We start from the raw sequence: 144,179 nt of genomic DNA on the forward strand, positions 1-144,179 counted from the left end.
CATCAGCACAGCTGACCACTCCCATCCTGAGGTACTTTCTCCTCTTGGCTTCTGGGGCAGTGCCCTCTCCTGTTTTTCTTCCTCTGTTGGCTGCTCCTCCTTTCTGACCTGTGAATGTTGGAGAACTTCAAGGCATAGCCCGAAGCCCCCATCTCCTCTCACTCTAGGCTCCTATCCTTGGTAATCACATCTATTCCCAAGGCTTCAAATTCCAACTACAGGCCAATGACTCTTGTCCTTGTCACGGATTGGTTCAATGATTAGCAGGCCTAATCCAAATTGGAGAGGCTTAATAGGGCTTCTAGAAATTTTTTTACTTGCTTTTAAGAACAAGGAATGGAAAGTAAGCTCAAATTCCCACTAGACATGAATGAAGGGGTGTCTGGCCTTCACTGCTGTCAGTGGTCCTCTCACAACCATGGGAAAAGACAGCCTGTGATAAAGCCAACCACAGAAGAGAGCAGAGGGGAGTTACAGAACCGAGGCGGGGCCCTTAGTGAGTTGCACACGAAACCTACCTGACCTCTAGACTTTGTTATGTGAATCAATAAAATTCCTTATTCTTAAAACCACTTGGAGTCAGATTTCTGTCCCTAGTAGCAGAAAGCATTCTAACAAATAGAACTCTCAAATTAGCATGTCAAGCACAGACCTCTCTTTTGAGCTCCAGCATGTCCATCCAAATGCCTGTCTGATATCTTCACTTGGTTGTCATAAGCACCCTAAACTTAAGAGGTCCAAAACTGAACACTTGATCTTTTCCTCCAAACCTCATCTTCCTCTAGTATTTTCATCCTAATGAACGGCAATCCTATCTACCAGATTGCTTATGCCAGAAACATGTGGGTCATCCATGATTTCTTTCTTCTTTACTCCCCACCCAACCCAATACAAGTCCAGCCAAATCCACCTCTCACATACTCACTGGAGTTGTCCACTTCTCTCCATTTCCACTGCGGCCACTCTAGTCCATGTTGCCCTCACTGCTCCCCTGGATGACTGCAATGATCTTAACTGGCCTCCTTATTCTCACTCACACCCTCAATCTATGTTCCTTAGAGCTGCAGTGACTTTTTAAAAAATCATTAATTAATTAATTTTCTCTAGTGTAGCAGTTAAAACAATGGACTGTGGAGTAGGACAGATGGGCTAGTTATCTATTGCTACACAGGAAATTACCCCAAACCTTAGTGGCTTAAAACAACATTTAATATCTCACAGTTTCTGTGAGTTGGGAATCTGGGCAGACTTAGCTGGATGCCTCTGTCTCAAGGAGGCTACAATCAAGGTGTCAGACAGGGCTGCAGTCTTATCTGATGGCTCAACCAGGGCAGGATCTGCATCCAAGCTCACTCATGTGGTTGTTGGCAGGATTCAGGTCTTCACAGGATGTTGGCTGGAGGCCGCTTTCAGTTCACTGCTCCAGAGACCACTCCCCATGGCAGCTGGCTTCCATCATTTAGCTCTGCCCTGCAGTGCTTGGCACAGACTGGGTTCAGTAAATGTTGCTTAGTTACCCTGATGTTGAAGTGGAATTCCAGTTGTAAATGTTGTCTATGTCCTCCTGTTGCCAGTGACACTAAAGTGGAAACTGGACTGCATCACTTCCCTATTCTACACCCTTCAATGGCTTCCATCCCATATGGGATAAAAGCCAAACTCCTGACAGTGCCCAAAGCCCTGCCAATCATCCAAACTCATGTCATGTTGTTCTTTTCCTTATTCACATTGCCTCACCCGCCCTGGACTTCTTTGAGTGTACCAGGTTTTTTCCCATTTGGGGGTCTGCACCAGTCTTTCTTGAACTCTAACTGGCTAGTTCCTACTTATCCTCCAGGTTTCAGATTATTACTTCTTCAGGGAGGCCCGCCTTGAATGCTTAATCTAAATGAGATCCCTGGGTATATTCTTCCATAGGATCCAGTATAGCACTCACTATGGTTTGAAATTATATACTTATTTATGGTGTTACTTGATTAATATCTGTCTCCCTCTCTAAACTATAAACTTAAGCCAGGCACTATATCAGTTTTGCTTTCCACCCACTAACACAATGTCTGATCATAACAGACACTCAGATATTTAACATAAAAATATTTCTTTTAGGAATTTCAGTCAATCATAGGAAAGTATCTAAGGTGTCATTCAATGGGTCAAATTGACAAGGAACATTTGCATTCCTTAAATTCTGTAATGAAGATTTCTGTTTACCACAAAGCAGTTTCAGAGTCATTTGGCTGCTATGTAGGTGTCAATAATGTGAATTTTTGGTGTGGGCTGGGCATAGATATAACGGACATTTTTCTAAAACATACAACTGAAAGACAAGTTGAAGTACAGATTCATCTTTTAATCCATATACTTAAATACCAGTCTGGGCAACAGCAAAATTAGAAGCCTATATACTTAGTAGATTTTTTTTATACAACCAAGACATTTTTAATACATGACTAAATCACGGATATCCTTAGAATTTGGATCTTGAATATAAAAACTTTAAATTGTTTCCTGTTTCATCTCTTTTCATTACTTCCCTTTATCCTAATTTTCTCTCTCTTTTGTTTGGCAGTCCACTTCTAAATTAAAATTACAGTCAGATTTTCTGAGCCTGTCAATCTAAGAAATTTCAGCTGTTTTTTCCCCCCCACCTTTATATCACTGTGGTTCAAAATAACTATTCTTAAGTTTCTTTTGGCCATATATTGTTTAAGTTTATTCTTACTGCCAGCTCCTGATGCTATTTGTGGCTGTTCATTTATTTGGCAAAGAGAAGCACAAGTCTTATAACTACTGCAGGAACATTTAGTTACTACAACTGCAGGAATGAAGGGAGACAGCATGGAGAAGAACATGGACTCTGGAGCCAGAATGCCCAGGTTCACATTCTGGCTTCATTGATTAGTAGCTGTGTGACCTTTTTGGCAAGTGACAATTTATCAGTGCCTCAGACTCCTCATCTGCAAAATGGGGATACCTCATAGCATTCTTATGGAGATAAAACAAGTTAATTTTCATAAAGCTCTTGTAGTAGTTTCTGGCAGATAGTAAGCACTATATATATGCTTGTTAAATAATCTATTTATAGTCATATTTCCTTTTTGGAGGGTTTTTTAAAATAGTTTTTCTATCTTCAGGGCTATATCCTCTAGTTAGAACTTGAGGATACTGAATATAGATCCTCTATCTAACACATCCAAAACATGTGACTATTCCATGTGGGGTGTAGATAGATAATACAGTTTTTCTGGGCTTTAGGTATTTCACTTAAAAAATGGTAATATCACCAGTCCTCTCAGCCTCACAGGATTGCTCTGGAGATAAAATAAAACAATGTAACAGAGCAACCTGAAGAGTGTAACCATGTTCTTATGCACCCTTATGGACATACACACACATACATACCCCTTATAATATTTCTAACATTTTGGGGAAGTTGTGAGGGGCATTCTATAAAGTTAAATTACCTCCCATTAAAATTAGTTGACAAAAGAAAAAAAAGCCAAATATGCAGATCATTAAGAGCTTGAACTGAAATCAACAAGTACATACATGATTGGTAACATGAAGACTAGCAAACCTAATACATTTTTGTGTTTAATCAAAGAAATTCTGCAATAAAAAAACACACAAAACCTTTCCAAATCACCCCTGATCAGTGATATTTTCACTTCTGAGAATGATCCAGCCCAATTTAGGGATTTCATTGTTTCTAGCAATATACCACACAATCTAACTGAAGAATTCACTTATTACAGATAAGAACACATTTGAATTCTAGGCTTTACCTGTAGACCATGTGGAAGGTGATGCTATCTGGCTAAGTTACCGAAGGATCTTTCTTACAATATCGCAAATATGTGGATTTTTATCAATAAGAAATATTTCCTATTAACTAGCATCTTAGGCTCAAGTGAAAAAAAATTTTTTTTGGCATAGAATTCTAGAGTCTTCCTATTAATTTTCTGATAATTTTTGGTGTCCTTGTCAGAAAATTATGTTTCAAAGTACATTTTTAAAATTCTGGCATTATTTAAATCCTCAAATGAGTCCTTTTTCTGGGATTGTTCAATAAATACTTGGTTAATTAAATAACACAGTTCTTATGTCCCTTAGAGATTTTATAATAGGGTCTTTAAAGAAAACGGGAAGTAGGATCTTACCAAATAACTCTAGATGGTAAAATACATGTTGGCTCCGGTCAGCAACTGGCAATCTTGGATGTATAAACAGTATTAAATACTATCAGTGATCCACGTGAATGCAGAGAGGAATCATGATTCAGAGTAAGCTGAACAGCATACAAGAACAGATGAGAATGCGCCTCCACTGGGGCTGGTATGAGAGGTGAGCTACACGTCACCCAAGGACAGACCACACACCCGCCTGTCCTCACAGTTTAAATGAGATGCCAACACTTTTTTTTTTTTTTGAAACTAAATACATTTTAATAGAAAACAAAATACAAAATAACTCTTTTCAGAAAACAGAAATATTTAATCCTTTTTCCACAAATTAGAACTTGCTTTATCCTCAAAGCATAGTTTTATATGCGTGCGTACGTACTTATGATTTGTTTCACAAAGTGTTCATTAAACTGCTATTGCAATGCAAGAGGTGGGAGTGGATGATCTCAGGAGAAAAAGATGTTGAAAAAGCCACACTTCTGAATAAACGGTCATTTGGAAATTCAACATTTTCTAAATCTATCTTTTACTTATCACTTTAAATTATTTTCATTTCTTTACCACAACTTGTCCTTTCAGGGGAGAGAACTGTTAATAGAAGTGCAGCCATGAAAAGAATCTTTCCTTCCGACCATCACTGCAAGAGCCCAAGACTTTCTCAATCAAATCCACCCACATACTTCTAGAAACATGTCAGCTGGAGTGATCAATCTGTCACCCAGAAATTTTCCCTTTCTCCCAATACACTGTGCTACCAAATTCTCTGAATTCCCTGATCCTCAAAATTCCAAGTATCACAGCCAGTGCCAGGAGTAAAACCTGAAAGATGAGAGCAGAGAAGGCCCCTCTGCCAGTGCTAGGTTTCCTCTTCTCAATAATAATAATTATAATTATAATAACAATAATAAAAAATCCTGGTTCTCTTTAATTATGGAAAAGGAAAGACTTTTTGCCAGGATTATCCCCCCCCTTCCTAGTTCCCACCCCACATTCCTACACCAATAAAGATTCCCTTCCACCCGAGTGACTGATAACACGTGACCCTGTAGCACTGCTCCTTGTGAGAGTGCTCTGCCACCATCCTCGGACCAAATGCAGCACCCAGCGAGGTAAGCAGCATCTCGGTTTTACAAACGGGAAAGAGACAAGAAGGTGCTTGCATGAGGACACAGTGGGATCTTTGTAAGAACTGCAATCTCACCTCCAGAGCATCTTAATTCTTGATCTCAAGTCCACTTATCACCGCCTTTCCTACCCCCCAGGTCCTTCGACATTTGGGGGGCTGGTGAAGGGGTAATGTGCTCAGGATGTCTGCACAGGAGAAGTAGGAGAAGTGGGGAATCTTTCACAGTCAGTCAGTGATTCAATCTCAGTTTGTCTAAGACTTGCAATCTGGAGGCCTTCCACCAATGCCCCAGTCCGTTACAACAAAGATAAAAAATTAATGTTCCTGATTTTCTTGTGTGATTCCAGTCACTAGAAGAAGGTTACAGGCCATGAACTGCACACTCAGTACATTGCTCATCTGCCCGGTGTATACACCCACAAGTTCACCGGAGGAGCCATCAGCAGGTGCACTGCAGTAAGTGTTCCTAATGTCCCAGACTCGCACCGAGTTGTCCATGGATGCAGAGGCAATCAAACTACTGTCCGGACTGAAGGTAAGGCTGGTGATATTGTCCGTGTGGCCTCTTAATTCTTTATAAAGGGTCCCCGAAGCCAAGTCCCATAGCTTCAACCGCTGGTCCTCGCCAGCTGATGCCAAGTACTTACCGTTGGGAGAAAAGGCAAGAGAAAGCACAGGGCCGCGGTGGCCTGTGAAGAGCCTCACCGAGTTCCCCTGCTGAGCACTCCACAGCCGGACAGTCTTGTCGGTTGAGCCTGTAGCTAAGTAGTTTGAATTAGGGTGGAATTTGACACAGTCCACGTCTGCCAGGTGTCCTGCATATATTCTCAGCGGGTACGTCCGATCAAATGACCACAGCCTTGCAGTGCGGTCATGGGACCCGCTGGCAAAGTACAGGCTATATGGGCTAATGTCCAGGTCCCACACAGGGTAGGCATGTCCTTGGTACAACACAGTGTTGGTGAAACTCCCGAGGTCCCAGTACCTAATGGACATGTCTTCAGAACAAGAGAGCAACCCTGAGCTGTCTGCGAGGAACCTCGTGCTGTACACTGGTCCACAGTGTCCCCTCAGTATCTTCATCTCTGTGCCTGCGTTATCATCCTCATCATCCTGGGAACATTGGGGTGGAGATGGCAAAGGAGACACACAAGAAAAAAATGTTTAGTGGTCTGCCATGGAAAACAAAAAGTCCAGGAAAAAAAAAAAAAAAGACACTGCTTGGGAAATAGCATCTACCCAGTAAATGACAGTGGTCTTGCCCTTAAGCCTGACCACAGGAAAACAACTCACAATAGCATAATCGAAAAAAAAGTCTCTAACAACTCACAAATTGCTTTCCTTAAATTCTCTTGCAGCTAAGACTATAGCAAATCAAAAGATGCAGAAATGCCAGGCTGTCATAGAGGAATGACTGTGGACCTTAGTCGTAGGTTGAGGATAACACAGATTTCAAAGCTGATTAAAAGGTACCCCACAGTAACTTTCACTGTTAATTCTGGTGTATGTCATTCGAAAAGATTTACTTTTGAATTTATGTTGAGTCCTTAGATTCTTTTATTCTATGGGCATGTCTTCATCCGTCAGTTTTAGCTGCTTTGTTACAAGCCACATTGCTGCCTGTTTCTAGTCCATTAAGAAAAATCCTGACATGTTCATTACTCACACAACTGGGCTCAATAATGAAGGCAGATGTGGTCTCACTTCAAGATTAATACAGAACTATTGTAGGAGTTTAGCCAAAATAAAACTTGGACTTATCAGACTTAATAGTAAGCCAGAAAGGCGCAGTTACCAACAAATTACACTCACACCCTGTGACCAGGCATAAACCACTGGTCTCCAAAAAGAAACAAAGATGAAGTTTTAAAACCGTGACTTTCCGGAGGGTCTCAAATATTTTCCCAAAGTAAAAAACAAGGCATGGATTCAGAATTGCTTTAAACAAAGCCAAGTGACTCATGTGATTCTTGGAAATAAATTCTTGTATGTGGGGACAGAAAAGACGACCAGCCGCTCATGGTACTGGGCGAGAAAGTCCCCTTCCTCACCCTATTCCCCACAAGTACACTGTCTGTGTTCAAAATCCATTTTCCCTTCATTCCCCCACAGACAAGCTCCTTAAAACTACGGCTGTCTCTACCCTGGAATTCATAAATTAAAATGGGTTTTAATTAAACACTAGAAAAATGAGGAGTAAAATTAAGATTCTTGAACCAGTTGGCTTCTTTGGCTTAGAAATAAATATCTTTGTGAGCCTTAGGTTCTTGTATAGGAAAAGGGCATCCTTTCAACCTCTATTTGAAAACTATTAAATTCCAAATAAAAGCAACACCTTCAATGTGTACATATTTGAGAAAAAGTAAAGAGAATATAAACATTGATGTCCGTGAACATCCAAATTGGCTATTCCAGACACTGAACATTAAAAATTCATAGAATTTGGGAGCTTAAGGTTCTACTGAGTGTCACCAAGAATATTAGTAATTTTCCTTTCCAAAGAGGTTACAACAACACTTTAAAATTTCAAGAATGACTCATTGCTCTACACCAGGAAGTTTATATAATAACTGTGGGAGCAACAAACGACCCCAGATGAATTATACAACGATCCTTTGAAAGTTAACAGCAAATTAAAGGGCACGTTACTATCTCTGAGGCTTAGGCGGTCTGCATTTGGAGCAGGAAGATATGGAAGGTGGGTCTTCAGCTCTCTGGTGAGGACTTAAACAGTGTGCTCAGAGACGGAGAGGGGAGGGTGTACCAGGAGTCAAGCTGGCACTTCCCAGGGGTCTTGATGATTGTCCTGGCCCGTGGAAAGACGCCTAGTTGACTCTATAGACCAAGAAATGGGGAAACCATAACATTCCTGCTGGCTATCACTATCAGCTCTTTGCCAGGACCACAGCTTAAAATAACCCAGCCACGCTTTCTTCTGTGGCTCAACCCAGTCCCACAAGGGCCTCAGCAGAGTTGAGCCGAAACCCTGAACAAACAGCTGATTCACACATGCCTAGTCCCACACATTCTCTCTCTCCTTCCTCTCATGCTAACAGGACAAGACCCCAAAACTCCTTACAATTTTGATGGAATACCCCACAGTAAATGGGCATGAATCCCAAATAGGAATTTTTAATTTGTAAAGCATATTCATGTAATAATAAACTATATTATGTACACTATAAAACATGCATAAAATAGAAATTTAAAAATAAGGAAAATAAGTATAAACAGATCTTCAAACATGGTCTTATGCACCTCTGTGCCATAGTTTGCCGACCCCTGCTTTAGACCATAGAGTCTCTAAAAATCTAACACTTGTTAGGGATGTCTGCTCCTGGGCCAGGATGTTCCAGGTGCTTCAGCTCACACTCCAGTCTTTACTACATCAGGGGTACTTTCTGGAGTTGCAATTTAGCCTTGGGCTGTTCCTCAATTAGTTGCCAATGGAACTGAAAGAAATTAAGTATGGCCGGGCTTGGGGCTGGATTAAGACTTGGAGGCAAGTGAGGCACTGCTATCTGTATGAGAGATGACAGGAGCCTGAACTAGAACAGAAAAGGTGGCTGGCTAGTGTGAATGGACATGTGATGAAAGGTAAAATACACACTGGATTTCCAAGATTTAGGACAAAAAAGGAGAATGTAACAGATTTCATTAATACATTTTTTATACTGCTTACGTGTTGAAATGATCTTTTGGCCATTTTGGATTGAATAAAATACATTATTAAAATTAGTTTTGACTATTTCTTTTTGCTTTTTTTAATGAGGCTACTAGAAAAATTCAAATAACGTATATGGATTGTATTATATTCTGAGTGGCCAGCATAGATCTATATGACAGTTTTATATACAAATTACAGGACTGAATACTACTGACAACACTGACTTCACTTTTCAAACTTAAAGATGAGCAGACTGGGGGAAGAATTACTAGACATTAAATGAACAGAATACAAGCGTTGTATTGGGGGGCTGAGGAGGTGAGAGGCTGGTAGGAATGAGGGTGGTCGTGTACACATAATTGAAAAGAAGAGCAAATCCTTGATGTGGTGTGGTTTTTCCCTGTTGCTCAAATATTAAAAATACATAGTTACCAATCAACAAGGGTAAAAGCTGGATCTCATTTCTATCTCCACTTCATGTGGAACAAAGAATGGAGAGTGCAGGCCTCGCTTTCCACTTCTAATGTCTCAAGCATGAGGAAGGGCTGCTGGTACTGGGTGAGCAGAGGAGAACCGGATGCCAGTTCACACATTTTCAAAGGTTAATCTAGGCTGTCTTCAAGTTGGAGATAACAGAAGCTACAGGGCAGCGCTATAAATCCAGTTTTACTTGGCATAATTAATAGAGAAAATTTTATGCCTTCATAGGAACTCCTGGTTACTGTTTTTGATTTTTTTTAAATCCTAGATATAAAATTAAGATATATATATTTTTAAAACTGAGATATAATTCACATACTATAAAATTCACTCCTTTCAAGTGCACAATTCAAGGTTTTTAGTATATTCACAGAGTTGTGCAACATCATCGCTATCTAGTACAGAACATTTCCAGCACCTCAAAAAGAAACCCTGTACCCATTAGCAGTCATTCCCTAGTCCCCGTCCCCCACCCCTGGCAACCAGTAATCTACTTTCTGTCTCCATGGATGTGCCTACTCTGGATAGTTCCTGTAAATGGCATCACACAATATGTGATCCTTTGTGACTGCCTTCTTTTACTTAACACAATGTTTACAAGCTTCATCCACATTATAACATGTATCATATATCACATATCTTCACTCCCTTGTATGAACAGACCAGATTTTGTTTATCCACTCATCAGCTGATGGACATTTGGGGTGTTTCTAGTTTTTGGCTATTACGAATAATGCTGCTATGAACATTCGTGTACAAGTTTTTGTGTGGACAGATGTTTTCAATTCTTTTGGGTACATACCAAATAATGGAATTTCTGGGTCTCACTGCTGTTTTAAATATCTACTGTTAAAATATTTTATCCACTAATTTATGCAACAGTTACTGCTTCACAAAGATTAAAGCAGAGATTGCAAACTGGCTTTTCCACTTGGTTTACATGGTGCTCTCTTGCTTCCTGCCATCTCTGTGACCCAGGTGGCTTCCCCGTTTACTTTTACCTGCTTGGCTTCTACAGGCATGTGAGTTTGTGACCTCTGCATCGAGAGTCTCAATTTTAATTGTGAATTCCACAAGGCAAAAAGAAAGTCCAAATGAAGAAACACTAAAAACCAACTACCAGAACTAATTTATACCTTGCTTTTCCCCCCAAAATTCTCTTTGTCAGAAACCAAAATGTAAACTGCTGTGACAAAATGGGTGGGGGTGTAGAAATCGCAAACAGGAAATCCCTCAACGACAGAATAGGAGGATCTCAACTTCAGTTCTAAAGTTAAAAAAAAAAAAAATTTGTTCTCAAGGAAAGCAGAGGCTAGAATCTACAGTACTTTCAATATGGATAATGATAAATAAATCAGAAAGATACTTAAACAAAACAAGTGCTTCTCTGACATCCTTTGTTCTCTTCAAGGTGGACAGCATCTCCCACCACCCACCCAGTTGTTTAAGCCTGAGACACAGACGTCATGCTCGACTCTTCCTTTCCCTAAGCCCCTCCATTAACCCAGTAACTGAGCTCTTGTCCAGTCCACCCACCGTGTTTCTCTTTCATGGCCACTACCCTAGTTCGGGCTAGGCTACCATAATCTCACACAGACAGCGGCACCACACTGCTTCCTGTCTTCCCTCCCCCTCCAGCCATATTTAATTTCTTTCAGCTCCTAGAATTTGTTGTTATTCTTCACTTCTGGGTCTTCAAATACACATCTTCTGTTGCCTGGAAATCTTCACGGAACAAGTCACAGAGCTAGTTTTCAGTGGTAGTCAGGGGAGAACTTACATTTTTTTTTTTTTTTGTGAGGGAGATCAGCCCTGAGCTAACATCCATGCCAATCCTCCTCTTTTTGCTGAGGAAGACCGGCCCTGAGCTAACATCTATTGCCAATCTTCCTTTTTTTCCCTTTTTCTCCCCAAATTCCCAGTAGGTAGTGTATGTCATAGTTGCACATCCTTCTAGTTGCTGTATATGTGACGCGGCCTCAGCATGGCCGGACAAGCGGTGCGTCGGTGCACGCCCGGGATCCGAGCCCAGGCCACCAGCAGCAGAGCACGCGCACTTAACCACTAAGCCACGGGGCCAGCCCCCAAATTTTTTTAGTCTAATATTCTTTCCATCTTTGTATCTATCTTTGCTACCTTCCTTTATATTAATTTTAATGCCTAGAATAATCCTCAAATTCAGTATCAACAGAGCTAATAAGGTCAAGTAGCAATAATTTTTTTTGCATTTAGAGAAAATCTGAAGTAAATGCGGGCAGTACCCCTCAGCTGTATGTGAAGAACCCCCAAGAGGATAGAACTGTCTCCAAAGAAAACAGAAATCTGATCATTTAAGTCTAATATTCTTTCCATCTTTGTATCTATCTAGCTTTGCTACCTTCCTTTATATTAATTTTTAATGCCTAGAATAATCCTCAAATTCAGTATCAACAGAGCTAATAAGGTCAGTAGCAATAATTTTTTGTGTGTTTAGAGAAAATCAAAAGTAAATGAGGGCAGTATCCCTCAGTTGTATGTGAAGAACGCCCAAGAGGCTAGAACTGTCTCCAAAGAAAAGAGAAATTTGATAATTCAAATACATGTGCAATGAAAACTATTTTGGAGGGTACTATAAAATTCTAGAAATCAAAGTTTGTACATTGGAATTTAGACTCTTTACTCACCATAACAAACTCCTCTAATTACATTGTCTCAGTTGCAAGAAATAAAGAACATACTAACACACTAACTAGAAGGTGACTCAGAAAATAGGGATAGGAAAAAAAGGCTTAAGTATGCTTCTAATATTCTTGATATCCTTATCAGCAACTGGAACTTAACTCAAGTGAATTTTTTTTTTTACTCCTTAATTTTTCAACCCTGTACAAAGAATTTTCCATCTAAAAGTAAATTGAGGCAGAGCTACTTGAATTTCAGCAGTGATGTGACAAAAATATTCTAGCCCACAGTTTTTGTGGGGCCACTCTCAGGGAAAGGTAACTCTGTGAAGTTCAGTTTCTCTCTCATTTTGCCCAATTTTTTCTAAGGCAGGGATTCTCAGTGACCCAAAACTCAGGCCACTTGGCCTGCCCTTTTCAACAACCATCCCGAAGAAACCAAACAAGATCATTGCACTGACTGATGGATGAAATGTTAAGTATATTTCCTGCGTACTTTTCAAAACAGGCTATGGGAACACCCCTGGGCACATGAAGCCAGAGGACATGCACTGGCCTCAGAAGGGCCGATAGCACCTGGTGTTGGTGAGGGTGGAGAGAAACCAGCGTTCTCATTTGCTGTTGATGAGACTGGAAAACAGCAACATTTATCACAATTTAAAATTTAGACTGTTTGACCCAGTAATCCTACTTCTAATTGTTCATATTAGCACAAATGTACACACACACACGTTTACTGTAAATCTCAATATTAGCTAAAGGTCTTTAATTAGGCTTATCCACATTTCAGGTAGTAATAAATACTGACCCTTCATTAATAATGTTCAGTTAATGTTGTTAAAAATAGTTTTCATCTCTTCCAAGGTTAGGAATGAGCAGGAATTCAATGGCTACAGGTTACATGGCATGAGTTTGACTTTAGCTATATGATGAGGGAGATAATGAAGTCTATTCTCCGTCAGATCTGTCATGTTGGGTAACAATATTCTAAGCAAATTAGCAAGGCAGGTGTAAGGAAGAAAAAAGGATATTCATACCTCCTCCTCCAGAATATCACAAGCCAAGTGGATGCGGGACACGTCTACTTGATGGGGTTCTGATTTTAACTTCTTGGATCGTAAACTCCATAGTTTTATACAGGAGTTGTCAAACCCAGCAGCAAGCAGCTTGCTATCTGGGGAGATTTCTGCAGTGTTCAACAGCTGCTCTGTGTTATAGAAGGCATAGAAACAGATGGTAGTGAGGGAGGGGGGGCCATCCTTGACGCGCTTAATGCTCTCCTGCAAGACCTCCAGGGCAGCCTCGTTCTGCAGAATAGGGGCGGGCATGTCAGCAGGCTCTAAGCCGTTGCCCTCACTTCGCGAGGAGCTGCTGCTGGCATAGAGTTGGTAGTCTGTTCTCTTGGCAGGCTGCACATCAAGATGGATATGCAGGGTGAGGACTTTGCACAGGGCGGTGTTGTTGTCACTTTGGAGGTAGCGGATAAGGTAGTTGTAGCTGTCTTCTTGGAGACGGACCACGTACTTATTATCTAGGAATGCTCGAAGCTTGAAGTTAGACAGGATGTCCTGGATGGTTTGAGTGGTCTGTAGCTGCTCAATGACATCCTTCTGGCTAGCGTTCTGCAGAAACATTCCATGGAAGCGGCTGTAAAAACTTTCCACTGTGCTCTTCGGGCTGTTCTGGACCAGGTTGAGATGGAGGTAGACAAAGAGAGGATAGAGGAGAGGCATCACTTCATGACTATGCTGGGAATCAGAATCTATAATGAAAAAAAAGTGAGGGCTTTAAAATCGGTATAATCTCAAAGAATAATGTGACCCTCCTGGGGCCCACCATCACATAATATTTCTTGTCAGAACCCTATTTTCTGAGGCTATTGATTGAAATATAAGCCCAACACAGAATTATGGAAACTCAAAGTCCGAGCCTTTTGACTGAAGAAGGAAGAGCAGGGACTCTGAAGTCCAGCAAACCCGGGCTTGAAGTCGTCCACAAATCAGGAATTTGATGCCCAGACAGGTTAAGTAACTTGCCTAAGTTCTCACAACAATTCAGTAGCTTGTACCCAGGTCTTCAAGGTTTAGTATTTTTTCCAATACATTAGTGTTTCTCAAATTGGGTACCTCAGACCTTTGAGTGTCCTTAGACGTATTCTTGGGAGACAGTGAGTTCTTCACAGAAACTTTTTAACTTGACAATAATTTAAAAAAACAATGAACACAAGTATATTCAGAATTATATTCAGATGGCCATTTGGCAAGTAGGGACATACAATTTCAGAGCTCTATTTTGTTTTGTGATTACTTTCGGTATCCATCATCTACAGTAATATCAAAGTCCTTATTTTAGTGGGTTCATTAACATGTCTAGCTACCCACGCTGGCATGTCTTAACACTAAGATAACAATGTTCATCCACAATTGTCCCATATCTGTCAGGGTACTCATTTTGATTTCGTTGGTTAAAAAAACTTTTTTGCAGTGATAATTTACAAACGAGACATTTTCACGTCACGAAGACTAAAACCATTTACTAATTTGAGTCTTTAACACCATAAAACTATGTGACAAGGAAGGTTCAAAAAAGCACAGCTTTAATTGTCGTGGGCTAACGAGAAAAGCACAGAGGTGTATTTGACACCTAAATAAGTGAGGGTAGAGAGTGAGCTGTGATGGAGCAAAGGTTTCGGAGTCATTCAGATGAGACAAGTGGTAAGGGAGCAGGCCCATTGCAGGGGGAGCTGCATGAAAACCAGCCTGTGTCACACCACAGCCACCAGGACCATCCCTGGGCCCATTTGGAGCAGCAAGGTAGCCCTGGCAAAATCCATCTGCTATCTTCACTCACTGTTGATTTGAACTTTACTGCTTTTGTGGTTTTGCTTATACTTTATTTGTAAATGAGTTTAGGTTTCACACAGAAATATAGTAACCATAAAGGTTTTATATCTACTGTAATGTCTGCACATATTGAAATAAATTAATATAAAAATACTCTAAGTCAGCACTTAGAACTTCTGCTAGCGTTTTTTTTTCATGAAAAGGAATCCATACATGGCTCAAGATTCAGGAACACTGCATTAGAGAATCTTGCCTCCCTAATTTGATGATAAATGATACAACATGCTATCTCTGCTTAATAACCCTATTTTACTTTATTGCAGGTGAATTAATTGCATAATAGGTGCATTTTAGAATAAATGTGTCCCTACTTAAATACATATTTAGAAGATGAACTTAAATTACAACAATGATTCCACTGAACTGGAAGTTAAGACTGTCACCTGGCCAATTTGGGCTCTTCATGTCTCTGAATCAACAGGCAAAGAAGGGAGTTACAGTGTTGGCTGGGGCGACTGACTGACTACAACGGGGAAATTGGACTGCTACTCCACGATGGAGGTAAGGAAGAGTGTGTCTGGAATACAGGAGCTCCTTAGGGAATCTCTTAGTATTACCCTGCCCTGTGATTACGGAAATGGAAAACCACAAGAACTCAATCCAGGCAGGACTAATAATGGCCCAGACCTTTCACGAATGAAGGTTTGGGTCATCCCACCAAGCAAAGAACCAGGACCAGCTGAGGTGCTTGCCGAAGGCAAAGGGAATACAGAATGAGTAGTGGAAGAAGGTGGTTATAAACACCAGCTATAACCACATGACTAGTTACAGAAGTGAGAACTGTAATTGTCATGAGTATTCCTCCTTATTTTGTTATGCATGTGTGTATCTATATATATGTAAAATATCTTTGTTTTCTTCCCTCTCTTATTCCCTTATTATATAAGTTATACTGACTTTATATCAGAGTATCTAAATGTCATTAATGTAGTATTTAAGTTACAAGATATCAAGAAGAAGAATAAGCATGACCCAAGGACTTTGCTTCCTCTTCCGGGGATAGGAATTACTGCGTTTTTGGTTGTACTCGGGAGAGTTGTATCACATTAGGCAGAATTCCCTCGGTCTCCAGCCTGCTGTCCTGCCCTCTAGATTTTGTACTTGCTAGCTTCCACAACTATGTGAGCCAATTCCTTAAAACAAATCTCTCTCTCTATACATCTGGTTGGATCTGTTTCTCTGGAGAACCCTGACTAATAGAGATTTTATTTCTTAAAATACTGTAATTCTTGAGAAGACCTCTGGAAAATTTCTTTCCCAAAATACTAATTAACAAAAAACCAAAAAACAAAAAGACTCAACCTTTACCAATTAGACTTGCAATATACTCTACTGGGATGAAAGATTGTTTTCAACTTCTTAAAATCTTAGTTTCAGGCTTATTTTCCTAAATGAGAGGCATTTTAATTTAACAAGTTCAGGAAAAACCCAGCCATCAAGAAATAGGGTTGTACTACTTTAAAACTTACTGAAATTCACCGTTGTTTCAGCCCATAGTTTCAAAATTGCTTAACTGTTCTCTCGTCTGAAGAGAACAGTACGTTATGTAAAAAAAATAAAATCTCAATCAACATACTCATTATGTGGAACATGGTAAGACTCAGGTAAGTCTTAAACTCTCATCGTTAATCCTGTTTCCCTGCAATCATAACATACACTTTATATTTTACTCAAAGTGCACTCGGTTAAAATGTTTTTTTCCTAATTACAAAAGTAACACATCCTCTGAAAAGTGTGCTTTTCCTTCCTTCCATCCATCTAGCCACTGGATATGTAATGAACGCTTACTTGGTGCCACATTCTGATGGTGGTAAACAAGAGAAAAATGGAGTTTTTCATGGAGTTTGCAGAAATTAGTAGTGAAAAGAGCACTAAGTTAAAAACTGAGCTTGTGGGTCCTCACTCTCCTGCACGTCTCTGTAGGGTTGGACCCCACTGACCGCTACCGCTTTGTCCTTTGTTCTGAAAGACCACGCCATCTGGGCTTGACTCTTCACATCCCTCCCTTTTGGGCTACTCTTCCTCCTCTCATTCCTCAAATGCTCATTTCACTTGAAAGAACACTCGGTGTGTGTGCCTCCTATGAGCCAGGCACTTCACATCCATAATCGTCTCTAAGAGTCACAGTTGGCTCCAGGTTCATATCCAGAGTGTTTGACTCCAAAGTCTATGCTCTTCTCACTACCCCTCCTGAAGAAAAGGGCGTACAGCGATAGGTAAGCTCACAGAATCTCTCAAGCACAGATAACTTCTGGAGAAAAATACAATGACGGTGCTACAGCCTTAGATACTCTTATCTTTCTCTAGCATCTCCCTTTGAGATCTATCATCTCCTAAGACTTTAATTTACACCTCCATGTAGCTGATGCTGAGTTCTCTATCACAAGTCCATATCTTTCTCTGAAATTCCAGCCTCAAACTTCCTGCTGCAAGCTATACAGCAGGATGCCATCATCATAACAATGTAAAAACTATAACCTGACTTATTTCTGTTCAATATACTTTCAACCCCCTCGCCCTGTCACAGAGCCTGAGTCGTCCTCAGCTCTTCTTCCTCCTCTACTCCTGAGCCCCGGTGATGCTACCTTGGTAATGGAACTATGAAATCAAGACCCTGCTTTCCATTTCCACAACACTGTTGAGTTCTGGTCCTTATCCACCTCACTTCTCAAGTATTGCAGTGGACTTTAGGCTGGCCCCCTAGTCACCCCTCTTACAAACCCTTTTAGAAACTGCTTTCAGACTAATATTCACATCAATGGTTGGCTCCATCTTTTAGGCCTGGTCGTCAGGTCTCTCTTCAATCTGTCTCCGTCTCTAATCTGAAAGCCCCATTCTCAACAAAGCTAGTTCCTTCACTGTTCCTGCACAAAGAATTGCCATCTCTGCCCTTTTGCTCATGTCCTTCCACACACCCTGAATCCTCCCACTCCTCCTCTTCCACTTTACTCAAATCTAACCAATCTTAAATTAGCACTTTAAATTAGGTGCTAATTTAAATCCTACCTCCTACTCAGTAAAGCCTTCTCTGACTACCCCCATCAAAATCACATTCTCTTTCCATTCCAAACGCAATTGCTGTGTGTACAAAATTCAGCAACTGATTTCATAGGGGTTTGAGAAAACATTTTCACTATACTCAAATTTTATTTAAAAATTTTTACTTTTAGCATTCTTATGTTAGGACTAGCTTCCAAATTAGATTAATGACTGCATCTTATACTTTGTCTTGGTGCTCGGGAAATAGTTGTTCATTCGATTTGGTTGACTGCTCTTCAGAGAACTCAGGGAAGAGGAAAATGTTCCAGGAAAAGCAGTCTGTAAGGAAAAACATATATATTCATCCCCTCCAAATAATCTGTGACCAATGGATTAAAGAATTAAATTATAGAAAAAATAACAGACAATTTTCTCAGTTTTGAAACAAGACATGAAATTGCAAAGGAAAAGGTTGATAGATTACAATTTATTGAAATCTAACGTCCTGGGCAAAGGAAAGTATAAGATACAAATCAAGAAGGTACCACAGGGCCAGCCCCGTGGCTTAGCAGTTAAGTGCTTGTGCTCAGCTACTAGCGGCCTGGGTTCGGATCCCGGGCGCGCACCGATGCATCGCTTGTCCGGCCACGCTGAGGCCACGTCCCACATACAGCAACTAGAAAGATGTGCAACTATGACATACAACTATCTACTGGGGCTTTGGGGAAAGGGCAAAAAAAAAAAAAAAAAAAAGAAGGTACCACATATTAGGAAAAAACAGCAGCATCAAATACAAGGGGTCAACCACTATCCTACATTAACAGCTCTGGCAAATATTTAAGAAAAACATCAAGAGCCCAAAGAGACAAATTTGAACAGAAAACTTTGCACCAGGATAAATCACATTAGTGATCAATTAAACGTATTAGTTCTTCACTGCAAAAAGTCATTGTAGTTCTATAATAAAATTATTCCAGTGAGTCTATTTTATTATAGCTACGCTTCAGTGATTAAAAAATATAAACAAAAGCCTATATAGTGTCATCTGAGTGTCATTCATAATGAAAATAAGTCACGTCCATGACAAGAGCCATCTCATAGCACAAGTATATGGAGTCCATCACTATTATGATGACAGGCTGGGGGCTTTATGCTTTTGTCTGTTTCCTTCATTGGACGGTATGCTCTATGTCCATACCCTCTTTTGTAATACCCAGCATGCAGTCAGTGCTTAACATAAATATGGGCTGAATGAATGCAAGAGGAAGCCTGAAAAAGGCTAGGCACTACTTGCTACACCAGCTTCCCCACCACCAGAATGGTGAGAGAAATCTATCATGGAGAGACAAATATAATCATATTTTAAAAACTGAGTAAAATAACTTTCTAAAAACTGATTTAAAAATTTTTATAAATTGCTTTAAACCCTCAAAAACCAATGCCAATGATTAAAACTAGCTCATTATCTCCAAGTTCTTGCTTACCTCTGAATGAAATCCTTCTTATAAATTCAATTTTTCTTTTTTTATCCTTAGTGGAGATGTAAAGCAGCTGATCACTGCTCTGAGGTATTTAACATTCATATGGCAGGAGGATCTTAATGGAATTTCTTTCTTTCCAGTTTAAACATAATAGGCTGGTTTTACTAAGCCTTTAACATTCACAATGTTTTCATTTTTGTATGATTCAACAGACTATTCTCTACTTACGAATTCCATCACTCAGCAACTGTGAAACTGATAAGATAACCCTCTCTAGGGTTTTATTTTGTAATGTTTATTTCCTGTAAAATTTTGGTCATTTTCCCCAACCATAGAATACAGGAAATGTGGATTCTTTCCTTATAAAATACTAACCGTTATGAGGGTCAAGTAAAATTAGGACAACTCCGTGTGTGTGTAAAACTAGGTATATTATTTTGGCTTATATATTGATCAGCTTATATGCATCTTTACCATTAAAAATTGTTAACCCTAGGGGCCGGCCCCGTGGCTTAGCGGTTAAGTGCATGTGCCCTGCTGCTGGCGGCCCGGGTTCGGATCCCGGGTGCGCACCAACGCACTGCTTCTCCAGCCATGCTGGGGCCGCATCCCACATACAGCAACTAGAAGGATGTGCAGCTGTGACATACAACTATCTACTGGGGCTTTGGGGGGAAAAATAAATAAATAAAATTATTAAAAAAAACAAAATTTACAAAAAAAAAAATTGTTAACCCTAGGATTGTTTAAATAAGGAAATAAAAATAAAACAACTTCAAAGTATTTTAATTACAATTTCCCACTAACCAATAGCAGCTAATCATCTTCAATCCTTTGAGGGCAGATCTTACCTCTCAAAGTGTTTTGCAAAAAGGAAGTACTCAATAAAAGACTTTGATTAATAACCAGGATGAACAGGGTTTCTCTTACTGCAATAATCTTTCCAACATAAAAATTATAATCAGTCATCTTGGGACTGGATGAAATTGCTTAGTTTTGCCTTTGAATTGCCTTCCTCATTTCACATATGAGGAAATGAAGGCCCCAGAGAGGCTGACTCCATTTTTGAAAAAGTGATTGATTTAAAAGTCATACAGTGAGTTAGAAGAACTGAACAGAACTCCTATCTATTGATTTTGTGTTTTAGAGGTCATTACACCACCTACAAACCAGTCTAAATTACAACTTCTACCTAATTTTTTTTGTCTTGCTGATTCATGAGGACCACTGTCCCGCACTTTTGGAAATAAGGGGAAAAGACCATTTTGAGGTTTATTATTATTAGTGGTGATATCAATGTACATCTGAGATGCGCATTTCACATACGCTGCATTTATGGATGTTTCTCTACATGGCTGATTTTGCTTTCACTCATTCAACACAACTCCCATTCACTGTGCTGAAGTCTGTGATAAAACAGTGAATAAAATGCCCAGAGTTCCAGCTCCTGCAAAATTTTAACCTCGTGATTTCACTCTCTCAGGAACTCCAACAGACTATAAGTTTGAATGCAAGGACTGTGTTAAGCTGCTTTTGGATCCCTAGTACCCACACGATACCTGGAATATCACAGGTTCTGAGGGAGATTTGCACTACTTTTTCTTAATAAGAAAAAGCTCCTAGTGTTGAGGACTTACCAGTGAGAAAATTCCGCAGTCGTCCAAACTGTACTTCATATTGCTGGGGCTCTGCCTGGCATGGGGCTGCAGACACTATGTTGCCACATCCAGATTCTGACTGGACTAAGGAGGAAAAGATACACAAGATGGGGATGGGAAAGACAATTATTGACTCAATATGTGGCAGGATGGATGGAAGAGGGTGTTGAGTATGCAAATCAGTAGATTTTCAAAGTATGTTGAGGCTTCTTGTTAACTATGACAGACTGATGACACATATCTATCTCCTCTCCCTCCTGATACCCAATAAAATGACAGCAGAGGAAAAAATAAGTTTATATAAAGCACAGGATAAATAAGCTGAATGAGAGAGGATAGGTGTGTAAGTTTACAGAGACTAATTTGGAAGTGTCTGACCCCATGTTCTGACATTTTACGATAACGTGCCTCAGTGTGGGTGTATTTTCAACCGCTGTGCTGGGCACTTCATGGGCCCTTTCAATCTGGAAATTCATGTCTCTCAGTTCTGAGAAATTTTCTTGAATCGTTTTGTCCAATTTCTGCTACTTGCTCTTTCTGGGACTCCTCCTATTTCAAGGTTGGATCTCCTGAACTGATTCTTTCATTTTCTCTCCCATATTCCATTTCTTTGTCTTTCTGCTCTACTTTCTGGGAGGCTTCCTCAATTTTCAACCCTTCTACTGATTTTTCATTTTCACTATCATGTGCTGGAATTTACAAAATTTTTTGTTGCTCTCTGAACCTTCTTTCTTTTTTAAAAATAGCATTCTCTTCTTGTTTCAAGGCTATCAATGATGGTATTTTCGAAGTTTTCTTCTCTCTACTGTTTGCTTCATCCAAGTGGTTTCTCACTGTTTCTTTCCATTTCTATTTTTCATAGTAAGTAGATTAGTTTCTTCCAGAGTCTGACAGTCCCTAGCTGTCAGCATGCATAGCTGAGAGTGACGCACTACAGAGCTGATGGAAACTCCATGTGCTTATCACCCAGGACGACCTGGATGGACAACTTCCCAATGTCAATGTCTTTAGGTCTTTTCTCTTGAGCAGGTCAGATTCACCAGGGAAGAATCTTTTCACTGCCTTCCTGGAGGATATGTGCCTGGCTGCCAGTGTTCTGGGCAGTGGAAAGGGGGAAATCTGGAGTGTCAATATTCAGTATGTAAAAATGCACTTAATCTCCATTCTGTGAATTTATGCTTTCTAAAAAGGAAGACAAAATTCTCTTATCCCTTTTGCAGGGGGAAAGGGGACAGCGGGGAAAGGTAGCCAGGGACTGAGAGAAGCCATCTTTAACAATAATCTGGATGAAACAGTAACACATTTTAGAAGATGGAACATGGACGTAGGAATAGTAATTAATGCAGCAGGACTGAGGAAGCCACAACACAAAACGTACAGAAAGGGGGACACAGATGAGAAGAAAGTCAATGTACCCTATTAGGACTCAGAGAGGCAGCTGGAAGGAGGAGGATATGCTGGAAGGCTGAACACAGGAGAATGAGACTCTTCCCTCTTCATGTTGCCCCTAAACTCTAGTTAATCCATCACTAAGTCTGACAGAGTCCTAAAATCCATCCTCTCCTTTCCATTCCTATTACCACTTTCTTAACTCAGGCTGTCTTCACTTCTCACTGGATTGCACTATGGCCTTCTAACTAGCTTCTCTGGTTCAAATCTGGGCCTTCCCCAATCAACACAGCTATCAGAGTGATCTCTCTAAAACTCACATTTGATAACTTGGATACCCTACTCCAACTTGTACCCTGGTCAGCTCCTAATGGTTCTTCTGAAACTCAGCTCATTCTTTCTCCTATTTACTGACCTCTGACTGACTACATGCTAGGAACCACAAGACCTTTTGGGAAGCCTTCTTTGACCTGCCAAGCTAATTTAGATGACCACCTTCTTTGTTCCTACTGAACCAGGGGCATCCCCCCTTCACAGAACTTACTAAATCATACCTTTCCAGTCACTGATTTACCTGCCTCATTTCCGGACTATAATGTTAAGCTCCCCAGGAGCTGGAATCAAATCTTAGCTATCTCCAGAACTTTTCAGCTCCTGGCCTATAGCAGATGTTCGGTAAGTGTCTGCTGCACGAAGACCTAATTATTCAGATTACTCAACTGACAGAAAGACCTAGGACAAAATCTTATGATAATCACACTTCATGTTTCTCACATTTCCTAGCAGGTTACCACGAACAACAGTGACTCTCTGAATAAGACATTATATCTAAACTAATCCAACTAAGAAGAGTGAAGTTCTAGAAGTCTGTTTAATAGTGTTTGCTCCTATTTTCTGTCAACAACAACATGGAATTACTGTCCTCAGGTTCTAATGAACACAAGGCAGCAGGAGATTATTAATGTACACTAAAGGCCATGATGCCAAGTTTAGAAGAAATTACTCTGGCCCTGTAAACTGGCTATCCTACTAGAAACAATAAGGCATTTATTAATCCAGTCCAAGTCCATCATCTGGCCCTGTTCTTGTCAAGGGTTATCCAGTGGAGTCTCAAGGAAAGGAAGAATGGTGTAGATATGATGCTGAAGAAAAAGAAGGCAGATGCCTGTTGGGCTTCTACTGTCGCAGAGGGAGGCAAGAACCACTCTTTCGAGGACATCCTCAGGTTTTTACTGTCTCATCACTCTTTTTCTACAGCAATGGCAATACACCCTAGAGCATAAAGAGTCTGGGGTCCTTGATTTTGAAGGTAATAAGAAAAGAGGAAGCTGAGGTAGCTACTGCTACCAGGATGGAGGCTGAAACCATTGAGAGATGGAGTAGGTGGTGACAGACACTTAGAAGAGCAGAAGGAAGTACAGGAACAAAGAAGAGAGAAGGGCCCAGTCTGAGCAGATAAGAGGAACCAGGGCTGAGCTGGAGAAAGCACTGCCACCTCTAACTCCACACACAGCCATTAGAGAAGTCCATCATCACCCTCAAAGCACTGCAGTAAAACTTTCTCAAAATCTCTAGTACACAAATTCACCATACGAATATTGTATCACAAGAAAACTTGAACTCACAAAATAGCTAAGGAACAATTATTTGTTATTCCAGATAGATTCAAGACAAATTTTTCTAAAAAGGAATCCAACTGCAAAACAAACAACAAAAAATAAAAACAGATTTTAAAAACCTCAGGAACATGTCTATGACGCCAATATTTCCAACCACTGCAGCCAAAGTACTCACTCACCCAGCAAACCTGACTTCCACAGGCAAGGCTCCGAGCTACAGGAGAGGGGACACGTGCAAGAGGGGGACAGAGACCCTAGCCCATGGATAATAGTTTATAGAAGGAAAAAGTTACACATAACATCATGTACAGATACAATCATTTAGAATTCTGAGGCAGGATATATTACGACAGGATGTTTTTACAAGTGGCGTCTGACCATGGCTTTGAAGGACAGACATCTCTGGGACAAGCGCCCCTCATCTAGTGCTGCCGGCTGAGGCTGCTGGACACTGTGCGCAAGCCAGCACTATCTCCAGAAGAGGAGAAATCGCTTCTTGTGGACCTTGACATGAGCTCTCCTGCTCCAGCTCGCCCCCAGGAGCAGCCCCCATGGTTACCTGTGAGATTGGCCGCCATCTCCTCAGCAGTCTGTGACAGCCGCAGTCCTTGCTTCAGGGGACCGTCTGAGTCCACGTATTGCCGGCGTTTGAGGTAGCAGGACACTGCCATCTGAATCTGTTCAGTACGCACTCGTTTCATGACCTTCGAGGGGAACCACAGAACTATAAGGGACCTAGGAGATCATGCAATCCAGCCAGGACATCATAGACAGGTAAAATAAGTAGTAGAGAAAGAGTAGCCACATGGCTAGTTAAGTGACCTAGTTAAGACACAAAACTAACCTTCGTTACCAACCTGATGCTCTCTTCCATATTATCTATTTTCCCAGTGACAATACAGCCAACTTTATTTATGGAAAGTTGGATTATCGTGGATAGTAAAACCCCAAAGATCACTCCCAAACTCCTTTTAATTCCATGACTTCAGTCTGCCTGATGGAACTTTTCATTCGAGATGCTAACAAAGAGCAAACAGGAGTAGCTGAATGTCAGGGCCTTTTATTTCTCCTGCCTACTCTGTGAGAGAGGTGTTAATTAGCAGTGAACCAGCCAAAAAAGCAGGCAGGAGGCAGCACAAAATCAAAGATCTGAGAAATTCAGAAACTGGATAAGCAGATTTTGAGGAAGTGAGAGGTTAATAATGGGGAAGAGAATGCCATGTTTTTTTCTTAATAGTCAGGGAAAGGCTGCCAGGACTAAGTCAAGGATTTCAGCACTGTGTTTTCATTTTTATCGTATTACTTACCTCTTTCACTCTTGATTTGTAATCGCAGGTACAGAAAACCACCAAAATGGTATGATGGTATGTATATGTGTTAAAATACGTCTCATGAATTCTTATAAGAAAGGAAAATAGTAGGAAATGCGTTGAACAGCGGTAAATTACAGTTGATAATTCAATCTACTTTGAGGGATCCTCCCCCACAGAAAAACAATTTTCCTTCACTACTACATTTATTATCAAGAATGACAGGAACCCCTGATATTGCCATGGGCCGCAAATACTACTTTGCCAGAAGTAAAGTATATTGCAGCCCAGACGACCAATGACAACTGGATGAATTTTTTTTTTTAATTTTATTTATTTATTTATTTTTCCCCCAAAGCCCCAGTAGATAGCTGTATGTCATAGCTGCACATCCTTCTAGTTGCTGTATGTGGGACTCGGCCTCAGCATGGCCGGAGAGGCGGTGCGTCGGTGCACGCCCGGGATCCGAACCCGGGCCGCCAGCAGCGGAGCCGCGTGCACTTAACCGCTAAGCCACGGGGCCGGCCCTGGATGAATTTTCTAAGTTCACTTCTCTTATGTAAAAAATATTCTCCCCTTCAAGATCAAAATATGGTGTCCATTTTGGAATGCATACGATGTTATCCACATACATGTGATCATCCCTACCAAAGTAATATTCTTGAATCAAGGGTTCCCAATTGTTTTTTGTGTAAGATGTGCTTTCAGTCACTTATTTGGATGTGCTTAACTTTCCAGCTTTAATTAAATGCACTGGCCTTCTCCTTTGTGATTTTCTCCATTCTTTTTTAAGACCCTAAATTCCTACCTTTCCAGAAATCTGTCATTTATTTTTTCTTAAAACTTTTTAAAAAGGTCATTTGTATCTAATTTTTATCCACCTCCAACTTCTTTTAGTGTATGATGTGTGGTGAATAACCAAACATCTTACCCAGATATTGCAGCAATTTGTTCCAAAATCATTTGCAAACAATTCTTTTGTGTGTGTGTGTGAGGAAGATCAGCCCTGAGCTAACATCCATGCCAATCCTCCTCTTTTTTTTTTTTTTTCCCCTGAGGAAAGACTGGCCCTGGGCTAACATCTGTGCCTATCTTCCTCCACTTTATATGGGACGCCGCCACAGCATGGCCTGACAAGCGGTGTGTCAGTGCGTGCCTGGGATCCGAACCCAGGCTGCCAGTGGCCGAGCGCGCGCACTTAACCGCTACGCCACGGGCCGGCCCCCGCAAACAATCCTTCTGAACAAAGTTGTGGTAGCCCTTTTAAAATATACTCTGAAGATCTACTTTTCAATTTCCTAAGTCATGCAACAGAGCAAACAGTGAAAGCTGAAGATACATGTACTAAAACATATATATCTATATATAAATATAAAATGTTAGGACATCATAAATGTTATTTTAAACTACGTGTATAGAAAGATTAAATTATCTATGCATTTCATTTCTGGATTCCCAAAGAGTATAAAATATTTGTTAAAAAGGAGAGGTACTGGGTCTGATATGGTTGAGATTCAGCGATACAATGAAATATATCAACCTATTTCCCAATACTGAACCATCTTTTCACTATGGAATTTGCCTCACTCAGTTCTGGTGTTATTAGTCTTTCACTGTATTGATAACTCAGATATTTTTTAATTAAGATTTTTTTTTATTGCTAATACAAGGATACTGATACTTTGAGAGCGGGGATCCCTGCTCTAAGCATTCATCTGTCCATCAATGAAGACACATAATAGTTTCTTTGTGGTTACTAATAAGCATTACTATATTAGTTTGACTATATCAATGATTCTTTATGGTTCTCCAACCTGGCTACCCATAAGAATCTCCTGTGAGTGTGTACGTATAAATAATTTCAGTCCTCGAGATTCTGATTCAATGTTATATTTAGAAAAAAAAAAAAATGTAGAAGTATACAGAGACTGTGACAGTACTGCCCTTCCCCAGTTTGGCCCAAAGTCAGGACTAGTCGCTCCAATTGGCTCTGCCTCCCCCTGCACCCCCAGCTCCCACCACCAAACGCCCCTACAACACCACTTGCTAAAGGTGCTTTTAATCTAACTTCAAGAGCTCTTAGTCTCCAAACTCTTCCAAAGCAGCCCGAGTCCTCGTATTTTAGCTGAGACCAAAACTTTTCCAGATTTCCTAATACCAATCTCTTGTTGCCATGGGAACTCATGCTTGTATCCCTGTGTGTCCCTTAGTGTTCCAAATAAGATTGGAATAAGAGATTACTTCTCTACCAGGAAAACACCGTGCATGTGAAAGACACAAGAAAACATACAGAGAATAGACTCTGCAATGACACAGTGTCCTCAAGGTGGGAAAAAGTATATACATGTCTGAGGAGGAGGGGAAAAGACACAAGTTAAGAAAGAGGAAACAAAAAGGAGTGAGAATGAACAACAGTAAAAACTGGCCGTATTTGAGACTGCTAGAAACTAGTTTGTAAATACTGATTTGCCCAAATTAGTTGCCCCAAATGGCAGTTTCTCTGAATCCAAAGCACCATTTATGGGAAGGGACCTTCCTTCAGGATGGGTGGTGAGCCAACTGTAGGTCCAAGGATCTTAAGGGCAGGAATGCTGGCCTTAACTCCCTTTTACAGCCACCCTCAACAAAAATACCAAAGACGTGACCCAAGTGACTTAACTGGATTTGATTCCAATGCACACATATTTCAAATGGAATAATTAATGAAAAGAGTTCTGCAGAGAAATCAGTTCCCCTCCCCCCAACTGATTTCCATAATACTAATACCATAAATGGACACATTAAAAAAAAAAACAAAAAACTCCTTAAAATAGACCTGTCTTTTAAGAGACTCAGACATGAGATGAACACTGTAATTTCAAGTCACCTGCTTAGCTTTTCCCATAATTATAAAATCTTTTAAATTTAAATTGAGTTCGGATATAATTACATCTTTGTTAAAATTTCAGGATTTCTCATACTTTTCAATTTACATAAAATATCTTAACTTTTAAAGGTAAAAATAGATGACCACATATCCTTCTCTTCATGTCACATTATTAGTATCTGGAAATTAAAATGAGAATTCTGACACAATATGTATCTATTTCTCATACATCAACAGTTGCCTACTGTTTAACTAATACTTCAACAAAGTTGCTATATGAAATCAGGACAGGATCATTTTCTTGTCTCAAAGTAACAACTGTGCAGGGAAAACTACAGCCACACTCTTCCTACTGAACTACAGAAACATGCGAGGCAAAGATACAGGGAACCCAGGCACACTCTCAAGATGATGATAATAATATGGGACTGCAGCCGAGTAAATCTCTTCATTGCATCCTAACTCCACTCACTTATGTTCAATGTATATGGTTAGTGGAGGGGTGCTTAGAAAGACACCCCTAATCACTTCACAGGCTAAGTACTACATAATTCCATGAAATGCCAGTAGGGTACTATACGGACAGCACCCACCCTGGATATAACGTGGCAGCTTTGAGTACGGATGAATTCAATACAAATCCAGGCAAACTCACCACCACCATCCTCAAATCAGCTCCCCAAGTGAGTATACTGACAGGTTGCTAGGTGTTTGTTTTTTTCCTAAGTAAACGTATTTTTTCCAATTGTAAATTTATCCTTAAAAACAGATAAAAATTATTCTGTATTTTTTTGTTAAATGAGATGTCATGTGAACTGCCTACTAGGTACTCAAATATTAGTTTTCTTCTCCTTACTTGCAGTAGTCTAAATGGCTGTAATAGCTATAGAAAGGTCATTTGAAGTGGGACCTAAAAATCTAAGCTTTTGCATTAATCATCTCGATAAAGCATATTCAATTTGCTTTGTGAAAATATAAATCATAGCTGAAAAATAAATGAGCCATTCTGCTCTCAGACTCAGTCATACCTCATATAATTTTAAAATTATAATCACCTTCCATATTCAGTCTTTGCTCATACACAGACTGACATGAATACACCTGAACTAGAAGCTATGCTCTTTTCCATGGTGTCCTAAGAAACAAATGGCACATGAATAAGGCTCATAGCTGGGAGCTCAGGATGCAACATAGAACCTGGAGGGTTTTTTTGCAGGGGGAGGAGGAGCAGAAATCATACAACCAGGCAGACAGACGCCACTAGAAATTGATTTTCTCCACCATCAGCAGGGACCTCTATGATGTCTCAGAAGTCTTTTCTTGTCAACTACTTTCTTTCCCTACAGCTTCCCACTGCTACCATTCCAAACCTGCACCAGTCTCCCTACCCAGCTAATGAATGAACTTGCTTCCTACCTCAGCAGGCTATTTACTAGACTTGAGATTCCTCAACTCTTGCCAAATCTAACAGTCATTTTTCCAGATTATCCCACATGGTCTCTCGCTGCTGAACACGCCTCTTCCCTCGAAACTCTCTCTCCCTTGCAAGTGTGTGGCTTGCACACTTGCAAGTGTGGCTCCCCCTCTTCCATTCTTGGTCTGCTTCTCATTCTTCACATTCCCTATCATCACACTACTTACCCAAGACTTACAGTCTCTAGTCAGATCACCCTCCTGAGCTCAAGTCTAAAAGACATTTCTACCCAGATGTCACAAACATCTGAAATTCACTGTGCTCAAGTTTATCTTCCTTTAAGACCTCTTCCTTCTCCTTGTTTTCTTAGTCAGCTTAAAGGAGCCGCCATCCACCACTAGAGCAAAAAAACCCAGTCATCTTAAGATTCTTTTCTCTCTCCCTCTCACTTCTAAGTGGCCATCAACTCCCTCTATTCTACACAGGATTCTCTCTTGCAGCCACTGCTGCTACCCCATCCTCTCTGCTGCTATTTGACAGCACAAATCACTTCTCAATTGAACTATTCCAATATCCTCCCACTTCTAGCCCTACCTCAAACCACCCTTTAGAATGCAGCCAGAGTAAAAGACAAATCTGATTATGCTTCTCCCAAACTTAAAATCACCACCCCCCACAACTGCCAATGCAGGCTGCCCACTCCTGCCATCACTGTTCTTTAGCTCCCCCAAACAGATGGAGAGAGCCCTGGGACAGGGCTTTTCTCATCTTTGAACCTCACATGAAAAATACAGTGAGTATTGTCAAGCTTCTGCTTGGAATTCTTGACAGTTTACTTTAGGCTCATGATTTCTCTGAATTTTTATGAACCAAAAAAGCCACAAATATTTGATTCCTACTTCAACACTTTTACAGCACAGAAAAATTATTTCTCTACAAAACCTCATTAACATGGAAGAGTATGGCACAATCTACAAAACAGATATTTAATTTACTGTTTGACTTCATAGAGAAAAATCTTCACGTATACTCTCTTTGCAAACACCACTACAGACAGAAGAAACAGAGAAGGGGGAAATATGTTTTCCTGTGTTTATTATTCTCCCTGAAACTGAATTCAAATGCAGCAAGTGAGGTTTCAGAGATGCTTTAATGACACTGAAACATTTGTGTGTGTCTCAGAGTCGAATGATCTTCAATTTTTCATTCTTAAGTAGTACCATCCAACAGGACTTTCTGCAATAATGGAAAAGTCCTAGGTCTTCACTGGCCAGTATGGTAGCCACCAGCCACAAGGGGCTATTGAGCAATGAAAACGTGGCTAGTGCAACCGAGGAACTGAATTTTTACTTTTAATTAAATTTAAGTAACCATATGTGGCCAATGGTTACTGCATTGCACAACACAGTTCTAGAGCATGGTATTTGTGAAACTAAAGCATCAGCATCTTAGCTTAAAAATGTTAATTCACAATGTTTTGCAAAACACTTCTGATTACTAAATTACCAAATCTCCGAAAGTTAGTATTTTGTTAGTAAAAACAAAGCTGCCTTTTACTATTACCAAACACTAAGGTAACTAAGATACAGATACATTTCAATACATCTTACCAGTAGAATATTTTACTTGACTGCTAAACAAAGAATTATGAATGGAAGTTCTCTACAGTGTTTTCTAAACCTTGCCAGTACGCAACATTCTTCAAAGTTTCTAAAAGTTAAAAAACAAGAAAAGGGAATTTGCTTCAGTAGAGACACACAGCAGCAATTAATTTCTGTAAAACAGCCAACTAAAAGGTACATTCAAACCTGAGACAACCTTCCTCTTGCAATGAGAAAATTAGGAAGAAAATTTTTTGGTTAACTTAAAAAAAATCTTTTAGGTTTACAGATGAAATAGTCAAATGTCTGTTTATAATCTTTAATTTATTAGCTTACATCTACATATCTAAAAACATTATATAAGGCAATATATTAATTCATGAAACAATTTTACTCCAACTATTCACTTGCACCTTCAACACCAGTGTCTCTGTGGTCACTTAAGCCACGCTGAATCATCAAATTCCATTTTCCAGAGCACATCACCTTCACATCTACCACATCAGCTATGATAGAGCACTTCTTGAATCCACACGATGCACTCACTGGAAATCTTAAGCTGAGCCATCAATCCCCATTCAGGTAGGCACAATTTTTTTCATTCATCACTGACGATTGATTGATTGCATAAATATCCCAAACTAGCATCGACTGAGGTTGTTTCAGCCCAATATGTATTTCCCAAACAGCACCTTTTTGTGTGAAGAGTAACTGAGAGAGAGTCCTGTAATAGGAGAGATTTGAACAAGTGGTGACATCCTCTTTTCAGAGGGACACTTTTGGGGCAAACCTTGCCTTGTAATCCGGCACATACAGTACATCCTTGAAGATAACGTTTAAGAGGGAAGGCTGCCTGGAATGATCTAAGGGTTTCTTCACTCCTTCTGTAAGTGCTCTCTCAGATTCTAGATTTGGATTAAAATGCCTATCTCTGCTAAGTAGTCATCTTCCTTTTGGAGTCACAGGCAGACACGAAGCTGCCAGGACAAGTAGATGAGCCTTCCCTACTTTCAATCCAATCACACACTACCATAGGCCCAGTCTTTCCAAAAAGCTAATCTGATGCCACCTGTGCTCAGCTTAAAAGGTTTCTACTGCCTCCACTAGTGTAGAGGATAAAAAAATTCAATCTCCATTGTGTCATTTGGAGATTACTCTGATCCACCTTTGTTTACCTAATTGGTGGGTACCACTTCACCCTCTCACCTCTAGGGGCTTTCGTCAAGCATCCTCCATTAACTGGAGGCACTCCCACACTGGCACTCCACCTGAGTTGAGCTAAATCCTACTCAGGCTTCACAGCTCAGCTCATTTCTCCGTCCTAAAAGCTTCCTTGAGCACGGCACCCTCCTCCACTCCCTGAACCCAGGAACAAACCTCCTATTACAGCACTCACCATACTATTTGTTTCCTACACCACCACTACTAATTCCTTACTCTTACTGAGTGTACACCACGGGTGAGACACTATTTCAAGTGCTGTGCATAGCTTATCTCCTTTACGTCTCAACAACCCTATGAGCAAGCTAACATTCTTCAGACAAGAAAGCTGAGGCCCAAAGAAGTCAGACACTGTCCTGAGGTTCCGCAGTGCTGGGATGGAATCTCAGGCCACCTGGCTGCAGGGTCTGAGCTCTCACTCTTTACAGTGTCCTGCTACCCAAAGGGTTTTTACATTAGATCAGGGGCTTCCGGGAGCACACAATAGTGAAAGCTTACCAGACGCTTGCAGAGAAAATGATCAGAATAGTTGCTACCTGAGAAGCTGTCTGCCACATAGAGATGCTGCAAACTTGACTTCTAGTTCTGTCCACTGGGTAATGTTTGTTTAACAGAGGATCCCTACGGCTTCCTGACAGCTACAACAGATCATCAAAAACAAAACCCCTTCCCGTTCTCCAGAGATGCCCTTCATAGGTATTATGAAGGACATCTGTTTGCAAAAAGAAAAACCAAAAAACTAGTTACTGAGCAGGTAAATGAGGTCTTTACCTGGTTTCACAGTGACAGAAGCACGTAGAAACGTCACATTTAGAAGCAGGAGCAACAAAACTCTTCCAAAACACACTAATCTGATTTATTGTTGATGACAAAGAAAAACGTTCAAGGCAAGCCCACCTTTTGGTTTTCTAGTTTAACACTGATTTTCAAGGCAAGAAGGATTAGTAATTCACAAAAAAATATCGAAGTTAGTATGCTTCACACTTAACACAAAAAAACTCTGGCCTACAAGGAACTTACAAGGCATTTTGCTAAAAAAGGAAATTACAATAGCTAATAGTTAATATTTACAGGGTGCTTTCTATATGTCAGGCATTTTTGCATCCATTATTCCTTTTTTTGGTACCCTTTAAAAGGTCTACTTTTAAGTTATCAGTCATTACCCCATTTTACAGAAGAGTAAACTAAGATTCACAGACGTTACACAAAATAGTAACGTGGTTTCAACCATAATCATCAAGCTCTAGTCACTACATTAAGCTTCTCGGAGTTTAAAGATGTGGCACAAACTCCCTTTCCTACTCCCACTTTCAAGCAGGGCTGTGACCAAGGCTGGGGAACGGCTGCTGTGTCCTCCCTCTACCCTACAACTCAGGTATATCATACACTTGTATCACCTAACAGAAGACAAACTCCGCCCTTACGGTGCTTCCCAACACAGCGCCCAACTGCTTATTCGCGGGAATTACCATTCCAAGATCTCAATCTGCAAGGTCAGAGTTTAGGTAAAATAAGACGAATGCCGCATGCGATTGGTAGACTTACCTTTAGATCGCAGAACCATAGAAGCTGCGAGATCCGCATTATAACGACATTCACAACTGATGGGAGAACTGCATAAAGCTTTCCTGTACTCCACTTCCGCTAAGTCTAAAACGACACCCTATTTCCCACTTCGGACCAACGCCTTACCTAACACATTTTCAGGAGCCTCGGTGCCTCGCGAGGACCGCCTAGGCGCACAAACCTTACACGCTGTCATGAGTTAGCCATGGCCACCTTGCGGATCGGATCCTCCAGCAACACTTAGTCTGACCCTAGACCTTCCCTGTTCCATGCAGAGATCGACCTCACGCCCATCCGCTCACAACCACCATGTGCGAAGTTCAATCTTGACTTCGGCCAAGAGACATTTCCTTTCTCCTTAAATGAAGAAACAGGTTTGGACCTGTGCTCCCGCCTGGCTGCCCCGCGCTCAGGACCCTTCCCGGGGAGCGCCCGAGGCCGCCCTGCAGGACCCCGGGCGGGAACGCGCAGCCCCCAGCTGGTGCGGGCTGCAGGCCACGCCGCCGGCCGCCAGGACTCGAGGCCCAGGGCGGAGGAGCAGCCGCGCCCGCGCTCCGAGCCCCGCCCCGCCCCGCCCCGCCCCCACCGCCGCCGGCGGGACTCCGCGCGCACCCCGCCCCCCCCCCCCCCCGGCCTCCGCGCTCCCGCGCTCCCTCCCTCCCCGGCCCCGTCCTCCCGCCGGTGCCCAGCACTCACTGAACATCCCAGGCGGCTCCGGCTCCTCCTGCCGCCGCCGCCTCTGGGATCCGGCTGCTTCCGCCTCCGTCCTCTCTGCGGCAGGTCTCCCTCCGACGGCCGGCTCAGCCGGGCCCCCGCGCCCCGCGCCCCGCAGCCTGCGCCGCGGCTCTGGGCGGCTGCTCCATGACTGACTGACACTGAGCGGGCCGCGGGCTGAGCGCTCGGGCCTCCGACGCGCAGCTGTCTCCGCCAATGAGCGAGGCGCCTCGGCGCTCGGCTGGCAATGCCTCGCGTGCGCGCCGCCCCGCCCCTCCGCGCCGCCGGCGTGGGGCGGAAGGAGCGCGGGGCCGCTCCCACGTGGTGGGCCGCGCGGAGCCCCGACTAGCCGCCGCCGCTGTCCTCGCCCCCGCCTGCGGTCCGCATCCGGGACTGACCTCGAGGGAGCTCCTTAGCTGGAGACGGCCCTCTGCCCCCGCCCGCGGCCCCTACCTGGGGCCGATCTCCAGGTGAGCACCCTCCCCAAGGCCGGCCCTCCGTCCACGCCTACAGTCCCTACCTGCGGCGGGGCCTGAGGTGAGCTTTACCTGGGGACGGCTCTCTGCCCCCGCCCGCGGCCTCTACCTGGGGCCGATCTCCAGGTGAGCACCCTCCCCAGGGCCGGTCCTCCGTCCACGCCTGCAGTCCCTACCTGGGGCGGGGTCTGAGGTGAGCTCCTTACCTGGGGACGGCTCTCTGCCCCCGCCCGCGGCCCCTACCTGGGGCCGACCCTCCGCCGCGGGCCTGGCCCCTCCCGCAGTTAGCAAGCGCTGGGCAAGAGCCTACTGGGCTCGCGCCTTCGGCGACCTCTCACATCCCTCATTGTTGCTCTTCTCCTGACTCGCGTTACTTGGTGTCATTCTGCTCGGCAGGATTCAGAGTGTGTCCGCGCGTAATTTTGCGTGCGTGCTAACAGCGTTTTGCTGCCCGCATCGGACTTGTTTTCACATCCCCTTGCAAAAACCGCGGGAGGGCACCGAGAGTGGAACGTTGGTAGAGCCGAGAGGGTAGCTGGGGCGTCTTTGTATCCAAGTCTTCAAACACTTTTTAAGTACTTTGTAGCTGTCGCGATAGCTGTCTAACATTAAACTCAGAAGTTAAGTAGTTATTGAACGTGTTGACAAAATAGGAAAACTGACAGCGCTTGACTATTCTTGTTCTCTGTAATAGCGTGAGGGATACCGTGTTGAATGGAAGTGTCCTTCACCCAGTGTTCGCTCATTCCTTATACAATTACCTATGCGAATAAGTTCTGAAGGTAGGTCTGTAGGATTTCAGGCCCCATAGATTTAAAAAATACAAGTGATCTAGCTCTCAGTATAGCAAATTCTTTTGGTTTGACGGTATTTATATTAGAATCATGGAACTGCGCTCGTTTTTTGGTATTTCCATTGTCCTGTTTTGCTTTTATTTACGATAATTTTATTTCAGTATTAAGTATCATGAAAAATTTTCTCTTTTGAGGAACTGGATTGTTTACCTTTATATAATGAAAATGACTTAACCTGATATGTTTCCCCTTTTTGCTGTGACTTTTAGGAAACTCAAAGCTACTTTTACCTCAGTTTTATAGTAATTGTAGGTGGTTGGTATGTTTGCTTTCCTTCTTTATTCATGATTTAATTGTATTCTATTTTTACAGTCTTAAGTGTGTAACTATATTTTGTAGAGTCTTTGGAAGCAGTGTATATTTGTAAATGTATACACAACTGCATAAAGTTATAGTGGGAAGTTACTGTTGCAGCTGAAATAACAGTATTGCTATTAGGATTGGGTTTATACTATATTTCTTTTTTAGTCGGAGAGATTTACTTGCTCCATGTATTGCTTATTTATTTCTTGGAACTATTTAATGCAGCTGGTCCTAATACATAATACATAGTATATTTCAGAAGATTTGTGCAGAAACTTAGCTTTTTCCATCTAAAACCATGTGTGAACGAATCTGCTTTCACAGTAATTTGAACACTTTTGGTCTTGTCCACTTGAGTTCCTGCACACTCACTTCTGGGGATGTGGTGTTTGATCACAACAGGAATGCTTGTACATATGTGTGTGTCTTCTGCCTGCTTTTGTCTGAATTTCCCCTGGAAAATTCATGGGCTCAAGCATCTTATGTATAGACTTATGCCTGAGAATTCTGTTGATGTGTTTTAATTCATTAAAAAAAATTCTTTAAGGAATGTATATTATTTGACAATCAGATACATAATGTTTATTTCTGGTACCTATTGAGTTTAACCTTAACCTGATTATTTTTTGTTGTTGTTTCAATTGTAGATAAAGTGTAGCAATGGCTGCTATTTATTCTGGCATTTCCCTTAAGCTTAAAAGCAAGGCAACTTCCTGGGAAGATAAACTAAAACTAGCTCACTTTGCTTGGATTTCCCACCAATGCGTTCTTCCAAATAAAGAACAAGTAAGTTTAATGTGACATATACATTTTTACAACTTAAAATAATTATCACTTACATAAATTGCATGTTGACACAGTTAAGATGTAAAAAGATTAGAGAAAAGGTTGGGGAAGGACACATGGTTGAAAGTTAAAAGTAATGTCAGTGAAAAGAAGTATTGTCAGGAATTTCATTAGCAAGTTTTTCTGTTACAAAACTTCAGTTAGCATTTCTTTTATGTTTGGAAACATCTCTAATATTCCGAATTTAAGCATATGTATCAGTGAACAAATAGGGAATTAGGTTACAGAAGTTAGATTCTAAGCCTTTGGGTAGCTCCGTTTGTTTGTAAATCCAGAGTGATGCTCCATAAGCGATTGCTTGTTGGTGCTTTGTTAAACATCTTTGGAATTTGATGAATTGAAGGTTGGGAAGTAGAGAAGGTTTAGTATTTGTAGTAAGCCATTCAGAAACAGGTTAGGAACTAAGAAAGACATTGCTCCTTTTTAACATTTCTCAAGCTTGTTTGGCTAAAAAATACTGTGAATACAATAGAGATACCAGGATGATGAGCTCATGAAATTGGATTAACATACACTCATATGCTGGTATTGAGACAGCACAAAATGTGTCAAAGATGGATTACATCTTTTAAAATGATGATGAGGTACAGTGTGTAGAGCACTGTCATATTTACTAGTAGTTTCTAAACCTGGCTGCATCAGAGAATCCTTTTGGCAGCTTGACAGTCACCTAGCAAGTGCTGCACAGGGTAAGACAAAAGGGGAAGTTGAGGCAAGCAATTTGATCAAAGGTTCTGCTATCCTTATCCTGAGAGGTTTTTTTCCTTTTAGCGTGTTACTGTTCATTCTGTTAGTGACAGTTCTGGTATCGTGAGCTGAGGCTTCACCTCCTTTCCTCATATTTATGAGTAAGGAAACATGTCACAATAATGGCAACTGTATATGCCCAGCCCTCCTTTTCATAAAGCACTTGTACATTATTTCACAGAAGACTCTGTCTTCTGGATGAGGTAAATAGATTTGGAGGTTAAGCCATGGGTAACAGGGGAAGCCTGGACGCAAACCCCTGTCTTTTGACTCTGCATTTTTGCTTTTGTGTGTGATTCATTTTGTGGCCGTTCTGAGCAATTGTTGTTGTGCTTCTGACTTTTAAAATTTAGTATAACTTCAGAGAAGTTAGAAGTTAGAAGAAACTGTTAGAGTTTCACTTGAAGCTTTTTATTTGCCCCCATGAAGACAAAGTTTTTCTGTTTTTATTGATTCTTTAATAATAAGCTATTTAAGATGCCAAAATATGTATGTAATATAATATTAGCAAGGATAAGTTTTAAAGGATAGTTTTTCCACCTGGCAATTGGATTTGCTTAGGCATGGAATGTCCCTATAAATGCCCAGTGTCTTTCTTTGTTGGTAAAGAAATTCATTTATTTTCAGAGTATATTTCTTCCAAATTCAGGTATTACTTGATTGGGCAAGACAGTCATTGGTTGCATTTTATAAGAAAAAACTTGAGCTGAAGGAAGACATTGTTGAAAGGCTTTGGATCTATATAGATAACATTCTGCACAGCAGAAAATTGCAGAATCTCCTCAAGAATGGAAAGACAATTAACCTTCAGATTTCCCTAGTCAAGGTAATTAACATTTCCTGTGTTGTCCTGTATGTGTTACATTTGTCTCTGTTGATTTCCTGTTAATGCTAGAGGCTTATTTGTTTCAGGTTTAATTATATGAAGATGCAGCAAATATCAAGGTAGAGGAGGAGAAGGAAATAATAATATTATTAGAATTATAATAATAACTGATATTTATTGAATGCATATTGTATGCTCTACACTGTGCTAAGCACTTTGTTATTTAATATTCAAAAAAGCTTAGAACTATTTCATAAATTGGTTGTTGATTACCTTTTTAATTGGAAAAGGTGCCAGCAAATTGTGGTGTTTTGTGATTTTTCCCCCCACCTTTTTGTTGGTTTAGAGGGAGATCAAAGGACAAAATCTAGATAGTAATTGCCTCGAAGGTTTTTGCCTCAAAGTGATTTTGAAGTCTCAGATCAGAATTATGAACCTCATTGTCAAAACTGAGTATCTTGAAATACTGTGAGAGTAGCTGGTGACAATAAAAAGCATTACTAATGAGCACTTAGTGTGTGCCAGGCTCAGAGAGGTTAAGTAAGTTGCTGAAAGTCACACAGCTAGTAAGTGGTCAAGCTAGGATTTGAATCTAGATCTGCTTCATTGCAAAGCCTGTTTTCTTGACCATCACACCATCTCACCCATATGAGTGTGCCGGCCAAAAGAGAAAATCTGTAGAGGCTAGTAACAGAAGAATTAAATAGTCGAGCTGCCTGATGCTTCATAGGCTTTAGTAGTTCTTGAAATTATGTTCTAAATTGTGTGTCACTTTTAAAAATAATGGACCGGTGATCACCAAAGTGGGTTATTCTGAATGGTTCTTTGGAAGTGCGGGAAGAAGATCTTACAGCATCTCTGTATATTAAAAAAAAAACATTGTGTTTTAATTTTTATGTGTGCTTTATAATTATATTAATAGTAGTACTATAGTACATGCATATAATTTATAAATAAATTATCCTTATTAGGTATAAGTGTGGAAAAAGTTTTTATAGGTGAGTTGTGTAATCAGAAGAATTTGGAGATCACTGTGATAGTGCATTGGCATTTAAGTATTTGACATTTTTATTTCAGCTTTTCCAGAGAAGGCAGTTCCTTGAATGGATATCATTACATCTGTGTCATTGGGCTGCTGATAACATAGCACCCAGGATAAATTTGATTCTCAGATGCTGTAAGGCTGGGAGCAAGTCACAAAGCCTATGAGTGAATTTATGAATCTGCCCAGTCCTCATAATTTCTGGTGTTTATGAATTTCAGAATTTTGGAAGCAGTAGACTGCGTTTGCTGTTTAATAAGTAGTAACTGGCAACATTGGCTTTCCTTTTTTAAGAGTGCCTTTTCCTTTGCCTTTTTAAATAGAAACAGTATAATTGACTATAAAAATGTATTTTGCATTCCAGGCTCATAACCCAAGGCCACTGTCCATCCACCTGCAGCATCTAAGCTGAATTGCAGGTTTAGGATCCAAGAGAAAGTGATCTTTAGAGTTTAAGCTTTACAAAACCCAGCTCTTCAAAAAAAGACAGCAGATATACAAAGGCGCCAATCCCTTTCTCGAATTTATATTGATAGGAGATGAATGTGTGGAGGAATTAAAACAGGTACTTTGCACTCCTTTGGTGCATTAAGTAAATATTAAGTTCATTTAGATATGATAATCTGGGCATTTCGTTCTCATCGAGATGAGGGCAAGGAGTGAGTTTATTGATTCTGTTGTATTTTTTGTGTGTATGTGTGAGTTTAGGGTCAGTAATGGTTGTCTTTCTTTCTTAATGCTCAGATCATAAATGAGAGAATAGCCGAGTTCTCTCTTTCGGGATCCCAAAGAAACATCAGTGCTGTGCTGAGCTGCTGCCAGGGCATCCTCTCAACACCCGCCCTTGCTGTCATCTACACGGCCAAACAGGAGCTGATAGTGGCCTTGTTGAGCCAGCTGTGCTGGTCCGCCTGTAGGCAGCCAGAAGGAGCCGTGGTAGCCCAGCTATTCGAGGTCATACATCTGGCTCTTGGCCATTACCTCTTGATCCAGCAGCAGCAGGTCAACCCAAGACGTGCCTTTGGGGAGGTAACTGGGCACCTGCTTCAGCCCTGCCTAGTCCTGAGGCACTTACTTTCAGGGGGCACGTGGACACAGGCTGGCCAGGGCCAGCTGCGGCAGGTGCTGAGCCGGGACATTAGGAATCAGATTGAGGCCATGCTTCGAGGCGGAGCTTTTCAGCCTGAGCTGCTGTCATCCTACAAAGAGGAGCTCTTGGAGCAGCAGCAAGGTGACACGAAGATGGGGGCCATGAAGAATCTTCTAGCTCCCATGGACACTGTGATTGCTAGGTTGGTAGATACTAGCTACTGTGACCCATCCCTTCACACTGCTGTTGTTGCCAACTCAGTGGCCTTGCTATATAAGCTCTTTCTAGATTCTTACTTCAAGGAGGGGAACCAGCTTCTCTGCTTCCAGGTGCTCCCCAAGCTGTTTGGCTGCTTGAGGATTTCACACCTTCTGGAGGAGCAGATAAAAGCCCTGTGCACATCAGATTGGACCACTGAACTCCTCGTTGTGGAACAGCTGTTGAACTCAGTGGCCAACAACAACATCTACAACATTGCCGCTGACAGGATCCGGCACGGAGAGGCTCAGTTCCACTTTTACCGCCGTCTGGCTGAGCTGCTGATAAACCATCCCCAAGCACCTGTGCCGGCCTGGTTCCGCTGCCTCAAGGTTCTGATGTCTCTGAACCATTTGATTCTGGAGCCAGACCTGGATGACCTGTTGGCTTCAGCGTGGATTGATGCAGAAGTAACAGAGTTTCGAACCCGAAAAGCCCAGGAGGCACTTATTAACACTCTCTTCCAGACGTATGTCAAACTCCGGCAGGTGCCACGGTTGTTTGAGGAGATCTTGGAGGTGATCTGTCGTCCGGCTGCCGAGGCACTGAGGCAGCCAGTGCTGGCCACGGGCCCCTCCGCAGCGCTCTGTGAGTGCCTCCTGGAGTTGCCCCCCAGTCAGGTCTTGGATGCGTGGTCCCTCGTGCTGGAGAAGCTCCAGGCTTTGGTCTTGCCTTCTTTGCGGGCTGATGTCGACATGGCCCTGAAGTCCCTGTCCCTGAGCTCACTGCTGCACTGCATCATGTTCCATATGAGGAGCCTGGACAACAGCACACCTCTGCCCGTCATCAGACGTACGCAGTGCACGATGGAGAGGATGCTCCAAGAGCTCGTGAAGCCCCTGCTGGACCTTCTCCTGGACCCTCAGGGCCCAGACTGTGAGCTATGGCTGCAGAAGGTCAGTGACTCTGTGCTCCTGCTCTCGTACACCTGGGCCCAGGTTGACACCATGCTCAGTCTAAACTGTAGCCAGTATCACTCTGTGTCTGGGGCCCTTACTGGTGGTGCTCCAGAGATCTCCAACCTCCACTCATTGCTGCCAGGTGTAGAAACACGCCATTGGAAAAAGATAGAAAAGCTTACAGCTCAATTCAACTCTCTCGGCAGATATTGCTTAGAACAGCTCTACCTGCAGAAAATGAAAAGGACTTTAATGCAAACTAGTTTCCAATCTGAAGCAGCCCTCCACACTCTGAGGTGTGATGCTGCCTACATTCTTGGTTCTGGCAGAGAAAGCTTGACTCAGAGGACAGCAGCTTCCTGGGATGGCCAGGTGGGGACAGTGAGTGCACTCACATACCCTGTAGCACACTGGCACTTGGTTATGTCAAATCTCTCCATTTTAATATCCTATCTCTCTCCAGATGATGTGAGATACCTCGCTAGTGTCCTGCTAAGAACTTTACCAACGAGTAGAGCTCAGGAAGGCTCAGCAGATGAAGGGCCAAACATCACGCTTGAAAACGTATCCAAGGCCATCCTGCACAGCCCTCTCTTTCCAGAAATACAGTCCCTTCATTCTGCTTTCTTAATGTGCCTAACTGCAAGATGTTCTAGCGTTCTGTGTTCTGGTGTCTTGAGTGACTCGAGTCTTCTCAGTCAGCAGCTGCCCTGGCTTTTTGTAAAGGACCACATGGTTGTGGCTCACTGGGAAAACAGATTTGCAAATGTTGGACCCGAAGGTGTAGAACCAAGAGGAGAAATTGCCCAAAACTTACTATCCTTGGTCAAGAGTGACTTCCCCATTCGGCTGGAGGGAGAACAATTAGAGAGCATCCTGGGGCTTTTAGAAGTTATTTCTACTCTACAACTGGACAACCTCTTGACTCCCCATCATGCGTATTATTTTCTTCTGTTACTATCCATGGCCATCAGCAAGCTAGGGGGCTCTTGCTCCTCCTCACTGATCCTCAAGTTTTTGATGACTTGCTACCAGCTTCTTGGTTACCTGCAAAGGGGCAAAAGTGCCCGCTCAGTGCTCAGAATCATGTACGTTAGTGATATCTTTGAGATCGTACTGACCTCGTTGTTCAAAGCTACTAGTAGATTTCTTATTGATACGGATGACCCCTCTTGGTTGGAATTCCTCCAAGTGATAGGGACATTCTTAGAACAGCTAATGCAGATGCTTATCCAGATAAAGCTGAGCTTGGTGCTCAATTTTGGGAAAATCATCGCATTCCTCTCAAAGTGCAAACCGTACACTGAAGCAGCTTCAGGCAAACAGTTGGAAAATCAGAATCGTCTGGGCCGACAGCTCCTTCTGGTGTCTTTAACTAAGTTGTGCCAAGTCCTGGGGCCTTTTGTTAAAGAGCGGAAGCAGCAACACGAGGCCACAGAAGCGCTGCCTGAGTTGTTGCAGCAGGCCATTCTCCAGACAGGAGCCGTGCTCCAGCTCTGCTCAGCGCATGGGGCCCAGGGCTGGCGCCTTCCCTCTGCCTTCATCTCATCGGTCAGCACACTCATGGAGGCGGATGTGGGCCAGCACTCCAGGCACAGAGGGACAGAGATTTCGCCACTGACAGACAAAATGCAGCTCTCCCATCCTGCCCTCTACCAGAGTGTTTACTCTCAAATACTGGCAGAGTTGCCAGCTCTTGCAGGAGACACTCAATCTTTCCAGGCAGCTGTGCAGTTTTTAACTCTGTTCTTTTTGGCTCCAGAACTACATCCCAAGAAGGATTCTGTTTTTATCTCCGTATTTCATTCTGTGAGAAAAGTTCTTGCAGGTAAGATCTTTTCTCTTGAGCTGATTCTGCACTGCAGAGTTTTTGGTGAAAGCTAGCTAAGTGGCTGGCAAGGTGAAGTACCCCGTGCCCCCTTTGGAACAGGTGTTTATTTCAGAAGGAACGACATGACATGGTGAGCGGTGAGAAAATCTCCCTCCTGTCGACTCCCAGGAATGCATTTCCAGTATCTGCCTTCTCTGCGCATAGAGGTATCATCCTCACAATTGTCTCTCTGCTTTTACACAAACAGTAGTCTTCTAGATATGTTGTTCAGGATATGTTGTTTTTCACTTATTTTGGAGATGGTTCTAGTTTACAGTTTTTTTTTGTTTTTGTTTCTTTTTTAACTTTTTTTTTTGCTGAGGAAGATTGGCCCTGAGCTAACATCTGTGCCCATCTTCCTCTATTTCATGCGGGACGGCTGCCACAGCATGGCTTGACGAGTAATATATAGGTCCGCGCCCGGGCTGCCGAATCAGAGTGCATGAATTTAACCACTATGCCACTGGGCCGGCCCCTCTAGTTTATAGTTTTGAGATCTACTACTCTTCTGTTTTTTAACCTTTATCTGTCCTGGCCCTGGATGGTCAACATAGATAATTTCATCCTTATTAGTAGGCTCTTCTGTATCAGATCTTGAGTGCCATAAATTGACTTAAGAAAGATACAAGATCTGCCAACTTTTAAAAAATGCAAATGACTAATTTATAGGGAACTTCATAAAATCCCTTGAGGGCTGAACTTCAACCCTTAGGTCTCAGTTTGGTGTCCAGTTATTGTTGGGTTGTAGGTGCTGACTGGGCAGAGGCTCAGCCCATGATGTCATCTTGGTGTTTCAGTTGGGTATCGACCTTCCAGGCCAGCTAATCAGGACCGCAAACCCAGCTAGTGTTTTCATGCAGGAGGATTCAATATCTGCTGTCCGCTAGGTCAAAGGTTAATGGGCCAGATTTCATCTCTAACTTTCAAGTTGGCGTGGGTTTGTCTTTCCTTTTTGTGTTGGTTGTTATTGAGGGGTTGACGTTAGTTAGGATAGTCCTTTGAGGTGAGGTTGGGGGGGGTCCGTCAGCCAAGCCTAACCCTCAGAACCCATGTCGACTTCTCTGTTTCCCAGTGGAGCAGCTGTGATGGGCGAGATGGGGCCACAGGCGTGCTCAGATACAAAGCATTAAATGAGGCCTTGTAGGAAATAAAGCCGCTTGGTGTGCCTGGGCCAGCGCCAGAACTGAAGTGTTGTGGCCTGAATAACGCTGCTGTTGTCTCCCTTTCAATAGCCTTTCTATCTCTGCCTTGATTGTGGATTGACTGAAAGGCTTTGGTGTCACATGTTCTATCTTATTCTTTCAGTGACTCTTCTAAGGAATGGTGTTCACCTTCTTAATGGGCACTAAAATTTAGTATTTTATTAACACTAGTTACAGGGTTCTAAATGAACGTCTTAAGAAATGGCAGCTGGTGGTCTGAACCTCTGGCCCCTCTGCCCCTTTGTTAAATAGAATGTTGTGTACTCCTTTTTCCCTCCAACACTCGTGAGTTGAGGTGGCCTCTAAGTCCTAACTGTGTGTCCTTGGACTTGTGGTACCTCTGACTCCAAGGACAGAGTCTCCGTCATGGTCATCAATCAGGGGGGTGAGGCCAAGTGCCTCACTCACCCCTCAGACCACAGGCCCAGGTGTTGCCGCTGGGTCCAGGCATCATACCTGAGCTGCTGGACCGTATCTAGGGAAGGGACCAGAGCGGTGAGAGGTCTGGAAGAAATGCCAAATGAGGAGTGGCCCAAGGCTTTGGGCGGGAGAGGGAGTGTTAAGGTGGCTGTGAATAACCAAAAGGTGGCCACCTTTGTCCTCAGGGGTGAGTCACGTAGGTTTCAACTCATAAAAATAAGCATTTGTAAGGAATGCATTCTTACAGTAGAATAGACTACCCAATTCAATTATAAAAACCAACACTTTTAAAAATGCTTCATATATGTGTGGAACTATATCCTACTCTGGAGATGACTGAAGTGTTGATTTTGACCTATCTAATTAAGTAAACAGACATTCACGTAAATTACACAAATCATGGAATGATTGCTGTAAAGTGCCCCAGCACTATGGGACTGTGGGTTGAGAGGGTGAGTGCAGGCAAAGCATTTAGTTAGCAGTGGCCTCTGAGGTATAGGTGGGGCAGGTGGAGATGGGGTGGGGGGCGGGGCTCTAGTGCTGAGCCTTCCATGTGGCAGACACTCTGCAGTGCCCTTTCTTTTGTTTGCCAACACAGGAGTTGGTGCTGTTCTGCCCATTTCACTGATGAGAGAATTGAGGCTCCAAGAGGTCATGAGTCCAGGATCTTACAACTTGTAGGAGACTTGTAGGAGAGAAAGACTAGATCTTTCTCTCAAAGCCTTTGGTCCTCCCTCGCCCCCATGCTGTATGTAGTAAGCAAAGCCCTGGCACGTAGGAAGGCATTCTGGCAACGTGGAATAATCTGATGGGCTGAAACATGGCTGGCAAGATAAGCTGGGGTCAGATTATAAAGGGTCTTGAAAACCCTAACCTCGAGCTCTGTTCTGAAACCGGGGGCCACAGGACCCTGGGGACAATAGAAGGCCTGCATTAAAGGGGAAACAGCTGGATGACTGCAACAGGCAGCTCACCAAAGGTTTGGGGTTCTTTTAATCTCTACAATATTCCCATCTGTTTAAAAGCACCACCCACCCCTGTGTCCCTACTGATTATATAAAAGAATAAAGGGAAAGTAGAAAAAAAGTATAAACAGAGTAACAGTGACCTGTCTCCCGTGGCCCTGAGTGAGGCCCTGCTAGATGTTGTCATTCTCTCAGGCTCTTCTCTGTGCTGTGTGTGAGACGGGGGTGTCATGCTGTAAAGTTGTGTGCCCTGCTTTTTTCACCTGCATGTGAGTATTTCCATTCCCCTGAAATGGTGACTGAGTTTAATGGCTACACACTCTTTCATCATATGGCTGCTCTGGTTTACTTCACCTGCCTCTTGTCTATCACATCTTGACAGTTTTGGTTTCTTTTCCACACAGATCCTGCAATTCCAGGTCAGGTAATTCAGGATATTGAGCCTTATTTGGGAACCCTGTTCACCCAAATGTTAGAGGTTGGGACGACGGAGGACTTTAGGATGGTGATGCAGTATATTCTCCAAGGACTAGACGTCAGTAACATGTGGAGAGCAGATCTGCAGGTGCGTAGCTCCTTTCCCCGTCGTGTGGCAGGCGCAGAAATGGTATTTGCTCAAATGGGGAAACTTATTTGAGATACAGTTTCACCCCTAAAACTAGTCAAACACACACAAACCAATAGAGACTATAGGCAAAGAGGGAGTTTGTGGAGGGAGCTCTGGCCTCTGGAGAGGCCCAGGGCCTCAATGTAAGGAGGTCTTATTTTTCAAAGGGAAACTTTTTCAAATTGCATCTGTGTGTTCTGATTATGTGAAATACTAAAGATGATGTACTCATAGTATTAACACATAAAAAAGTTAAATTCTGTTCATCCATTGTTTAAGATCTGTCCCATCATACTTTTTGAAAAATTTTACTTGATTTGGTCACACGGCCCAGATCCCATTTGAGAATCACTTAGGGTAGCAAGCTGCCCTTCAGTCCCTTGCACCTTGTTTATTTGGTAGTTGCTGATAAAGCCTTGCATTTGCATTTGGCATTACGTGTTTTAGAGAACCTCTGCGTGGAGCGCACATGCTGGATTTGGTCCTCTAAACGGCCCATGCATTGGACTGGTCAGGTTATTGTCCCTGCTTACAGAGGAGGAAGAAGGCCACAGAGCTAACTATCGCGGGGCCAGGATTACGGCCCAAGTCGTCTAGTTCTGAGCTTTCTCTGCATCACGAGTGGCTTCTTGACTTCTGATTATAATCAGTACGCAAGGATTGAGTTTTGATTGGGGGGAGGAGAGCTGGAGAGGGTTATTTGAGTCAGAGTGGGGCAGCAGGGAGAACTCACGTCTCCTTTATGTGAGCATGAGGCCTGAGCTGTACCAGGCCAGCTGCTCTGTGCCGCCAGCAGCGCTTGCCCATCTCTCTTTGGAAGTTTTCATTGTGCGTGTCTACAGCACCATTGGGCCACAGCTTTGAGAAGGCCTCTGGGCTTCCCTTCAGCAACCAAGGAAAAACAAACCATAAATTTCTATTTAAACCAGTCAGATAGAGAAGATTCATGGAAGAAGTGATACTCAACCCAAGCGTTTGGAGGATTTGTGGGGGGTGGCCCGGAGTGGGGGGACATTGCTATGGAGACCAGGAGGAGAGTGGTGTGTGCATAGCACAGTGAGTGTGTCACTCTGCCAGGAGCAGAGGATGTGTGACTGTGAGAAGTTGGACAGGCAAGGGAGGCGCCAGCGTGCAGGCCCTTGGTGGGTAGACACACCCTGCAGGTGGGTGGGAGAGGGGGACCTGAGTTCAGGGGAGAGGGTGGGACTGCTGACTGAGTTAGGAATGGGGGTTAGGGAGTGTGTGTAGGGGTGTGTCTAGTCAGAGGGAATGAGAGAAGGAAAGCGAAGAGCAAAGGGCAGAGGCCAGAATTTTGTGGGTTGTGGGTCTGCAGGCTTAGGGAAGGAAGAAGAGGCTGGTATGAGGTTGAAATTGATGGTGTCAAATGCCGGGCACAGGGTCAGATGTTTATTGACATGGGCACTCAGTGAAATTAGTTTCCTTCCCACATAGTTCCCTTCTCATGGTTTAAACCATCCCCTGTACTCCAGCACCTAAGCCCGTTGTTTTACTTTGTGTTTCCTCCTTTCATCTGTGAGTTCTGGCACAGGTTCTTGCACAGGTAGGTTACAACTGGCCTTCTCTTTCCACGCTGTCTTGACAGGATGGGATGTCTATAATTAGACCACGGTTCCCGTTTGTGGCCTTCTTTTATTTCATTCTTTGGCACATGTACATGTTTGGTTTAGTGAGATGCTGCTGAAAACAAGCGCCCTTACTCTGCCCCAGTTCTGCTCATCTTATTTGTTGATTCCCTGACTGTGTGGTGACATAAAGGACATCACCCTCAGCACGTAACCCCAGCCTGGTCTAGTCTTTGCCCTGACACCAAGGTTCTGACGGGCTCTGCTTTGTCACTTCAGTGCCAGTGACTGGGCTGCTTCCCAACATGGACTTCTTAAGAGAAAGTTGGCTATTTCTGCTATTAAGTTTTTTTCCTTTTATCCTAGGCTGTTTTGTCTGCTATTACATTGATCAAGTTGCTACTGAGCTGCCCCTTCAGTGGAGAGAAAGCAAGTTTGTTCTGGCGTGCATGCCCCCAGATAGTCACGGCTCTGACGGTGAGTACCCTCTGGATTGTGCCCTCCGTCTCATCTCTTCCTATACAGACAGAAGGCAGTGTTTTGCTTCTGCTATTGTCTGGGTTTATGCAGTGTGTTTTGGGGGCTGCATCCTGAAGGTGGCTGTGAGCAGAATGCTTTTTTGTCAGTGTGTGTCCTGCCACTGCTTTCATCTGTCTGCACACCTGGGTGTCCTTAGTAGAAGCTGTGGTGTAGAGGTGATGTGAAGGGGCATCGAGGAGCACTAGGAAGCACTGGACAGGCAGTAATAGAAGGAATGTGGTGGCACGATGAGGCTCCTGTGGGGCCATGTCTAAATTAGATGAGGAGGAATTCTGGGGCTTTCTTTGTCCCCACAAAATTTTGTGATCCGTTCAGTATGTTCATTCACTTATAAGTGTGTGTGTGTGTTTAAAGTCTGTGATACAGTGAGAAAAAATGGCTTTATAGAATGGGGTAGTAATGTTGCAGGTAGGTTATTATTATAATCTCACCCAAATGTTAAATTTTGGCACCTGGTGAATATACACAGTAGACACGTGACTTTTTGCTTCACTAGAACAAAAACTTAGTTCAGCTTGGGACTGTCTCTGTGATTCTGCCCTCTGAGGAGTCGGGCATCAGCATTCTTACACCTGGGTTTGAAAGAGCAACATCTATTTGACCATTGTTATCAGCCCGCATTCTAGCTTGTGTTACTGAGAGAATTGGCCTGGATTCGCGTATTCTCAGGGCAGAGGGTCTAAAGGATAGACTTACATTCTCGCTGTTCTTCCATTTTGTTGCGTTATCTTTTTCCTGGGAATCTGCATTAGTGGACGAATCCCACGTCTACCTAGTATGTGTAGTGGGCATTAGGTGGAGGAATGGTGGGGTAGAGAGAGGGCGAAGGGGCCCGTGTGGTGTGTGATCTGTGTTGGTGGTCCGAATTGATATAAACTCCAGGCTAGGAACTGCTTAGGTCAATCTGAAGGGGATAGCATGAAGTCAGCACAGCCAGAGTACCCAAAAAAAGATGAGCTCTATGAGACAGGCCCCCAAAGGCCTCGCCAGGGGTGCTCTTTACAAATGGCTATGTGAAGAAGAAGGTTGCTGGTGAGCTCTCCCAGTTCTGTACGGAGGACTTTGAGCTTCCCCTTATCTGGGGTCTGTTCTCTCTCTTCTCTAGAAGGATAATTGAGCATCTTTAACTAGAGTTGAATTTTAAGAACTATAACAAATGAAGTTTAATTATAGATGTGTAGAGCAAATCATCTTGTTAGAAAAATGTATGTCTGTTGTGAAGTTTTCTTGTTTTGAGAAGTTGGATGAAGAAGTTACTTCTCTTCATGGTAGATGAATCCAACAAAAAATGTGGTCTGAAACGGCCAAGTCCATAGTAGGTCGCCCTTGGAGATTGGAAGCTGGCATCCTTGTCTCTTCAAAATGCCCACTGACCACATCAGTTCATTTTGGAGTCTGGACATTCTTACCTCTGTCACTTCAGTTTTTGCGTGTCTGCTTCAGTTTTTGTGTTATTTCTTTGGGGAGTCACCTTCATTTTCTTTCTTGTATTCCTTCTTGTCCTATAGCTACAAAACCGAGAGGCTTGTCAGGAGCAGCCTGTGCCGCTGGCGGTGGTGGGGCCCATTTTGGATGTGCTGGCCGCACTGCTGCGGCAGGGGGAGGAGACCATCAGCAACCCACACCACGTCAGCCTGGCCTTCAGCGTCCTGCTCACAGTCCCTTTGGACCACCTGAAGCCCCTTGAGTATGGGAGCATCTTCCCGAGGGTGCACAACGTGCTCTTCTCAATCCTGCAGTGTCACCCGAAGGTGAGGAGGAGAAACAGGGCACCTGGCAGCCTTTTCTTTGTTAGCAGGGTAATTTCAGCCTTCAGAGAAGCAGCAGTAGAACTTTACTATTGCAGGATAATAAAAATAATGATTTGCTAAGCGAACTTTTTGGTTCCAGTAATTTCCAGGGCCAGAGTGGTTTCTCAAGCACAGAAATTGTTTGTTTGTTTGTTTGTTTGTTTGTTTTGTGAGGAGATCAGCCCTATGCTAGCACCTGCCAATCCTCCTCGTTTTTTTGTTTTTTTTTTTTTTTTTTTTTGCCGAGGAAGACTGGCCCTGGGCTAACATCCGTGCCCATCTTCCTCCACTATATGGGACGCCGCCACAGCATGGCTTGCCAAGCAGTGCAGACCCCGGGCCGCTGCAGTGGAGCACGCACCCTTAACCGCTTGTGCCACCGGGCTGGCCCCGAAGCACAGAAATTCTTGACTTTCGCTTTGGGCTGTTTGAGTTCATCTTTGTTGGATGTGACACTTTGAACAATGTTTGTGTACTAGCTTTTAAGAAAGCTCTTTAGAAATTATTCTGTTTTTGCAGACCACATATTTAAATGTCACTTACTTGCTTAGATCTCTTCTTGGGTTTCCACTTCAAATCGGTATAGGGAGTGAGGCATTCTGAGTTCTCATTTGACAAGTATACTGCCTTTTTTTGCCTTTTCCCACACTCCTTTGTTTCATAAAACAATTTTATTCAGATGTTTTACATGCATTTTTCAATATTACTTGGTCATTAGTAGATCACTTTTTTTAATTGAAGTATGCTGCCTTTTAAATTAAACTGAGACTAGGAATAAATGTCCCATAGAAAAGATTCCAGTTCAGCCCACATTTATTGAGTATTTGCCATGTCTCATTTCACCCCTACAGCAAGTCTGTGAGGTAGGTGGTTATCCCATTTTTTGATAAAGAAACTGAGGCTTAGACACTAAGTGATTTGACCAATGTCACCCAGCTGAGTCTAAATCTTAGCTTCAAGACTGCTGATTTCTTTGGCCAGTGTTCTTTTCACTATGCCACCTTTGTATGGGTGATGCATGGGAGCTGATAAATAAGATAGATAAACATATACGCAGGCACACATATTTTTAATGTTCTAAAGTTAGAAACCTGCCAGCAATGCAGTTTTTAAAAAATTTATTGTCTGGCAAACTAAGCACTCGTGAATTTGGGCCTCACTCCAACACCTTCCCCACTTAACAGTTGCCTTTGGCCCTGCCTATCTTGTCAGCATCTTTGTTATTAAATCTCTCGGCTGATTGTTACATTTTTATGTGATCAAAGAGTATAAATGCAACACAAATCAGATACAAAGTGAAATTGCAAATCTTGCAAAAGATGCAGGATTTCATGCAGTTGATGAAAGTAATGTTAGAAAGCTATGTGACTCTCCTGTAAAACGAATAGCACATGACCATTTATCAGAATTAGACCGTTGAGTGAAAGGAGAAAGTTGACAAGGATAATGACATGGTATTGCAGTCAAGAATGATATAAAGTGGGGCCGGCCCCCTGGCTTAGCGGTTAAGTGTGCTCGCTCCGCTGCGGCAGCCTGGGGTTTGCCCGTTCGGATCCCGGACGCGTACCAACGCACTGCTTGGCAAGCCATGCTGTGGCGGTGTCCCATATAAAGTGGAGGAAGATGGGCATGGATGTTAGCCCAGGGCCAGTCTTCCTCAGCAAAAAAAAGAGGAGGATTGGCAGATGTTAGTACAGGGCTGATCTCCTCGCAAAAAAAAAAAAAAAAAAAGAGAGAGAGAGGTCCTTGGGAAATTTGATGAAGCTCTGAAAAACTTTTGCAAATATGATCTCTTTCTGAACACATTGCAAAAGTTGATAATTTGACATAAAGATTGCGATGTTATGCTATCAAGAATTTGGTTGGATAAATTATACCAAAGAAAAGAATCCCACCTCTTGATTTACTCTGTTCATGCTAAGAATTAGGACAGTGCTGTCTAGTAGAAATTTCCGTGGTGATGGACGTGTTCTGTATCTCATTGTCCAGCACGGTAACCACTGGCCACACGTGTCTTGACCACTTGAAATGTGGTCTAGGAGCTATAGTTCTAGGAACTGAGTTTTCATTTTACTTATATAGCTACGTGTGGGTCGTGGCTGCCTTATTGGACAGTGTGTTGTTTTGATCACAGTCTAAGGATGGTTGAGTATACAAGAAGCATGTTTTATAATTTTAATATCATTTTTTAAGATAAAGTCTCAGTTGGACATTTTCATCACTAAAAAATGAGAAGTTTTGATCCTCATTTTAAATGGATTTGCTTTATGTAATCTTTTTTCTAGTGCCAATTATACTTGAATGTGTTGGCTACTGTTCCTTGTATTATTTTTTTCTACTCATGTCCAGAATGTGCTAGTAACAGCTTAAAGTGAAAGACACAAATTCAGCAAATTCTAAACTAGATTGCCCCATTAGATTCCTAAAGTTATGTAACATGGAAGCCCTACCCCAAGCCGTTAAAACAGATGCTAAGGAGTCAAATAAGGTGGATAAGCAATTTCCCCAGGAAGTCCAGGCAAGAAGAAGTTGCCACAACTGTTTTGAGTGTCCTGATAGATAAGGTTAAGAAGGATAAGTATGAACTCCTTTAAAGTAGAAGAATTTGAAATAAACAATTACTTACATATTTTTATATTCTTTTGCCTATTATTACAGGTTATGCTGAAAGCCATCCCTTCTTTCTTGAACTGTTTCAATAGGTTGCTGTTTTCAGTTATACATGAAGGGCGGCAGAAGGACAAAGGTAATTCAGAGTAACAGTATCAGATACACGATTTCAAATGTGTTCATCTTGTGGTGTCTCTCACCACATATGTTACTGAAAATAAAACCACCCAGTTGAGTTTAAATAAGAGAAATATTCAGATCATCAAATGAATACTCAAAACAATTTTTTAAAACAGTTTCAAACTGTCACATTTTTTTTTACTATATCCAAAACAGTGAATGCATTTGCCATCTCCTAATTGAAATAGTTCTTTTTCTGGGGAAAAAAAAAAAGTGTCTAGATTCAGGAAATATTTACTCTCATACAAAGAGGATCTAAAAGTGACTACAATCCCATTCTTGACCTTAAGGAGTTCATAATTTAATGGAGAGATTACAAAGGAATGGGCAGTTACAGAGCCATCTCATTTTATTAAAAAAAAGAGTTCCTGGACTCACCATTCCAGCCTCATCTTGGCAAGGTCGTGTTTGTTTACCAATGAAGCAAACTGCCATATGGCAGTAACATAAATTATGTGTACAGCTTATTTTTCAGCCTTGAAGTTTGTTGATTGTTGCTAAATTTCTAATTTGGGGGAGATTCTCATTATTTAAAAATTTGCATATACAGTGAGACTGTCTGTATTGCACTATTTCAAATTTGCATAGCATGGAACAGCCTCATACCATGTGATATGCTCAGCACGAAGATAGGGTATCTGATAGGATGCTCTGGGACCACAAAGGAGGGGTTTATAACTCAACTTGGAGGGTGTCAGGGAGACCCGGTCGCAGTAGTTCTGGACACACTAGAAATTCATGAGTGGTACTCAACTTCTCTGCCAGTGTGAAGCAGTTTAATAGATTGAGACTTGTAGATTTAAGCAATAGCTACTTAAAACAGTTAACTTTTGAGAAAAGGGAAAAGGTATAGTTAACGCTGGACTATAATTCCCCAATTACTCTGCTTGGTTTTGGGGTCAGTCAGTGGCACAGTTAGGTATTTCACCTTCTCCCATGTCTAGTGCAGAGCATGTCTCAATGTAATGTTGTGAGTATATTTAGGAGCAGGATTGGGAAACAGGTTCCCTCTCCCAAGCTAGCCTTGGTCAGTTGGTAGTGATTACCTATGGTTCTGTGTTGAGGCCTCTAAGATCATGTCTGAGCTCAGCAAGAAAGAATCCCTGTTCCGGCTGGTGATGTCTGCCTAGACAGGAGGTGGGAAATGCCCCAGCTCAGAGCTTGCTGAGCAGTGGTGGAGCAGAGGCGTGGTCACACGCTGCCACAGGTGTGTCCTACATGTAGATGTAAACGTGTCCTTTGTCGTGTGTTCTGAGGGAGTGTGGGGGCACGTTCCACACGAGTGGTTCTGTGCTGCGTGGCTTTGCTGCGTCCATGTTGGCATAGCTCGGTCACCACCAGTCTGCCAAGATTTGGTTCTGTGATGTATTCATGGCTTAACTGAGTAGAGTTTTAACTATTTACTCTCCTTTTGTTGGTATCTAATGCACTCTTTAATGACCACACATGAAATCTGTGGCTGAAATAACAAAGCCAGGTATGCATGTTGTGAACTGCATGTATATGTTGAGCAGCCTGAAAAGAGAGAAGAAATGGTATATATAAAGTGCCTCTCTGAAGTATATTGCCTGTTGAGACGTCCAATGAATGTTAGCAGTTCACATCATTTCATAAAATTACATTGATCTAGAAAAATTGCATATATGTAGGATGTTTGTATGTATATTCAAGGTAAAAAAAAAAAGACATTGTGCATTCTAAAAATCAAGTTTTTATATATAATCTATTTGTAACAAACTGTGTCTGTTTAAAGTACACAATTTAATGAGTTTTGATAGGTGAATACATGCAGGAAACCACTACCACAGTCAAAATACAGAGCATTTGCATCGTCTCCAAAAGAGTCCTCTTGCAGTCCATTTCTCCCTTTGGCCCCAGCCCCAGGCAACCACTGATCTGCTTTTTGTCACTGTAGATGTGTTTGCATTTTCTAGAATTTTATGAAAATGGCTATATCATTATGCTGAGTGAAAGCTGGGGAGGTGCTCTGGCATGTGCTGGGGTCCCCACCTGGCCTCTGTTGTGAAGGCCTCGGAAGCGGGTATAACCTGGGCTGCGGGGACATTTGAGGCCGTTAGAATTCTTGAGAGGAGTTTGTTAAGAAGGGCCTGGATGGTCCTGGCACCTTAAGGTAGAAAGAACTAGGGATCAGAAATAAATCTGGGAAGACAGGAGGATATCTAGTAATGATAATTGAGTCTTATATCTATCTGCCTATAAAAGAAAAATCCTACACAATTTCTGAAACTTGAGGCAGAGACATAATTAGGATAAAATCATTTGATGATTTTAAAATCATGTGATGTCAAAAACCATTTTTTAAGATAATATTTTCTCCATTTTAAGCCTTCCTTGTAGAGATCTATCTCCTTTTTAAATACAATGGCAATCCTAGATTTTAGCCTAAAAGTCTTGGTTACTCTAGTTAGACTCTTAAAAAAAACCCATGTACTCTTGAGTATTTTAAGTGTTCTTTTTGTAATATAGATAAATATTTGGATATGTTGTCTCTCCCTCATTCTGTCTGCAAATAAGCCAATTAAAGAGTCTGGAAAGATGGAAGGTTTAGACTAAAGTCTTTAGACTCTATTAAAAGTATAAAATTAGAGGAGTTAAAATGCACGGTTTTTGAACTAATCGGTGTGGAAACACTTTGCTTCTGTAGGAAGCACAGATGACCTGCTGGTGGTCCTAGACTGTGCCCGCCTGGTGGAAAGGATGTACAGCCACATCGCAGCCCGGGCTGAAGAGTTCACGGTGTTTTCCCCCTTTATGGTGGCCCAGTACGTGACGGAGGTGCAGAAGGTAAACCGAGCTGACTGTCTCTCCCCAAGTGCTTTCATTTACAGCCCTTTGTAGCAGGGCTTCTCAACCAAAGGGGCAAGCAACGTTTTGGGCCTGGTCATCCTCTCTTGTGGGCTGTCTTGTGCATCTTCCAGTGTTTAGCAGCACCCTGCAGGGTTATTGCAGGGACTGAACGAAGTGACGTTCGAGGGGCTGGCGGTGCCTGGTACATAGAAGGTGCTAAGTCACCGTTAGATCTCTCGTCTTGCTCCAGCCCAAACCTCAGTCTCCTGAGTAATAAGGGAGAGGAAATGTTACCCAGGTCCAAGAACAGGAGCTCTCATAGGACTGGGCCTAATGGCAGCCAGAAAGAGGGGTCCTGGGGCCCCTCAGCAGCAGGAGTTCACTAATCTGTACTCTTGGGATCCGTCGTGCATGTGACTCAGCTGTTCTCAGACACTAAAAGTAGATGACATGGTGGAGATACTGGCAGGCTCGTTCAGCTAGGTTAAACAGAAATGCTTTTGTCCTATTTAATCTGACTTTTGACTCGGTATTCTGGATAATTGATTCATTGTTCAACAGTGATCTCACTTCGGAATGTCACTGTGCTGTTTTCAAAATTCCATAGGACCCTGTGTGACTTGTGTTGTGAGTTCACTACAGGACTTCATACCTTACTTTGTTTAAATTAAATGTCAGAAGCTTCAAGCACAGTGTGTTCATGTGTATATCTGTCTACTTGCGCATGGATAGATACAATTTATGTTGTTTATATTGGTCTCCATAGAATACCCCCCTTTGTAAATCTTGTAAGAATAACGTTAAAACCACTGGTAAACATGTTACGTTAGAGATGTCAGCATTTCTCAAGGGAGATTAGGCTGCGTGGGCTTCCTCAGAAAACCTGGTGTGCACCGGCTTTCTTCCTGACCCTGTTTCAGGATGAATCTGTAACTAAATAATTTTCGGACCCACGGCACTGCTCACGTCAGCCAGATGCCGGTCATGTGGGCAGACAGCTGGTCTAGTAGGGGTCTGGGGGAAACGCTGTAGGGGGCAGCCTGGCCCCATGCCGTGTGCTGGGTCCTTACCAGGCTCTCTGTAAGGGCTGCCGCAGCTCGCGGAGACCTCCTCAAATCATCTTTTGAATGAGGTGTGGGCTTGGAGTTTGGTTTCCTTGGAATTGTTTAGCATTTTAATAGAATCTTGATATTTCCTAAGCACTCAAATCATTAATATGTAAGCTTTTGCTGGAAGAAAATGCTGGCATGTTTTCTGTTTCACTGAAGAATAAAAGAAAACATAGTAATATCATTTAACTGAGGGCCGAGAAGGGAGGCAGTAATTTGAACCCTTAAGTCGCTAATTATTCTGAGATTTACTTTATAAAAATTCTCTGGTTTCTTGGCCCCATTATCATGTCTAATTTATGCTTATCAGTTATTTTTAAATTTTAATCTTGAAAGCAAAAGGCCTTGAGAATTATCTAAGGCTGCAGCATCCCAGAATCCATTGACAGGACAGTCCGTGTTTTATCTTTCATTTGCTTTTAATTCAGTAATGAAGAAAATATTCCATGTGCATTAGAGACATCTCCTGAGAGAGCCATAAATCTTTCTAGACCATAAAGACATTTTTAAGTTTAATTAAATGCTAGATAGTGAGTATAGCTAAGTGAATCTCTTTGCCTTCCCCTCGTATGTCTGTGGATGGGTATGTGAAGGTCTGTGGGAAGTTGGGGCAGATGACCTGGTGAGACTGTGTCAGTGAGGAGGAGCAGCGACTCTCACAACTCTGTTCCCTCCACGCAGGACTGTGTCACAGTGGAGACATATCAGGGAAATTATGGTCACTTTTCTCTTGGCTTTTACCTGTAGATCAAGTTGACAACTGTCCCTCCATGTGGATGGCTTAGCATAAATAGTTTGCACTGCTCATCCTGCCTAAGGTCCTTGTAAGCTACTTCGAGAGGTTTTCCTTCATTGGCTGGTGGTCTTTGTTGTAGAAATTGACTTTTTTCCTTGTTTTATAAGTAAGTTGTCTGAAACGTAAAGATGTGAAGTGGTTGTGTAGACTCATGCTTCTGGCTTTCGTGTTTCCCACCAGACTCTGTACTCTGTTCCACTAACGAGATAGCATGTAAAGGAACTGTGAAGAGCGTGGGTCCTGAACTCAGACTAGACTCAGATCTCAGTCTGCCACTGGGAAAGTGACTTCTGCTCTGTTTGCCTTTGGAAGGGGAATTATTTGTTTAGTGAGTGATGATTAAATGAATGAATGAGCAGCAACTTCAAAAGTCCTTACCCCACTAGGAAGATTCAGGACTTTTGTGTTTTGTTTGTCTGTTTTGTTTTATTTTTTCTTTCCCTGCCTAATACCTTACTATGAAATCAAGACAACATTCCACCTTCAGTCCTTGAGTTCTTATCATCTATAAAACAGTAAAATTTAAGACGATCATCTGTCAGAAATTTTTTGAACTATCATGTGAAGGTGGCCATGACTTTGAAGAACAGCGTCATCTCAGTGACAGAAACAAATTGCCTCTTCAGGAATGTACCTCCCAGTGGTTGCCTTGGTGAATCAGACTTCTGGTTGATAAACTATATCCTCCCCAAAAGCTGTGTGTTTGCAGGGAGGCTCTAACTCTTCTAGGTCATCAGGATATTAACAAAGAATCAGCCAATCCCAGACCTGTCACCTGGAACCTTCCTGCTGCCTTTTGGTTTCAGCTACCAGGGTGTTCAGACTCTGCTCAGCACCAGGTTCAGCTGAAACCTGAGTGGCTGTGGCACATGGAGTGGAGCCTGCTCTCTTGGCCTTTTTGTCTAGATTTTAGTCTAAGTCTCTGATCTGAAAGTTCGTGTGCAGTATCCGATATAGCCAAGTCAGAGCTGGACTGCCCACTCTTCCTGCTGTGCCCCAGATTTTAGTTAACCTAGAATTTCAGGGAAGAAATGCATCTTTAGGCACAGGAACCAATTCAGCCATCAGGGGGCAGTTAGAAATTGAGGGCCCATTGTGCTGTTTTTGACAGAAATGAAAAGACCTATTAAGTGTAATCATAAATCACATCTGATGCTGGGTGATTTGATGTGATCTGATTACTAGTATAGGCCTATCAGCAATCTGTTTGGAGGGCGTCAGAACCTGCCTGCCCGCCTGCCCTGCTCTAGCAGGAAGTGGGGTCAGTCGTGTAGTAAACACTGCTGCCGTTATCCCATGGTTACTATAGCTTCCAGTGTGATTGACTGTGTGGAAGAATTTGACATAATGTGCAGGTGGCTTTTATAAGATTTTTAAATTTGAAGATTCCAGTTTTTAAATGCCCCTGGTAAACATGTAGGCATCATTTACCGAATAGCAAAGCTACTTCTGTGATTTTGTGATATTTTATTGAGGTTTTTGTTCACTTAAGTTGGCTTCTGTTTCCCCAGAATATAAACTTTTAAGATATGAATATTCAATTATTTAAGTTATGTGCAAAGCGGTATTTTAAAAGGAATGTCTTCTCTCAAGTTGGAGGCCAAAGCTAGAATTCCTTGTCAGGTTTTCCCAGGGCTCGGTCCCTGCCTGTTTGCTCTTACAGAGGTTTGTCCTCCTTTCCCAGGTCACCCTGTATCCGGCAGTGAAAAGCCTTCTGCAGGAGGGCATTTACCTCATCCTGGACCTCTGCATTGAGCCAGACGTCCAATTTCTACGGGTTTCACTGCAGCCAGGCGTGAGAGACGTCTTTAAGGAGCTGTACAGTGACTATGAGAAGTACCACAAGGCGAAACACGAAGGAGAGAAGAGATACACCGTCTGAGGCTGCCGCGTTGTGGAGGCACTACCTGCAGTGTTGTAGAGCGGCTTTGGCCCCCGGTCTGAGAGACCGGGGAGTGGAGAATGAAGGACTTCACATGTGCTCATGTGCAGTGTCGAGATGTGTGGGAAATCCTTTTGGTTTATATATATATATATAATTATATTTTACAGTCCTATGTTTCACACAGTGTTTTTAAACATCTTTTTATACAGTAAGTATTGCAATAGAATCCTGAAAATAGACCCTGGGATGAGGTGAATTCAATAAAAAATTCCTGAATCTCTCTGGTGGCCATTCCAATGTCCAAATGTGGTTCTTGTCTCAGTTCAGTGGTTTGGTGTCCCCTCTCCCCACTAGGAACTATCTAGAACTTGTTTTTCACTTCAGGTACATTGCTATATAATTAAGTCCTATTTAAATATCTTTGCCTTTTATATTCTTCAAGTAAGTAACATGGGAAGTATTCTTGAAATGCCGCTTTTTCTGCTTTCCCTCTGAGTGTGTCTTCTGACCAGGCTGGGGAAAGTTAGAGCTGTGCTACCTGGTGTCAGCTAAGGTGCCTGCTCTTCCTGCCTTGGCTCTCTCAAGTTTATTTTGGAATTTTTTTTTTTCCTCTTCCATCTAAGAAATACTCTTAATTGTTTTTACTTATTACCTAAGCAATGTATTTCATTGCAGCAACCTCAGAAAAAAAAAATAAAAGGGAAAAGATTTTAAAAACACTCCTAGCCTCAGCTACCCAGACAGCCTCTGCCATCTCCTTGGAGTGGCTTGTTTTCATCCCTCTGCCATGCATGTATATATATAGAGAGGTGTATATAGGAAATATGTAGTTGCCACATAGCGTCATAAATGTCCTTTTGTTTTGTTTTAGTCACCTAACTTTTTTTCCTATGTAATATTTCAGTAACATCTTTGGGTCTATAAAGACATTTGGCATACTTTTTAATGGCTGCATAGTAGTCCATTGAGTAGATATAGTTGTTTTATTTAAAAAATCCCCCATGGTTAGACATCAGGAACTTTCCAAATTTCCTTTTACAGATGGTGCTAACAGCTGACTCTTTCCTTCTATCTTTATTTTCATAAGATGAATTCCCACAAGTTGTCAGAACATCCTATCAGTTTTTAAGGATTTATATAATATTGCCAAATTGCCTTCCAGAAAGTGTACTAATTTATTTTCCCACTAGTGGATAAACTTTAATATTACTGATTTTCTTTGTTTTATGTTTCCTTGGTATAGAAATATTATTTTCTTTTGAATTTCTTTAATTACTAAGAGATTATGCATTTTTCATATTTACCATTTTCATTTCTTATATAACTTATGTTTACGTAATTATGTTTCTTATGTAATATTAGCCTGTTTCTCAATTGGGATGTTTGCTTTTTTTATTACTCACTGTCTTGGTGGAATTCATGTTGGAATTCTCCTGATACCCCTTTTTCAGTCTGTCAGAATATAGACTTACATTATTTGAAGGATCATCCCTAAGCAAAAGGCTTTACATAACTTTTTCAAGCACGTATAATTGGAACAGACAATATAAAGTGTATTTTTTGGCTATCTAAGAGAAATAGCCCATTTTTTGTGGTTCAAATTTGATTTTATTTCTTGCATCGGCTGACTAAGTCTGGGAGATGGTTCTGCTTTGCATGCTACGTGTTTTGTCTGTTTCCTTCCCTCTGTCTAGACGACGTGTATATAGAAGCTTTCTAAGCTCTGGGGACCAGAAATGGATTCAGGTGGTCTGGCATCTTTGTGCGTATTGACAGAATTTTGTTTCTGTGCTGAATTCCCTGCAGGATCCTCTAAGGATTACGTTATTTCTTGGTCACACCTGGAGATGCTGCGTTGGAGCAAGCAGGCGACCTTTCAAGGTCACAGGCTGTAAACAGAGCTGGAATTAAAACCACGTTTTTGGTTTTACCCTTTTGGTCAAGTACCCAGACAGGAAGGTCATGGGTCTCAGAGGCCCTCATGGAGTTGTGCCTATTTTTTTCTGTGCTAGAAGTTCATGAAGGCCGGAGATTAGCAATAATTCATTTTCTGCTTTTGGAATGTTGGTGGAGTGCAGGGAGACATGGAGCAATTTCTCAGACGTTCTGATGGTGGCACTGCAGGGCCACAGCTGAGGCCCCACGCTGCTGTGAAAAGGGAGCTCAGAGACGTCTCTCTATGGAGAGCTGGCAGCCTTGGGAGAAGAGGAATAAGGAAAAGAAGGCTGTCACTCCATGTCCTTCCTGCACAGTTCAAACGTGCTGTCTCTTCAGTCCCCCCATTCCTGAGAAAGGCTGTCCTAATTTCCTTAGAATCATTTCTATTTGAACTCAACCTTCCTCAGGAAAGAATAGTTTTCAGCTCTATTTTGCTGATTAATAGAGAAGAGGAAGCATTTTTCTTAGTGGTAATAATGGAAGCTAAGCTGTATTGATTTTTATTTTATTAGAGTAGACCTCACAGGCGAAGTGAGTTGGCCTGGGCCAGCTCTCTGTATGGCAAATTGGGGGACTTATGGGGTGACAGTGAAACACTGGGCTTGAGCAAGACCCCATCAGACCTGCCATGGCGCCAAACCCCCCCTACATTGGAAGGCCCATATTGCTCATTCATTTGACAAGTAGGCATCAGTTTCCTCTGTACTGTGCCGGGCGCTGGGGCCGCAGTCCTCCTCCTCATGGAGCTTGCTGTCTGGCAGGGGTCATTGACAATGAGCCAACAATCAAATAAGCATGATCATTGCCAAGGGTGGTCACAGGGATGGGAAGCAAAGAAGACAAGTGCAGGGGCTGGGACAGGGGAAGGCCATCCTAGGGAGGTGACATTGGAGCTGAGACCTGCCTGAATGATAAGGAGCCAGCCATTGCAAAGACAGGGGCTTTCAGGAGGCCTGCACTGAATTCACTTGTCAGCCTGGTTTTGGCCGAGAACCTGAAAGGAGGGACAAATGTGACAAAGTTGGAAGGAGAGAAGGCTTGATGTGAGGGGCTCTGCCTGGGATGTGACTTTGCAGGGGCAAAGTGGGAGCCCCGTGGGAGGTCCTAGATAGTAGAACATCAAGTGGCCCCGAAAGGACACAGACCAAACTGCCTCATTCCCAGCCTTAACCTTGACCTCCACCCATGGATGCAGTGGATATGTCTTCACAACTTGTCTTCCTCTGCACCTTCCCAAAACGTGGGCTCTCCACATGATCTTTCTCATCACAACTTTATCTCCTTTCTCGTCACAACTTCCCTGCTGCTTATTTGTGAAAACTTTGCCTGGTGCTAAGGAATGACATGAGGCTTGAGAGGAAAAGACATGTCAAGGAGGGCGTGTGTGTACTTGGAAGGGATTCTGGTTGAAAGTTTTCATTTTTGCCTGATTTCTCATTTTGATCTTCAAAATAATTCATAGAGATTGCTTTAATTTTTGCTAATGTGCCAGGCTACAACCCTGTCTCTTGTCTAATGACAAAAGCTCACATCTTTGTGCTTTCCGTCTCATAGAATCCACCAGAGAGGCAGCAGTTGTATCACTTTTGATTCTTCATTTCCCCGTATGTCATCTTAACGCTCTTCTTTCTCTTTTTCATTTCACTTTTCTTTCTAAAGGTCTCAAGTTTCTCTGTCTTTTTCCTTTTCCGGCTCTTCCTTTCCTCCTCAGCCTGGATGAAGCAGTCGTCTCCCAGATGGGTGTTACTTCTGTTGCCCTGGGACACGGGGGCCAGAGGAATCTCTTGTTCCCTGTGTCGCTCCAGACACTGTGCTGTCATCACGCAGCAGCTTCTGCTCCCACGCTCTCCCACCGTCCGTGTCTGTGTCTGCAGTTCCCAGGCCTCTCCTGCTTGCTGGAGACTTCAGCTCTGTACCCAGTTTCCCTCTCGTTTCTTACTGGCGTTCTCTGTGGCCTCAGCATCCACGATGAGGATCCTCTGACACCCTGCCCCGCATTTCCAGGGATCTCCACTTCCGCGCTCCTTCAGCTCTCAGTCTCTAACGTTAGACCTCCCACGGGAGCCCCCTCTATCCAAGGAGCCAGTGTCCCCTCTCCTCCGTACTGCCTGGTCTCGGCCTGCCCTGTTGCCCCTCTTGCCAGCTTATTCCCTATTGCTACCATGTCCAGAGACACCCCTGGTGATCCTACCAGGGGGACAAGCTCTGTTGCTGGAGAAAGTGATAAAATCTTAGTGATGAATCTTCACAAAATCTTGTTCTCTCTCCTCAGCTGGGTCCACCTATTGGGAGGAAAATCTCTTTTTCCATCAGGAAGAAGCATCCATGAGGCAGCATAGCTTTGAGATGTTATAAGTTAGTGGTGACTGGATTATCATAATGGTTTTAGTATGAAGTTATGGTTGATGGTAGAAAATAAATGTTATGGATGAGAGAAAGAAAAAGGTTTGTAAAATCTCTGTAATGAACTCAACTGATATGAGTGGGAAAGGGTTTTCATGACAAAGGAGGACTGAGGGATGTGACTCAGCAGAAATGGGCACCAGTCATGCTGCAGGCAGTGGGGCCAGCTCGACTGGTGTCTGGGATGAGAAACACACTCAGAAAAATGGGACCATGGAAGATCTAGCAGGGAGTGCTTGGCCAGATGCCACAATGGTGATAAGCCCCCACCACACAAATGTGCAGACATGTGCCTAATGTCATCCTGGAGGATATACCACACTTAGTTTTACCAGCTGTGGCCTCTTTGAAGACCAGGATGATTGCTCTTGTATGTATGATCGAGGGTGCCCACAGCGTTCCAGGTCCGGTATTCTCTGGGCATGCAGCATGCTCTGGTATCCTCTCTAAACCTTCTTTGAGCTTTTATCACAAGATAAATGACTCAAACAAGCTTTTTCTAGTCTTCTAACCATATCTCTTCTGTCTCTCGAATCTCCATCACTTTCCTTCCTGTTTACAGAAACACACAATACACTTAATCTAAGAAATTTGACTGTTGATCCTGTTATTCTCCCAAATTACCATCAGCCCCTTCTCGACAGCCAACCAAATATAGGGAGTAGTGTGCATTTGTTGTTCATAGTTTGCTGCCCTTTGATCTTGGTAAGGCTCCCCATCGAAGCTGCCCTTTGCAAGATAATGGAGTCAGTTTTAACCACCCAGGTCATGGCTATTTGTCGGTTCTTGATGCGTCTCTAGGCACCTGTAGCTTGTTGGGCCCACCATTGGCTTTTCTGACTCTTCTGTCTCTAGGGTCCCTGGTATCTCCAATGCTCCTTCCTACCTTCACCAGCTCCTTTTTCTCTCCCTGCCCTAAAACGCTGGTGTCCCCGAGGATCAGTCCTTGACCATTCTCACTTGACCTTCTTCCTCTCCACCCCTTCACTCCTCTGATGTCACCAGTTGCCTCTGTGCCAGTTCCTCTCAAACTTCCCAGTTTCTACTCATTGACTCGCGGTTGTCTCTTGAGTTGACAGCTGGAGAGACAGAACCAGTTTCTCACTTCCGGTTTCCCAGAGTGTTTCTAACTCTATCCTTTGGTTTGAGCTCTTGTTACCAGCATCTGTGTTGCCACACCAGCCGGTCTTCCCTCCTTTCTCTTACTGCCTCTGCTCATCCATGCCATATATTGTTTCTAAATAGTCCTAATGATTGTGCCTCCACCTTGCTTAAAAACCTTCAAGAAGCCTTTCTCTTCTTAAAACAAATTCCTTATCCCGGCACTAGAGGCTCTCTGTGATCTGACTACAGTCCATCTGCAACCTTTCCAGCTGTCAAGGAAGGACCTTCACCAAGTGGACTCCCCGCCGTCCTCCAAACACATCCTGCTTGTTAAATCCGCACCTTCTCTGCTTGCCCTCCACCTGCAATGTTAAAACCCTGCCCTTACTCTCAGGCCTCACTCTCAGGTTGCCCTTCCTGGTCCCTATAGCTGAAAACAATGGCTTTCGGAGATAAAACCTCGAGCTCGGCCTTTCGCTATATTCCTGTGTGCACCATCTCTCCTTGCTAACTGGCTGTGCACTCCTTGAAGGCAGGTCCCGTATCTTCCCTCAAGGATAGCCGAAACGTGGCAGGGACAGACAGGGAAACTGGCCACTGAGCTCTGGTAAGTTCCAAACTCTAAGCCAAGTGCTGTTTCTTTGTCTCCTCATGTTGGGCCCATGGGGATGAGGTCAGAGAGGTAAGTGAGAGCTCTAGAAACAGGCTGCAAATGACCCACCTGGGAGTTAAACCCAGCACTGTCTTATTCCAAAGCCTTTTTATACCACACGAGTTGTTTTCAAACTTTTTTTTTCTCTTTTAGCAGCCAACGATTTTCCGAAACAAAATCTGATGTAGAACATCAATGTTTTGAACAAAAGAAAACAGGGCTATGGTAGTTGAAGTGCCCTCCCCGCCTTGCCCTCCCTCTCTGGTCTGTGCTCTCTCTTCTGCCTCCCTGCCCTCCCATCCCCAACTCTGCCCCCTCCCCCATGTCCCTCCCTCCCTGTCTGACTTGCCCTGCTCTGCTGGACCACCAGGGTCTCCTTTCAGAACTTTCTGTGAAAGTCTCTTTCTCCTTGAAGCCTTCCCTAAAACCTAATGTGAAGCCCCAGACTCCTTGCCTTGACCATCCCATCCCCTCTCCCTGCTTTATTACTTCCTCAGTATTTATTGCTCTCCAGTTCACTGTGTATTTTACTTATTAATTTTGTCTGGTGTCCTCTCTCCCAGGAGAAGTTAAGCCCCGCACACAAAAAGGGCTTGTGTGCTGGTCGCCGCTGTATCTCGGCACCCAGGCCGCGCCTGTCGCAGCAGCTGCTCAGTTCATGTTTGTTGAATGAAACGCCCTGGGAATTCTGGGCTGTCAGCAGAGAAGTTTGGAAACCTGCACTCCATGCTCCTGCTTCCGTAAATGTCCACAAATGCATCTTGGTAGAATAAAAATTTGAAGGAACCGGTAACTGGGCTAAGGAGGTTTTCTGTGCATTGTGTGTGGCTCTGCAGCCTGAGTCTGCAGAGGTCACTGTTTATCGCAGAAGCTTGGGATTGAAATGCAGTGTCGTTCCACTTAGTGCCCACAGCTTACATTTTCATGTCATCTGGAAATGTGACGCTAGCGTTGTACTTTTTTGGTTTCCTGATTGTCACATTCTCCAGATCCATCAGCCCTAATCCAGCACATTGTCAGGAGGGCTGCTTTAAGCCCCAGAGGCTGGGGTTTTCAGAACCTGTTTGCTAGACTCCTACCTTTGGTTGTCATTCAGATTTGAGACCAGGCAGAAGACAGCTCCGCCAGATTTGACATTCTGATGAGGCTCTTGGCGACATGTCCTGCTGCTGGCGCTGGCTCTCTGTGCTGGAAATGCAGGGACCGGTGGCTCCCTTTGCAATGGGAGCCGCGAGGAGAGGAGGAAGTATTCAGAGCAGTTGAAATGGGTTAAAAGCAGCCAGCTCATCTGTCTGTCTGTGGTGCCTTTGCACAGAGTAGGGGCACCGGGCAGACCTAACTGCCTACTTGCCTCTCAGGGTTCTCTGGGTGGCATTTGGATGCCAGTGTTGATTTTCACTTGAAAAACTGAAAGGTTGTCAAAATGATTAGCATGCATGTCCAAGGCTGGTGCATTATCTGTGTGTTCAGCAATTGCTAATGATTTCCTCCAGCCCCTTAAATTCGTATTCATCCCCGATGTAAGCATGCTGCCTTGGGGCTTCTCCCTCCCTCCTTAGAGGAGAGAAGGGAGAACTGAAAATTCCTTTCAAGGTCTCCAAAAGGGCAAACATTTCTGCCTTTGGGATACCCAGGTTGGAGGTGTAGAAACCCACCAAAATCGTGGGTGGTGTTTTCCTTCCCTGTGCAGCGCGGGGCGGGGGGTGGGGAGCAGGTGCTGTGATTCAGATGGCTGTGTGTGTGGGACAGACCCCTGCAGCCGGCTGGAGGAACTGTGGTCTGGGTGAACAGCCCTTCCTGCCTGTGAGCTTCTGGACTATGGAAGGATTTCTAATGAACCTTTTATCTTATTGAACAATTTCAATGCTTCTTGCTAAGATGCAAAGGGCATTTTGGGAAAAGACTATGTAAAATGAGATTGGGATACAGCTGGTCGAGAGCCAGAGCAGTGGGGGGGAAACACCCTCTCCCATCTCAAAATCCATTTTAAACCCTCATCTGGTTCTTCAGCAGTCTTTCACAGCTGCCTTCCTCTCATTCGGTTTTAGCTTCTGGTGAATGTTTTGAGGCTGCTCTATGCTGTGTTGAGCTCCCCTCTCCATGACCAGCTCTTGGGTTCTCCTGGAGTCAGAAGTCGTGGGGTGTGTCCAAGTATAAGAAAAAGAAAATGTGCTTCTATTTAGAAGCCATAACTTCTACCTCTCTCCTTAAGGCTGAGGTTCTTAAACCGGCCTTCAGGGGAGCCACGAACCTGCTGAGACCCCATGCCTCAGTTTATATGTGCAGTTTTCTGAGGAGTGGGTCCGTGGCTTCCATTTATTCTGCCTTAGTCTGAGCTCCCGCAAAAGCAGAGTTTGAGACAGAAGATGTGTATGATCTTATTGTGGAGTCCAATCCCAGGGAGCAGGAACGAAGGGCCCGGGCTGTGAAGCTGAAGAGAGAGAACTAATATGGCGTATTCTGCTCCTGCCCTTTGGGTTGCACCTGCATTGTGGGGGATCATGAGGAGGCCTCCATCAAGGGAAGTGGTGGGGCAGGAGGCTAGGTGAGACCAGGTTGTGTCTGCAGGAGGTGAAAATCCACACAGAGCTGGAACAAGAGACAAGTGAGATCCAGAGGCTCTGCAGTGGGGCCAAGAGGGGTCTCATACAGATTCTCCAACTACCCGACTAACTTCAGAGCTGCTGTGTACCATTGTACAGTTTGCACACTGCCCCAAAGTCCCTGGCTGAGGGAACAAGTTGGGGCTAGAATCTGACCCTAGCTCTGTTTGCAGAGCCTTGTATCCAGGGACCTGCGCTCACCCAGAGCAGGCACCTTTTCTATTAGCTCTGAGGGAGTTCTGGCTACCTGTTTCTCCAAAGTAACCAGTGGGGTCACCCATGCTGCCTGTGACCCAGCCAGGGCATCTTGAAGTATAGCTCAGACCCCTCCTCATGAGTGAGTGACTGCTCATGGGGCCCCTCCCCTCTACACCTGCCCTGAGTTTTGTTCCAGACTCCTGCTTCTTAGAGGCACTTGGTGTTGCCTGTTTCTTGTGCCTGCTCAGATGAGAGGATTGGCCCTTGGTTCTTTCCCTTTCTTTCCTGTTAGCTGCCTCAGCTCACTCTCTCCTTCCGCAGGAGCTCCGAGCACGTCCCAGTGTCAAGGCTGCCTCTGTTATGACATAAGATCCTTGGGGCTAGGCCATAGTTTTCCTTTTGGCAAACAAATGCATCTAGCTTATGGAATGTATGACAGCCTCTGTATTTTTATTTTTTAACTTATGAAATAATATATTTGTGCTTTCATTTAGCAAACATTCATTAACTTTTACTATGTAGCAGGAACCACTTCCTACTTGTGAGACTCTGGGGAAGTCTCCTGTTTTCATTTTCTCATCTGTGAAATGGAGATAATTATTTACCCCAGAGTGGTCCTGCACCTTAAACAAAATAATGGATTTTAAAGGGCTTCACCCAATACCAGCACATGGAAGGTGTTTCCTCCTCCCTTTCCCAAGGGGCAATATGATGCTCACAGCCAGCCCTGCCCTCACCCCCGTTCCAGTGGGACAAGCTCTCTGGGGATCGCACCTCCCAGCCTGCCATGCAGTAGTGAAAAGTACGTGCTCTAGAATTATGCTCTCCAGTCTCTACTTACTGCCTACAGCTTCTGTGCCTCGTTTTCCTTCTAGAAAATGCCTCACAGAGTTGTTGGTAGAATTAAGTTAGATAGTATATGAAGAGCACTTAGACCAGTGTCTGGCACACAGCAAGTGTTCAATAAATCGTAGCTGTTATCATCATCGTTATTCTATAACCAATGAGAGAGAAGCAAGTTGAAATCCAACCTTGCTTAAGAGCCAGTATTTGAAATGACCTGTTTTGGCCCTTTGCCTGTGAGAGGTTGGGGAAATCATTATAGTTATGGAGACGTTAGACTGACAAGTGCTGAGGCCTGTGGATGTAAGAAGATGTAAGCTGGCCTGGTCCTGTGAGGAGGCCAGCGCCCTTGGCTGCAGGCCCAGTGGGTGGCCCGCCGTCGGGGTTCTCAATCAAGGTTCTAGTTTCTCTAAGTTCATATCCCACTGCTGCTGGGTCTTTAGAATAAAGATTGAGCTTATAAAGACCTAGGAAAATGACTTTTCTGAACTTTAATTCTTTGTTTTGAATGCTCAGGAGGCAATATACTTTTGTGATTCAGAACATGGATTCCAAGTCAGACATCCTCAGTTCGAATCTTGCTTGTCATTTATTAAACTGTTTGACTTTGTTCAAATCACCTAACCTCTCTGTCCCTTGGTTTCCCTATCAGGAAAAGTGGGATAATAATAGCACCTATGTATGGTTGTTCCAGGGATTAAATGTGATAATGTATAAAAGACTTGGTACAGTCCTTGGAGAAGAAGTGCTATTATTATTATTTTAAAAATTTTGTCCTCAACATTTTATTGTAAAAAATTTCAAAATTATAGAAAGATTGAAAATATAGCACAGTAAACACACATGTACTCTGTACCTAGATTCAAAAATTGTAACTGACATATTGCTCTCTCTCTCTCTATATATATATACCAATATATCTGTATCTATATATATTATAAAATTTTGCTATAACAGTATGAAAGGAAGTTGCAGACAAGATGTTTCACTCCCAAAAACTTCATCCTGCTCCCAGTAATAAGGACATTCTCTTACATAGCCACAATGCCCTTAATCACACCTAAGAAAAATAAGAATAATTTCATAAAACCATCTAATGTCCAGTCTATATTCAAATTTTTTTAGGTGTCCCAAGAAGAACATTTGTATGGTGCCAAAGTATCACCCCAAGGATTGATCACTGAGTACAAAGAGGGAGGGAGATATCTTGATTATAGAGAGATCTGGCCATGTTAACAATAAACATAATACCGCTAAATAGCGATCTGCTTACACGCCATCACCTAAGAGGTACTGTCACTAAAATGTTTGCCTGTAGTCTAATCAAGCCTCTAGACCTGCACTGTTCAATGTGGTAGCCACTGGCCAGCCATATGTGGCTATTGAGCACTTGAAATGTGGCTAGTCCCAACTGAGATGTGCTCTAAGCATAAAATATGTTCCAAGTTTTGAAGATTTAGTATTAAGGAAATAACGTAAAATATTTCATTAATAACTTAAAAAATATTGATTATGTTGAAATCATAGGATTTTAGATATAATGAGTTAAGTAAAGTATGCTATTAAAATTAACTTCACCTGTTTTAAAATTTTTTAAAATGTGGCTACTAGAAAATTGAAAATTATGTATGTGGCACACATATTTCTATAGGTCAGCACTGCTCTAGACCTAATTTTCAGAAAGTCAAGGAATGCAGGAACAAGATAAATGACATTATGAGGAAACAATCTGATAAAACCAGAATTTGGGACATTCTATAAAACTCTTCATGAAGTCAATGCCATGAATGGAAGAAAGTGAGGGGATCATTCTAGATAAGAGACTACAGAGATAAAACAAGAAATTCTTGAACCTGGATTGGATCCTACAGTAGAAGCAACCAAACATCTCCTGCCTCCACCACCCATTACAAGGTCATAAGAGACATTCTTAGAAGCTGTTATTGTGAAAGATAAGCAAGAACTAGATGGATTAGGGCATGCTGTATATTTGATGAGGACAATGCAGGTAGCCTAAGAGGGATTTGTTATTCAATGAGGTTCTTACGAAGGTTTCCACTGGAAATTGGGATGCTGACGTTTTAAGATGTCAAAGTGTGAGAAACTCTAAGTGATCAGATGAGATCCATCTCATCCCCTTGGGACAGAGTGGCACAAGGAGAAGGACGCCTATGTTGAGAGATCATATTGCATGGAGATGGGGTTTGGTGAGTTTTCTTTGTGGACACTGAACCTGCTCTCGAAAGTATCAAAAGTTGGGGTTTATAGGGGCAGGCCCGGTGGTGCGGGCAGTTGGTTGTGCGCACTCTGCTGCGGCGGCCTGGGGTTTGCCGGTTCGGATCCCAGGCACACACTGGCGCACTGCTTGGCAAGCCATGCTGTGGTGGTGTCCCATGTAGAGTGGAGGAGGATGGGCGGGGATGTTGGCCCACGGCCAGTCTTCCTCAGCAAAAAGAGGAAGATTGGCGGACGTTAGCTCAGGGCTGATCTTCCTCACAAAAACAAAACAAAACAAAATAAAATTAAAAAAAAAAAAATTGGGTTTATAACAGAACCAGTGATAATAAAATACATAAAGAAATTTAAGAAAAGCCTTGACCCCCTTATCCATTATTCTGTTTGTGGTCTTTGCCCTGGGGTCATTGGACTTGAGTTAATATCCCCAGCTCTAAGCGATGAAGGACATTTTTAACACAGAAAAAGAAAGACTTTTTGCGTTCTGAAAGTGGACACAATCCTACTGGAATCAAAATATCCTCCAAGGTGCCTGGAGGCAGATGATACTACAGATGTTTCTCTGTGGGTTTTGCAGGTGTTTCATTTTAATTTGCTACCTCTTCAAGACAGCCACTTTCTCAGAGCTTTGAAATTGTTTCTATTCTATTTCATTTTAGAAACATCTAAAAACCAACTGATAGAGATGAATTTTATGCCAGCTCTGGGTGTTTCTCCATCCAAATTACACATTTATTGAGAATAGCTATGTCTATAATTTCCACAGAACCTGAAAAGATCACTTAAGAAAATTGATAGGCAGGATGCTATGCACCTTTGATTATATTGACAATGTATTTCTGATTTGGATATTTTGTAATCTTTAGTTATTTTATTGCCATTGTAGCGTGATGGCAAGACATCTGCCCCTTTTTTCCTCCCCTGATACATGAATCTCAAATGAGAGATGTTAAATCAGAAATACTGGAATGGTCTTATTTTTTAGTGCTAGGGGAAAGGCATTTGGGGATTTCTCTGATTATTTGCCCTAAAACTTTCTGTGATTCTTGGTGACTTCAGTAGCATCTCCTGTCTCAAATTGATAGTTGTATGGACATGTTCTGCCACCACGTTCCACCTTCTTGTTGGCAGGCAGTCATTCTGGGGTAAACACGCATATTCAAGGGCCGCATAGTGTCAGGCTAACCTTCCGTTGCCGTGAGACATGCTTGTGATACAAACACTGACTGGTGCTAGCTGGCTACCGGTACGAGCAGGGCTCACAGCAGGGCAGGCCTCTAACCCAGGTCCCTGTGTTCTGGTGACATGCGTTCACTTAGCAGTTTCAGAAACTTCACTGTATCAGTGAGCTCAGCATCAGCTAGGTTCTCAGAGCTAACTCACGATGTCATGATCACCGAACTTGAAAGAGGTTTACAATGGACAGGCTCCATTGACAGTGACTACCTGATGGATCTAGTAACGAAGGCATCAAGGTCTACCCAGTTTCAAGTCCTTGGGGAGCTGGTTTGTCATCTGGGGTTTGCTTGGTGAGGATGATGTTTGTGTAAAAGGGGCTGCATGGCCCTAAAGGATATTTTACATTGGTCTCTCCACACCATTCCTCTGTGCTTTAAATGCTGACAGTACCCAGTGTCTTGCAGTTATCACACATGGGTTTCTCATCCTTGTCTCTGAGTCTGTGCCCAGGCTGGTTCACTCCCTGTCCCCCTAATTACAGAGTGGTTCTGTGCATTTCTGCCTCCTCCTCCCCCTGCTGTGACACACCTGATGAAGTTCAAGGGTCCACTAAAGCTATGCTCATTTACCCAGATGTGCTAGCTGCAGCTCTACCCCTTGTTCTTGTTCTTCACTCAGAATGTGTCGAAATCAGAGACAATGAAAGAGAGATATCATTTGGGAATTGCAAAAAGTCATTCACATACTTCAATATTTTAACTTTTATTGGTGCCAGATTACCCAGAAAACAACTTACAAATGATCCCAACACACCTGTGATCGATTCTGCCCTCTGTCCCTTGTATCTGTCCTCCTCTTTCACAGCAGCAGTTTCACCAGGGATGTGGCCGCTGAACATAAAGGCCACATTTCCTAGCACACCTTGTGTGGCTGTGTGGCTAGTGGAATAGGAGCCAAAGTGGCACATGCATCTTCAGGGTTGTTCCTTTAACAGGAAAGGAAATAGGTTCTTTTTCCTGCTGCCTAGAGTGCAGCCACCCTGGGCCATGCAGACAATGCAGATGCCCTGGGGATGGTAGATGACCAGGGGAAGAGCCAAGGTCCTGCACCTCACGTGCTGCACCTGTTACGGCAGAGATTTTTGCAGCGGTTCACCAGACATCCTCACGCCTCTCACTTTCCCCAGCGTTAGGCAGAGCCCTGTTCAGTGGTGACATATGATCACTTCTGGGCTCAAGCACACACAACCTCCCAGTCTCTATTCCTCTCCTCGCATGCAGGTGGAAATGGTGGAGATGCAGGTGTAGGGAATAGCTCTACGTGAGGCTTGACGTGTGGTGAATCTAGGTCTTGTCAGCACCCCCTGGATCCTTCCAGAACAGGAGAGGATGGGAGGCTTGTGTGGAGCCCTCTGAGTCCCTTGCCCAAGCCTCCCCCCGCCACCCCCGCTAGGTTGTGAGGCAGTTTCCCATCGCCTCCTAGGTTCTGGGGGCTGGGGGTGGTGGCTTTCTGCCACAGCCCCTCAGAATAAAGCCACAGACTGTAAAACCACTTGGCTGAAGTTTGGAATTAGCTCCTCAGTCACTGGGTGTCCCACAAGTTGTGTTGCAATCACCTGGCCACTTTTGTTTCAGAGTCATCCTTTTAGTGTGGGGGTCAAGGAGCTCATGAGCGGCCACCTTTGGCTCTGCTTCCTCACTGTCCATATAAGTAGTAAACTGTCTAAATCCAAAAAGGACTCTTTGTTGCTTTACCAGCTGAATCTGCCAGGCCTTGGGCCTTGCCTCCGTCTTGTGCTTGACAAAAAGATTCACTCAATCTGGGTCCTTGCGCCACTGCTTGAAGGAAGCTTTTCCAGAGAGCGGTCAGACCCACAACAACGGCTCCATGAGCCGGGGGAAAGAACAAAAAAATATTTAATTATTAAGCCACTGAGATTTCAGGGTTGTTTTTCCTGCAGCATAACTTTACCTAACCTGAGTAGTACACTGACTCTTCATGGAGCAGAGCCACCATACAGCCTAGTAGTATGTGTAAGAGAGAAATACAAATCTATCCTGTTTAGGCCACTGTTATTTTTGGTTTTTATCACAGCCAACTGATCTACATCCTAATGAGCACCCATGGTCTTGAAATCTCATTTGAGAACTATTCAATAGTAAGTGGTCAGTGAATGTTTATTAACTGAACTGAACCATGGTAAAGCTGGGTGACCCATCTCTGTCCCAAAATAGAGTATATAATTTTGGTGGCCAGAAGCCCTTTGTGTAACAGATTTGCTGGATTAGCATGGACAAATTCTTCAATACATGAATAATGAATGAATTGTCTGTCCACCCCTCCCTCCCTCCACCCTCCATCCATCTATCCACCCATCCACCCCTGCATCTACCCATCCATCCAGCCATTCATCCACCTATCCACCCACCCATCCACCCACCCATCCATCCATCCATCTATCCATCCTTACTTTTTTACTAGTAAGGGAGTCAGAGAAACTAAAAATTCTTAATCTCTGATCCCCTATTTCCCAGATCCCATTCTGTTAGATAGTTTTTCCCAGCAAAATATTAAAAAACTAACCTTCTATTTTCTTGGTTGCAATCATGTTTCTATCATGACTCTCTGATACTATACCCCATATCTTGATTATACTTAGGTGTCCCAGTCTCCTCATTCTTACAGATATAGGCAATCTTGGGGTTATTTTTATAGATAGCTATGGTTTTTTAGTATATCTTATTAGTTTCATTCTCAGAGGATAACCTTATTTCCAAGTTTTGGGAAACATTTACTTCTGCATCTAAATGACATTCATTCTCAAAAGAATTTATTCATTCTCTTACAAATACTTCTTGAGCAGCAATTATGTACCATACTGTTGTAGGTGCTGGGGTACAACAGTGAAGCAAATCAACAAGTCTGCCGTAGTGGAGCTTACACTCCAGTGATGCAGTGGGGATCAACGTACCTTATGTTTGGCTATGATTGCAAAGGTATATGTGAATGAGGCTATAAGAAAAAGAAAGAGTATTTTGATCAATTTTTAAAAATTCTAGTTAAGAGTTGAAGAATTTGCCTAAAATCAGCATCATAACTTAAACATCAATATATAATTTCTTTACTGTATGTCACAGCAGTAAAAACATTTTTTAAAAAGTTGATAGAGGTCTACATTTTTCAGTGAACTTTTCCTAGTTTCTGTAATTAGTTTTATAAAGACATCAGCCCATTTTCACTAATCATCATCCCATTTTTTTTCATTAAGATTCACACTCAATACATTCCACTTTTGCAGAGCCCTTGGATGTTAATTTCAATCTGTGTTATGAAAACCATTTCATGAGCAAAAACTATCATAGATGACTCTCAAATGGATTTAATAGTTTTGCTTTTATGTTGAAATCCAGAAATACTTTTCCATGAGCCAAACTGTGAATTCTTCACTTTATGTCAGTATGCATATCAGTTTTTCTTTTTATTCCTGACTTAAATAGAAACATCTGAATATTTCATTCTCTATTTGAAGCTATATGCTGACTACTACCTGGCTGACATTCCAAGTAATATTTTATTTGACATTTTCATGTATTTTGACGTACGTTCTACTAATACGTCTTCTTCACCAATTCCCACTCATTCCAAATTCTTTTTATTCTCATTCCTTTCTTTCAATACCTAATAAAAATTTCATTTATAAGGCATTTGATTTCCATCAAAAAGAAGAGAGGAAAATCTTTTCAACAATAGTTCTGTTTTGCATGATCAAAGCTATGCTTTAAAGGGAGCTGTCTCATTTGCTTCCATCTACAATCTGATTGCAGACACTGGTCGTTGTTTATAAGATTATTAAAATGTTTTTCTATTTACAGTTAAACAGTAAGAATCATTGTCCTATTTTCAAAACAATTGAGGGAACGCAAAATAGCATTGGCATATAAGTTTGTATTTCACATATTGTTCTTAAAATAATTTTTCATAGAATTTTGCTTATTAACATTTACTTATCTATTTATTTTTAAAGATTATCTTAAATTGCATTTATGTAAGTCTTCAAATGGAAAAGACATTAAATATGGTTCAAAAATCAAACATATAGAAAGTATTGCAAAGGAAAGTCTCCCTTCCACCACTGTGCCCATCTGCTCACTTTCCTCGCTACCCTGAAATAAGGAAATGATTGTTATTAGTTTCTCATTTCCAGAGATTTCTGATGCATGTACATGCAAATAAGATATACATTCCTTGTTCCTTTTTTCCCTATATAAATGGTAGCTGGCTCTACATACTGTTCTTTAGCTTGCTTTTTTGAAATTTAAAAATCTTTTTTTTTTTAATTGCAGTAACATTGGTTTATAACATTGTAGAAATTTCAGGTGTACGTCATTATATTTCTGTTTCTGCATTGATTTGGTCATGTTCACCACCCAAATACTAATTACAATCCATCACCACACACATCTGCCTAATCATCCCTTTCACCCTCCTCCCTCCCCCCTTCCCCTCTGGTAACCACCAATCCAATCTCTATCTCTATGTGTTTGTTTGTTGTTGTTTTATTCTTCTACTTAGGAGTGAGATCATACAGTATTTGACCTTCTCCCTCTGACTTATTTCACTTAGCATAATACCCTCAGTGTCCATCCATGTTTTCACAAATGGCTGGATTTCATTGTTGCTTATGGCTGAGTATTATTCCATTGTGTATATATATTATGTCTTCTTCATCCATTCCTCCCTTGATGGGCACTTAGATTGCTTCCAAGTCTTCGCTATTATGAAAATGCTGCAATTAACACAGGAGTGCATGTATCTTTACGCATTGGTGTTTTTATGTTCTTTGGGTAAATACCCAGCAGTGGAATAGCTGGATCATATGGTAGTTCTATCTTTAATTTTTTGAGGAATCTCCATACTGTTTTCCATAGTGGCTGCACCAGTTTGCACTCCCACCAGCAGTGTATGAGAGTTCCCTTCTCTCCACATCCTCTCCAACACTTGTTGCTTCTTGTCTTGTTAATTATAGCCATTCTGATGGGCATGAGGTGATATCTCATTGTAGTTTTGATTTGCATTTCCCTGATAGTTAATGATGTTGAACATCTTTTCATGTGCCTATTGGCTATCTGTATATCTTCTTTGGAGAATTGTCTGTTCAGGTCTTTTGCCCATTTTTTAATTGGGTTGTTAGTTTTTTTGTTGTTGAGCTGTATGAGTTCTTTACATATTTTGGATAGTAACCCCTTGTCAGATATATGGTTTGCAAATACCTTCTCCCAATTGTTAGGTTGTCCTTTCATTTTGTCGATGGTTTCCTTTGCTGTGCAGAAGCTTTTCAGTTTGATGTAGTCCCATTTGTTTGTTTTTTTCTATTGTTTCTCTTGCCCATTTAGACATGGTGCTTGAAAATATGTTGCTAAGACCAATGTTGAAGAGTGTACTACCTATGTTTTCTTCTAGAAGTTTCATAGTTTCAGGTCTTACATTCAAGTCTTTTATCCATTTTGAGTTAATTTTTATGTATGGTGTAACATAATGGTCTACTTTCATTCTTTTGCATGTGGCTGTCCAGTTTTCTCAACACCATTTGTTGAAGAGACTTTCCTTTCTCCATTGTATGTTCTTGGCTCCTTTGTCAAAAATTAGCTGTCCATAGGTGTGTGGGTGCTTATTAACATTTAAAAATAATGTTTAGGAGATAATATTGATCAAAACTAAATTATTCCATGTAGGTCAGGTGACCATCCATCAAGGTAAATCTTTCTTAGTTCCTTAATTTTAACTCCTTCTCTCTCTGGAGGTCTGTTTTTAATCAGCAGCATAGACCATCTGCACTCCAGGTTCATCTCAGAAATCACAATGAGGACTCCTTGTATAATTCTTGTTCAAATATGTATGGAGTATTCCCTGAAGGAAGTGCAATCCATGTACCCACCACACACACACACACACACACACACACACACACATACACGGGTTCAAACCGGTTCTTCAGAGAGCCATGAATTGGGCTGCATTAGTATGGCCTCACACAGAACTTCCTCAACTCACACATTCTTTGGCTTTATGCTGACTGCAATTAGGTGTGTGAATTGTAAGTGTATGAGTTATAAAACTCATCATAGTATTTCTTGTAAAGATGTTGTCAGGACATTATCCATGACATCATGTAGTGTTGTTCTCTTTATGAAGACTCATGAGTAAAATTCTCTCAGTATCAGAAAAATTGGGGCTATCCTAAATTTGTTTTTATCTTGAGGATATTGTGACTCTTATAATTAGTATTCTTCCTTCTTTTATTTGTCTACTAGGAATCTTTAATATTTTTGGCTCATTCCTGGTTTCCAATCAGGACAATATGGGATATAATTCTAGAGGATAATCAGGCTGTCATTTCTTAATCAGGTTTTTCCTTTACCTTGACTTCTCAACTGTTTAGCCTAACAGTTAAGAGCTTAAGGACTCAGACTTGACTTGAATTCTAGTTTTGCCACTTACTAGCTCTATCACATTGTGCAAATTACTTAAAGCCTCTCTAAGTCCCAGTTTTTTCATCCAAAAAAATGGAGATAATAAAATTACCTACTGTAATGATACTACCTACAGATAAAATGCAATAATGTAGGTAAAAACTTAACAAGTACTTGCCACATGGTGAATGTTTAATAAGTAATTTTTGAAAATTATGTATTTTTATATGCCTCTCAGAAACTTTATAAAAACAAGGCATTATATCAGAAAACAAATAAATGAATAACTTTGTGAGCTTTTCTTTTTCACACTGGCTCAGACTGGCAAAATAGTCTTCTCCCCGAAGAGTTGCAGTGATGAGTAGAGGGAAGAGCATGGGCTTTGGAACTGGATAGACTTGGTCTCAGTGCTCAATCTGCATGTTACCAGCTGTGTGAACTTGAACTGTGAATCTTTCCAGCTCCCTCTGACCGACCTCAGGTCCTGTGTTTCCCATCTCCACCTTGCTAGATCTGTCTTTCTTGGTTTTGGCTTTAGAAAATAAAAAGCAAACAAAAACATAGCTCATGTGTGGCTGCTTTATTCAATATGGCATCTATCTCTCTGTCTCTCCTATGTCGATTCTAGGGCCCCTCCTACATGCTTACCACCAACTTTTAGTGCATTGTATTATTGCTTATGTTCTGATGCTTCTCACCCATCACGGTGGACACCTCTTGGTTTGTCTGCTGTTTTGCCCCTCAAATTCACACAGTAGCCATGGTGGGCTCTTTGTAGCTATCTGTGCTATGTGACCTTCTCCCCCTGGTTACAGTTAATTGGACCAGGAGAAGGCAGCTAAATAGGCTAATTATTGTTCTTTACTTAGGCCATAGTTGAGGGATTTATGGGTGGATACTTGTCCTCAAATGTCTCTTCCTAGGAATTTGGAATTGGGACAGAGAGAGAGAGAGTGGTGTCTAGACCAGTAATATGCAAATATTGTTAATATCATTGGCTACGTTTTCTACTAGACTGATGGGAAGAGCAGTGGAAGCCAATCTTCGAGGAAGAGAAGAAGGAAGCTGATGTTCAGAAAGACACAGATATGAAAGATGGTGATGGAGGGCCCCCTGAATACCTTAAAGCCTTCTAGTTCTTGGTTCCTCTCTTTTTCTGAGGACTGGCTGCCATTCCCACATTCTGAGTAAGACTTCTAAGTTCTCATAATAACCACCTCCTCTTATTTCTTGAGTTAGTTTCAGTGAGTGTCTGCTATAGCCTGAAAGATCCTAAAATACACCCAACTTGACTTTAAGGTTCACAATGGCATGCAATATATCTTATTTGTCTTTGAACCTTAGCACCTAGCACAGAATGTGGCATATTATGGGTGTCCAATAAATGCTGTGAAATGAAAGAATGGATAAACGATTCTTGTTAATCTTTGGCCCTAATTTTACTCACTTTCTATGATTCCTGGCACAGGATGGCCATCAGTGTTTATTCCTGGTCCCCAGGAAACAGGTTCCAAAAATGTTTCCTTCCCCTAATTTTATGATTGGGTCAATCTCGTGTTCATGTAGTAGAAGACTTAATATTGTTAAGATGACAATACTACTCAAGCAATGTACAGATTCAATGCAATCCCTATAAAATCTCAACTATTGTTTTTTTGTTTGTGTGTGTGTGTTTTTTTATAGAAATAGAAAAACCATCCTAAGATTCATATGGAATCTCAAAGGACTCCAAATAACCAAAACAACATTAAAAAAGAAGAACAAAAGTGAAGGACTTACACTTCCTGATTTCAAAACTTACTACAAAGCCACCATAATCAAAACAGCATGATACTGGCATAAGTATAGACATATAGACCAATTTAATAGAACTGAGAGTCCAGAAATAAACCCATACATCTATGGCCAATTGATTTTGGACAAGGGTGCCAAATCCATTAAATGGGGAAAGAAAAATCTCTTCAACAAATGGTGCTGGGAAAACTGGATTTCTATATGCAAAAGAATGAAATCAGACCCTACCTCACACCATATACAAAAATTAACTAAAAATGGATCAATGACCTAAATACGAGAGCTAAAACCATAAAACTCTTAATGAGTACATCTTAATGACCTTGGATTTGCTGATAGATTATTGGATATGATGCCAAATGTATGAGCAACAAAAGAAAAAAGTAGATAAATTGGACTTCATCAAAGTTAAAGACTTCTGTGCATCAAAGGACATTATCAAGAGAGAGAAAAGACAACCTACAGAATGGGAGACAATATTTGCAAAGCCTATATCTGAAAAGAGTTTAATATCCAGAATATATAAAGAAAACTTAAAACTCAACAACAAAAAGACAAAAAAACCCAATTCAAAAATGATCAAAAGACTTGAATAGAGGGGCCGGCCCGGTGGCGCAAGCGGTTAAGTGCGCGCGCTCCGCTGCGGCGGCCCGGGGTTCGCTGGTTCGGATCCCGGGCGCGCACCGACGCACTGCTTGGTAAGCCATGCTGTGGCGGCGTCCCATATAAAGTGGAGGAAGATAGGCACAGATGTTAGCCCAGGGCCGTCTTCCTCAGCAAAAAAAGAGGAGGATTGGCGGATGTTAGCTCAGGGCTGATCTCCTCACAAAAAAAAAAAAAAAAAAAAAAAAAAAAAAAAAAGACTTGAATAGACATTTCTCCAGAGGAGATATACAAATGGCCAACATGCATATGAAAAAATGCTCAATATCACTAGTCATTAGGGAAATGCAGATCAAAACCGCAATGAGATACCACTTCACACCCATTAGGATGGCTATAATCAAAACAAAGGAAAATAGCAAGTGTTGACAAGAATGTGCAGAAATTGGAACCCTTTTACATTGCTGGGAGGGTGGATGTAAAAAGGTACAGCCACTGTGGAAAACAGTTTGGAGGTTCCTCAAAAAGCTAAATATAGAATTACCATATGAGCCAGAAATTCCACTTCTAAGTATGTACTCAAGAGAATTGAAAACTGGGACTCAAAAAGACATTTGTACACCACTGTTCACGGAAACATTATACACAATAGCCAAAAGGTAGAAACAATCCATCTGTGCCTGGTAGGCTCACAGCTCCCTGACCTCAGACAGAGCTAGCAGCCTGTCCCCTTCTGTCAACAGGGCACTGCCCCTGCCAGCCATGTGGACATCCAAACTTTTGTGCCCTTTACAGTCGTGGCAAGAAGCACATCTCCATCCTTCTATCTGGATTGATCATTTTATTTTATTTTATTTTTTTTAATATTGTGGTAAAATACACATAACACAAAATTTACCATTTTAACCATTTTTAGGTGTATAATTCAGTGGCATTAAGTACATTCACAAAGTTTTGTAACCATTACCACCATCTACTTCCAAAACTTTTTCATCATCTCAAATTGAAATTCTGTACCCATCAGACAGTAACTCCTCATTCCTCCCTCCCTTTAGCCCCTAGTAATTACCATTCTACTTTCTATCTCTGTGAATTTGGCTACTCTGGTTACCTCATATAAGTGGCATCATATGATATTTGTGCTTTTGCATCTCGCTTATTTCACTGAGTGTAGTGTCTTCAAGGTTCATCCATGTTGTAGCATGTGTCAGAATTTCCTTCCTTTTTGTATATCACATTTTTTTTTCCCTTTCATCCATCAATGGACACTTGGATTGTTTCCGTCTTTTGGTTATTGTGAATAATGCTACTATGAACATTTGAGGAAAAGCATCTGTTCGAACACCTACTTTCAATTCTTTTGAGTATATACTTATGAGTTGAATTGCTGGATTATAAGATAGTTCTATGTTTAACTATTTGAGGAAATGCCAAACTGTTTTTGGCAGCAGCTGCACCATTTTACATTACCACCAGCAACGCAAGAGGGTTCTGTCTTCTCCACATCTTTGCCAGCTCTTACTGTATTCTGTTTTTGTTTTTTTTTTAATAATAGACGTCCTAATGGGTATGAAGTGGTGTCTCATCATAGTTTTGATTTGCATTTTCCTAGTAAATAATGGTGATGAGCATCTTTTACGTACTGACCATCCATTTGTGTATCTTCTTTGAAGAAATATCTACTCAATGCTTTTGCCCATTTTTGATTTGGGTTTTTATTGTTGTTGTTGAGTTGTAAGAGTTCCTTATATATACTCTGGCTATTAAGCCCTTATCTGGATATATGATTTGCAAATATTTTCTCCCATTTTGTGCATTGTCTTTTCACTCTCTTCATGGTATCCTTTGGTGCACAAAAGTTTTTAATTTTGAAGTCCAGTTTATCTATTTTTTCTTTTGTTGCCTATGCTTTTGGTGTCATATCCAAAAAAATCATTGTCAAATCCAATGTTGTGAGGCTTTTCCTCTATGTTTTTTTCTAAGTGTTTTATAGTTTTAGCTCTTGAGTTTGGGTCTTTGATACATTTTGAGTTAATTTTTTTATATGGTGTAAGGTATGAATCTGACTCTTTCTTTTACATGTGGATATCTAGTTTTTCCAACACCATTTGTTGAAGAGACTATCTTTTCTCTATTGTGTATCCTTGGTACCCTTGTAGAGCATCATTTGACCATATATGTGAGGGTTTATTTCTGAACTCTCTATTCTGTTTCATTACTCTGTATGTCTGTCTTTATGCAAGTACCATACTGTTTTAATTATTATAGCTTTGTAAATGTTTTGAATTCAGGAAATATGAGGCCTCTAGCTTTGTTTTTCTTCTTAAGATTGTTTTGGATATTCAGGGTCCTTTGAGATTCCATGTGGTTTTTCTATTTTCTAATATTTTTTGTATTGCAAAACTGCTGTTGGGATTTTATAGGGATTGCATTGAAGCTGTAGATTTCTTTGAATATTATTGTAATCTAAACAATATAATGTCTTCTAATTTATGAACATGAAATGTCTCTCCTTTATTTATGTTTAATTTCTTTCGGAATGTTTTGCAGTTTTCGGTGTACAAGTCTTTCCCCTCCTTTGCTAAACTTATTTCTGAGTATTTTATTCTTTTTCATGTTATTGTAAGTGGAATTGTTTTCTTAATTTTGCTTTTTAGTTGTTCATTGCCAGTGTATAGAAGTGCAGCTGATTTTTAAGTAATGATTTTATAATCCTGCGCCTTTGCTGAATTTACTTTTTAGCTCTAACAGGTTTTTTCACGTGGAATCTTTAAGGTTTTCTGCCTGTAAGTTCATGTCATCCATGAACAGAGATAATTTTACTTCTTTCTTTCCATTCAGTGCCTTTAATTTATTTTTCTTGACTTATTTTTCTGGCTAGAAGTTCCAATACTGTGTTGAATAGAAGCAGTGAAAGTAGACATCCTTGTTTTGTCCTCATCAGAGAGGAAAAGCTTTCAGTCTTTCACTGTTGAGTATGATGTTAGCTGTGCATTTTTCATGTATGGCCCTTGTTCTACTGAAGAAGTTTCCTTCTACACCTGGTTTGTTGAAAGTTTTTGTCATGAAAGGGTGTTGAATTTTTTCAATTTTTTTTGCATCAATTGAGATAATCTTGAGTTTTTCCCCCTTTAGTCTAGTAACGTGATGTATTTGTTGATTTTCATATGCTGAACCATCCTTGCATTCCAGGAATAAATCCCACTCAGCCATGGTGTATTCCCTTTTAATACGCTGCAAAATTTGGTTTGCTAGCATCTTTTCTGAGGATTTTACATCATATTTATAAAGATTATTAGTCTGTAGTTTTATTTTCTTGTGATGTCTGTGTCTGGCTTTGCTATCAGGATATGCTGGCTTCATAGAATGAGTTAGGAAGTATTCCTTCCTCTATTTTCTGGAAATATTTAGAAATATTGGTGTTAATTCTTCTCTAAATGTTTGCTAGAATTCATCAGTGAAGCTATCTGGTCCTAGACTTCTCTTTTTTGGGAGAATTTTGATTACTGATTCAATCTCTTTAGTTGTTATAGGTCTATTCGGGATTTCTATTTCATTGTGAGTCAGTTTAAGTAATTTGCATATTTCTAGGAATTTGTCCATTTTAACTAGGTGATCCAATTTGTTGGCATACAATTGTTCGTAGTATTCTCTTATAATCCTTTTTATTTCTGTAAAATTTATAGTAATTTCCTCACTTTCATTTCTGATTTTAGTTATTTGTGTTTTCTCTCTTCTTCTTTGTCAGTCTAGCTAACAGTTTGTCAATTTTGTTGATCTTTTAAATAACCAATATTGGTTTTATTGATTCTCTCTTATTGTTTTTCTATTTTATATTTCATTTCTCTCCACTCTAATCTTTATTATTTCCTTCCTTCTGCTACCTGTGGGTTTATTTTGCTCTTTGTTTCCTAGTTTTTTTAAATGTACAGTTAGGTTATTGACTTGGGATCTTCTTTTTTAGTGTAAACTTTTACAGCAATGATTTCCCTCCTATCACTGCTTTTGTTGCATCACATGTGTTTTGGTGTGTTGTGTTTCATTTTCATTTATCTCAAGGTATTTTCTAATTTCCTGGTGACTTCTTGTTTTGTCCATTGGTTATTTAAGAGAAATTGTTTAATTTCCATATATTTGTGATTTTTTTCCAGTTTTCTCTCTGCTATTGATTTCATTCCATTGTGATTGGAAAAGGTACTTTGTATAATTTCAACTTTTAAAATTTATTAAGACTTGTTTTGTAGTCTAACATATGATCTATCCTGAAGAATGTTCCATGTGCACTTGAGAAGAATGTATATTTTGCTGTGTTTTGGGGGTTGAGTGTTCTGTATATGTTAGGTGTAATTGTTGTTCAAGTCCTCTATTTCCTTATTGATCTTCTGTTAGTTTATTCTAACCATTATTAAAGGTAGAGTATTGAAATCTCCAACTATTTTTGTACAACTGTCTATTTCTCCCTTCAAGTTTGTAAATTTTTTCTTCCTGTATTTTGGGCTGTTTTGTTAGGTGGTTATGTGTTTATATTTGTTATATCTTCTTGCTGTATCCAACTTTTTATCAGTATGTAATGTCTTTCTTTATCTCTTATGAGCTTTTTTGAATTCTATTTTTCTGACAATGATATATAGCCATCCCAGCTCTCTTTTGATTACTATCTGCATGGAAAATCTTTTCCCATCCTTTTACATTCAACATCTTTGTTTCCTAAAGTGAGTCTCTTGTAGACACATACAGATGGATCCTATTTTTTTTTTAAATTCAATCTGCCAATCTCTACCTTTTAATAGCCGAATTTAATCCATTTACATTTAATGTGATCACTGATAAAGAAGAATTTAGTTCTGCCACTTATCTACTTGTTTTTTGTATGTCATATTTTTTGTACTCAATTCTTTCATTACTGCCTTTTTTGGTATTTAGCTGATTTTGTGTAATATACTATTTTGATTTTGTCTTTTTTCCTTTTCTGTATATTTTTAAATTATTACTGGCTACCTTGGGGATTACTATTAACACCTTAAACTTATAACAACCTAATTTGAATAATACCAGCTTAGTTTCAATAGGGTACAAACACTCTACTCCTATACATCTCTGTCCCTTGCCTTTATATCACTACTATTGTCACAAATTACATCTTTATACATATTATGCCCATTAATGTAGATTTATAACTACTGTTTAATACATTTGCCTATTAAATCATATAGGAAAAAGAGAGAATTTATAAGTCATTATAAGTCATACCAAATAATACTGGCTTTTATTTTACTGGTCTTTTATATTTACCTATGTAGTTACTTTTATCAGTGTTCTTTATTTTTTCTTGTGGCTTCGAGTCGCTCTCTAGTGTGATTATGGGCTAAATTGAGAGGGACTCACTTCCCTCTTTTGCTTTTAATATTCTCTCTTTGTCTTTTGACAGTTTGCTTATGATGTGTCTAGGTATGGGTCTCTTGGTGTTTATGCTACTAGTGTTTATTGAGTTTCTTGGATTTGTAGATTCATGTATTTGATGAAATTTGGGAAGTTTTTGGCCAATATTTCTTCAAATATTTTTTCTTCTCTTTGTTCTCTCCTCTCCTTCTGGGACTCCCATAATGTATATGTTGGTCTACTTGATGGTATCCCATAGGTACCTCAGGCTTTGTTCACTTTTCTTCATTCTTTTATCTTTCTGCTTCTTAGACTTGATAATTTCAATTGTCCTGTCTTCAAGTTTGCTGATTCTTTCTTTTGCCTGTTCAAATCTTCTGTTGAACCCTCTAGTGAATTTTCCATTTCAGTTATTGTACTTTTCAGCTCCAGAATGTCTGTTTTATTCCTTTTTCTAATTTATATCTTTTACTGATATTCTCATTCTCTTCATACATTGCTTTCCTGATTTCCTTTGTTCTTTGTCCATGTTTTCCTTTGGTGGTTTGATCATATTTTAGACAATTTAAAAAAATCTTTGGGGGACTGACCCAGTGGCTTAGTGGTTAAGTTCGCATGCTCCGCTGTAGTGGCCCAGGGTTTGCAGGTTCGGATCCCAGGCATAGACCTATGCACCACCCATGCTGTGGCAGGCATCCCACATATAAAGTAGAGAAAGATGGGCATGGATGTTAGGCCAGGGCCAATCTTCCTTAGCAAAAAGAGGAGGATTGGCAGCAGATGTTAGCTCAGGGCTAATCTTCCTCACACACAAAAAATAAAATCTTTGTCTAGTAAGTCTGATTTCTGGCCCTCTTCATGGATAGTTTCTGTCAATTAATTTTATTCCCTTAACTGAGCCATACTTTCATGTTTCTTTCTATGTCTTATGATTTTTCACTGAAGACTGGACACTTGACTATTATAATGTGGTAACTCTGGAAATCAGATTCTCCTCCTTCTCCAAGATTTGCTGGCTTTTTTGGTTGCTGAAGGCTGTAATAGTCTGTTTGTTGAGTGACATTCCCAAAGTATTGTTTCAAAGATTATATTCATGTCAGTATGGTCACTAAAGTCTCTGTTCCTTAGCTTCCATTCAGTTGGTGTTTTGACACAGAATTCTTTGAATGCCGGGAGCTCTCCTACTCTTCACAAATTGGTTCTATGCCTGGGGATCAGTCCAAGGTGAAAGCTTAGGGCTTTCTCAGGTCTCTTCTGAGAATACATCTTGCCCAAGGCATCCATGTATCTGTCTAGCTTCCCTGGTTGATTTCAAATGCCTTAATTTCCTAGAGAAACTCTCTACAGCTTTTGCCTTAGGTTGTCTGTTGTATGTTGGACTGTGATCTTTTTCCCAGGCATCTGAGAGTTGTTAATTCAGCTTACAATGTTTTTGAGCTTTTTTGGCTTGAGTGCTGAGTTAGGCCAAACAGAGAGAAGAGCCTTGTATCAGTCCTTTAGGTAGCCTCCAGACAGTTTAGAAAAGATGTGTGGCTCAGACATATTTGACATACACAATAATTTGCAAATAAAGTGTGCTCTGCTCCCTCTAGAACCAGAGAAATGGTCTCATACTGGGAACCTCTTTAAGCTTGCTGTTGTTCTAAGACCATTGCCACTTAAAGACCATTGCTGCTTTAAGACTGTGGCCACTTTAAGACTGCTGTCACAGGGCTGGCCTGGTGGCGTAGTGGTTAAGTTTGCTGTTTCAGTGGCTGGTTTGCAGGTTCGGATCCCAGGCATGCACCTACACACTGCTCATCAAGCCGTGCTGTGGCAGCATCGTACATACAAAATAGAGGAAGACCAGCACAGGTATTAGCTCAGGGCCAATCTTCTTCATCAAAAAAAGACTGCTGTGACACAGGAGAAGGGGTAGGGGAAGGGCATACAAAATAGCTAGAAAACCTTCCTATAGTTTTGAAGTGCTTTTTTTCTTGATTCAGCTCTCATTTGGTTGCTGTAAACTTGACTGTTTTCCAGAGTCCTAACAAAATTTGTTCTGACAGTTTCTGCTTTTTTTTTTTAATGTTTCTGTAGGGAGGATGAGAGCTTGGGGCTCCCTATTCTACCATTTTGCTGATGTCACTCTGATGTCTGTTTTTACATCCAGACTTTCCTTTTGTAATAAAATATGCCTTGGAGAGAATCTGTAGTCGTATGGCTGTATTGATTTCCAGTTTAGGAACATGAAGTTTCTTCCTAATATTTCAGGTGGAGACATCAGTGTCCCAGGTGAGGCTGGCCATGCTCTAGAGTACTGGCTGTTTCTGCACTGTCTGTCAAATGGTGACCCTTCTCCTATCACAAGAAGTCTCAATGTTTTCAGCCAGACAGCAAAGTGTGTGCCTTTATTTGCAGCACAGATAAGCATGTCGTAAAACTGATTTTGTCAGAAAACATTTATTGAGTGCCTACTGTATGTCAAGTACTGTGGAAGACACTGAGATATAACAGGGGATAAAACAGAGGCTCCATGCTAGAGGAACTTACTTATAGTGAGCGAGATAGATGGTAAGCATACAATTTTGGGACAATGTGAAGTTGCCATAATTGGGTAAGGTAGAGGGTCCCATGGCAGCACAGAGCAGAAACTTCCTGGAGTTGAGTCTTGAAAATTGATTAGGAGTTAGCTAGATGAAGAAGGAGGGACTGCCAGGCAGAAAATTTACAGCAAAGTTGGAATTAAAACCCAGGTCTCCTGAGTCCTCTCAGGATTTTTCTTACTTATCCAAGTGTGAGAGTCTCATCTAAAGCAGACCTGTCTTCTCATTGAATCTGGTGGGGCTTTTTTTCTAGTAAGGTTTGTTGGGAAATGAGACATTTTGCCCTGCTTGAACGAGTCATCTGTTAACAATGATTATACAGTCACTGTTCTAGACAACCACTTCCTCAGTGAGAATGTGATCTAATAGACTCTGGTCCTGGTATTTCCCATACTGTTATCCATCATTCTAACTCGTGTTCCAACACACCTTGACAAACCGTTCAGTGGCTTCTAGAAGTGAGGGCTTGCCTTTCTTCCTTAGATAGACTCATCTGAGTGCTTGTCTAGGCTCAGTTCTAAGGAACTGGTCTCTACTGTAGGGGTGGATCTAGGCAACATCCCATGTGACTCAACCCCTGGAATCAGAGGTATGGACTGGGGGTGGGCCCTGCCAACCAAGTTGAGCAGTCAGATCCTGTCTCCCAGCATCTGGAATTGGGACACATCCAATTCCAGGGACTGATTTGGCTGGCTGGAGGGTCCAAGTACAGATAGAACCAAGGCTCATGGTGAGGCTTAGTGAGACAAAGCAATAAGCAGGCTGAAATTATGGGAGAGTAGAAACCCTGAGAAATCGGGGAAACCAATATATAGGGAGGATAAGGGTTCAGGCATACAGAGAGAAGCCGAGATGAGAGATGACAGAGAGAGAGAAAGAGACAGAAAGAAGGGTTGCCATTCCTTCTCCTGTTCCCTTGAGGCCCAGCTGTACTTCCTACAGTTGGGTTCTGCTAGATTCTCTATATCTTAAACAATAAAGCTTTTGCTTGACTTAGCTTGTGTGGGTTTCTGATCCCTCAACAAAAACTGCCCCTGATTCCAGCAGTCCCAAATTGGTTTCTCCCCAGGCCCTTCAGCCAACATTTTCTCTCAAGTTCTTTCCCTCTTTGTTATCTAGTCTATGAGAGTGAAGGAGATTCTGTCAACCTCAGTGAGTTCCTTTTCCCAGCTATTGTGAAGGCATTTTACATTGACCAGGGCTTAGAGGCAATGACCCTGGTTTCTCCTGTGCAGGTGGAGAAGGCTCTGTGCTTGGTGAGGCCATTTATGGGCAGTTCCACATAAGCTGTGGATTAGCCATTGAATTGCTTGCTACACAGAGACAGTCATTAATTGAAAGCGTAGCCATCCTAATAGAATCTACGCATGGCTATGTGATAGGCTAGGAAATATACCAGACCAGGGCCAGGGATACAAGATGCTCACTTCCAATCTGCCTCTGATTGGCTGCTGACTCGAGGCACCAGTGGCTTTAAGCGCAGTATAGGGTTTTGATGCCTGCCTTCCCTCCCACACAGGACCAAACGAGACAAGTATATGAAAGCACTTTGAAAAAGTATAGAGTGTGTTATCCTGAGATACGTGAAGAACTGTATTTGGCTAGTGGGAGCTGGAAGGGGCTAACTTCATTCCCATACGTCCTATCAAAGACCTACTGCAGGACAGCTGGGAGAGAATACAGAGATTGGTGAAGTGGTAGATCTTAGTTCTGGCTGTGCTGTGAATCATGGGGGTGCTTTACATATCCAGAGAGGCACAGCTTACCCAGTCTCTCTGAATCAGAAGTTCCTTGGGCAATACTGGGCGGCCAGGGCAGAGAACCTGCTGGGAGGCAGGCCTGTGTTGGCTCCAGGTGGATGGTGAGGTCAGAGCTGGATGAAGAGGCAGCACGAGCCAGAGCACCCAGATGAGCACAGACACATGTACTTCCTCCCCTTTGCCAGTCATATGGATGGGAACCAGCAGGAGAGAGATGTCATCGAGACTAACAGGCTGCAGCTGCTGGGGTGGCAACCACTAGCTGGTGAGTTGGTATGGTGATGCCTGGGTTAATTTGCAATGGGAGTGGGACCAGAGTGGTCTTTGGTCTCTGCCTTCCTTTGTCCCCAACAGAACCTTGCCTCTTGGTGAACAGTGCAGCTGGGACAAGCAGTTGGATTTGATGAACATCTGGTCCTACAGAGACAGAGCACTCTGGGTTTTTTCATTAAAGCCAAAGGTAGGCCTTTAGTTGCAAGATTTGACCTCTGCCACCTGAAAAGACAAGCGATGGCAAATTATTTCATGTGTTTCTGGTTGGAATTTTGCCTATTTCAAATGGCCAGCGTATACCAAATGACACAGTTTGACCCCTGAGAATGAATTCTGGATTCTTCTAGAATCTTCTAGAGAATGGCCTGCCCCCTTCCACCTCTCCAGCGCCATCTCTTACATCTCGCAGATACAATGGGATCTTCCAGGCATGTGCGTGTCCTGCACTTCTGCTCTATGCACATGTTTTTTTCTCTGCACAGATCATCTTCATTCTAACTAGCCTCTTGCCAGGATAACTCCTATGCATCCTTCAAAACTTAGATCAGCAGTCAATTTCCTGGAAACCTTGTAGGTGCTCTCCTCCCCCATCTGGTAAAGTGCACTGGGTTGATTTCCATCACAGAAAGCCCTGTGCACGATGTGCTCACATAACTGTCAAACAGACGGGGCTTACATCCTCCTCTGCCATGCTTTGCTGGGGACGTGGGCAGGTATTGCACCTTTCCAAGCCTCATTTTCCTTGTGTGTAAAACAGGACTAATAATATCTATCCCATAATGATGTGGCAAGGATTAAGTTAGCTCCTTTGTGCCACGTGTTTAACATGCCATCTGACATTTAGTAAACATTCAACAAATAATTGCTACTCTTCTACTGACGTGATTCGTTTAGATGTCTGTCTCCTCCAGAGACTAGCTCAGATCCTTGCACTTAGTGTGGGCTTAGTAAGGGTCTGACAGTGAATGTTTGAAGCAGAAGAAAGAAAAACTAAGAACCTGACCTGCTTGTGTAAAATTAATGGTAATTATAATCATTTTTTGAACTGATAGTCATTTCTGCCCGATTAATAGGCAGTACAATAATGTATACAAACAGAACAAATATTTACGTAATACTTTCCACGTTCTCAACATGTTCTAGGTACAGTAACTCCTTTAATACCACAGTAAACCTATGAGGTAGGCCTTATTAATTTTAATATCATAATTTGCATTTTACAACCGAGGAAGCTGAGGCATGGCGAGGTAGATAAACTGATCTAAGGTCACACAACAGAACCAAGACTTCAGCCCTGGCTGTGTGGCTCCAGAATTGGTGCCCCTCAACACTATGCTGCAGTGTACTTGCTGGACTCGACCGTGAGTAAGGTATGTATGAAAGCCCACCCAAGTGAAAGAAGGCCCACCCATAGCTCAGAACTCTGAAGACCGGAGATGGGTAGGCTTAGGTCCTGGATGGGAAGAGCATCCTTCAGAGAAGGCCTCACAGCTTTAAGGCAACACCCCTAGCCAAGTACACATTCCCAGACGAAGCTCTTTGAAACAGGACGCTTAGGAAGATCACAGTGACAGGAGAACAGAGGGTGGGGGGGGTGGGGGTGCTCATGGAGAACAGAGCTTTATTAGGGGTCAACAGAGTGGTCCCCTCCCTGTGATAAGGAATGAGAAGCTCCCTATAGGACCTGTCCTTGGCCTCAGTCACCAGCCCTTGAAGAGGGTTCTCTTCTCTCATCTCTTGAAATTGTAGGCCCTGCCAGCCCTTGTCTGCCCATCTGGGATCCTGAGAAATCAAGCACGCCCTCTCAGAATGGCTTTAAAAAAATCAGAGTGGCTTTAAAAACATAGTTTTGTGTACTTATTTGTTGTGCACACTTTTTATTGACATATAACATACATGCAGGAAGGTGCCCAGATGATATGTTGTATTAATCATGCCTTTTTATTTTTTCTGTTTCTAATGCTTTGACATCTTGAGGCCTTGCTGACCCTCACAGCGTTAGCCAATTCCTAGATGGTAAACAACTTACCTGCTAGCCCACCTTTCATATACAAACCAACCAATCCAGAACCCGCACCCCAACCACCTCCTTTATAGAGGCTTTCACTCTGGGCCACTATCCCCCTGCCCTAATCACCCAGGGCAGATACCAGACAACCGGGGACAGCCCCTCTGCCCCCAGAGCCCTGAAATTATTCAAACTAGCCAATAGTGAGCCTGTTTATCCTGCCTCTCCTGTTCCTGCCCATGGAACCCACAATAAAGGTCCCCACATTTCCGCCTCACCCCCCTGCCTCCTGCCCAACCCGGGCACTTCCTCATGTCCCTCCCACCCCCCATGGCATGATGTGCCCCCTCCTCTTGGGACCTGGGAGTAACAAACTATCTCTTCAAGGGCAGTCATCTCCTCATCTATGGGACTTGCCACACCTGAATAATAATAAAACCTACATTTTGAAACATATGTGTATTGCCTTATGGATGTAACCAGCACACAAGTCAGGAAACAATATTAGCGGCACTTCCAGAAGCACCTTGTTCTTTTATAATCCAACAAACATGTATTAAGTGCCTTCTATTCTCTCACACATTCACGCACTCACCAAATATTTACCAGTTATTTACTGTGTGCCAGATAGTGTGCTGGGAGTCACTGAGGTACAGAGGTGAGGAAAACAGACAGAGCTTCTGGCTTCACCCAGCGTGTCTTTCTAGTAGAAAAAGTAGATTATGTGACTGACCGAATAGTCACGTAAATGAATATTCAATAGCAAACGATGATAAGTGCAAGGAAGGAAAATCAAAATAGCTAACATTTATCGAGCACTCTCTGTGCAGGTCGCTTCCACGCATTATCTCCCTTAGCCCTCCTGAAAGGCCTATTAGGAGGGTACTGTTGGTATCGACAGTTTAGATGTGAGGAAACGAAAGCGATGTCTTGCTCAAAGCTGTGCAGCCAGAGAGAGGCAGAGCTGAATTAACCCCAAGCAACTGATGAGTGTCCTCCCCCCTACCCCTCATCATGCTGCAGAACTGCCAAGTCCTTGCGAAGCCACCAGCTCTAAGGATGTAACAGACTCCAGGGACTGCGGGAGCCATGCCAAAGCCTCACTAAGCTGTTTGCCCCTCTCCTTACACCTGACATTTGGGAACTACTGAATTGGATTAGGTGCCCAAGGAAAATGGTGAGGATCTAACAAACAAGCTTCTACCAGTGGGAGCTATGTATTAGGAACCATGGCGACCAAACACATATAAAACATGACCCTCACCAAGAAAGTGATGCATCTGACCAGATAATAGCTTCAGGCAACAAGAAAAGAGCCTTCACAACAACTGAAGGGCCTGATGTATTGCCAATGGGTGGTAGCCATAACGAGGGCATGTCCATTTCAGAGGACAGAGGAACCACTGAAAAGGCCTAGCTAGTCAAAGAAGACATCTTAGCCCTACTACAGCAAAGAACTTCAAAGCTGGAACTACGCAATGTCTCTGGTTTGAAAGGAAATTTCTTCTAACTCAATCAGGTATAGACAGCTGACATCCTGCAAGAGTCAGCCCAAAGCTTGAGGCTTCTGGCTGTGTCCTCAGACCAGGCTGCGTACGTCCTGAAAGAGCTGCACTGGAGAGCTCAGGAGCCTGTGGTCCCCCGAGCGGCTCTCTCACTAAGGCAAAGTGTTTAAACTTCATTTCTTAACTGAGCGTTTGGAAAAAGCTAGCATTTTACACCTTCTGAAGAAATGTCAACTGTTTGACAGTGTCTTAAACAGGATAGATGAAGACTGCATAATCAGAGACCCCAAAAATAACCCAAGCAGAATCTGACCTGCCCAATGAGGCTGATACAGGATTATATCCTGCTTTTCTCCCTGTCAGATAGAGCTGCTTCCTGGGGCGAGGGTGGAAACATACTTCTTCAGGACCGAGGCAGTTGTGCCCTGAAAGGAGGCAGGGCTTTAATGGGGTCGAATACTTGTTTTGCCACTTACCGGCTGTGTGACCTTGTACAAGTTACTGAACCTCTATGAGCTGGTTTGTGCATTGGTCCAATGGTGATACAATGTGAGTTTGCTGGATTGTGTTAGAATTAGAGTCCACATACATCTAGATGTTGGCGCAGTGCCCAGCATGGAGCAGGCAGCACTGGCACCCTGCTTTTACTCATCTACATGGGACACATCCTTTCCACAGCACTGGACCACACACGTCTGTCATTGGGAGGTGAACAGCTAAACCAGCATACCCTGGGCAGCAGCTGGCAAACCTTTCATGGTGGCACAGGAGGGTAATGTGCTTTTTTGTATCTTCTTCTCCCTGCCTTTGTTTTTTTTGTTTTTTCGCTCCTCTGCAACTCCATGCAAGGCCAGACTTAAACAGCACAACCGTGGAACCAAAGACACATCCTCCAAATTATTGCCATGCACAGACCCAAGTGACCTCAAATTCTCTCATCCTTGGCTGGGCTCAATTTTGTAAACGCACGCTGCACAAGACCATACTTCCCTCGGGACTTCTGAGAGGACTGTGCTAGAAAGTTTCCCCAGAAGCATAAATGCTGAGGAAACAAGAAATTTCCACACCAATGAGAGAGAACCACGTATTGGTTTCGGGCCAGCTGGGCTCCCCAATCGTGACTTGCAGGAGAGGAGTGTGCTTGGCAGAGATTAAACTCCCTCTTTCATTTTTGATGTTGTTTCTTTGTTCCTTGCCTTGACCCAACAGTGTCTCAGAAGTTCTAAAAGAAAAAAAGTGCCTGCCATGTCAAAATGACTTGAGGTCATATAATGACTATAATCCTTTACATAAGTTTTAGTTCTTTCCGTTAAATATGCGGAAAAAATAACAGAAAAATATGCCATAAAATAGTTCTTCTCACGCACAGACTCAGCCCAGATTTAAGTGAGGAACAAATTTGCTATTTATGTATGTATAGAAAACGCTGTTCCCAGTCTTGATGGCTACTCCACAAACCAATTGACATTGGCTTTGCTTGGGGTGAGGAGCTACGTTTGGAGTTTCTTCTCTCTATTTCTATGACAGAAACAAATACCAACTCTTTGGATTACTGGATTAGAAAGTTATGTAATATCTTCTTTTAGGGGCAAGAATCATGATTCAGGGAAGATATCTTTGGTCCCCAGACTTTAGTAGATTTTGCTAGCTGCCAACACATATTGTCCTTTATCACAAATGCTGGAGTCACCTTGTCCCCAGCCTTGGGATGGGGGTGGTGTCCATAATAGGGGAGGGAGAAGGATGTGCTATGTGTTAATCTATGATCATATTGTGCTAATTCTGGTAATGAAGGTCAACGGAGTGAGGGTACTCCAGAGACCATTTATCGTGCTTACCAGATGGTATCAAATATGCCAGTCTTTGTGAGGGCATGAGGATGCTTTAGCCAGGAATCATATCTTTGTATATTGGCTTTTTTTTAAAAGTTTAATCAAAAGTAAAAAAGTCTACCACATGGGCCGGCCCCGTGGCTTAGCGGTTAAGTGCATGCGCTCCGCTGCTGGCGGCCCGGGTTCGGATCCCGGGCATGCACCAACGCACCGCTTCTCCGGCCATGCTGAGGTCGTGTCCCACGTACAGCAACTAGAAGGATGTGCAGCTATGACGTACAACTATCTACTGGGGCTTTGGGGGGAAAAATAAATAAATAAAATGATTTAAAAAAAAAAAGTCTACCACAGGTCTTACCTTTTTTCCTTATGTATTTGGGTGTCTTGTAACTGTCTTCTCACCTATGTGATTAGCACTCACCCTGGCTCACCTCGCCATCAATAAGGTGATTTGGTTGTTTTTCTTGTTTCTTTAAAAAGTGCTCTGATTAAATATTAAGTAGAGTTTCCACTGCTGCTTAGGATGCAGAAAGCTGCAAGACCACATCACTCCTATCCTGATGAGAAAAATCCAGATGATCTGCAAAAGTATAACTTTTTTAAGTCCTTCATAGGGCTGAGGTTGTTGAATTCCAGATGCAGGTAAACCGAGGGTGTGGCTGTACAACCTTTTGTTAATACCTCAGAGAGATCAAAAGGTGAGAGTAGCAGTCACACAAAAAGCTCTTTGAAGAGATGAAGGTCCTCAAGGTTAAGGGCCTTGAGATGGGGAGATTTAGCCTGGATTATCCAGGTGGGCCCAATGTAATCACATGAGTCCTTAAATGTGGCTTTTGGCTGCAGAGAACTGGAGAAATGGCAGCACGAGAAAGTCTCTGCCCACCATTGCTGGCTTTGGAAATGGAGGAGGGAGGGGATCATAAGCCAAGGAGTGTGGGTGACCCCACTCTAAATATCAAGATATATGTAGGATAAAAGTAAATGGATGAGAACTGTAAACAAAAGAATGCAGGAGTGGTTACATTAGCATCAAAGTCAATTTCCAAGCCAGGAATTTCAGCAGGGATAAGGGAAGTCATTCTATAATGAGAAAGGGGCCAGCACTTTAAATAGATGTAATAGTCTGAAATGCATATGCATCTAAACACAGCTCCAAAATACATAAAGCAAAAAATGATAGAACTGAAAGGAGAAACAGACATATTCACAATTATAGTTGGAAATGTCAACAGTCTTCTCTCAGTAATTGATAGAATAGGTAGATCAAACAAAATCGGTAAGGATATAGAAACTTGAACAACACAGTTGTGGGGTCTAGGCCCCACCTTCTGGTAGTCACACCTATGTGTAGTCTCCTCCACATTGTACCAGTGCTGATCTGAGAGATCTGTATCATATGGCAGAGATGATGGTATGTCACCTCTAAGATTGGGTTGTTAAGGACTGTGGCTTCTATCTTGCATGCTCATGTTCTCTCCCTCGTGTTCTCTCCCTCTCTCACTCTGGGGGAAGCCACTGTGTGAAGAGCCCTGTAGAGAGGCCTGCATGGCAAGGAACTGAGGCCTCCTGCCAATGGCCGTGTGACAGAGCTTGGAAATGGTTTCAGCTCCAGTCAAGTCTTCAGAGACTGCAGCTCTGGGCAACAGCTTGACTGTAACCCCATGAGAGATACTGAGCCAGAACTAAGCCACTCCCAGATTCCTAACTCTCAGAAACGTTGTGAAATAATAAATGTTTATTGTTTCGGGGTAATTTGTTAGGCAGCAATAGATAATACAATGACCAAAGATATGACCTAATTGGCATTTATAGAATCCTCCACCTAACAAGAGCAGAATACACATTCTTTTCAATTGCCCAAGGAAATTTCATTAAGATAGATTATATTCTGGGCCATAAAACAAATCTTGTCATGTTGCTCATCTATTTTTCTTCCATTTTCCTTTTCCTCGTTTCTTTTTTTTTAGACCTTCCATCTGGGATCATTTTCCTGGTGCTTGAAATATATCCTTCAGAATTCGTTTCTGAAGTAAGGGTGTGTTTGTGGCTAACTTCAATTTTTGTTTTTAAGAAATTACTTTTTCCCCTTTCCATCTGTGAAAGTTATTTTGACTGATATAATTTTAGGTTGGTGGTTTTTCTCTCAGCACACTGAGGATATTATTCCACTGTCTTCATTTTTGCTATTGAGAAGTCAGATACAAATCTATTTGTCGTTTCTCTGTAGGTAATCTGTCTGTCCTCTCTAGTTGCTTTTAAGATCTTCTTTTTTTGTCTATGTCAGGAGTCAGCAAACTTCAGCCCACATACCAAATCTGACCCACCAATGGTTTTAGTAAATACAGTTTTATTGAAATACAGCCTTGCTCACCGATTGACATATTGTAGCTGCTTTGACTCTACAACAGCAAAATTGAATAGCTGTAACACCAGGAGTATGGCCTGCAAAAACTAAAATTTTTACGAACTAACCCTATTCAGAATAAGTTTGCCCACCTGTGGTCTATGGTATTTTGCAATTTTACTGTGAATGTGTTTTTTTATTTATCCTGCTTGAGATTTTTTGGGATTCTTGAATCTGAGGATTTTTATCTTTTATAAGCTTTATAAAATTCTCAACTATTATCACTTTAAATACAGCCTCTGACTCTATTTCTCTATTACTTCTTCTGGAATTCCAATTAGACATTTGTTAGGCCTTCTGACTATTTTCTCCTTTCTTTTAATCTTTCTTTCACATTTTCTATCTCTTGTTCTTGACACATCATTCTACTTAATTTCTTCAGATTTATTTTCCATTTTACAATTCTCTCTTCATCTGTATCTCATCTGCTGTTAAACCCAATATAAACCTTTAAATTTCAATTATTGTATTTTTAAATTTTCTAAACCTTGGTCATGTAAAATGTTTATTCTTTAAACATATTACATATATGCTTTTATATTTATCTAGTAATTCCAATTTCACAATTCTTCATGGATCTGATTCTGCTGTTTGTTGTTTTTCCTGGATCTAGCTCTTGGAGACTTGTTTCTGTGGTATTAAATGACATCTTTATTTGGGACCTCCTAATAGTTGGAATTTTATCTGTGGAAATTCTTTGAGTCCTCCACTGAAAGTGGTTTTCTCCTGGAAGGGTTTGTATCCATCAGTTGCCTGGGGGCACTATTAGCTCAGAACCTGATTTTTTTTTTTTTTTGGAGATATAATTGACAAATATCATTATACTAGTTTGAGGTGTACAACATAATGATTCGATATTTGTACATATTGTAAAATGATCACCACAATAAGTCTAGTTAACCTTCATCACCACACATAATTACAAAATTTTTTTCTTATGATGACAACTTTTAAGATCTACTGCCTTAGGAACTTGCAAATATACAATACAGTATTATTAACTATAGTCACCATTCTGTACACTGTATCCCCAGGACTTATTTATTTTATAACTTAAGTTTGTACCTTTTGACCACCGTTACCCGTTTCACCACCCCCCTGTCTCTGGCAATCACCAATCTGTTCTCTGAATCTGTGAGTTTGGTGGGGTTTTTTTTTAGGTTCCAAATATAAGTGAGATAATATGGTATTTGTCTTTCTCTGTCTAACTTCTTTTACTTAGCATAATGCCCTCAGGGTCCATCCATTTAACAAATGGCCAGATTTCCTTGTTTTTAGTGGCTGAATAATATCCCATTGTATATACAGACTGCATCTTCTTTATCTGTTCATTCATTGAAGGACATTTAGGTTGCTTCCATGTACGGCTGTTGTAAATAATGCTGCAGTGAACATGGTGGTGTATATATCTTTTCGAATTAGTGTTTTTGTTTCCTTCCAATAAATACCCAAAAGAGAAATTGCTGGATCATATGGTAGTTCTATTTTTAATTTTTTGAGGAACCTCACTACTGTTTTCCATAGGAGCTGCACCAATTTACATTCTCACCAATAGTGCACAAGTGTGCCCTTGTCTCCACATCCTCACCAATGCTTTTTATTTCTTGTCTTTTTGATTATAGCCATTCCAATAGGTGTGAGGTGATATCTCATTGTGGTTTTAATTTGCATTTCCCTGATAATTAGTGATGTTGAGCACCTTTTCATGTACCTGTTGACCATTTGTATGTCTTCTTTGGAAGACTGTATTCAAATCCTCTGCCTATTTTTTAATCAGATTGTTTGTGTGTTTGTTTGTTTTTGCTATTGAGCTGTATGAGTTTTTTATATGAGTTTTTAGATATTATGAAGATATATGATTTACAAATATTTTTCCATTTGGTAGGTTGCCTTTTTATTTTATTAATGGTTCCTTTGCTGTCCAGAAGCTTTTTAGTTTGATGTAGTCCCGCTGGTTAATATTTGCTTTTGTTGCCTTTACTTTTGGTGTCAAATCCAAAAAATTATCGACAATACAGATGTGAAAGGAGGTTACCACCTATGTTTTCTTCTAGGAATTTTGTGGTTTCAGGTCCTACATTCAAGTCTTTAATCCATTTTGAGTTAATTTTTGTGTATGGTATAAGATAGTGGTCCAGTTTCATGCTTTTGCATGTGGCTGTCCAGTCTTCCCAAGACCATTTATTGAAGAGACTGTGCTTTCTTCATTGTATATTCTTGGCTCCTTTGTCATAAATGAATTGACCATACATGCCTGGATTTATTTCTGGAATCTCTCTTCTGTTCCATTGGTCTATGTCTGTTTTTATGCCAGTACCACACTATTTTTATTACTATAGCTTTATAAGATAGTTTGAAATCAGGGAACATGATGTATCCAACTTTGTTCTTTTTTTCTCAAGATTGTTCTGTCTATTCAGGGTCTTTTGTGGTTCCACAGAAATTTTAGGATTGTTTTTTTCTATTTCTATGAAAAATGCCATTGGAATTTTGATAGAGATTGCATTGAATTTGTAGGTTGCTTTGGGTGGTATGGATATTTTAACAATATTAATTCTTCCAATCCATGAGCACAAAAAATTCTTTCCATTTACTTCTGTCTTCTTCAATTTCTTTCATCGGTGTCTTATAATTTTTAGAGTACAGGGTCTTTCACCTCCCTGGTTAAATTTATTTTGAGATATTTTATTCTTTGTGATGCAATTGTAAATGAGATTGTTTTCTTAATTTCTCTTTCTGATAGTTCATTATCAGTGTACAGAAATGCATCAGATTTTTGTATATTAATTTTGTGTCTGCAACTTTACTGAATTTGTTGATTAGTTCTAATAGTTTTTTGGTTGAATCTTTAGGGTTTTCTATATATGATATCATGTCATCTGTAAATAGAGACAGTTTTACTTCTTCCTTTCTGATTTGGATGCCTTTTATTTCTTTTTCTTGCCTAATTGTTCTGGCTAGGATTTCCAATACTATGTTGAATAAAAGTGGTGAGAGTGGGCATCCTTGTTTTTTTTCTGATCTTAGAGGAAAATCTTCCAGCTTTTCACCATTGAATATGATGTTCATTGTTGTCTTGTCATATATGACCTTAATTATGTTGTGGTGTGTTCCCTCTATACCCACTTTATTGAGAGTTTTTATCATAAATGGATGTTGAATTTTGTCAAATGCTTTTTCTGCATCTATTGAGATGATCATATGATTTTATCCTTCATTTTGTTAATGTGGCATATCACATTGATTGATTTACGTATGTTGAACCATTGTTGCATCCCTGGAAAAAATCCCACTTGATTATGGTGTATGGTCCTTTTAATGTATTGTTGAATTTTCTTCGCTAATATTTTGTTGAGGTTTTTCACCTCTATGTTCATCAGGGATATTGGTCTGTAATTTCCTTTTCTTGTGGTGTTCTTGTCTGGTTTTGGTATTAGGGTAATCCTGGCCTCGTAAAATGAGTTTAGAAGTGTTCTCTATTCTTCTATTTTTTGGGAGAATTTGAAAAGAATTGGTATTAATTCTTGTTTAAATGTTTGATAGAATTTACCAGTGAAACAGTCTGGTCCTGGACTTTTGTTTGTTGGGAGATTTTTGATTACTGATTCAGTCTCCTTACTAGTAATCAGTCTGTTCAGATTTTGTTTATTCATGATTCAGACTTGGTAGGTTGTATGTTTCTAGGAATTTATCCATTTCCTCTAGGTTGTCCAATTTGTTGGCATATAATTGTTCATAGTAGTGTCTTATGATCCTTTGCATTTGTGTGGCATCAGTTGTAACATCTCCTCTTTCCTTTGTAATTTAATTTATTTGAGTCCTCTCTCTTTTTTCTTGATGAGCCTAGCTAAAGGTTTGTTAATTTTGTTTATTTTTTCAAAAAACCAGCTCTTGATCTTTTTTTCATAGATTTTTCTATTGTCTTCTTAGTCTCTATTTCATTTTCACTCTGATCTTTGCTATTTCCTTCCTTTGACTAACTTTGTGCTTCATTTTCTCTTTTTCTAGCTCTTTGAGGTGTAAAGTTATGTTGTTTATTTGCAATCTTTCTTGTATCTTGATGTGGGTATTTATTACTATGAACATCCCTCTTATTGTTTTGCTGCATACCATAAGTTTTGGTATGTTGTATTTCTATTTTCATTTGTCTCAAGGTATTTTTTGGTTTCTCTTTTGATTTCTTCTTTGACCCATTGTTTGTTCAGTAGCGTGTTCTTTGATCTCTACATATTTTTGAATTTTCCAGTTTTCTTCTTGTAGTTGATTTCTAGTTTCATGCCATTGTGGTTGGAAAAGATGCTTGAGAAAATTTCAATCTTAAATTTATTAGGACTTGTTTTGTAGCTTAACATGTGATCTATCCTGGAGAATGTTCCTTGTGTGTTTAAGAAGGTGTATTCTGTTGCTTTTGGATGGAATGTTCTGTATATGATTGTTAAGTCAGGTGTTAAGTCAAATATATCACTTGAGACCAATGTTTCCTTGTTGATTTTATGTCTGGATGATCTATCCATTGTTGAAAATGAGGATGAGCTACTATTATTATATTGCTGTCTATTTCTCACCTTAGGTCTTTTAATATTTGCTTTATATATTCAATTGCTCCCGTCTTGGGTGCATAAATATATACAAATGTTATATCCTCTTTTTGGATTAACCCCAGAACATGATATTTAAAAAGACTCAGCTTGAGGCTTTCTGAACTGTACAGGGAGTATGAATTTGGGCTGCAAAACCATGTGAGAAGTTCCATGTGATTATGAATCTTGGGGTAGTTTTTTCCCTCCGTGACAATTCAGGGCCAATGTGAGTCAGTAGTTTTCCTCACAGTCTGCTGTGGGTAAGGACATGTTTACTTCTGATTCACACTTACATTGAGAGTATAGCCCTTTGGGATTATAGCAGAATGGGGGTGTCTCCTAATAAATTGCCCACCTTGAGCAGGCCCTGGTCTTTGCCTTTTGCCTTGTGGTCCTTTGAGCATGTAAAAACTGAGGGTGTAAAATTCACTGGTCTGGCAAATTCTTTTAAGGTGAAAGCTGGCTTCAGTTCCTCACCTACCCCTTTACTTCTCACTTTCTTGAGTTGTTGCCCTTTAGGTGTTCCTTAATTTCTCCTGAGATTTACTTTGTTTAAAAGTTGTCTTATTTATTATCCAGCACTCAAGCTATTTTACAGTATAACATGAAAGTAATCTTGTAAGGTTGAAGTCAAGGTAGACAGTCTACTATATTTTCAAGGAGAAAAGATTTCTGTCTACAGATCTGTGGATTAAGATAGTGTTTTTCAAAATATGCTTCTCTACTATCCTCATAAGGACTGCTTGTTTAAAGTACAGGGTACTAAAGCTCAATCAGACCTATTGAATCAAAGTTTTCTGGGAGACAGAGCCCAATAATATTCACTTTTAATGAGTAACCTTAATGATTTTGATGTACACTCTTGTATGAGAATCACTCCACTAAGTCTTGTATAAAAATGGAATAATTCTCATATAACTTCACTGGAGTCTTGTGGAGATTAACTAATTAAAGTTTATAAAGTTGTTTAAAGAATGCTCAAAAGTACTATTCTAGGAGGGCACCAGCAAAAAAAAATCATTAAAATACACTAAAAAATCTATTAAAGCCCTAAAAGGACTTGATTGAAGGAATTAGTCAATAAATTACAAGATAACAGAAGCTTAGCTTTAATGTATGCAGCAGTGCATTCCCCAGCAGAGTGTTGAACTGAAATCAATCCATTGTTGCTTGCCCAGTGACATAGCAAAATGTTTGTAACCTTTGAGGGCAGAAATAGCACCAGATTTTTTCCAGGTATTTATGGGTAGAAAAAATATAGACATCTTCAAATGAGATGAAAATTCTTTAATTTTTATTATTTAATAAAAATAAATAATTTATTTGTTATTCTTTAATTTTAATTTATTTGTTATTCTTTAATTTAAATTGATTTTAAATTAATTATTTAATTTTTCTTCTATTGATGTCTGATTAAATTTTTTATATTCTTCTTTTTTCGTATGTCTTTTTCAGCATATATATCTTACCAAGGTTTCTATGATCACTTCCAGATATTCCCTACCTCCCCACTTGAACCATCCTGCCATGACATTTTCAGGAGTGCTGGGAGGCTGATGTCATTCCCTTGTGCCCCCATCTTTCTAAGTAACAGGTAGTTAATCTTGTTTAGAAAGTTGAGGACAGGACACTAATTTTTAAGGGAAGCTCAAGGATCCCAATTCCACCTCACCCTTTCCTCCTCCTCCTAATGAGAAGTGCTGATATGGACCAAGGACCAGCAACTGGGTCAATTGCTGGGAGTGGACAGACTTCTCCAGGAGAAACAAAGTTAAAAGGTTTTGTTTCTTCAAAAGGGGGCACTCTTTGGGGAACACCCCTCTTTTGCTGCTCCTGGGTTCCTTTTCTGCTTTGGACCACTTCTTTCTCTTCCCTCTCATGGGACGTGAGTGATAAGGTGCATCAAGAATGTCTTCCAACCAGGGAAGAAATAACTTTCTTCTTATCCTCCTTATTTCCTTGTTGATATTCTGCCTAGTTGTTCTATCCATTATTGAATATAGGGTATTGAAGTCTCTAACTATTATTGTTGAATTGTCTGTTTCTCTTTGTAATTCCATCAGTTTTCCTTCATATATTTTGGGGCTTTCTTTTTAGGTCCATATAGGTTTATAATTGTTATATCTTCCTGATGGATTATTCCTTTTATCGTTATAAATTGTCCTTATTTGCTTCTAGTAACAATTTTTGTCTTAGGCTATTTTGCCTGTATAGATACTCCAGCTCCCTTTTGGGTACTATTTGTATGATATGTCTTTTTTCCATCCTTTTACTTTCAACCTATTGTGTCTTGAATCTAAAGTGTGTCTCTTGTAGACAGCATATATAGTTGGACCATAGTTGTTGTTGTTTTTAAACTATGCTGCCAATTATCACTGCCTTTGATTGGAGTATTTAGTCCATTTAAATTTAGTTTAATTACTGATAAGGTAGGATTTACATCTGCCATTTTGCTATTTGTTTTTGGTATGTCTTATGTCTTTTTCGTTTTTCTATTCCTTCATTACTGCCTTCTTTTTAGTTAGATATTTTCTAACATATCATTCTCATTCCCTTGTTGTTTCTTTTACTATATTTTTAGTTATTTTCTTAGTGGTTTCCCTGGGGATTACAATTAACATCTTAGCTTGAAACAATATGGTTCAGATTAAAACTAGCTTAATTTCAATAATATACAAAAACTTTGCTCCAGCATAGCTTTGTGTCCTTCCCCATTCCTTGTACTTATTGTAATACAAATTACATCCTTATACATTATAAGCCCATCAACACAGGTTTATAATATTATTGCTTTATTCAGTTGTATTTTAAATCAGATAGGAAAACAGTTACAAATAAAATACATTATATTGTAATATTTACCTATATAGTTACTATAATTGGTGCTTTTTATTTCTTCATGGATTCAAATTATTTTCTAGTGTCCTTTCATTTCAGCCTGAAGGACTCCCTTTAGTGTTTCTTGTAGGGCCAGTCTGCTAATGTTGAATTATTTCAGTTTTTATTTTTCTGGAAATATCTTAATTTCTCCTTTGTTTTTCAATGGAAAATTTTGCTGAATATAGACTTCTTTATTAATAGTCTTTTTCTTTCAGCACTTTGAGTATGTCATCCTACTACCTTCTGACCACTATGTTTTCTAGTGAGAATTCAGCTGTTAATCTTATTGGAGATTCCTTGTATGTGATGAGTTGCTTCTCTCTTGCTGCTTTTAAGATTCTTTATCTTGTCTTTTGACAGTTTGACTATGGTGTCTCTAGGTGTGAATCTCTTTGATATATCTTACTTGGAATTTATTGAGCTTCTTTGATATGCAGATTAATTAATATTTTTCATCAAATTTGAGAAGTATTTGGCCATTAATTTTTCAAATATTCTTTCTTCTTTTTCCCTCTCTTCTCTCTCATGTGTATGTTAGTATGCTTGATGATGTCTCAAAGGCTCTATTCATTTTTCTTCATTCTTTTTTCTTTCTATTCCTCAGACCAAACGATCTCAATTGGCCCGCCTTCACGTTTGCTGAGTCTTTCTTTGCCAGTTCAAATCTTCTGTTGAGCCCCTCTAGTGAATTTTTTATTTCAACTTTTTTAGTTTTCAACTCAGGATTTGCTGTTTGTTTCTTTTTAAAAAAAATAATTTCTATTTATAGATAGTCTCTATTTGATGAGAAATCATTCTTACAATTTCCTTTAATTCTTAGACATAGTTTCCTTTAGTTCTTTGAATATATTTATAATAGCTCATCTAAGATCTTTTTCTAGTAAGTCCAGTATTTGGGCTTCCTCAGAGACAGTTTATAGTGACTGCTTATTTTAACTATATATGGGCCATACCTTCCTGTTTCCCTTCATGTCTTGTAATTTTTTCTTTAAAACTGGACATTAAATATTGTAATATTGTAACTCTGGAAATAAGGTTCCCCCTATTCTCCAGGATTTATTGTTTCTGTTTGTTGTTATTCCTGTTTGTTTAGTGATTTCCCTAGACTAAATCTATAAAGTCTGTACTCTTTGTTATATGCGGTCATTGAAGTCTGTGCTTGGTTAACTTAGTGGTCAGCTAATGGTTGGACAGAGATTTCTTTAAATGCTTTGAACCAGGATGACTCCCAGCCTTTGCCAAGTGGCTCTGTGTGTATATGTGTGTGTCTTGAGGTATGCCATCAATGAGACTAGCAGGCAGTTTAAACTCTTCCTTAGTCTTCACTTCTTTCTTGTGTGAAGCCTGAAAGTCAGCCAGATGGAACAAATTGGGGCCTTCTCAGGTATTTCTAGGGTATGCACGTAGCCCCGAACATGTATGTGGCCTTCTAGATTCCCAGGATTATGTTGGAAAATTTCAATGTCCCTTACAGATATTTCATTCTCCAGTTTTTCCTTTTAAGTTTTTTGGTCAGCCTATTGTCAGCCCCAACTGGTAACACTGCCTCAGATAGCTGAATTGTAAAACAATTGCTGCTGATTGTTTTTGACAAATGCACTGGGGATAGGATTACTTGCACTAAGTGAGCTCTGAGTCAGGTCAAATAAAGATAAGTTCTGAGAATGGAGCTTTTCAGTGAGCTGTCAGACTGTTTAAATAGTAATAATTCTCTGGGGATAGGGCTTTGGGGGAGCTCCAAATCCATTCTGTCCCCTCCAGTGGCTGTTAGGCTGCTGATTTTCACAGCTACTGTATTGTGAGGTTATTGGTTTTCAGGGCTATTGTGGAGCTGGGAAGAGGAAAATGGAATTAACATAAGTTAAAATACTACAAAGCTCCTACTGATATTCAGCTGTTTTTCTTGAATAAATATTCGTTGGATTGTTGCAAGCCTTTAGTTTATTTCCAGAGTACTGAAACATTGATCTTGGTAATTTTTGCCAGTGTTCTAGTTGCTTTTGTGGAGGAGCAGAATTTTGGAGGTTCTTGCCTTCTATTCCAAAAGTGCTTTCTCTCTTCTCATCATCTTTAGGAAGTCATAGGGAAACAAGGGCTCTTCCCTGGGGAAAGGAGACATGGAACCAGTAATTGGTTCTTGATCTAGTGATGCTAAAGGAGTTTTCACAGCCCAGTTCTCTAGGTTAGGAAACAAGACAGGGATTTGGGGCTAACATGTGCATAGGCCTGAACTGACTTCTAAAGGTACTCTTGAGAATCTATTGAGATAGTAGGTGGTGTTATAGGTTTGGAGACCTGGGCCTTACTAATTACAACTAGCAGGTTGGCCACCTTTGCCTTACACCAAGGATTTCTTCACTCTTCACTCTTCATTCTGTCTTCCAAATTCCTTTCACATGTGAGCTGCTCATTTTCCCAAAAATATATCCACTAATCTGTCCATTCATCCTTCTTCTACCATCCTTTCTTATTGTTAACTATGCTGTCCCTTTCTATGTCTTAGCTCCTCAATATGAGTTCTAATAGTACTTTCTAATTCTGAAGACCACCGTATTGGTCCCAATGTTACAGTTTAGAAAAAGAATTGGGATGTAGTAGGTGCTTGGAGAAATACCACACAGGTGAACCGCTACAATTGGGGAACAAGGACAGACAATGTCACCATTCAAAGTCAATTTATTAGTTATATGATAAACAGTAATCTTGGTAATTGCAACATTTTTATGGTAAATGCTAACTGTAGGGTGTAGTTTATATAGAGCCAGAAAAAGAAGAGTTAGAAACAAAGAGTTTGTGTTTGTCTAGCACTATCTAATAGGGAGAGAAAGGGACTCTGAATTGAGAAGAGATAAAAACCAGTTACTTCAACAGTAATCTCTAGGGTAGCACTGAGATCATTCTCCGTGGTCTTCCCTAGACCAGATACAAAACCTACAAAACTCCCTTTGCTCTGATTCTCTGCTTAATCTTCCAATTACTATTTCAGATAACTTGCTAGTGAGGCAGGGTCCTACACAGTGGATCCGAATGTTTCTGTCTATACCAATGCCTATCTTCCTCCTCTCACCTCACTCTCTCACTCCCTAGCTATACGTCGGTGGCCTTCTCCTTTATACCTTAGTCTCTCATGGCCTTGGTTGGTGTGACTTAGTCCCCCTAGAGACTGGTCTAACATCTGCAGAATACCTAGAAACTTCTAGCTGAACTAGCCTCCCAACTTCTCTCTTTGCTCTCCATTACAACATTGGAGAAATCCAAGATAACAACCCAGGCATAAAGAAAAAACCATCTTTGTTTTTGAGGAAGATTGGCCCTGTGCTAACATCTGTGGCCAATCTTCCTCTTTTTCTTCCCAAAGCCCCAGTACATAGCTGTATATCACAGTTGCAGAGTTGTAGCTCTTCTATGTGGGACGCTGCCTCAGCCTGGCTTGATGAGTGGTGAGTAGGTCCACACCCAGGATCTGAATCGGTGAACCCTGGGCCACAGAAACAGAACACACGTACTTAACCACTACGCCATGGGGCTGGGCCCCAAAAGGCATCTTTTTTTTTTTTTGTGTGGGGAAGATCAGCCCTGAGCTAACATCCGTGCTAATCCTCCTCTTTTTTTGCTGAGGAGGACCGGCTCTGAGCTAACATCTATAAAAGGCATCTTTTTATGAGAAAGCAGTGCATCTCTTTTGGCAATAGTCCAAATAAAAGTGACAGTCAGCAACCTTGTTTGCAAATAACTAGGTCAATTCAAAAGAGCGGTTGATGTGAGTAATCACAAGCCTCTAGCATCTATCACCAGGATCTGAGTGGTACATATGCGTACCTGCGAAGGGACACCTCTCATTTACCTACAATGCTTCAGGTCTTCTCATTTAAAAACAAACCATTTCCCTTACCCTGCCAAATGTAAGCCACAGTCATTTATATTTGTGAGGATTTTCAGTGCCTCTGGGTTTCTTGCTGGTGCCTCTCAAGACTGCTGCTCTTCGCATTAGCTAGGCTGTGATATGCTTCCAACCAAAAGGAGCATCTCCACAGAAACAGATGTTAAGATCCCCAGGCACAGTGTGCCCCCTCCCTTTGATGTTCTCTCCAAATTTGCATTTGTGCTGTCTGTTGGGGAATTGCACAGAATGACAATTGATGCCGCCAGTGAAAAAAGTTATGATGGGACCGAGGGATGGGGGAAAGAGATAGACTCATCAATTAATGGCTCCAGAAGGGGAAATGGTCTCTCTTAGCTCATATAAGCTGTTTGAACTCAAGTAGGGTTAATTGTTTTCTATGCCAGCCCCATAGTAGCTTTCATCTCAGGAGACGGCAGTAAATGAGTCTTAATTAGCCAAACTGACCTAATCTTGTGGTCAGTTACACATAGGACATCACTCAGTTTGTTCCCAGTTCTTCCGGAATGGATTAAAACACACACACATACATATACACACACACACCAACCAGAGCAGAACGTGGTTAGTCATCTTTTCATTGAAAGGTGTGGGAGGAAGCGTTCCTATTGTTACTCAAAGCATTTGAACGTAGCATTATCTGTGGGCGTGGATGGGTAGCTGATTTAGCTCTTTGCCAAGAGACAGACTCGGAGATGGAGACTTTGTGCAGGAGGTTAACTGGGGAGTGCTCTGGGACAGCACCTGTAAGAGAGTGAAGGAAACAGAAGGGAAAGTTGAGCTGGGATGCAGCTCCAACAAAGGCCTCAATTCATCTCCCAGGGATTCTGCAACTGGGACAGCCCTCCGAGTTGCCTTAAAATGAGGCCAGGGGACTGGGCTTTTGGACTCCCACATGATAAGGCTGTCCCCAGCGAGGAGGTGTAACCTGGGTGCCTTGGCACTTCCTTCAAGCAAGGCCAGTTCTCAAAGAGGGGCTCGGGTGGGGCTCTTAGCAGTCAACCTCTGGAAGCCTTGGCCGTGAAGGTGGGACCTGGGGGCACCATGGCCTCCATCACAGGGCTGTTGACCCCTTGAAGTGGATGGGACAGGAGTGAATGCAAGCGGTTACCTTACTACCTTACCAACTGCTAGCTTTCTGTCCAGAGCAGAGTTTAGAAAATGGTTCTGGCAACACAATGAAGCAAATATAAAGATTCTAATGGTTACTCTTTTTATAGAGGGAAGGAATGAAGAAACTACCCTTGATTCTCCCGAGAAGCAGGGATCCAGAAACCAACAGGCTCAACGCACCTTCTGAAATGCACACCCTAAGTATGGGGATAAATGAATAAACCAAGGCATTTGAGTGTTGTGGAGCAACTGGCCCAGAACTAATTTGTGACAAAGCTGGGATTCCAGGTCTTCTTAAACCTAAGAACAGTCAATGTTTCTTCAACTTCACAACACTGCCTTCAAAATATGTTATTCTTTAAAGAGTAAGGGGGGAACACATTTGTAAATGTTAGCTTTCCTGTGATATGGCTTACTCTATTTTTTCTCCCAGCTTTATTGAGATATGATTGACAGGTGACATTGTATAAGTTTAAGGTGTGCAACATGATGATTTTATATATGTATATATTATAAAATTATTTCCACAATAAAGTTAATTAACATCTCCATCACTGCACATAGTTACTGGTTTTTTTTTTTTTGTAGTGAGAACATTTAAGATTTACTCTCTTAGCAACTTTCAAGTATACAACACGGTATTGTTACCTCTAGTCATCATGCTATATGTTAGATCCCCAGAGCTTATTCTCACTGGAAGTTTGTACCTTTTGACCAACATCTCCCCATTTCCTCCATCCCTCAGCCACTGGCAACCACCAATTTACTCTCTGTTTCTATGGGTTCAGCTTTTTAGATTCCACGTATAAGTGAGATCATACAGTATTTGGCTTTCTCTGTCTGACTTATTTCACTTAGTGTAATGCCCTCAAGGTCAATCTATGTTGTTGCAAATGGCAGAATTTCCTTCTTTTTTATGGCTAAATAATATTCCATTGTGTATATATACCACATTTTCTTTATCCACTTAGGTTGTTTCCATGTCTTGGCTGTTGTGAATAATGCTTCAGTGAACACAGGAGTGCAGATATCTCTTTGAGATAGTGATTTTATTTCCTTCAGATATATACCCAGAAGTGGAGTTGCTGCATTATATGGTAGTTCCATTTTAAATTTTTTGAGAACCTCCATACTGTTCTCCATAGTGGCTGCACCAATTTACATTCCCACCAACAGTTCACAAGGGTTCCCTTTTCTCCACGTCCTCACCAGCATTTGTTATCTCTCGTCTTTTTGATAATAGAGATATGGCTTGCTTTAAATCCATCTCAAGCTACAAGTAGAGAATGACCGCCTGACAGGTTTCTACGCCCAAGTGTGGCCCAGAAAATCGGGGTTAATTGAGAAACACAGTAGCTGAAGTTCATTCCCAATTTCCTGCTCTACCAAGACCAGAATGAGGGATTTTATTAAGTTCCTGCTGGTTCTGTATGACACAGACCCTTGCTGTCCTTGTGGAGCAAGGCAATCGCCCTCAGGGGACCTCTACAGTTTGGAGAGGGAAGCAGGAAACACAGGAGCAGGAGGAAGTGGCACTGGGCCCTGGGTGGAGTCCTGGGATAGCACACAGTGACTGACCAGCCCTCAGCGGCTGCCAGTCAATGCTAGGCAGCAGCAGAAACTGTACCAAGTCGGTGTGTCACCTTCAATCTCCTCCTTGTTTGTTTTCCTAGTCTGTTCCTGTCCCCTTCTCCCTCCTTGTTCTGGTCAGTGGGGGTTTCTTTCCGAGTGCAGCACCCAGAGCCCACATCGGTGCTCAGGGCCAGGTGGACACTTGACAGACATTTGTGAGTGAATGAATGTTGGTCTCAGAAGCTCTCAGAGTTGGCTCTGGGAGAGACAATAGGGTTTTATTAATCTTCCCTATTTGTATTCTGTCTGGGGCCAATCTCTATTTGCTCCTCAGATTGAGCTGATGTTTGCATAACTTTTCCTCCCAAAAAACCCTTACATGCCACTATCACAATTCGTGACCAACCTCTTTAAGCATCCTGTTGCATGGCCACAGCCTAGGAGCTGGGCAAAGAGTGGGTAGGGATGTTCATGGCCACCAAAGAATCCTATTTTCATACAATAGGATGTTCTAAATATAGGTAGGTCAGTCTGTCTGTCCCCAAATCTGGGAATTGCTGAGGGCAAGAGTAGCCGGTGTTCTGGGGAGTTGCTCTCTAGGCTGTGGTCCTTCACCAGATGGGACTGTCTCTCCAGGCTTTTCCCACTGCTGTGGATGGGCTGGGAAGGTGTACGCAGTGGCCCTGGCATCTGCTTCTTTGTTTGAGAAACAAGTTATCAGTGAATGCAGAAAGGCGGAGGGAGGGCTGAGCTCTTTCCGATCAATTGAGGGACTGGAGAAAACGAAGTGTCACAGAACATTACCCACACTATTCTTTTCCAGGCTTTCTCACGAAGGAGGAAAGATACATATATATATATGCATATGCGTGTGCACATGCACACACACACACACATTTTATATAAAGGTATAACTGTAGTCAGAAAATGTACATAAGCTCTTGGGAAAGGAACCAAACCAAAAAACCAGGGACCAGGGCAGACAGCCGGCAACCTCGGCAACCTGAGGGCTCTCTCCCTCTCCTCTATTAACTTGTAGTGCTGACTTCAGCAAGTCAATTCACCTTTCCGTGTTCCACTCCCTAACCTTCTAAGTGGAAAAGAACAACACTGACCTGGCTCAGAGGGGTGCCGGGAGATTAACCTACATCTTCAAGGGCTCATCATCATTAGAGTGCTGTGTGAAGGCTGGCTGGGGTCATTTTGATTAAAAACTGATTGACTATTGATGAGCGCTGTGTGCCTCTCCACCTTCCCCAGGCCTCCCTGGATTCTGCTGAGCTGTGGGCGTGAGGCTTCAGCAACGTGTGAAGTGGAAATGTCCTGGGCCTCAAATGTTCTCTGCAAATAGCATTGGTTTGGTGCAACGTGAAGACACTCCCGCAGTGTGTATTTACTGAGGAAATGTTAAAGAACAGGAATGGCATTTGGGTGTGAACCAAAGGGAACTTTCCAGGTGGAGGGGGTGGTGGTGGGAGAGGGAACTAACATTTAGCAAGTGCCAAGTGCTGCGAGCACTTCTTATCCAGAGTGAACAGCACTGGTATTTGGTCTGTTAAAAAGTCAATTGAAGTGGGGAATCATACAAAGTGACATACTCAGAGCTTAAACATTTCACTTTAACTGAATACATGAATCTGTACATTTCTTTGCCCGTATATTGATTTAAGGCCAAGACCCCTTCTTTGAGGACAGTGCCTGACCCACGTTCCAAATAATTTTTCTTGCATAAACCGCATCTGTGATCCATCACCTAAGATTTCCAGTTTAGGACCCTTTAAAGCTGAGCAAGGACTTAAAGGTATGTGTGAGCAATTAAGCCAAGAGTCTTTCTAGATTTTTACCATTTCCCCCACTCTTTTGCAGATGTCTCATGTGCACATAATCTGATAGTAATTTATTTTAACAACTTGCCTTTGTGGAGACTTTCCAAAGCATTCAAGTTATTTTTCTTAGAAACAATAGCATTCTTTCTTTTTGTACTCATATGTCACGGATTTAAGTAATATTTAGTTAAATTACAATATCCAGTACAACTAGCAAACAGAGTTGGTAATAGACGCATCTGATTTTGGAACGTCTCTGACTCCGCTGGTGCAGGGAAGGACAGGGAAGGGCATGTGGGCCGTGAGCTTAGCTCGGGAACACAGAGAGATTAAACTGGCAAGTTGGTTAAGTAGAAATTGGGTAAGAGAACTCCTTCTATATTTTACTTACTCTGTCTCATCTAATCCTTATGATAAACCCTTGAGTTTGCTACTATCATCTCTATTTTACAGGAATAACATTTGAAGTCCAGAGAGGGTGGATATTTCACCCAAAGTTACACAGCTAGTGAGTGGCAGACTCAGAATTTCAATCCACTTCTGTTTTTGCCTATACGGGGTCTGACTGAGGACTAACTTTCTTCAAGAACTGGTTTCTTTACCTGTTTTATTGAGTAAAATTTTTTTCTTTTTTTGTGAGGAAGATTAGCCCTGAGCTAACATCCGTTGCCAATCCTCCTCTTTTTGCTGAGGAAGATTGGCCCTGGGCTAACATCCGTGCCCATCTTCCCCTACTTTATATGGGACGCCAACACAGCATGGCTTGATAAGAGGTGCGTTGGTCCGCACCCGGGCACTGAACCTGCGAACCCCAAGCCGCCAAAGCGGTGTGCACAAACCTAACCGCTACGCCACCGGGCTGGCCCCTGGAGAAAAATTTTTAACAAACGCATTCAAGAAAAGCCATATTGCTTTTTTTTTCCCCTTAAATCTAACTAAATCTGGCTTTCAGCACCCCCACTCAAGGTGGCAAGAAATGCAATCTCAATGACGTTTTGGGCTCCCCAACCTAGGAATTTTAAAAGAATCTAGGGGTTTACATATTTACTTAGAAATTTGAACAGGAGCCTGGTCCTTCAACAGTGGTGATTGTTCCTTCTAAATTGGCGGTTCTCAATGTGTGGCCCCAGACCTGCAGCAACAGCATCAACTGGGAACTTGTCAGAAATGCAAATTCTCAGGCTCCATCCCCAGTCTATTGAATCAGGAGCTCTGGGCCCAGCAGTATGTGCTTTGACAAGTCCTCCAGGGATTCTGATACATGCGGATACATTCTGATAGCATACATTATGATACAGTTTGAGAACTGCTTTTCTATATGATTCATTCACTCATTCATTTATTCAACAAATACCTATTGAGTGTCTGCTCTGTGTCAGGAGATGGGGATAAAGTGATGAATGCAGAGAGGGTACTTGCCCTCCTGAAGCCTACCTTCTGATAATGTGCCGATTCTCCACTTTGCCCAGGTCCTGATGTCCAGGCAGGCTCAGATACTTCCCGCTGACTGCAGGCCCAGCCAGCAGGCCACGTCCACAGGCCCCTGCAGCTCTTCCCCCTCAGCCAAGCAGGGCACTGCTCCTGGCACTCAGGGCGACATCCAAACTTATGTGCCTTTACAGTGCTGGCCAGAAGCACCAAGTTCCACCCTTCTGCCTGAGTTGATTCTTTTATTTTATTATATTAATTATTTTTATATTATGGTAAAATACAAAACATAACATTTACCATTTAAATGACATTAAGTGAACAATTTAATGGCATTAAATACATGCACAATGTTTTTGTAACCATCACTATCCATTTCCAAAAATTTTTCATCATCCCGAATAGAAATTCTGTATCCAGTAAACAGTAACTCTTCATTCTCCCTCCCTGTAACCTCAGGTTACTTCTATTCTACTTCCTGTCTTTATGAATTTGCCTATTCTATGTACCTCATGTAAGTGCAATCATATTATATTTATCCTTTTGTGTCTGGCTTATTTCACTTAGCACAATATCTTCAAGGTTCATCCATGTTGTAGCATATATCAGAATTTCATTCCTTTTTATGCCTGAATAATATTCTGTTGCATGGTTATGCCACATTTTCTTTATCCATTCATCTGGTGATGGACATTTGGATTGTTTCCACCTTTTGGCCATTGTGAATAATGCTGCTATAAACATTGGCATAAAACATCTGTTTGAGTATCTCCTTTCAATTCTTTTGGGCATTTACCTAGGAGTTGAATTGCTGGATCATATAGTAATTCTATGTTTAACTTTTTGAGGTACCACCAAACTGTGTTCCACAGCGGCTGCACCATTTTACATTCCCGCCTGCAGTGCACAAGGGTTCCAATTTCTTCACATCTTCACAAACACTTGTTATTTTGCAATTTTTCATAATAGCCATCCTAATGGGTGTGAAATAGTATCTCATTGCAGTTTTGATTTGCATTTCTTTAATGACTAAGGATGTTGACATCTTTTCATGTGCTATTGGCCATTTGTATATCTTCTTTAGAGAAATATCTATCCAAATTCTTTGCTTATTTTTGAATTGAGTTTTGTTGTTGTTGTTGAGTGTTAGAAGTTCCTTATATATTCTATGTATTAACCACTTATCAGATGTACGATTTGCAAATATTGTCTCCCATTCTGTGCACTGTCCTATCACTCTATTGATAGCATCCTTTGATTCACAGTTTTTAAATTTTGATGGTCTAATTTATCAATTTTTTCTTTTGTTGCCTGTGCTTCTGTTGTCATATCCAAGAAATCATTGCCAAATCCAATGTCATGAGACATTGTTTTCCCCCTATGTTTTCTTCTAAGAGTTTTATAGTTTTATATATATCTCTTATTTATATCTCTAAAGTTTAGGTCTTTGATCCATTTTGAGTTAGTTTTTGTATATAGTCTAAAATGTAGGTCCAACTTCATTCTTTTGCATGTGGATATCCAATTTTCCCAGCACCATTTTTTGAAAAGACTGTCCTTTCTCCATTGAATAGTCTCAGAAAGCTGTTGTTAATCAATTGACCATATATGTGGGGGTTTATTTCTGGGCTCTCTATTCTAGTCCATTGGTCTATATGTCTGTCCTTATGCCAGTACCATTCTGTTTTGATTGTACTAAGTTTTGAAATCAAGGTGTAAGTCATTCAACTTTGTTCTTCTTTTTTAAGATTGATTTGGCTATTCAGTGTTCTTTGAGATTCCATATGAATTTTGCGATGGATTTCTCTATTCTGCAAAAAACACCATTAGAATTTTGATAGGGATTACATTGAATCTGTATATTACTTTTGGTAGTATTGTCTTATTAACAATATTAAGTCTTCCGGTCTATAGCATGGGATGTTTTTCCATTTATTTAAGTCTTTTAAAATTTCTTTTGGCAATATTTTGTAGTTTTCAATGTACAAGACTTTTGCCTTCTTGGTTAAATTTATTCCTAAGTATTTTATTCTTTTTGATGATATTGTAAATGGAATTGTTTCTTAGCTTCCTTTTCAAGTTGTTCATTGCTAGTTATAGAAATGCAACTCATTTTTGAGTGTTGATTTTGTATCCTGCAACTTTGCTGAATTCATTTATTAGCTCTAATAGTTTTTTTTTGGTGGAATCTTGGGGGTTTTCTACATATGAGATCATGTCATCTGGGACAGAGATAATTTTACTTCTTCCTGTCCGATACAGATGCCTTTATTTCTTTTTCTTGCCTATTTGCTCTGGCTAGAACTTCCTGTACTATGCTAAATAGTAGTTGTGAAGCAGGCATCCTTGTCTCATTCCTGATCTTAGGGGAGAAGCTTTCAGTCTTTTACTATTGACTATGATGTTAGGTGTGAGTTTTTCATATATGGCCTTTGTTATGTTGAAGAAGTTCCTTCTATTCCTAGTTTGTTGAGTGTTTTTCTTTTTATCATGAAAGGGTGTTGAAGTTTGTTAAATGCTTTTTCTGCATCAATTGAGATGATTGTGTGTTTTTTCCCTTTATTTTGTCAATGTGTTGTATTATATTGATGGATTTTCATATATTGAACTATCATTTGTATTCCAGGAATAAATCCCACTTGGTCATGGTGTATAATACTTTTAATATGCTGCTGAATTCAGTTAGTTTATATTTGCATCAGTATGAATAAGCAATATTGGTTTTAGTTTTCCTTTTTTGTAGTGTCTTTGTCTGGCTTTGTTATAAGGGTAATGCTGCCCTCATAGAATGAATTAGGAAATGTTCCTTCCTCTTCTTTGCTCTTGGAAGAGTTTCAGGAGGAATAGCATTAGCTCTTCTTTAAACGTTGGTAGAATTCTCCAGTGAAGTCATCTGATTCAGGGCTTTTCTTTGTTGAGAGGTCTTGGATTACTTATTTCGATATCATTACTAGTTGTAGGTCTATTCAGATTTTCTATTTCTTCATGAGTCAGTTTTGGAAGATTGTGTGTTTCTTGTATATCTCATTTAAGTTATTCAATTTGTTAGTATACAATTATTTATAGTAGTCCCTTGTAATGCTTTTTATTTCTGTAAAATCAGTAGTACTATCCTATCTTTTATTTCTGATTAAGTAATTTGAATCTTCTCTCTTCTTTTCTTGGTCGCTCTAGCTAAAGCCGTAGCAATATTGTTGATCTTTTCAAAGAAGTAACTTTTGGTTTCATTGATTTCCTGTATTGTTTTTCTATTCTCTATTTCACTTATCTCCATTCTAATCTTTGTTATTTTGTTCCTTTTGCTAGCTCTGAGTTTAGTTTCCTCTTCTTTTTTAGGTTTCTTAAGGTTTAGGATTAGGTCATAGATTTGAGATCTTTTTTTATGAATGCATTTATAGCTGTAAATTTCCCTTAGCACTGTTTTTGCTGCAGCTCATAATTTTTGGTATGTTGTGTTTTCATTTTTATTTATTTTGTGTGCACTTGAGAAGAATGTATATTCTGCTGTTCTTGGATGGAGTGTGCTGTATATGTCTGTTAGATCTCATTGGTTTATAATGTCATTTAAATTCTCTATTTCCTGATTGATTTTCTGCCTGGTTGTTTGATCCATTATTGAAGTATCCAACTATTGTTATAGAACTATCTTGCCTTATATGTTTATAACCATTATACAGGCATATCTCGTTTTATTGTGCTTTGCTTTATTGTGCTTTCCAGATAATGTATTTTTTTACAAATTGAAGGTTTATGGCAACCCTATGTCGAGCAAGTCTTATCAGTGCCATTTTTCCAAAAGCGTTTGCTCACTTCATGTCTCTGTGTCACATTTTGGTAATTCTTTGCAATATTTCAAACTTTTTCATTATTATTACATCTGTTACAGTGATTTGTGACCAGTGATCTTTGATGTTACTATTGTGATTGTTTTGGGGTAACATGAGCAATGCCCACATAAGATGGCGAACTTGATAAATGTTGTGTGTGTTCTGACTGCTCCACTGACCAGCCGTTCCCCTGTCTCTCTCCCTCTCCTCAGGCCTTCCTATTCCCTGAGACACAACAATATTGAACACCTTAATGGATGAAGAGTTGCTTCTTATGGGTAAGAGAAGAAAGTGATTTCTTGAGACAGAATCTACTCCCGGTGAAGAGGCTGTGAAGATTGTTGAAATGACAACAAAAGATTTAGTATATTACATAAACATGGTCGATAAAGCACTGGTAGGGTTTGAGAAGATTGACTCCAATTTTGAAAGAAGCTCTACTGTGGGTAAATTGCTATCAGACATCATTGCGTGCTGCAGAGAAATTGTTCTTGAAAGGAAGAGTCAATCAATGCAGCAACCTTCATTGTTGTCTTATTTTAAGAAATTGTTACAGCCACTCAATCTTCAGCAACCACCACCCTGATAAGTCAGCAGCCATCAACCTTGAAGCAAGACCCTACACCAGTAAAAAGGCTCAGTTGATGGTTAGCATTTTTAGCAATAAGATATTTTTAAATTAAGGTATGTACATTGTTTTTTTTAGACATAGTGCTATTCCACACCTAATAGACTACAGTATAGTGTAAACATAACTTTTATATGCACTGGTAAACCAACAAATTTGTTTGACTTGCTATATTGCAATATTCACTTTATTGTGGTGGAATGAGCTGAACTCACAGTATCTCTGAGGTATGCTTGTATCTTCTTGCTGCTTCAAACCTTTTATCAATATATAATGTCCTTTTTGTCTTTTGTAACCCTTTTTGATTTAAAGCTACTTTGTCTGACAATAATATAGCCATCTCAACTCTCTTTATGTTAATATTTGCATGGAATATCTTTTTCCATCCTTTTACTTTCAACCTCTTTGTATCCTTTTATCTGAAGTGAATCTCTTGTAGAAAGCATATAGATGGTTCCTGTTTATTTAACCTAGTCTGCCAATCTCAGAAAAATTTAATCAATTTGCATTTAATGTGATTACTGATATAGAATTTCTTCATCATTTATCTATCTGTGTTCTATATGTCATATGTTTTCTTGTGCCTCGATTCCTCTATTACTTCCTTTTTCATGTTAGTTGATTTTTGTGTAGTGCATCATGTTGATTCCCTTTTTCTTTCTCATCTGTAAATTTTTTAGTTATTTTCTTAGAGATTACCTTGGGAATTACAATTAACATCTTAAACTTATAACAACCTACTTTGAATGAGATGAACTTAGTTTCTATAGAATTGACACACTCTGCTCCTACACATTTCAGTCCCTCCCCCTTTATATTGTTATTGTCACAGATTACATCTTTATACATAGTATTCCTATAGACATAGATTTGTAATAATTGTTTATTGCATTTGCCTAATAAATCACATAAGAAAAAGAAGTTTAAAACATACCAAAAATACAATAATATTGGCTTTTATATTTACCATTGTAGTTACCTTTACCAGTGTTCTTTATTTTTTCTTATGGCTTCAAGTTATTCTCTCATGTTCTTTCATTTCAACCTAAAGAATTATCTCCAGCATTTCTTGTAAAGCAGGTCTACTGATAATCAGCTCTCTCAGCTTTTATCTAGAAATGTCTTAATTTCTCCTTCATTCTTGAAAGATAGTTTTGTTGGATATAGAATTTTTGGTTGACAGCTTTTTTGTTTCAGGACTTTAAATATGTTATCCTACTGCCTTCTGGCTTTCACGGTTTCTGAAGAAAAATCAGCTGTTTATCTCATTGAGGACTCCTTGTCTGTAATGAGTCATTTCTTTCCTGCTGCTTTCAAGATTCTCTCTCTGTTTTTGAGTTTCAATGATTTGGCTCTAATGTGTCTCTGTGTGGGTCTCTTTAGAATTTACCCTCCTTAGAATTCACTGAGATTCTTGGATGTGTATATTCATATCTTTCCTCAGATTTGGGCATTTTTTTGCCATTATTCCCCAAATTATTTTTCTGCTCCTTTCTCTCTTCTCATTCTGGGACTCATAATGTGAACATTGGTATGTTTAATGTTGTCGCGTATGTTCTTCAGGCTCTGTTCATTTTCTCCATTCTTTTTTCTTTCTGCTCCTAAGACTGGATAGTTTTAATTGTCCTGTCTTTAAGTTCACTGATCATTTCTTCCACCTACTCAAATCTGATGTTGAACTCCTAGTGAGTTTTTCATTTTAATTATTGTACTTTTCAGCTCCACAATTTCTGTTTGGTTCCTTTCTATAATTCTTACCTTTTTATTGATATTCTAATTTTGTTCATACATTGTTTTCCTGATTTACTTTAGTTTGTTGCCCATGATTTCCTTTAGTTCACTGAACATATTTAAGACATTTGATTTAACGTCTTTGAGTAATAATTCCAATGACTAGGTTTCCTCAGGGATAGTTCGTATCAAATTCTTTTTTTCCCATGAATGGGCCATATTTTCCTGTTTCTTTATAAGTTTTGTAATTTTTTGTTGAGAAACTGGACATTTTGGGTATTGTCATGGTAACTCTGGAAATATAATTCTTTCATTCCTCAGGGACTGCTGAATGTTACTTATTGAGAGCTGGAGCCATCCTTTGTGACTTTACCAAATTATTTTTGCAAGGTGTGTATTCCTTGTTGTGCGTGATGGCTGAAGTTTCTGTTCCATTTTCTCTGTGAGCCTGTGTCCTGATAAAGATTTACTTAAATCTCTGACTACCAATCGAGGAGTCTCTTTAAGTTCCCTGGAAGACACATCAGCCCATGGGGATTAAAATGATGGCTGCCAGACTCTCAGTAATCAAAAGCAGCAATCAGCAATCAGAACACACAGTCCTGATATTTGGAAGACAAGGTCCTATTGCCCACTCTGGCTCCAGCAAGCTACACCAGGAATGCAGGCAGCTATCCCCCCAGATGCCTGTCACAAGGCTGGGGGTTGGTGGCTGGCAATCTCTACCATACAAAAGGCTGAAATTCACTGAAATTTACCAGCCTCTTCATCAAGGTCTTCCCTGGATGCTGCAAGTGTTTAACTAGACAACAGAGTTCCAAAATAGCTACTTCAGACAGTTCCTGCCAGTTTAATAGCTGTTTATGTTGAAGGATGGATTCCTGGAGCTCCCTACTCTGCTTTCTTCCATAACATCACTCCTGAGTTGATCCCTTTCTGCTATTATCTGCTTGTCAACTCTTTTCCATGCCAGGCCTTGTTTAAATTCCACCTAATCTAAGTGACTTTTTATGATCAACCATCTTAGAATCACCTTCCCCAAATCACTTTTGTGGTCCAATATCATAGCACTTTATTAGAGTCTTTGTTTTAAAATTACTTTTATATACTTATTTCTCCACCACCATATTACTAGTAAGTACCTTTATTTTATTTTTCCCTCTTTCAATCATGCTCCATGATGGGTGAGCATTTTGATCTACAGCTTAGGAGTGCCTGGCCTGTAAGCCAATGGCAAGGCTTGTACACTGTCGCCATTTCCATCTGTACTATGTGTATGTATTTACAATTTTATTTCATTTGTCCCTTATTGTTTTACAAAAATGATAGTGCTGATAATAGTGATAAGGAGTATAGATCTTATAAACTTAATTTTATTGAAAAGACAGAAATCATTAGGTATGCTGACAGTGGGAAACTTTAGCCTCTGGTGGATGTTCTTTAGAATTAAGCCAGTTGAGAGTGGGTTCAATTGTGAGAGAAAAAGGACAAAATTAAAGAATATATACAGAATGCTGAAAATGTCATCAAATATCAAGTCAAAAAGGCCTGATGTAAGAAGCAATTTCACAATTTTTTAGCTCTGGGAATATATTCCTCTTATAACATGTAAATACATTCCATTCTTATAACATGTAAATGCATTTTAAATTTTCACATTTTTACTTTAGCTCAGTTTTTCAGAGATTATCAGTATTAAAGTAGAAGAATTGAACTGTAGCAACCACATCTGTTGTTCGTATTTCTCAAATAATTAAGGGAAAATCTTATTGTCTGAGTTTCTTCCTGTTTATTCATTGATTCAACAATGATTGAATATCTGTGCCAGATATAGGTTAGGTCCTAGAGAAACTATTGTGAATAAAATCCTATACTATGCTTACATTCTAGTGAGTCAGAGGAATATTAATCAAATAACCCCTAAAATAAATATAAAACTACCCCTGAAAGAATTCTGGAATGGCCCAGAGCACAGGGACTTGGCACAGGCTGAGGCTGTGGGTAAGGCTTCCCAGGGGAGACATGTGGGAGCTGAGATCTGAAGGATGAATGGGAGGAGTTTCCTGGGTAGTGAGTAGGGGCATGAGGCTCTGGATGGAGTAAAAAGCATGTGCAAAGACCCTGCATGTGAGAGGGAGCGTGGAGGATTTAAGGAGCTAACAGGAAGACAATATGAATGAACAGCAAAGGGAAGAGGGTGGAGAGGAAGGCAGCATGCAGATCGCATAAAGGATTTAGTCTTCATTAGAGGATATTACTTGAAAATGTGTTGTTATATTATATATATTACTGTTACCAAATTCTATTACGTTTTAAACCTATGCGACTAATTGCAAATACCTTATAACATATAAATCTGAGTGATGTTCCAGTCTTCAATCTTTCTCACATGGGTTGTTGGCAAGAGTACACCGTCAGAGGTAGCTGAGGCTATGTCTTGGGCTGCCTTTCGTGCCCTGAACTTTCCCCTGAGCTGTTGACAGTGCATCCAATTGCCTACTCAACTGCTCCACATCTAGTCAGCATCTCAGACTAACAGGTCCAAAACTGAACTCCTGGTCTCTCTCACCAAACCTTTCCTCCTCTGGTCTTCTCAGTAAATGGTAATCCCACCAGTAGCTCAGGCAGAAGTCCAGACTTATCCTTGAACCCTCTCTTTCTCTAATACCCTATGTCCAAATCATCACCAAATGTTGACAGCTCAACCTTCAAGATATATCTAAGCCCTGACAGTTTCCTTCCACTGCCATCACTTCCACCCTCATCCCAGCTACTATCAACTGTCCTGATTATGGCAATAATTTCCTAATTGGTTTCTTTGCTTTTAATCCAGCCTGAGACAGTCTCTTCTTCTTGTTAAAATACTCTAACATAATGATATTTTAAAAACATTAATCAGGTCGCACCACTCATCCATTCTAACTCCCCAGTGGCTTGCCAGGTCACTCAGAATAAGAGCTGAAGTCTCTGCCTGATTTGCCCCCATGCTACTCACTGATATCATTTCCTATCACTTTCCCCTCATCCATCCCTTCAAGCCACACCAATCTCCTTACTGTCCCTCCAACATGCCTAAACTTGTTTCTGCCTCAGGGATTTTGCACATTCTCTTTCTTCTGTGTGGATGTTCTTCCCCAGATATCTCCATGGCTCACTCTCTCTCAATCCCTCTGTTCCTTCAGGTTTCTGATATTATGAATAAAATAGGAAGATGTGCCACTCTGCACCAATATAGTCCTTTTTACCCCTGCCCTGCATCGTTCTTCATAGGGCTTACTATCTGTGATACTGTATATTTACTTAACTACCACTCTCCTTCCACTGTCATGAAAACTCCACAAAGATGGCATTTTTCCATTTTGTTCAATGGTGTAATTTCCAGTGTCTTGAAAAGTGCCTGATATGTGAGACAATCTCAGTAAATAAATGAATAAACCCGTAATTCTCTGTTCACTTCTTTCAAGATGTTTCTGCTGATATTTCTGCTGTCCTTATTGCTCGTCGTCTGCAAAGGACTTGTAGCCTCCTGTTCACAGAAAACTTGGTTTCTTTACTTTTACTTTCTTTCTCCTATCTGCTATCTGAATTCCTTGAAATGCATGGTATTTCCCATCATTTATCCTCTGTTTTTTTTCTCTTTTTCCCATTATTCTCTCTTTGTTGCTCTTACATATGTAAAGAGATGCCATTCTTTTTTATCCCCAGGAAATGTCTGGCTTCCTGACAGTGACACTAGGAAGATAATTAGGAATAGGAATTAGGAAACAACCTGTACTTCTAAAAATTTTTTGCCTCTTGAGAAGAAGAATTGGAATGTTTCTTTTTTCAAAATATACATGTAGATGTGGGACAGGGACCAAACTACCTGTGACAGATTGCTGCCAATGACAGATTGTCATTATTTGCTTTCTTGGCAGAAATTTCCTCTTAACACTTTTAACACATCACTACCTACCTTGTGTTCCATATCTTTTTCACAGGACATCAAATCCTCAGATCACACCCATTAGGCTGGCTACTATCAAAAAAACAGACAATAACAAATGTTGGCAAGGATGTGGAGAAATTGGAACCTTTATGCACTGTTGGTGGCAATGTAAAACGGTGCAGCCACTGTGGAAAACAAGATCTTGAAGAGATGTTTGTACACCCATGTTCATAGAAGCATTATTCACAGCAGCCAAAAGATGGAAACAACCCATGTGTCCATCGATGGGTGAATGAATAAACAAAATGTGGCATACATATACAAGGGAATATTATTCAGCTTTAAAAATGAATAAGGGGGATTGCTGGGAAGATGGCAGCATAGGAGGACTCTGAACTCATCTCCTCCCATGGACACAACAAATTTACACTTTCAATGGAACAATTACCCCTGAGACAGAACTGGAAACTGGATAAAAAGAACACCCACCACAAGGGATGGTGATGAGTGAGGTGGAAGAGGCAGAAATTCCTTTCTGGAGAGGAAAAGACTGCATTGTAGCTATGGCACTTCACAGCTAGGAGCAATCTTAAGGTATGAAGCTTTTCCTGCAGGAGCAGGGGATCTGAGTGGGACCACAATATGCAGCTTTAGAACTCAGCACAAGTGAGATGAGTGTCATGATATCTGGCTTTGCTGGCTATTAAATACAATGGGGAATACCCCCAGAAAAGCTATCAAACATAAGAGAAAAAAATGCCTGCTCTTAAAGGGCCCACACACAAATTCACCCATTTCAGAAAGCAACCCAAAACCACCAGAAAGATGCACAGCCCTTTAGTGAAAAGACACTCACTTAATAGGCTCTGGGCACATCTCAAGGAGACAAAAGGTGGCTGGGACTACCTCCCCAGGGACTGAGACATTGGCAGCAGCCATTATTGTGACCTAGTACAGGGGTACTGACACAGATGCTGGCAGATGCCATTGGAGTTCTTCCTTGGCCTATTAGTGCAGGGCTTCACCCCACCTTCTAGAGCACTGATTTAATCCAGCTCAGCCAGGGCAGGCAGTCCACCCTAGAGACTGGCTCCACCCAACAGCAAGCCCTCCGGAAACTTGTGGGCCTGCATAGGCTGGGTGTCTGGATCCTCCATGGCTGGATGAGTGGGTCTGCTTCAGTGGGGCGGAGTGTGCACACAGGGCAGGACTGTGTTGATGGAGTGTGTGGGCCTGTGGGCAGTGGGGCTTGTCAGCTGCAGCAGTCTTGTGCTTCTCATACAGCCACATAGGGGATCTGCCCCATCTTCCAACACCTGAAACAATTGTGTGCTGCCACACCTGGGACCGACCCCACCCAGCTGCACTACTCAGAGAGCTGATAACAGCCTTGTAGGCCAGAGGCTACAGCAACTGTGAGCCCCTGAGCCTAGCAACCAGCCACACTGGAGGCCTACTCACTTAACAGAAAAACTGCAGAAGGAATGTGCTATTAGACCTTGCAGCCAACTGTCCTGGGGCTCCCCCTGTCCAATCAAGTGACAGAAGGGACCATAGCAGCCGCACACAGCTGAGCATTACCACCAGCCAACCAGGAAGACAGACTAGCCTCCCCGTGCACCTGCAGCAAGAGCAACCCCACCACAACAGAATGACCAACATAGCCCACACAGGGGACACTCTTGGAACATTTGGAACTGGCAATGAGAGGGAAGCATATTGCTGGGCTTCATAAGTCATCTCTTACATAAGACCACTTCTCCAAGATCAGGAGACATAGCTGATCTAACTAATACATACATATAAGTACAGAGAAATAGGCAAATTGAGGAGACAAAGGAATATGTTCCAAATAAAGGAATAGGAAAAATCCTCAGAAAAAGGACTAAATGAAACAGAGATAAAAAATCTACCTGATAAAGAGTACAAACTAATGGTCATAAGGATGCTCACTGATCTTGGGAGAAGAATAGATGAACTCAGTGAGAACCTCAACAAAGAATTGGAAAATATAAAAAATAACCAATCAAAACTGAAGAATACAGTAATGGAAATGAAAAATTCACTAGAAGGAGTCAATAGTAGAGTAGATGATATAGAAGAATGGATCAGTGAGCTAGATAAAAGATTAGAGAAATCACCAAAGCTAAAAAGAAAAAAGAATGAGGACAGTCTAAGGGACCTTTGGGACAACATTAAGTGCACTAACATCCATATTATAGGTGTCCCAAAAGGAGAAGAGAAAGACAAAGAGGGAGAGAATCTATTCAAAGAAATAATAGCTGAAAACTTTCCTAACCTAAGGAAGGAAACAGACATCCAGGTACAGGAAGCACAGAGAGCACCAAACAAGATGAACCCAAAAAGGCCTATACCAAGACACATCATAATTAAAATGTTAAGAATTAAAGATAAAGAGAGAATCCTAAAAGCTGAAAAAGAAAGGCAACAAGTTAGATACAAAGGAAATCCCATAAGGCTATCAGCTGACTTCTCAGCCAAAACCTTACAGGCTAGAAGGGAGTGGCACTATATATTTAAAGTGCTGAAGGAAAAAACCTACAGCCAAGAATACTCCACCCGGCAAGATTATCATTCAGAATGGAAGGAAAGATAAAGAGTTTTCCAGACAAGCAAAAATTAAAGGAGTTTGTCACCAATAAACTAGCCTTAAAAGAAATGCTAAAGTGACTTATTTAAGTGGAAAAGAAAAGACCACAAATAGGAATAAGAAAATTATCAAAAATAATAAAATAAAATCACTGGTAAAGGCAAACATGCAGTAAAGGTAGCAGATCAACCACCTATGAAGATAATATGAAAGTCAAAAGACAAAAGTACTAAAATTATCTATTTCCAAGATAAGAGGTTAACAGATACACACACACACAAAAGAGGTTAAATATGATATCAAAAACATAAAATGTGGGAGGAGGGGAGTAAAAAAGTAGAGCTTTTAGCAAGAGGTCAAACTTAAGAGATCATCAACTTAATATAGATTGCTATTTACATAGATTATTATATATGAACCTCATGGTAATCACAAACCAGAAACCTATAATAAATACACAAAAAACTGAGAGAAAGGAACCCAACATAATGCTAAAGAAACCCATCAAACCACAAGGAAAGAGAGCAAGAGAGAAGAAAGGAACAGAGAAGAACTACTAAAACACCCAGAAAAAAAAGTAACAAAATGGCAATAAGTACATACTCATCAATAGCTACTTTAAATGTCAATGGACTAAATGCTCCAATCATAAGACAGGGTGGCTGATTGGATAAAAATACAAGACCTATATATATGCTTCATACAAGAAACACATTTCAGACTTAAAGACACAAACTGAAAGTGAAGGGATGGAAAATGATACTCCACACAAATGGCAATGAAAAGAAAGCTGAAGTGGCAATACTTTTATTAGACAAAATACACTTTAAAACAAAAACTGTACAAGAGACAAAGAATGGCACTACATAATGATAAAAGGAACAGTCCAACAAGAAGGTATAACACTTGTAAATATCTATGCACCCAACATAGGAGCACTTAAATATATAAAGCAATTATTAACAGATATAAAAGGAGAAATAGACAGTAACACAATAAGAGCAGGGGACTTTAATGTTCCACTTACATCAAAGATAGATCATCCAAACAGAAGATCAATAAGGAAACATTGGCTTTAAATGACACATTAGATCTGATGGACTTAGGAGATATATACGGAACATTCCATCCCAAAACTGCAGAATACACATTCTTTTCAAATGCACACGGAACTTTCTCCAGGATAGATCACATACTAGGCCACAAAAAAAGTCTCAATAAATTTAAGATTGAAATTATACAAGCATCTTTTCTGACCACAATAGTATGAAACTAGAAATCAACCACAGGAAGAAAATCGGAAAAGCCACAAACATGTAGAGATTAAACAAAATGCTACTAACAACGATTGAGTCAATGAAGAAATGAAAGGAGAAATAAAAAAAAACCCCACAGACAAACGAAAATGAAAATACAATGTGGCAAAATTTATGGGATACAGCAAAAGCAGTTCTAAGAGAGAAGTTTTTAGCAATACAGGCCTACCTCAGCAAACAAGAAAAATCTCGAATAGACAATCTAACAGTGCATCTAAAGGAATTGGAAAAAGAAGAACAAACGAAGCCCCAAATCAGTAGAAGGAAGGAAATAATAAAAATCAGAGCAGAAGTAAATGAAATAGAGACTAAAAAGAAAAAAGTCAATGAAACCAAGAGCTGATTCTTTGAAAAGATAGGCAAAATTGACAAACCTTTAGCTAGACTCACGAATAAAAAATGAGAGAAGGCTCAAATAAATCAGAAATGAAAGAGGAAAAATTACAATGGACACCTCAGAAATATAAAAGATGATAAGAAAATACTATGAAAAGCTATATGCCAACAAATTGGATAACCTAGAAGAAATAGATAAATTCTTAGAATCATATAACCTTCCAAAACGGAATCAAGAAGAAATAGAGAATTTGAATAGACCAATCACCAGTAAGGAGATTGAAACTATAATCAAAAACCTGCCAAAAAAAAAAAAAAATGTCCAGGACCAGACAGCTTCCCTGGTGAATTCTACCAAACATTCAAAGAGGACTTAATACCTATCCTTCTCAAGCTCTTCCAAAAAATTGAAGAGGAGGGGAATCTTCTTAACTTATTCTATGAGGCCAACATTACCCTAGTACCAAAACCAGACAAGGACACAAAACAAAAAAGAAAATTACAGGCCAATGTCACTGATGAACATCAACACAAAAATCCTCAACAAAATATTAGCAAATCGAATACAACAATACATTAAAAAGATCATACACTATGATCAAGTGGGATTTACTCCAGGGATACAGGGATGGTTCAACATCTGCAAATCAACCAATGTGATACACCAAATTAACAAAATGAAGAATAAAAATCACATGATCATCTCAATAGATGCAGAGAAAGCATTTGACAAGATACAGCATCCATTAAAACTGTGAATAAAATGGTTATAGAAGGAAAGTATCTCAACATAATAAAAGCCATGTATGACAAACCCACAGCTAATATCATACTCAACAGAAAAAAACTGAAAGCTGTCCCTTTAAGAACAGGAACCGGGCAAAGATGCCCACTTTCACCACTCTTATTTAACATAATATTGGAAGTGCTAGCCAGAGCAATCAGGCAAGAAAAAGAAATAAAAGGGATCCAAATTGGAAAGGAAGAAGTGAGACTGTCACTATTTGCAGATGGCATGATTTTATATATAGAAAACTCTAAAGAATCCACCAAAAAACTTTTAGAAATAGTAAATGAAGACAGTAAAGTTGTAGGATACAAAATCAACATACAAAAATCAGTTGTGTTTCTGTACACTAATAACAAAGCAGCAGAAAGAGAAATTAAGAATACAATCCCATTTATAATTACAACAAAAAGAATAAAATACCTAGGAATAAATTTAACCAAAGAGGTGAAAGACTTGTACACTGAAAAGTATAAAACATTGAAAAGAATTTGAAGAAGACACAAAGAAATGGAAAGATAGTCTGTGCTCTTGGATTGGGAGAATTAACATAGTTAAGATGTCCATACTTCCTAAAGTAATCTACAGATTCAATGCAATGCCTATCAAAGTTCCAATGACATTTTTCACAGAAATAGAACAAAGAATCCTAAAATTTATATGGAACAACAAAAGACCCCAAGTAGCCAAAGGAATCCTGAGAAAAAAGAACAAAGCTGGAGGTATCACATTCCCTGATTTCAAAATATACTAAAAAGTTATAGTAACAAAACAGCATGGTATCAGCACAAAATCAGACACACAGATCAATGGAACAGAATCAAGAGCCGAGAAATAAACCCACACATCTCTGGACAGCTAATTTTCGGCAAGGGAGCCAAGAACATACAACAGAGAAAGGAAAGTCTCTTCAATAAATGGCTCTGGGAAAACTGGACAGCCACATGCAAAAGAAAGAAAGTAGACCATTATCTTATAGTATACACAAAAATTCACTCAGAATGGATTAAAGACTTGAATGTAAGACCTGAAATGATACAACTTCTAGAAGAAAACACGGGCAGTACGCTCTTTGACATCAGTCTTAGCAGTATATTTTCAATTACCATGTCTGACCAGGCAAGGGAAACAAAAGAAAAAATAAATGAATGAGACTACATCAAAATAAGAAGTTTCTGCACAGCAAAGGAAACCATAACAAAATGAAAGGACAATCTAACAACTGGGAGAAGATATGTGCAAACCATATATCTGATACGGGATTAATATCCAAAATACATAAAGAACTCATACATCTCAACAACAAAAAAACAAATAACCCAATTAAAAAATGGGCAAAAGATTTGAACATTTTTCCAAAGATGATATACAGAGGGCCAACAGGCACATGAAAAGATGTTCAAAATCCTAATTATTAGGGAAATGCAAATCAAAAATGCAATGAAATATCACCTCATGCCCATCAGAATGGCTATAATTAACAAGACAAAATAACAAGTGTTGGAGAGGATGTGGAGAAAAGGGAACTATCCTACACTGCTGGTGGGAATGCAAATTGGAAAACAGTATGGAGCCACTATGGAAAACAATATGGAAATTCCTCAAATAATTAAGAATAGAACTACAATATGATCCAGCTGTTCCACTTCTAGGTATTCATCCAAAGAACATGAAAATGGATGCGTAAAGATATATGCACCCCTATGTTCATTGTGGTATTATTCACAATAGCCAAGACTTGGAAACATCTTAAGTGCCCATCAAGGGACAAATGGATAAAGAAGATGTGGTATATATACACAATGGAATACTACTCAGCCATAAAAAAGATGAAATCTTGCTATTTGCAACAACGTGGATGGACGTTGAGGGTATCATGCTAAGTGAAATAAGTCAGATGGAGAAAGTCAAATACCATATGATCTCACTCATAAATAGAAGATAAAAACAATAACAACAACAAACAAAACATAGATACAGAGATTAGATTGGTGGTTACCAGAGGGGAAGGAGGGGGTGGGGGGCAAAGAGTTGACTGGACACATGTGTATGGTGATGGATGATAATTAGTCTTTGGGTGGTGAACATCATGTAGTCTACACAGAAATCGAAATATAATGATGTACACCTGAAATTAAAAAAAAAAAAGGAAGGCAATTCTGACACATGCTACAACATGGATGAACCCTGAGCACATTATGCTAAGTGAAATGAGCCAAACACAAACGGACAAATATTGTATGATTCTACTGATATGAGGTACCTAGATTAATGAGATTCATAGAGACAGAAAGTAGAATGGTGGTAGCTGGATGCTGAGGGGAAGTGGGGAATGGAGAGTTGTTGTTTCATGGGTATAAAATTTTAGTTCTGTAAGGTGAAAAGAGTTCTGGAGATTGGTTGCACAACAATGTGAATGTACTTAACACTACTGACCTGTACACTTAAAAATGGTTAAGATGGTAAATTTTATACTGTGTATATTTTACTATGATTAAAAAACATCTTCAAAGAACAATCACTGTGGAAATATACTGGAAGATGTAATTGGAAAGGGGATTTATAAAATCTTACTGAATGTTTTTTAAAAACAGGTAGGCCAAATTTACATACAATATTTTAGCACTGGGTAAACGATCAACTTTGTTAATGACTAAATGCATATAAAATAATGCATTTTAAAAATCTGCTAAACACCTATGGTATAACCTGAAATGAATCAAAACAGAAAAACTCAATGTTGGCAATATTTTGGGGAAATAGCTATCCTAATATGCATTACCATTATACTATTCTTTTACTATGATTCTATTATACTTTGGCACTTTTTTTTCTGGAGAAGAATCTGCCAACATTTAATAAGATCTTTACAAAACATTTATTTTCTCTAGCCTGGTTATTCCACTTTGGGGAATTTATTCATTCAATGAATAGTCACTAAACATTTACCTTCTCCGTGTCAGGCACTGTTCTGGGGGCTGTGAACACAATGCTGAAGTCCATATAATCCCTGCCCTCGGAATTTACAATCCTAGAGGGAGAAAGAGACACGCTCATGGGTGTAGTGGACGTATATTGTTTGGTGCCCAGAATCCGCGCTCCCTCTTCCTGATAACAATAGTCCAAATCTCCTTTAGGAAACATCTTTTCCTCATTTTCACCGTGTGAATAAATTGACCACTGACCCAGCCACAGCTAATTTAAATCTATTATTGTATTTCACCTCCCTGGCCGTGGTGATTGGTTCAGAGATGGCACATAACTCATTTGGAGCCAATAAGCTGAACAAAGACATTTTCTGGGGCTTGTGGGAAGAATACATTTTCTTTCACTGTATTTTGTGTAAGTGTGAGGCTTGCTGCTGCCACCATTGCAATTCCCTGGGGCATGTCAGCTGGAGGATGAAATCAACTCCTGGAGAAAGGCAGAGCAAAGCAATTAGAGAAATAGCTGGATAGCATCCTCTGAGCTTCTGGATTGAAGAGCCTAGCCAGCTCTACCCTCGAACTTTAAGTTGTGTGAGCCAATAAGTTCTCTTTTTTGTACAAGCCAGTCTGAACTGCATGCTATCACCTACAACAGAAGGAAAACCAACTCATCACATTTGACATACTGATGGGATGTCATGATAGAGTGACAGGGGTAAAAGTGAGACAAGAGATTGCATAGTAAGGGAGTCTTGAAGCATATACCTAAGGAAATAGCTAAGAAGAATAGAACAATTTATATCGAGATCTCTATAACAACCTTGTTCCTAAGAGGAAAAAATTGGAAATAACCCAAATGTTCAACAATGGGTACATTATTAAGTACATCATTGCATATGAATGTAATGAAATACATACCAATATGGTGAAAAGCCATTAAAATTGATGGATGTGTGCACTGTTTGGATACACGGTAATACTCAGTCTGGTTTTGTTAAGCACTCGCAACTCAGTGAGATATTAACATGAAATAGTTTAATGTTTTTCCCATCACTGTGCTCTGTCAAGTCCCCCTTTCTTTACCTTAGCAACATTTTTGGCCCATCCCATAGGTTTCCAGTCACTTTCAGTTATTCAAACTCCAGGCTTAGATCTGATTTCAATCTGATCTCATCTCCTTCCTCCAGCCCCGGCAGAGCCCGGCGGCTTGGCTTAGGAAGGAGGGGCTGTGGGCTGCGTTTTCACTGTCTCCTTACTGCAGCACCTTAGAAGGAAGGTGTATGGGGGGTCTGATTTGGGGATTATTTGTCTCTCATCTTCCATCCATTTTCAAGGCCCAATTCCTATGGTGCTGAAGACTGGAAGAGGAGGAGAGGCAGAGATCTTATGATCCTGACTTGAGAGTGGCCTTTCTTGGCAGATGGCTGCTGGGCATCATCTTGGGTTCTGTCTCCTTGTTTCCTCTATCCTCTGGGCTCCTTGCCTGTAGTGCCACAGGGACTAGGTTACTCCCTTACATCTCTGAGTTGCCTCAGGAACTGGGAGAGGCACTTGATCACCATAACAGTCCTTTCTTCTCCCTCTGCCATTAGCTGCTCCTATAAGGTTTTTGCCTCTAGAAATTTTCAGAGAAGGAAATGCCTTCATCAAACTCACATATGCTGCACAACTCCCAGGGCTACAGATCAAGCTCGCCCAATGATTCTCTCATTACTCTCCATTCTGGTGGCTGCATCATTGTGGGCCTGCTGGTTTACAGCTCAGCAAGGATCCAGCCAGGGGAGAAATGGTAGTCTCTCCTTCAGGCAGATGCCCTCAGGCTCTACAAGGGATTTTCTTGGGGCTCCCTCCCAAAATTGGACTGTGCTAAGGGGAGCCTCTTTAATATGAACCTTGGCCCAAGGCCAAAAACTTCCAACTTTCATTCTCTCCCTTGACAATTGTTTCCTTATATGGGCTGGTGATGAGGCAGATGGATGGATGTTAGTTGGAATGATGGTAGGGAGGAGTAGGGCTAATTTGGCTGCCTCTCAATAAGGGGGTGCTGTCTCCAATTTTTGGCAGCTTTCTTGAGATTATGGGATACTTAGAGCCTGTTGTTTTCAGCTATAGGCCCTAGTGCCAATTCCAGGACTAGTGCCCATACTCCTACTGAACATCCTATTTCATGTATTTTTCAAGTCTCATATATCTTTACTGATTTTCTGTCTACTTGTTCTATCAATTACTGAGAGAAGAGTGAAGGAATCTCCAATTATAATTGTAGATTTGTCTTTTTCTCCTTTCAATTCTATCAGTTTTGCTCTATGTTTTTTGAAGCTTTGTTTTTAGGTGCTTATATATTTAGAGTTGTTATGTCTTCCTGATGGATTGACCCCTCTATCAATATAAAATGTCCCTCTTTTATTCCTGGTAGTATTTCTTGTTCTGAGATATACTTTTATGATATCAACATGGCCACTCCAGCTTTTTTGGGGATAGTGTTTGTATGGTGTATCTTTTTTCCATTCAAGTCTTTATATGTAATGTGAATATCTTGTCGACTGCATATAATTTAGTTTTGATTTTTAAATCTAGTCTGGCAATATCTGCCTTTTGATAGTAGTGTTTAGATTTGGTAATATAATTATTGATATGATGGGAGTTAAGTCTACCATGTTGCTATTTGTTTTCCTTTTCTGCCATATTGTTCCTTTTCCATTTTTTCTGCTTTCTTTGGATTAATTGGTTATAGTTTTAGGATTCCATTTTATCTCCACCATTGGCTTATTAGCCTCTGTTTTCTTTTATTTTTAAATTGTTGCTCTAATGCTTAAAATATGCATTTAACTTATCATAGTTTACTTTAAAATAATATTATACTACTTCAAGTATGGTGTAAGAAACCAATGACAGTATACTTTCATTTCCCCCTTTCTCTTCTTCATGTTACTGTTTTAATAGATTTTACTTTTGTATATGTTGTAACTCCCATAATTCATTGTTATTATTTTGCTTTAAATAGTCAATTATCTTTTAAGGAAATTAAAAATAAGAACAGTGTCTTATATTTACCTACATATTACCATTTCTGGCATTTTTCATTTCTTGTGTAGATCCAAATTCCATCTGGTTTCCTTCTTCCTGAAGAACTTCAAGAAGAATTACATTTCTTGTAGTGCAAGTATGCTGTTGAGAAATTCTTTCAGCTTTTCTCATCTGAAAGTCTTTATTTCATCTTTAGTTTTGCACTGAGTATAGTTTGATAGCTCTTTTTTTAGCCTTCTCAGCACTTAAAAGATATCACTCCATTGTCTTCAGGCTTGCATAATTTCTGACAAGAGGTGGTAGTAATTCATGTCTTTATTTCCTTGTCTGTAATGTGCCTTTTTTCTCTGGCTACTTTTAAGATTTTCCTCTTTATCACAGGTTTTCATCAATTTGATTATATTATGCCTTGGTGTCGTTTTCATTGTGTTTATTGTGCTAACTGGGGTTTGTTAAGCTTCTTGGATCTTTGAGTTTATACTTTTCACCAATTTTGAAAAAGTTTCAAACATTATTTCTTCAAGTATTTTTTTCTATCCTTCTTCTCTTCCTTCTATTGATTCTAATTATATTTATGCTAGACAACTTGATAAAATCCCACAGATCACTGAGATTCTTTTCACTTTTTTCTATCATTTTTTTTTAAGTTGTGTTTCATTTTGAATTCAAGTTCATTTCTCTTTCCTTCTGGGATGTCTAGTCTGTAAATTCCACTCAGGAAAATTTTCATGTTAAGTGTCATATTTCTCATTTGCTTCTCCTTTATACCTTTCACTTTTCTCCTCATTATACTCATGTTTTCCTTTAAATCTTTGAGCATATCGCACCTCTATAATATCTGTTTTAATGTTTTTGTTTGATAATTCCGTTTCTTTATTAGTTCTGGGTCTTTTTCTATTGACTGATTTTTCTACTGGTTATGTGTTACATTTTTCTGCTTCTTGAAGTCTAGTAATTTTTTATCGAATGTAGAATATTGCAATTTTTTTCATTGTTGAGTGCCAGATATTATTTTGTTCCTTTAAGAAGTGTGTTGGAGTTTGTTCTGACAGGCAATTAAATTACTTGTGGATCAGTTTGACCCTTTCAAAGCTTGTTTTAAGCTCTTATAGAGTACATCAGATAGCCTTTACTCTAGGGCTGATTTAGTCCCATTTCTAAGGTGTGACTTTTTCTGGGGTCTATGCTGAATTCCGTGAGGTCTCTGACTCTGGCAGGTGGGTGCTCAAATGATTCCCAGCTCTGTGAGAACTCTGGGAATTTCTTAGCTTAAAGCTCCTGGTAATTGTTCTTTTCTTGGAAGTTGTTCTTTGCCCTGCCTTGTGAGGTTTTATCCGAAGCATGTGCAGGTTGGTTTTTCAGTCAAAGACTCAAGGGGACCCCATTCAGATTTCTGGAACTCTTTCTCTGTGTAGTTCTTCCTATCTGTACTTGGCCCTAAATTCTAGCTGCCTTGGCTTCACTGAAATTCGATCTCTGACACCTCAATTTGATGAGACTCTCAGGATCTGTTTCAGTTCTCCCTCTCCCTGAACTGCAGTTCAGAAGTTGCCTCCAGGCAGGAAGCCTGGAAGATTGTATAACTCACTTCACTTGTTTCCCTTCTCTCAGGGATCACAGTCCCGTACTGCCTGTGTCCATTGTCCAAAAGCAGTTTGTCCTGTTTTCTACTTTTTTTATGGTAGAAGGTAGTTTTGGACTCTTATTTTCTCATGCCTCTGTCCTTTGGTGAGAACTAAAAAAGACTACAGAGATGCGATGTGTTAAGTTCACAGGACTTTCTTTGAGAGTGTGGAGTAAAGCAAGATTAGAGCAATGTATTTGATAGTATGAGCCTATGGGTGTGAGGCGGGTGGGGCTACTCTGCAAATATATAAAAGGCTTTCTAGAGAAACAGAGATTAGCTGAGGTGATACCCAGCAGCCAGATCTAAAGTAGGGAGGGCTAAGCCAGTGGTTCTTAAGCTCTAATGCAAAGAGAAGCTCTAATGGGTGTTTGTTAAAAGGGCAGATTCTAAGCTCCTACAAGAGATCCTGATTCAGAAAGTCTAGGGTGGGACCTCATAATTTGTATTTTTAACAGGCACCCTAAGGTGATTCTGATGCAGGTGGTCTGTAGACCATTCTGGGAGAAACACCACTTAAGAATCCCAGTTGGGGTGTCCAGATGTGAACCTATATAATTCCATCTCAGGCACATGGGCAGGGCCCTCCGCATGGGTAAAAGACTAGAAAGGGAGCAAGGATGGGGTGACAAGGGGCCAATGAGAAAGCAGTTGGCCTTCAGGACCAGATGGAAGGTCAATGGATAGGAGCATGTGAGCAAGAGGTGACAGGGTATCAGGTACAAGAATTGCTTTCCCTTGCAGGCTGCCTAGACTGTGTATAGAAGGTGCACCTCAGGATTAGGTGGCTGAAGGCCTCCAACAGGGAGAGGTTCAGATACTGGAACAAGAGCAGCCCTGAAAGAAAACAGCTGTAGTCAAAGCAGAATGAAAGTTACTCTGCTGGATGACACACCAGCAGCTATACACACAGATTTAGATGAAACTTCGCCTCCGTGGTGATCTGGACTTTTTCATGAAATGTTCATCTCCATCTCAGTGAGCACTCTGGGTGCACGATTTTAGCTTTGTAGTGATTCATGCTGGGTTGTTACATTGGCCAGATTGCCTTAGTGCTGTATTGAAGAGCTCAGTAAAAACAGAGAGAGCGGGATTGATCTCTCCGTCAGGGTTCCTGAAAGCCCTATCTCAGCAAGAAGTCAAGAATGCAGGTCACCCGAGTGCTGCTCAGAATCCTTTATTCAATTTCTCTTGATATATCACTAGCGAGGAGTCAAATCTTCCTACCCTTTGAGTAAACCCACTCACCACCACTAGTGCTTGGAGCAAAGAGAGAAGCCTTTCAACTGCAGATGAAGAAATGACACAGGAACAGTCCTTGGGGACAGAGTGCGTTCTCTGACCAGCAGGCCACTGCATGGCTTCTTCAGAGCGGAATGTGCGCTTGGACCTGTGAGAAAAGAGAGAACAGTGGACTTTCATTGTTAATGAATGGCGCTAAGGAAGATGAGAACAGAGGTGAAACAATGGGGAAATGTCTTCTCGGCTTATTTTATGGTCTTTGGTGATTCAGAACAGCACACGATGTCAAGAACTGACCCTGTTCAGAGGAGACTGACAACGAAGAAAGAAAATATCATTTCTGTGGAGAACCAACCTGCTGTGCAGGAAGTCAAAAAATCTCAATGTCGCAAGACTTCACAGTCACAGTTGCAAACTGTCAATCACAGTTCCATGGTGGAGTGTTCTCAGAAGAAGAGTCCCAGAGATCTTATTCTTGGAAAGGATTAGCAAATTAAGGAGGAGATTTTATTAAACGAAATACAAAGAGACCCCTTCCCTCTGTGCGGAAGAAAAACTCTTTTAAGCTAACATATACTTATTGAATATCCATAGATTATTTGTCTTCTCTCTATGAATTGTAGCAGCATTTCCCAAATGAGTTTTGCCCACTATTCACCATTTGGGATGCTCCATAGGAAACGAGTTTCGTGTTAAAGTTTTAGGGAAACACTGCCTGCTATACCTTCCTTGTGGACAGTCATTATGCACATAGATATATTAAAGATACTGAGAGGTCCTGTGGTGTAGAAACGTACTTAACTTGGAAAAAAACCTCGTGTGTCCTAAACTTAAAGGGTCTTGGAATCACTTTTTCAGATACCTAATGGCATCCTGAAGTACTAGTGTGCTCTGGGGCATTCTTGAGAAATGTTAATAAGCACCACCAACAGAAGAAGGATTAGATCCATCAGTGCTTGGTCGGATATCATCAAAGGTTGACTGTCACATTGAGATACCATTACACACCTATTAGGATGGCTAAAATAAAAAATACTGATAATATCAAGTGTTGGAAAACATGCAGAACAATCAGAACTCTGATAAATTGCTGGTGGGAATGCAAAGTGGTACAGGCACTCTGGAAACAGTTTAGCAGTTTCTTAAAACATTTCCTATACGCATACTGTTTTACCCAGCAATCTACATTGAAGTACTTATCCTACAAAAATGAAAACTTATGTTCATACAAAAACTTATACATGAATGTTTATAGCAGCTTTACTTATAATTGCCAAGAACTTGAAACAATCCAAATGTTATTCAGTGGGTATATGGATAAATAAATTGTTGTACATTCACAGAATAGAATTCTACTAATCAGCAAAAGAGAATGAACTCTTGATACACAACAACATAGACAAATCTCAGATGCATTATGCTAGGTGGAAGAATCCAGTCCAAAAAGTTACATACTATATGATTCCATTTATATGACATTTTTAAAAAGGCAAAAATATAGGAACAGAGAACAGATTAGCAGTTGCAGGGACTAGAGGTGGGCAGAGGGTCTGAATACAAAGAGAAAGCATAAAGGAATTCTTTAGAGTGTTGAAATTGTTCTGTATTCTGCCTATGGTGGTGGTTATGAGAATCTATGAATGTGTAAAAACTTATAAAACTTTACAAAACCAAGAAAGTAAGTTTTAGAGTGTGTAAATTTTAAAAATTAAAATAAAAAGGTTATTGGGTTGGCAATATTTATCTAAATAGAGAATTTTGACCCAATAATTTTACTTCTAGGAATTTATCCTCCAGATAAGTTTTCACAAGTACCTAAAGATACACATATATGTATTTTCATTTAGCATTGTTTATAATAGCAAAAAAATGAAAATAACCTAAGTGTCCATCAATATGGAACTGCTTAAGTAATTCATCGAATGTTCAAACAATAACACACAAAGCTGTCATTAAAATAATAAGTTACTTAATACCTTGACCCAAGAGTGAAAGACAAGACAAAGACTGAGGAAATGTTCCAGATTAAAGAAGTCTAAGGAGATGTAATAACTGAGTACAACATGTGACTCTGGATTGAATACCAGACAAGAAAAAGAACATGAATGAGACAATTGGCAAATCTGAGTAAGGCCTATATATCAGAAAATATATTGTATGATTGTCAATGCCTTGATTTTGGCAATTGTAGTGTGGTTATGTAAGATATGTAAATTTGGGGAATTTGGGGAGATGAAAATTTTCTGTAATATTTTTGCAACTTTTTTGTGTCTGAAATTAGCTCAAATAAAAAGCTAAAAAAATAGAAGAAAAGAATGAGATACACTCACAAGATAGAAAAAACCAAAACTCCAGTAAGATATCATTTCTCACCTATCAGATTGGAAAAAACCTAAAAGTTTGACAACACAGTATGTTGGAAATAGGCATTCTTATACATTGCTGGTGGGAATTGCAAAGAGTACAGCTCTTATGGGGGAATTTGGCAACACCTAGAAAAATTACATACACATTTTCCCTTTAACCCATTAATCCCCATTTTGGGACTCTATTCCAAATATACACTGGCAAAATACAAAAGGACAT

General features: G+C 40.7%; 2 protein-coding genes across 9 annotated transcripts; one reads left to right on the forward strand and one right to left on the reverse strand.

Moving 5' to 3' along the window:
- Positions 1 to 2,329: 2,329 nt before the first annotated feature.
- On the reverse strand, positions 2,330 to 35,148 carry TAF5L (TATA-box binding protein associated factor 5 like). 5 transcript variants are annotated; one of them, XM_058543075.1, is made up of 5 exons: positions 34,818 to 35,148; positions 24,703 to 24,847; positions 21,115 to 21,219; positions 13,152 to 13,876; positions 2,330 to 6,423 (listed from the first exon to the last, which is right to left on the reverse strand). In XM_058543075.1, exons 2-5 carry the CDS (start codon positions 24,842 to 24,844, stop codon positions 5,626 to 5,628), a joined length of 1,770 nt encoding a protein of 589 aa, XP_058399058.1. In that variant the 5' UTR covers positions 24,845 to 24,847; positions 34,818 to 35,148; the 3' UTR covers positions 2,330 to 5,625. The 5 variants fall into 5 exon arrangements, with proteins under 5 accessions (XP_058399058.1, XP_058399059.1, XP_058399057.1 ...); XM_058543076.1 differs by lacking the exon at positions 34,818 to 35,148 and adding an exon at positions 34,248 to 34,591; XM_058543074.1 differs by lacking the exon at positions 34,818 to 35,148 and adding an exon at positions 34,101 to 34,591.
- A 61-nt stretch (positions 35,149 to 35,209) lies between these two features.
- URB2 (URB2 ribosome biogenesis homolog) lies at positions 35,210 to 60,833 on the forward strand. Of its 4 annotated transcripts, none has more exons than XM_058543068.1 (10): positions 35,210 to 35,305; positions 37,116 to 37,254; positions 38,711 to 38,887; positions 40,674 to 44,004; positions 47,038 to 47,198; positions 49,190 to 49,300; positions 50,872 to 51,114; positions 53,812 to 53,899; positions 56,609 to 56,748; positions 60,341 to 60,833. In XM_058543068.1, exons 2-10 carry the CDS (start codon positions 37,129 to 37,131, stop codon positions 60,536 to 60,538), a joined length of 4,575 nt encoding a protein of 1,524 aa, XP_058399051.1. In that variant the 5' UTR covers positions 35,210 to 35,305; positions 37,116 to 37,128; the 3' UTR covers positions 60,539 to 60,833. The 4 variants fall into 4 exon arrangements, with proteins under 4 accessions (XP_058399051.1, XP_058399050.1, XP_058399053.1 ...); XM_058543067.1 differs by lacking the exon at positions 35,210 to 35,305 and adding an exon at positions 35,316 to 35,437; XM_058543069.1 differs by lacking the exon at positions 35,210 to 35,305 and adding an exon at positions 35,350 to 35,372.
- Positions 60,834 to 144,179: the final 83,346 nt, after the last annotated feature.

The sequence above is a fragment of the Diceros bicornis genome, chromosome 6 (genome assembly GCF_020826845.1).
Source record: "Diceros bicornis minor isolate mBicDic1 chromosome 6, mDicBic1.mat.cur, whole genome shotgun sequence".
Taxonomy (NCBI): domain Eukaryota; kingdom Metazoa; phylum Chordata; class Mammalia; order Perissodactyla; family Rhinocerotidae; genus Diceros; species Diceros bicornis.

Excerpts from the sequence above, each read along its gene's own strand:
- URB2 (XM_058543068.1), top strand. The coding sequence starts at position 37,129 with ATGGCTGCTATTTATTCTGGCATTTCCCTTAAGCTTAAAAGCAAGGCA. Across the intron at positions 37,255-38,710 it reads TTCTTCCAAATAAAGAACAA|GTATTACTTGATTGGGCAAG; the intron begins GTAAGTTTAATG and ends TTCCAAATTCAG. Across the intron at positions 49,301-50,871 it reads AGATAGTCACGGCTCTGACG|CTACAAAACCGAGAGGCTTG; the intron begins GTGAGTACCCTC and ends CTTGTCCTATAG.
- TAF5L (XM_058543074.1), bottom strand. The coding sequence starts at position 34,139 with ATGCGGATCTCGCAGCTTCTATGGTTCTGCGATCTAAAG. Across the intron at positions 24,848-34,100 it reads TATGGTTCTGCGATCTAAAG|GTCATGAAACGAGTGCGTAC; the intron begins GTAAGTCTACCA and ends TTCCCCTCGAAG. Across the intron at positions 6,424-13,151 it reads GTGATATTCTGGAGGAGGAG|GATGATGAGGATGATAACGC; the intron begins GTATGAATATCC and ends CAATGTTCCCAG.